The sequence below is a fragment of the Acipenser ruthenus genome, chromosome 14 (genome assembly GCF_902713425.1).
Source record: "Acipenser ruthenus chromosome 14, fAciRut3.2 maternal haplotype, whole genome shotgun sequence".
In the NCBI taxonomy this organism is placed as follows: domain Eukaryota; kingdom Metazoa; phylum Chordata; class Actinopteri; order Acipenseriformes; family Acipenseridae; genus Acipenser; species Acipenser ruthenus.
This window is the reverse complement of record NC_081202.1, coordinates 20686503-20811798: the sequence shown is the minus strand read 5'-3', so window position 1 is coordinate 20811798 and position 125296 is coordinate 20686503. Positions and strand designations below refer to the sequence as shown.

General features: G+C 37.6%; 2 protein-coding genes and 1 long non-coding RNA gene across 5 annotated transcripts in view; 2 read left to right on the top strand and 1 right to left on the bottom strand.

Annotated features, from left to right (window-relative positions):
* The first annotated feature begins 9022 nt into the window (after positions 1–9022).
* On the top strand, positions 9023–107678 carry LOC117419880 (cadherin EGF LAG seven-pass G-type receptor 1-like). Of its 3 annotated transcripts, none has more exons than XM_058986087.1 (36): positions 9023–12799; positions 49627–50265; positions 55112–55334; positions 57278–57393; positions 59425–59513; positions 62436–62516; positions 72275–72432; positions 72991–73154; positions 73350–73475; positions 80056–80222; positions 80600–80785; positions 82679–82792; positions 83141–83315; positions 84472–84613; positions 86007–86127; positions 86623–86806; positions 87057–87158; positions 88477–88571; positions 89062–89271; positions 90251–90434; positions 90575–90718; positions 90969–91149; positions 91465–91632; positions 92245–92371; positions 93448–93648; positions 96929–97103; positions 97488–97600; positions 98274–98353; positions 98715–98841; positions 99305–99430; positions 99959–100053; positions 101058–101161; positions 101815–101982; positions 104522–104755; positions 105040–105304; positions 105893–107678. In XM_058986087.1, exons 1-36 carry the CDS (start codon positions 9265–9267, stop codon positions 105915–105917), a joined length of 9144 nt encoding a protein of 3047 aa, XP_058842070.1. In that variant the 5' UTR covers positions 9023–9264; the 3' UTR covers positions 105918–107678. The 3 variants fall into 3 exon arrangements, with proteins under 3 accessions (XP_058842070.1, XP_033889098.3, XP_058842071.1); XM_034033207.3 differs by having other exon boundaries at positions 99959–100095; XM_058986088.1 differs by lacking the exon at positions 62436–62516 and having other exon boundaries at positions 99959–100095.
* On the bottom strand, positions 84454–86626 carry LOC131697420 (uncharacterized). The gene is made up of 3 exons (XR_009307264.1): positions 86408–86626; positions 85569–85658; positions 84454–84568 (listed from the first exon to the last, which is right to left on the bottom strand). It is a non-coding gene; the product is annotated as an uncharacterized LOC131697420 (long non-coding RNA).
* Positions 107679–121927: 14249 nt separating the features above from the next.
* LOC131697419 (uncharacterized) overlaps positions 121928–125296 on the top strand; it is a 4073-nt gene continuing 704 nt past the window's right edge. Inside the window, exon 1 of the mRNA XM_058986074.1 lies at positions 121928–125296. This exon is cut by the window's right edge and continues 250 nt beyond it. Within this exon, the coding sequence (XP_058842057.1) occupies positions 122028–125296 (3269 nt within the window). The 5' untranslated portion in view covers positions 121928–122027.

Below are 125296 nucleotides of genomic sequence, written 5' to 3'. Positions count from 1 at the left end.
GCTGACCCAATTGAAACAGATTTGATCTCAAATACCGCTGATTGAAATGAACAAGTCTGACTTTAAATGACTTTCAAGAGTCCCAGTGACAGATGGAAACATGGATTAGAACACATTTTAGAACAAAATAAATATGTTCATGGAAGATAGAGCATTCAGAGGCAGTGTGGTCTAGTGGTCAAAGTCCAAGGTTTATCACTGTGTGACCCTGAGCAAGTCACATAACCTCCTTGTGCTCCATCCTGCAGAAGAGATGTTAAATAAATATGCTATTGTAAGTGACTCTGCATATAATGCACAGTTCACAGCCTACGTCTGGTGGTCTACTATAAAAGGTGCTATATAAAGAAATTATTATATTAATAAATGAAAATGTATTTTTGTAGATTGCTAACTGGTGACATCCAGAGAAATAGGTCAACTGAAACTTATTTGCCAATTTAAAGTAAAAGTCCTTATAGAGTCACTCTCCTATCACTGAACCACTACTCTTACAACCAAATAGAAGCATCACTTCTTGTCCTGGATGCATTATGTGGTGGAGGCTGTGTGGTCCAGTGGTTAAAGAAAAGGGCTTATAACCAGGAGGTCCCCAGCTCACTCACTGACTCACTGTGTGACCCTGAGCAAGTCACTTAACCTCCTTGTGCTCTGTCTTTCAGGTGAGACATTGTTGTAAGCGACTCTGCAGCTGATGTATAGTCACACACCCTAGTCTCTGTAAGTTGCCTTTGATAACGGCATCTGCTAAATAAACAAATAATATGTTTTTTTATTTGAAGATAATTCATGTATGCAAGGCAGATCTGAGCCAATGGTGCTCCCCTATATCAATGTGTTTGGCGTCAGAAAGTAAAAATCTCTAAACAAGTAACAAAACAAAACATTTTCACCGACCCCTTCAAATGTTTGCATACGTTTAAGATTTATATTTAACATGACATGTTTTATTTCAACTCTGTATTTGTATTTAAATTATTGATGTTGTAGTTCAGATTTCAAACTAATTGTTTGGTTGATTGTTGCCTGTGGTGTTGAGGTTTGTAAATGATAAGGAGCAATGAGTCTATTGGTTGTGATCTCTCAATCAGGGTAAACTGGAGACCCTTGGGGTTCAAATGAGCCTTGGCTCTTTCAGAGGAAACAGACAATGTGGTTGTATTCACAAACCATTTGCCAATAGATACACAGAACTGTAATGCATTTATTGGCACGTTATATAATGTACCAGAAAATGCATTACAGTAACTTTAGCAAGCCACACTTTAATGTATTTTTTATAGTCAAATACAGATGTAGCTACAGTGCAGCCAAAAGTCAACTAGAGTGCAGTGCAATTAAACTATATAACTATATTCAGCATTTTCTGTATTTGCTCCAATTTCATGACCAAAGTTATTGTTGTTTAAACCAGAATATTTTAATTTAGTATGTGATACCTTTTACTGTGTATTTCTAAATGTGTATAAAAGTAACAACTTTGTCTTGGAGGCTTGTTTAAATGTTCAACTTTTAAATAAAATTACCAATAAATGATAAATAAGTCACAAAAGCTGTTTGGTAAAGGCAAATAAAGTTCTTGCTGGTTTTAGAGAACCTGCTTTCAGCTGTTTGTATGCTTGTTTTTAAAAGCTGTCTCTTTTTGAGTGTTACCTAGAAATTTCTCCCCACAAACTCTATTTAACGTATAAGTTATCTTATAAATGCACAGTCTTATGGGAATCTGGTATCTGAAAATAAATAAATACATTTGAATCAGTGTAATCTACTGTGGCACGGTAGCGTCACAGCCCAGATGGTATTTGCAGGGACAGAGACTCAGACACAGAAAGATGCCAGTTTAATATGCTAAGTTTTAATTAAAAAATAAAATGGACAAAACTCTCAACAAAGCACACTTGATAAAACAAACGGCACAAGGGCCAAAACAAAAGGTTTTACAAAAACTCACGAATGTAAATAAGATGGGACAGCATAGCACAGAACACAAACACAGACCTCTACCTCCATCACCATCACCAATCACCATCACCATTACCATTATCATCACCATCACCATCACCATCATCACCATCACCAATCACTATCATCATCATCATCATAATCACCATCACTATTACCATCACCAATCACCATCATCACCATCACCAATCACTATCATCATCATCATCATCACCATCACTATTACCATCACCAATCATCATCATCATCATCATCATTATCATCACCATCACCATCACCAATCACCAATCATCACCATCACCATCACCAATCGCCATCATCATCACCATCACCAATCACCATCATCATCACCATCAATTGCCGGCTCCAGCCACACTCAAACATGTTTTGACAGGAAGAAATGTAACCCCCTCCCTGCCAACCCAACATTCCCCATACAAACACACACTGGCAGGGCTTCCACTCTGCCACACTGCCACATCTACCCAAGAAGAAAAATCTTAAATAGACACATCATTGTGGTAGCAACAGTACAGGGTAACACAAGGCTTTGGATTCTCATACACGAGATTGCTATACTATACTGCATTTTGCATAGTATTGTATTCAAGGTCACTGTTCCATTTAGTGGTATATGAGTTGCAGGAATGATCAGATAACAGTTAAAATAATTGATCATAGTTCTGCATTAAAAAAAAACTTTCTAAACTACTGCCATGTATAATGTCAGAGCCAACATAAATCTAACAAAGCACACAATTAAATTAATCAGTTCAATTTGTGTTTTAAATTGAGACAATATGGCAATATGACCACTAGGTGGCAGCAGTGCTACTTTATTGAGTATCATCTGTTGTTTCTGTTGTTTATCAAACTTTATCAGAAAGCAGACATATTGTAACGTCTGCTGTAACCGCGTTCGAGAAGGTTCTGTGACCCAGGGTCAACAGTTCAATGCTGCATGTGTTCGGGGACATCAGAGACAGGAGAATCGGCAGAATCGGAGAATCAGGGGCGTGGCTTGCCGCGTGAGTGGTACCAAGTTGTAACATTGTTGGCAAAACCAAGGGATGAGATGTTGCAACCATCATGGGATCGAGAGCGGGAAGCCATGTCTGCTTGGGATTGGTGGCTGGTGCACTGGGGGCGTGCCCTGGACTCTGGGATATGTAGCGGGCTGCTGCTGCTGCTGAGAGGGAGAGACAAGCTGGAGTAAGAGAAAGAGCACATAAGCAACACCAAGAGCCTCATTTACTAAAGTTTCTTATGCGATAACATACGAGTTATCCAAGGATAAGGCACGTGCTAGATAATCCTGTATTTATCAAACACGATGAAGCACGACTTAACGCATAAGACGTGAGTTAGCACGCACGACTTAAAAATAACATCATGGGTACATTAGCATCTGCTGAATATGCAAAATGCATGGTGATGTATTCAAATGAAGTGGCATGAGAGCACTAATGAGGCTAATGATATTCAGACGATATTTACTAAACTGTGCTGACCACGAATCACACCTTAAATCGTGTGCTAGATAGCACTGATGGAAAGCAGGTGTTACGAGCCGAGATCCCTCTTAAAACTGTCTGTCAGCACAAGGTACAGGTATATGTATGTACGATACTACACATCCGAAACTCTGTAAATAAGTAAGACTCATTTTAAAATAAATGTGTTTATATACTAAAACACACATGTACCAGCCAACTGCATAAAATAAATAAATAAAGAAAAACAACTTTTGAACAGAAATATGTCTAGCTACAGGTATAATATGATTCAATAAAACTACAAACAAAATAAGTAACAGGACATTGAAAATAAATGTGTTTATGTAGCCTTGTGGCAAAGTGGCTTGCAGTGTACAGGTTCAGAAGTGATGCGGTGATTAAATGAAAAGGCAGACAACGGTAATCCAAGTGCAAGTGATTTTAATTATAATCCAGATCTGGTGACTGTAAATAATATTTCCCAGGTAATACCGTATTGCACTGTTCTAAATAACGGAATTGCAGTTCCAAACAATAAACACAGTCAATAGTACATGCACAATACACAAACACGGTCACCAGTCCTGGGTGAGTGCTGTAGTGCTCGTGGTGCTAAATACAATTATTCGTGGTAACAGGTGAAGTGCTGTCCGGGTTGGTGCTGGCCTCTGGCGACAGCTCCGGGCGTGTTTAGCCATCTACTAAATAACAAGCAACAATTAGAGACAAAACAAAACAAACACTCACGATACGATTTCACAAACACAGGTCCTTCCGGGTTGTTCTTAACCAAAATGAAGAAACAGATTACGTCGCTTAGACCCCTATTTGTACCGTCACTCATGACCCCTTGGTAAACGATTGCAGCCGCTCCTCCAAGCCGTGGCTGCCACATAATTTCCCTTCCGGGTCGATGAGTTAGTACACCAAAGCTCTGCCCCCTTTCTGACCGACTTCCTTTTAACCCTGGGAATGAATTGTCAGTCCAAACAGTCCAGGGTACTCTATTCCAGTTACTTAGCGCCTTCACAGGTCGGGAGGGAAATTTACCACCAAAGATCATTCTGTTTCTGTCACTAGTCTATAGACATAAAAAGCATGCAAAGCTTACTATGCAAACAAACAAACAAAAAGGTCATAACTTACTATGCAAACGAGAAAAAAACACGGTAATATAACTAAATAAAGGAAATTGGGTTTACAATCACAACAGCACATAATATCAAAGAAGGAAGTATTCTTCTAAATGACATACTTGCAAACAGTGCACTTTTTTCTCCACACAATTTGGGCACAGCTATACCACTGCACGTGTCGGCTGGCACTGGGGTTGATACCTTCTGCATACCTGCTCTTACTTCTGTACAAATAATTCTGTATCTTCACAGCGTAACCGATTTGCACTTTTCTGTACAAAATGATTCTTTGTCTAGCTACAATAGATTATACAGTAGGCTATGTACAGTATAGTTACTCCTAGTTATTATTACCTGTGCATTTCTTGAGAGATCCACGTTGTTAAACACGTGAACGGCATTTCAATGTACAGAAATGCGTTGATCGCTGAAATATGCCACCTGGTCTAAATGCCAACTCCATTCTTCGTTGTATTCACAGTTTCATTAATGTAGCCTAAGGGCTGCAGACTGATCTAATCAATGATTTAAAAAAATTCGCTGCTTTACTGTATAAGCGAAACGCTTTTTATATATACTGTTTTTATATATCGCGCATTCCTTTATAGTCAGTGGCCCCTATGTCATCATTTCGTTAAGACACGGCTTATCTTCTCTGATAAGGCACGTCTTAATATGCTAATGATTTCCATAGCACGCGTCTTAATAAGCGTCATTCACATTAGAAAATACCAACTTATTTATAGTTTTTTATGACGCGTGTTACGAGAGTGTGTTAACACGCGTCTTATGGTTACTTTTAAGAACCTTTAGTAAATGAGGCCCAAAGAGCGCAGAAGAGAAGAGAGACTACAAGAGAGAGAACATCCAGTGGCTGTAGCACACGGCCGAAACAGTATGCTTATTGGACTTTCTTGTATTGTGTTTTATTATTTGTCACAGTCTGAGTATTTGCACCAGTGGCTGGTTATGCATCACACTTAACTTGTCTAGTGTAGAGTCCCGGGTAAAACACTGAATTCAAGAACCTGATAACCCGGTGTGAGTCTGCCTTCATTTATGCAACGCTACAATAGTTTAAACGTTCTCAAAAGGTAGTTTTAGCTGTAGGGACACAAACTTACTTCCTGCTTGAAATCTGCCAGTAATTCAAATGTTGCTGATATGCTTGCAGCAGTAGAAGGATTTGAATTACATTTGTAAACTCTGTTGTAGGTCATAAAGCCAAATGAAAAAAAAAAGTGTCTTTCTTTTAACCTTTTACAGAAAAGCTCTATAGCCATATTCAAAATTTACCTTAAAGAAAACAAAGAATAGATATTAGAAAGGCTAAAATAAATAACATGATGTTACTGTGAGAGCTCCTGCATTCACCTTGGAAGCATTGTTTTTCATTATACAAATACAATGGTGAAAACTTAGTTTCTTTTCAATGCAGCTTTCAAGGCTTCTTAAATAGTTTGAACACGGAAAGAAATATGTGCATTTTCAAAGATATGTGTGACTTGCAGTTTGAAGCTTGTTTGAAGTGATATATGGCTAGCAGACTATGCCTGACTAATACATTTGAAAACAGCCCTTCATGGTAAATTATTGACTTGCACTTGTGAAGCTGTGGAGTGGGGAGGGGTATCCTCCTGTGACTTCTTTGTTTGGTATCAATTGTCTTGTAAATACGATTTCCCTGGTTTTAGTCATTATTGACATGGACATTTTAATGACCCAATTCCCTAGTAAACGCATGCCTCTGCTCTACGTGGTATAGTCACATTCAAAAGGTCTGAATACATTCTTCTGTGATCTGACCAATTTCATTGTGCAACAATGTGAGAATGAAAATTACATAAACCACACCCCAGAATCATGGATAGTTCACTGTGTAAAGAAGTGTGGCACACAATGAAATGTGAGTTTGATAGGACAGAGATTATATTGCTGATTAGAAAAAAAAATAACTAGAACATTTTTTTTCTAAATATAAGTATTTATTTCACTGTTTGGAAAAAGTGATTGAAACTTTTTATTTGTTTCTTTTATTGTAGGAAATCCACTAAATGCACTAAAATTGTAAGTCGCCCTGGATAAGGGCGTCTGCAAAGAAATAAATAATAATAAATAATAATAATAGTAATAAAGCTGCATTAAGATGAAAAGAAAGGGTCACTGTATGGCTTATAAGTTAAACACATTCAGATGTTGTTTCCTAAGGTAAATATTTAGCTTACACTACATTACTACACTGTTCATTCAGATTGGTGTGAGCAGTTACTGAGCAGAAACCTAAAGTTCACACAAGTATTTTTTCTGGCAAATTGTAAAGAACATACAAATACCTTTAGAAAATGAACATAATAAAGGTTTAAACATGTGCAGAAAGCATGTGTTCCTTAGTAAAGTCATCTCCTTTCCAGTAACTGCTGGGAAATGAAAGCAGACTTACTGGTTTTTATACTGGTTGCTTCTTAAAATTTAAACTAAATAAATCAGTGCATCTATTAGAAATAAATTAACTTTTCATTTTTTATGAAGACAATATTGAGATTTTTCAAGTGGTTCTAGCTGATAACATGATTCCATTAATCTGACATGCCGTGAACTGCCATTCGGTGTGTAGGTCTGAAACTCATTTCATTTTTAAAATATATGGTATGATACATATCTTACTATCATGTAGTCTGTCACTATTTCACATCATTGGACTCGTCACCTCAGCTGTATCTTCAGGGTCAGAGCATGTCCCTGACTGCAAAGCAGTCTTTAGGAGAAGCAGCTGGTTAGCTATTGCCAGGAAAGAAGACACTGGGGATCATTTTATAATTGTATTCTCCAGGTGTAAGGACCATGGAAGTGCAAAACTATCTGAAAGTAGGATTGCAAACCGACGCATGCTACTAGATGCAATGTTTTAAAATGAAAATTCATGTTTGCTGTAACACGTGCCTTGAGTAAAACACCACCAATCTGAGAAGATGCATTTCCCCATGGGATTAGAAACCCATTACTTGTGTTAGGAGGTTAATTTCCTCTTTGGCATCTAATCCAGATCCTTTCCCCACCTTCTGATCTTTCTAATCTGGTTTCAGTTTGTTACTTGGTGATGCTTGGGGCTTGGGTTTAAAACGAGAACACGTTTGTGAAATCGGAAGCTACGAACAGGGAGAAGCCTCGTGATTTCAAAATCTGTAGGTAACACTTTGACATAATGTACCTTTTTTTTAATCTTGTGAAATAAAAAATATGCTACATGTAAGAAGATGCCGTGGGTTTAAGTACACTTGTGATAAGTAAGTTGCAATCAAAGTAAAAATGCGTTCCTATTGCCTGTTTAAATATTAACACACTGTGCTGGGCACCCAATTTTTCCCTTAGATTAAGGCCATCGGTTCATTTGATTGGCTGTTAGCATTTTAGATGGCACTTAAATGAAAAAAGTGTATATTGAGTATATTTTTATGAAAATTAAATAACAGCACAAATTAATACAAAGTGTATCGGAATAATAGTAACGAATACCTGTACAGGTGATTTTATATGCAGGTATTTGTGGTAAATGATGATTATTTATTTGTAATGTATCTTCTTGATATTAGTTTTCCTTGATAGCCGTGGGAACCAATCTACTGTTTTAGCGTGATGTTTGCAGGTAATGTGGGTAGATGCGTTTACAGTCTTCCCCAGTAGATGGCACTCTTGAAGAGATTAATTTCAGAGGCACAGGTTTATGAAATGACGCGGAACATGGGCTCACTTTACAGCGTCTCTATAGAGAGACATTCTGGTAAACTCCATGGATATTTAATTTAAAAACAAATGAAACTAGCAATAAAACAAATGAAATAATAATACAAATATTTGTGCTTTTTTCGTTTGTTTGTTTTTACACATATTTTTAAACAGGTTTAATGCAGGTCTTTTGCCAACTTACATTTATTCAGTATATGCTATTTTATGGCATGTTTTAGGTGAGATTCTAAAACATTATTTGAAGTACTGCTATAAAACATTTGATTTTTGTTTAAGCTATTATTAAACTATTTTAAAATATATTTTTGAGAAAGCAAACTTTCGGGATATTTTTCAAAAACAATATATATATTGTATACATCCCCGCAACACTGAGATATTAGTTTGTGTGAATACTGTATCTTCGAAAGCAAGTTACATGCAATGCACAGGTTGATTAAAATAAAAAAAAAATTAAAAGTCTGCTCAAAATCTATAACTTAAACTTTCTGCAATGTGCTGGTGAAGTGGCGAAAGCGTTCAAAAATAGCCTTGAATACAAGAGCATTGAGTTTGTATGGCTTTGAAAAAAAAAACCACATTGTGCTAGCCCATCGTATTTCTTAATCTATTGAAGAGATTTATGAATATCCATGAAAAAGTCCCCCTGTGAAAGTTCCCTACAGGGGAGATAAGAGAGCAGGTTTATGCTAATCAGTTTCGGAGGAGGAGAGGAGCTGCTGCGGAGCCATTTTGTAATCATTTTAAACTTAACGTGGAAATAATGAGTTTCAGCTCTCTGGATACAAGGTGTTAAGTTTCGTTGTTCAGCATTTAAAAACATCCTATGGAAGATAAACGAAAAATTACGTTTTGGCAGTGGGGGAGTTAATGGATTTTCCAGGTTCTCTAGTTAAGTTGTGTGGATCTTGAGAGAGTTTTGAGCCATGGAACTGCAAGCGCACTGGATGTTAATCAGCTTTCTATTACAATTGCCTAAGATGGGATGTTTCGACCTGTACCTTTCGGATACTTTACATGCCGGGGTTGTGTTGGCAAATGTATCACTTGGACCGGGTTGGATTTATAACATTGATAGAACTTTGACACCAAAATACCTGTTTAATTTTTTGGAAATAGACGTTCAAGAAGGAGTGTTAAAACTTTCACGGCGATTAGACTGTGCGCGCTTGGTAAGGAATCCAGCGCCGCTTTACTTTAAGATCAGTTCTACAAGATCTGAAAACTTTATTTTAATGCATTTTAATGCCTTTGTCCACGGACAAGACTGTTTTATTAAATACAAGAGAAAGAGTTCAAAAGGTAAGCCAGATATATACATCAGTTATCTTTCAAAACTGGAAGCAACTTCTTGCTTGTCCACAGGTAACTTCCTGATGAATGTAAAAGAACATTTACCTGTTTTTAGACGACATTTAGAGTTTTCAAACTCCACATGCACTGAAACAAACTTTAAAATCGTTGTTAAAAATGGGAGTTTAATACTGATGGAGAATCGTTGCTTGCATTCTGGGGAAAGGGGTGAGGTGGATTTACTGTGTACTCTAACTAACTTGTTAAATGACCAGATCTCTGTCCGTGTGAAATTACGGTTTATGACAACAGACTCCGAGGGTTGGTTAGATGATTATTCACGGGGAAAAACTGATCCATGGAATACGCGAAAAAAAAGAAGCGTGAACGCCCACAGTCCACAGTTTAAGTCATCCAGCTATCAGGTGTCTATTCCTGAGAATGAACCAGCTGGGACCCCAGTCATAACTCTGAATGCCATTGATCCAGATGACGGGGAAGCTGGTAGGCTTCAGTATTCCATGGAGGCATTATTTTTTTCTACATCGATTGATTACTTTCGGATAGACCCCAAAACAGGGAGCATCACTACCACCCAGCCTTTAGACAGGGAGAGCAAGGACACCCATGTATTCAAGCTGACTGCTTCTGACAATGGCACACCTCCGAGAGTAGGAACATCCTATCTCACAGTCACCGTCAGCGACAACAACGACCACAGTCCCATTTTTGAGCTATCTGAATACAAAGTGATCTTAAGAGAAAACATGGAAGTAGGCTTTGAGGTGACGACGATCAGGGCCACAGATGGAGATGCGGCCTCCAATGCTAACATGATTTACAAGATTGTAAATGGGGATGGGGTAAATTCAGCTTTTGAAATAGATCCAACAACTGGGCTTGTAAAAATAAGAGTGCGTCCAGATAGAGAAACTATAGCAGAGTACCACTTAATAGTGGAAGCCAATGATCAAGGCAAGGACCCTGCCCCTAGAAGTGCCACAGCAACTGTGCACATCACAATAGAAGATGAAAATGATAACTACCCGCAGTTCAGTGAGAAAAGGTATGTGGTCCAGATACCTGAAAATGTCAAGGAAAACACCAGAATCCTGCAAGTGGAAGCTACTGACAAAGACCAAGGCAATAATGCTTTAGTTCATTACAGCATTATAAGTGGCAACATCAGAGGTCAGTTCTATATTCATTCTCTTACTGGCATCATTGATGTGATCAACCCACTGGATTATGAGAATATCCGAGAATATCATTTGAGAATCAAAGCCCAGGATGGCGGCAGGCCTCCTTTGATAAATAGTACTGGACTGGTAGTTGTGCAAGTGGTGGACATTAATGATAATGCTCCTATGTTTGTCAGCACTCCTTTCCAGTCCACTGTCTTAGAAAATGTCCCAATTGGATATTCTGTGATACACATACAGGCTATTGATGCAGACGCTGGGGAGAATTCTCGCTTAGAATACAGATTGATAGATACCCCACCCAATTTCCCTTTTACAATCAACAACAGTACTGGCTGGATTACAATCTCTGTAGAACTAGACAGGGAAACAGTTGATTTTTACAACTTTGGGATTGAAGCACGGGATCACGGGACACCTGTCATGTCAACTTCTGCCAGTGTTAGCATCACAGTGCGGGACGTGAATGACAATACTCCCACCTTCACTGAAAAAGTGTATAGCCTTCGGATAAATGAAGATGCAATAGTGGGATCTAGTGTGCTCACTGTGATAGCGATTGACAGAGATGTTAACAGTGTGGTAACATACCAGATTTCAAGCGGCAACACAAGGAACAGATTCGCAATTACCAGTCAGAGTGGCGGAGGCCTTATAACATTAGCATTGCCCTTGGATTATAAACAAGAGAGACAGTATGTCCTCACTATCACAGCCTCTGATGGTACTCGCTCTGACACAGCCCAGGTCTTTATCAATGTCACTGATGCGAATACACACAGGCCGGTTTTCCAAAACTTCAATAATCCAGTTAGTATATATGAGGACAAACCAGTTGGCACAACTGTGGTGGTAATCAGTGCGGTGGATGAAGATACAGGAGAAAATGCCAGAATCACTTATGTCATGGAAGATAACATTCCTCAGTTTAAAATTGACCCTGATTCAGGGGCAATTACCACTCAAATGGAACTTGACTACGAGGACCTGGCTTCCTATACATTGGCAATTATAGCCCGGGATAATGGAATTCCTCAGAAGTCAGATACAACATATGTGGAAATTATTGTCCTGGATGCCAATGACAATGCCCCTCAATTCTTAAGAGACATGTACCAAGGCAATGTGTTAGAAGATTCACCTGTGTACACCAGTGTGCTGCAGATTTCAGCTTCTGACAGGGACTCGTGGGTTAATGGAAGAGTAAGTTACACTTTCCAAGGCGGGGATGATGGGGAAGGGGACTTTATCATTGAGCAGTCTTCAGGCATCATCAGAACTGCAAGAAAGTTGGACAGAGAGAATGTGCCAGTTTATAACTTGAAGGCTTATGCTGTGGACAAGGGGGTTCCACCTTTGAAAGCACCAGTGGAGATCCAGATAACTGTGCTGGATATAAATGACAACCCCCCAGTGTTTGAAAAGGATGAATTTGACATCTATGTTGAAGAAAACAGCTCAGTAGGCTCGATAGTGGCCAGGATCAAAGCTACCGACCCAGATGAAGGAACCAATGCTCAGATCATGTACCAGATAGTGGAAGGAAATATTCCTGAGGTTTTTCAGCTCGATATTTTCAACGGAGACCTTACTGCCCTAACAGATCTAGATTATGAAACTAAAACTGAATATATAATTGTGGTTCAGGCCACTTCTGCACCGTTGGTCAGTCGAGCCACTGTTCACATCCGACTCGTGGATATTAATGACAATGACCCAGTGCTGCAAGACTTTGAGATCATTTTTAACAATTACATAACAAACAAATCCAACAGCTTCCCGTCTGGGGTAATAGGGCATGTTCCTGCTTATGACCCGGATGTATCAGATAAGCTTCACTATACCTTTTTGGAGGGTAATGAGTTAAATCTGTTGATTTTGAACCAAGACACAGGAGAGTTAAAGCTAAGTGGACTCTTGGATAACAACCGGCCTTTGGAAGCCAGCATGAAAGTGTCGGTCACAGGTAAGAAAAGTCTGCTACTAATAATACCATATAAATATAGACCAGGAAATTCAAAATTTCAATAAGGAACTGTGTAATGAAAGAAATGACGTTTCCTGTGCATATTTTGCCACTACAATAAGTATGATGTTTTTTTGTTTTTTGTGTGATTTTATACCGTAAGTTAAATAATGTTAGGTGAAAATAAAGTGGATTTGCACTTAATGAAGCATGGTGCAAGCAGGAACACTTCAACCAGTGTAGTGGTGTGCTGAAGTAAGCTATAATTTCTTTTACTTTTCAAAGTTGGTGTGAGATTTTATATATTAAATAGTTACTGTAATTCAAGCTGCTCTTCAATTTTTTGCCTTTGGGTTGCAAGCTCAATTTCGCATTTATTTGTTTTGGTGTTGGTGTATTATACAGCAAATATAACTTTCTAATGACAGTCTGTGAAAGTGACACCAATAAGACACTTATTATTCATAAAAAAAACAAAAAAAAATTAAATAACTCATGAGTTGAAGCTTGTGAATATCTCTCAAAAGTGCAACTGCTTAAAGATCAGGGTACATATGCTCCTGTTTGTAATCCTGTAAACCTGAAGTGGATGCAGCTGTTACAGATACCATCTTAAACCAGCTTATCCCAACTTTATTTTGATGCAATTTATGATAGTTTATGTAAGTGAGAGATTTTAAATTAAAAGGTGGAATTTGTACAGTGCTTCTACACACCCACACAACAATACAACCCTGTAACTTAATGACACCAATTATATTCTAATATTTCTAGACAGGTTCAATTGAGTGAACATTTACATTTCTTTATTATGATTTTTTTTATGCTTAATAATATTTTACAATTCCCACAAAAATAACATTTTAATCAACAGATTGCTGAATAGTTTAGAAGTATTGCCAATTCTTTTAACATGCTGCTTTTCAGTCTTGGTTTTGACCTTAATGATAAAATACTGAGTTTATGGATTAGATTGCTTTAAACCTGGTAACAAAAAAAAAAGAGAGATCTAAAAAGAGCAAAGGCTTTCAGGAAGGACACACAATGTTTGTACAATTTAAAACTGTAACATTAAAACATCTTGCGTTCTTCTGCTTGTCATTCTGGTCTCAGAGAACAGAGATTGTCTTAAAATTAAATCTCCTTAAACAAGTATTCATTAAAAGGACTAAATTAAAACAAAAGCTTTGCACGTATTCAGGTATTTGGCATTTATTAAAAACAGAAGGTGTGTATGAAATCATACTTTGCAGGAGAAAATAAAGTAAATCGCATTTACATTGTTTTGTAGTTATTATTTTGGACACAGTATGATTACAGGCCCTGGCTGGTTATACCAGATTATCATAGTGGTATTTGATTGGTATACTTTTTCATTAAGCATCTTTATGGTATTTTTGTTATTGTTCCATTGTAGCACTTATGGTATCTTTTGATTTGATTCCTTCTTTTGATTCCATGTTATTTGTTTAGTTTTAGTGTCATGTAATCAAAGCATATAGCCATGCTTGCCAAGTCTCCAGGGTCTCACCTTCTGAAAGACAAAAACAAAAACACCACTTTCCCACCCATAGAAGGGTCACGAATCAATTGGTTTGGATAACCTCTGCACAGTACCAGGGTAGTTAACATTGACACAGGAAAAAAAACAAAAAAGAAACCTGCTAAAACATCTTACGCAATAAAAAAACGGTCAATTAAATAAAATATTTTGAACACTTTGTGGAAATCTTCATATAGAAAACTAGCCTGTAATGTAAAGCAGTATTTAAAGTATTAAGTTGCTTATTACATATAAATTAGAACAAGTAGGCCTAATTTTTTTCTGTCTAAAATAACAGTGCATGGAGTTACATGCAAGAAGTTCCCATTAGAGGCCGTGTACCCTATTTAGACTGTGACTAAAGATGTTTTACAGTTCATGGTTTAAAACGTGATTATTTACAGTACAAACACTAACAGCAGGCTAAAAATTGTGAATAGACCTGTTTGACAAAATCTGATTGTCCATTTTACCTGTATGTACAAGCTTCAGTTCATTCAGTCTTCATTTAAGTAGCATCCATTGCTAGCTTTAATCTTTTTGGTGCAAAAATGCTTATAAGTACATTAAACATGGTATGCCTAATTCATATCAAGTCACAATGTCAGTACTTTAAGAAGTTTTTTAAGAATTCAGTGTACAGTACTACATTCTGCCTTAGGAAATGAATACTGTACGTACCTATATATAAAAAGATGTCCTCAATTTAGTGGTTGAAATTAATCGTGTACTGTAAATGTTTTTTGCAATTTAAAATAAACATTCACAGTCAATAGGCAGAAACACGGCCACGATTGTTACAGTATGCATGAAAAAAAAAAAAGTTGCAGGGCACATTCCAATAAACAGTCCAAGATTCAGAGTTTACTATTGACATTCATAGAATGCACTGAGATTAATATAAAGATGGAAACTAGTAACACTAAAAATAAGATATCCATGGAACAAGCATGGTAAAACTGCATACACACCGTGCAAAAATATTGTGGTAAACTCTTATAAGGGAACACAGATATATATTTGCATTATTATGTTTATTAGTTTATTTTGGTATGTCACAAAGTTTTGTTTGTGTCCTTCAATGCTGTTTATTGCACAAGCCTCCACGAAATCAATTAAAAGTAGTTAAATCTTGTTTGTGTTGTGTTTGTTTTTGGTAAACATTAATTTTGTAGTAATTGATGACAAGAAAATAAGTATTCCAATCTGTCTATGGATAATGAGATAACACAGTCCTATAACAAGTACAAGTAATGCACAAAGATGCAAGAACTGCCACTCTCAAGTGGGAAACAAAATGACCACCACCAATGCTCACATTAGGAACGTTTTACTTTACTGGACATGGTTTCACAATGAGAGGCACTGTTGTGACTGGGATTGGTGATTTATTTAGTAGCATGTCTGCTGTCATCTTGGGTTTCTTCCTATCATGTGGATCAAATTAAACAGAAGGAATGAGTCTAACATATTTGAACTCCTGATAATAAATGCTTGGCGCTGTGTGGTGTTGTTCAGAACCTAGAATGATTTTTTACATGTAATTTGATTTGTTAAATTAGTATGATATGGCTTTTAGCTGTATGTGGTACTTTGTAATCAGTGTAGCTTTGTAATTGTGAGCATTAGACCTTCAGAGATGGTGCATTTGGCAAGCATTTCTGTTGAAAAGCACTATAAACATATGTTGTGTTGATTGTAGTCCAGTGCCCCCAACGACTTCTACAGGCTTTTATCCGGTGTCTGAATGGTAGGAGTTGAGCTGACTACCCTGCAATACTATGAATTAGGATTTTTAACTTCCACTTTCTTTTAATCAATTAGATGAACCTATTAATCACATATTCTAAAATACTATTGCATATAGAATGGAAGTCATATTCTCCTTCCAAAATATTCAGTTTAATAAAAACTATAAAATACCAGGACAAAAGCTGTATCAGAAAATGACTGGAAGTAGCCCTCTCTATATATTAATTATATATACTAGTCTGTGTTACCTGATCTCCTCTCACACAAGTTCTATTGTTAACGCTACATTTATACAAATACAGTTAACACCTGCTATCCTTTTTTTTTTTTTTTTTTTTTTTTTTTACTTATGTTGGATAAATAATAATGTTGTATTTTTGAGAGAACCTGTTTATAAATAAGTTTTTAAATGGTTAAGTTAAAATGCCCTTTTTTTGACAATATAAGTTTAGTCATTATAATTCTGTTAATGATACTGCTGGTGACGCGAATGTCTAATACCTGAAGCCTTAAATACAATATTCCTTGAGCAGCAGAACAATTATTTACTTGCTGGTAATCCCTTGTGCTCATGCTGTCGGGATAGAGGAATGCTTACAATTGCAGGTCTTATCTGCAGGTATGCAGATGGTTTTTCTAGCTGTCCCTCCCTCTGACCTCCAAGGGTTGCTGATACAGGTAATTCAGGTGAATACGTGCTATGATGAGGCTGCAGTAAGGCAGGTTTGTTTAGTATTTCGTCAGCTGACAGGACCCATGTTGTCCTAGGAATACAGGTCAAACCATACTGGTACGATATTGACAGATAATCAAAATATTTCACTCCTGCCTTATTAAAGCAAAACCTTGTACCACTTCCATTTGTCTCCATGCTTTTTAACCAACAGATTGGGGAATGGCATCTATTTTTTCAAAGATCTCTTGCTGCTTTGTTAATGCCCAGTGAATGTTATCTTCCACTTAAAGATATTCAAATACATTGAAATGTGAGTATGCATTGCATGGTTCAAAAGGATGGGGCTTGCTTGGTATTTTAAGATGCCATCCAGGGCTTAAACTTACTTTGGTATTTGTTTGGTTGCCGAGTTGCATACATGAGTCTAAAGTTTGACCCAAACAATCTGAAAGGTCAAGGCTACTTTATTATTTGGTGAATACGGCTATCCTACAGAATGTTCTGTTCAGCCCAGATATCACAACTTTTGAAGATTCCATAGAAATCCATTCAGATATTGAATTCCGCAGTAATTTGTAATACAATACTAGATATTGTTGTGATGAGTTCTGCCTTCAACCAAGTTAAAGAGTGTCTAGCCAAAAGTGCTTTTGGTTGTTAAGCCCCTTTCTCTTTTTGTTGCTCACATGGTCCAGCAGTTTTAGTGTGTTTTTATTTCTTAATTTTTCAACAAGGACTTAAAGGAAAGGCGAGTGAGATGAGAGGTTTGCCTCCGGTCTGATTGGCAGGTGTGTGTTTGGAAGTAGGATCTAGTAGACAGTTACCATTTATTTTTAGTACACTGTAATCTAATTTAGCATTAGTTAGAAACAATCAGGTAAAATTCTTTAGATCATACATTTGAAAGCTCTTTTTAATAATCCCCCTGATCCACTTTCTGTAAAGTGTATAGTCTTGGTTGGGTGATAACAAATGATAGAACTAATTACTTAACCCTGCCAAATTAATTTAGCTGCAACAAAGCATTTTCTATCCTAATCTGAGTACCAGTATGCTATCGATATCATGCAGTGACTTCATAGGATAGGGTCACTTCTGTAAATGTAATCAACTCAATTTAGGCTTCACCTGTGTATAAAACTACAAACCTGATTATGTCAGCCCAATTTAACAAGCACAGCCAGGTAGCTCCAGGGCCAATAGTTATGTCGAGTATGGTGTTGGAAATCTTTGTTTTTTTTCATATTTTCAGTTGCTCTTATTATGCTCTGAGTTAATACGGGTAACTGACAACATTTCTGAATTTACTAAGTAGTAATTAAAAGACAAAAGAACATGGGTGTATTTTTATAGCATATTCTCCTTTATAGTTAAATGGAAATAATTTAGGGGTAGGTTTACTAAAGTGTTGTGCCTGTCACAATAGTCGCAAACCAGTTGCAAACGAGTCTGAAGTCTTGGGTGAAATGTACTAGACAGGCGCAATGCTATTTGCGACTTTTTAGGGGAGTGCTTTGCAGCTGTAGTTACTGTTTGTAGTTGAAGCATAGATGAATATATAATTGTGGGCGTTCCTGCATAAATTCGTAAAAAGGGGGTAGGGATAGTGCAAATCAGGGTTCTCAAGTATTCTAATGAGATGTACGAAAGCTGCAGACAATTGCGACACTTGTACAATTGCGATACTATTGTATCAATTTTTTAAGAACTTTTGAAACCATGTTTTAAAACAGTCTGCCTTTTCTCGTGCATTGCCAGTTGTGCTCAATGCATTTTTGAGGTGAACAGCCAAATACCTACTTTTCCCTAAAAGGAGGGTTGCAAGCCTTGAAAACAAATTTCAATGACATTTTCTGGTTTCCCCCAGCGTGTTGGAAGCAATAGACTGCACACGTGTGCCACTAACCCTCCAGCTTATTCTGAGCATCTTTAGCACTGCACCACTGACTAACTTAAATAAAAGCGGACAGTAAACATTTGGCTTATAGGCAACTGATGATAATACGAATTAGTAGTATTGTGCAACATTTGTTGCTGGTCCCTTGAAATTCTTATTAATGAGAATCAATGCGGCACCGTAATCTATTTTGTGTTAATTGTCTAGGCTGCCAAGTTAATAATAATAATAATTTAAAAAAAAAAAACTATCTGGTTTAGCGAGGGGCTACTGTAAGGTTATGAAAAGCTTTTTCATAGAAACACATTTTTTATTTAGATTCGGATGGGATTAAACTGTCTTTCATTTTTTTAAATATATAAAAGTATTAAAATAGGTAAAATGAAGACGGAACAGAATGCATTGTACAGATAAGAACATAAGAAAGTTTACAAACGAGAGGAGGCCATTCGGCCCATCTTGCTCGTTTGGTTGTTAGTAGCTTATTGACCCCAGAATCTCATCAAGCAGCTTCTTGAAGGATCCCAGGGTGTCAGCTTCGACAACATTAATGGGGAGTTGGTTCCATACCCTCACAAAATATGTCTCCCCCCCCTCCCCCCCCCTCTTTCTAGTGTAACAGCCAGCATGGCCAGTGTATCTACCCCCTCTTACAGGACCTCTAATTCTACCACCCCACATCGTAAACAACAAGTTGCTAGGGTGATTAAACTTGAAGTATAAACACCAAGGTTTTCACTGTTACAAAGGCCACTTCCGTTACCATTCAGCACCAGTTTAACTTTGGAAAACAAAAAAGCATAAATATTCCCTTACTGTTCAAACATTTGCACTTTGATACGAAGTGTGCTCACGAGACAGACTAAACCATTTTAATAAACGTCATGCAACGTTTGGCTAATCTGCTGGCTGAACCATAAGCAAGAAGCATAGAACAGGTTATCGAGGTCAGGAATTCACTACACAAAGTGCACAAAGACCACTTAAATGTGGTGAGAGTGCAATGAGTTTACAACCCTGAGTCATTCCAGTTCAGAAGTCAAATTCATCTGAAATTTTGGTAAAATGGAACGTAATTTGGAAGTACAACTAGATAAAGGCCCTGTCCACACTAGAACCAGCATGCGTAGCAATTGGTAATTTGTTTTCTTCTTTTACCTCCTCTCTCTACTCCTGTTCTCCACTCTGAACACCCAACCCTGAGTGACTGATTCGTGCATCTATATATACAGCTGTGCCGGGATTCAATTGACTGAATTAATCATTCAATTGAATCCCAGCACGTGAACTAATTTATGCAATCCACATGTCCAAATACTAATACACACTTTATCTGCACGTGAAGTGATTGTGCAGTCCCTGTGCCTAAATACAACTATACGTTTTAAATCACCCATGATAACCCACACTCCGTGAACCAATACTTACACACTACATACAAGATATAACACAAAATTACGCACAGGAGCAGGGCAGCCCTCCACAGGTCCATGTTGCTAAAAATAAATAAAATAAGTATTTTGGAAAAAGTATATATGAACACACACACACACACACACACACGAGTAGTAAACGACTTCATGTTTTCAGGTTTTATTTTGAATCAGGTGATGTCCCTTTAAACTGATTCTGTTTCATAATTAAAGCTGTTAGATACAAAACAATCTTTGCTTTTACCTTTGTATTTGCCTGAGCCTAATTCTGGTCCCCTTAATTTTATTTCATACAGAGCTGACAATTTAGAACATAAGAACGTAAGAAAGTTTACAAACGAGAGGAGGCCATTCAGCCCATCTTGCTTGTTTGGTTGTTAGTAGCTTATTGATCCCAGAATCTCATCAAGCAGCTTCTTGAAGGATCCCAGGGTGTCAGCTTCAACAACATTACTGGGGAGTTGGTTCCGACCCTCACAATTCTCTGTGTAAAAAAGTGCCTCCTATTTTCAGTTCTGAATGCCCCTTTATCTAATCTCCATTTGTGACCCCTGGTCCTTGTTTCTTTTTTCAGGTTGAAAAAGTCCCTGGGTCAACTTTCTCAATACCTTTTAGATTAACTTGTTTGTATTGGTGCTGCTCATTTGAACTTGTGTTTTTTTATTATTATTATTATTTGTATTTTATGCCACTTTATTGATCAGGTCTCCCTTGAAAAAGAGATTTAATCTCAACGGGACTTTCCTGGTTAAACACAGGTTAAATAGATTTTAATTATTACTGTGTTTGATGTAATTTTTATATACAGTACTTCCAACACACTTCGATAAAACTTTGCAGGTGTCCATACATCCTTTAGAATGCTTGGCAAATAAAAAATGATGCGTTAGGAATACATTGTTGTGTATTCTATGTCCTCATTTCTTTAATATTGTGCACATGTAGGTGTGTGATTTATACCTTAGGATACAAAACCTGTATTACTGTATGCATACAGTGGTAGTTGTAACCTAGTAATAAATCTGCCTGCAGGACTAATTATTATAGTTTTATTTAGCCTTCAGCCTGAAGTCCTGTGAAAAAGAAATACCAGGAGGCAAATTGAAGGTCATTTTAGAGTTCAGCATTGTCAGTGATTAAAGTTATTTTTGATAAGAAACTCATGTTAAGTGCTTTAAGCCAGGAAATACTGATTTGAAATTCCAAAACCTATTTGTGCCTCTCAATCAAGCCGTTCCATTGAGTAACAATCAAGAATGAACTAATAATTAGATGGAGAAACATAAAAACTTCCTTCTGTAGTGGACACACAGTAGGGTTGCAGATTGTAAATGTCTTTGGGTCACCTATGAGTGAAATCATATATTAAGTGGGGGCATAGACCTTTTAGGTGAGACTCATTTATTTCTGTACCAGTGAAAAGACCATGTTTCTTACAACACCTCTCTGATTGTTGCCGTTGCACGGAAGCCAGAGGCAAGCTGTCGAGGTACATTCCTCCTTAACAAGTCTGTCACCTCCTCAGGGGGATGAGGTAGAGGACACAGGCTTTTCATGTTGGTTTGTAAAGAAGATAATAAGCACTATGCAAGGTGGGAGGTGGGCTTACAGAATAACGTCAATACACATGTCATTTTACAATTCTAAAAAACAGCAAGTGAAATCTAAGCTTTTCCTAGAGATGCCTTTAGGGCGGAGGTGAACAGGAAACTTTCAGGATCTCCTTTTCTGGTCTGTGAGATGGAATAGCCAAAGTGGTTGAGTTTTCCCAGGTCTTGGAAGGGAATTCCAGGCAGTCTTTGTCAAAAGATGATTTGTCAGTTGTTGTTACCGGAACCTATTACAGTGTAATACAACACATTGTGGATTTTTCTAAACAATGGGTCTTTTGTAGGAACAGCACACACTGAATGTGAGCTAATTTTGCCATCAGCACTATGTGTGAAATTGTATACTGGTCACTAAGTTAAGTGCACTTTTCCATCCCCATTTTTTCCTGCATTAATAGAAAACTCAAGGGATGTGATATCCCCCCCAAAAATCTCTAATTGGAGCCGTTTGAGGATTGTTGTTGTATTAGTTTCCAATTTGTCTATTCCTGTACGTTTTAAGTCATTTGTGTGCTTTTATTAAAATGCAGTATACAGTATCCCATCAGTGAATACATGATCTAGCAGATCACCCTTCAGTTACATATTAAATCCACATTATGAGTTTGTGAGAAAAAAAAAAAGATTTCTGCACTTTTTATAACGCCAGTCACAGTATTTACTTTTGTGAGTAATGTGCTTTTCATGTTCCGAATGGGTAAAATCAGAGGTGTTTTTTTGTTAATAAGCAGCATGAGTTTGCTATGTCTTAAGTTTTTGGATCTTTGCTGTGCATTCATGGGTATCGTCATCCTTGGTGATGGGAAAAGCAGTTGATTGCTTCAGGGAAGAAAAGAAAAACTGGAACCTGAAGTGCTCAGTATAAATTATGTGAATCAGGTGCAAGTATTAACAGGCAGGAATTGGGTTGAACCCAAAGCTGTTCTGAGCCTACTGCTTCCAGCTAATGTGGATGTATGCTGCAATTCCTGTCCGAATTCAAGATACATTATTTTAACTGAATTACACAGTTCCACGTATAGGCTAGCCAGCAGTCTCTAGCAGTAGGCAGCTTAGTAATTCATGTGGAGTGTGTGTTGACAGTAAAGGAAAAAAGGAGGCAGTGGGAACACATTTTATTCTTCACTTTGTGGAGTAGATTTATACTGTAATATCTAAAGAAACAGCGGAGCTTGGAAACACTTATGAACTATTGTTTTTGTTTAAATCAATTGTTTTTGTTTGCTAACAAAACAATATATCTAACAAAAGTTTCATATAGGCAGAAGACTTCATGTAAGGGTGTTCATTTGGCAATGGTGAAGAATTTATTACCATCAGTTTGAGTTTTTTTCATCTTGCTCCTGAAAAACCCGACATCTAATCGTACATAAAGTCTGTCTGGCCACAGGTTTAATGACTATTAAACAGGTGGTATGCACTGTACTGGGAATGCGTTGCTGTGAGAGGACTTTATACAGCTGGAACTGATGACATTGTCATGGTAATCTTCAGCGGCCTGGCGTGAACATGCTGAAAGTCAACATGTTGGCAAGGCGACACATTTCAGACTAATGCGTAAATGTTGTCTTACACTGCACCGATGTTTGAGGACAGAAGAATGACAGAATGACAGTTCAATGACAGTCGTGTTCTAACTTCAGACTGTTTGAGACACACTGTTCATTTTCAGACAACTTAGATTTTTTTACCCACTTTGAAGCAACTGCATCTTTAAAGATAGATGTGAAGTAAAGACCCCTCATTCCCGATTCCTCGGGTTCCTTAAATAAATGATTTACAGAAAAAATAAAAAAAAATTATACCGGTATACGCATAAAATAATTCAATTTGATAAGTAGATATACAGTACCTCAAACCAATTACCTGAAACCTGTCCCTTTCAGAAGTTCACCACAGTAAATTGGCACAGTAAGTCTGCAGTATTCCATTGCTCTACCTATGGTTATACTGCTATTATTTATTTATTTATTTATTTATTTATTTATTTATTTATTTATTAGTAGATGCCCTTATCCAGGGTGACTTACAATTGTTACAAAATATCACAGTACAAAGTATCGCATTATAAAACATCACATTACAAATGATCACATTATAAAATATCACATTACAGAATATCATAATACAGATAAGAGCAGTTATGAAAGTACAATAAGATCAAATTTAAGTGAGAGCAAAATAAAGAGTACAGTAAGGTATAAGTAAGAACAAGTTTGACTAAGAGCAGTTATAACTTATAGTAAATATTCGCTTATGAGTAAAGTCCAGTAAGAATGTGTAGTAAGAGTGATAAATGGATGAGAATGATTTCCCAATAAGATCAAATACAACCACACGAGTATGGTTACCTGTAAGAGTAAAATCAGATACAAGATACAGTTATAGTTAGGAGCAGTAGTTGAATGTGGCAAGGTATGGAGCAGTTCAGTACAGGCACAAGCTGCTGCATGAACTGGTACTATGCATTTACCGTGGTCTGCCGTGTTTTTAAATTTGCTTTACCATATCTCTCTGTGCTTTTACAATGCTTACCTATGGTTTACCTTGCTTTCATTGTGCTTTGTTATACTTTGCTATGTTCTAACTACGATAGCGTTGTAGTCGGGATCATCCACCACACCTACACATATGGTTACAAGAAAGAAAAGTTGTTGAAGCACTTTTTTTCTTGTAAAACATCATGCTATTTGCGAAAACTAAGATCAGTGTGTGAGGGGAATGGGTTGGTACAAGTTTTACTAATTGTTTTTTGTTCATGGTTTATTTAATTGCACAGTAGCATGGGCTGTGCATGTGAGGGGCCTGGGTTGTTATTGGATATACATTTGAAGATGTTGATTGCTCTCTCTTTTCTAGATTCAAGTGAAGCTCATGCGGGGTAACATTGATTGGAACTGATATCATTCAGCCAATAGGTTGTGGGAACAGTCCGTTACTTGCCAGAAAGCAGGGCGAGTGGAGTGAGCCAGGGGTTGTTTACGAGTTTGGAGTGATGTTATTACAGTAATTAAGTTACACAGGCATGCATTGTGCATAGAGAAATTGGTGTATTAATGTAAAAATTGAAGGTTGTTTTTCAATTGACTTTTGTTTCCAAGGTCTGTAACTGTGTTTCCGACTTCTGCATTTTAATTGGTTTTGTCTGCTTTTAAAATTGCCTGCTGGAAGGTGGGACTTTTGCATGATCAATAAATCATTTGATTCTTTATTTTGGCCCTGTCCACACCTTTTGAACCATGTCAGGACACCTCTGTTAAACTAATGGGGAAAATAACAAAAGCACAACGTTAAATTAGGCGACTGCAAAAATGAAATGTGAGGTAAAAGTAGGATCAGGGATGAACAATTCACGTAGGTGACTTTTTTGACCAGGGGTCACAAATGGAGATTAGATAAAGAGGCATTCAGAACAGAAAATAGGAGGCACTTTTTTACACAGAGAATTGGAGGGTATGCAACCAACTCCCCAGTAATGTTGTTGAAGCTGACACCCTGGGATCCTTCAAGAAACTGCTTGATGAGATTCTGGGATCAATAAGCTACTAACAACCAAACGAGCAAGATGGGCTGAATGGCCTCCTCTCGTTTGTAAACTTTCTTACGTTCTTATGTTCTAAATTGTCAGCTCTGTATGAAATAAAATTAAGGGGACCAGAATTAGGCTCAGGCAAAATACAAAGGTAAAAGCAAAGATTGTTTTGTAATCTAACAGCTTTAATTATGAAACAGAATCAGTTAAAGGGACACCACCTGATTCAAAATAAAACCTGAAAACATGAAGTCCTACTCGTGTGTGTGTGTGTGTGTGTGTGTGTGTGTGTGTGTTCATATTTACTTTTTCCAAAATACTTATTTTATTTATTTTTAGCAACATGGACCTGTGGCGGGCTGCCCTGCCCCTGTGCGTATTTTTGTGTTATATCTTGTATGTAGTGTGTAAGTATTGGTTCACGGAGTGTGGGTTATCACGGGTGATTTAAAACGTATAGTTGTATTTAGGCACAGGGATTGCACAATCACTTCACGTGCAGATAAAGTGTGTATTAGTATTTGGACATGTGGATTGCATAAATTAGTTCACGTGCTGGGATTCAATTGAATGATTAATTAGTAATTGAATCCCGGCACAGCTGTATATATAGATGCACGAATCAGTCACTCAGGGTTGGGTGTTCAGAGTGGAGAACAGGAGTAGAGAGAGGAGGTAAAAGAAGAAAACAAATTAACAATTGCTACGCATGCTGGTTCTAGTGTGGACAGGGCCTTTATCTAGTTATACTTCCAAATTAAGTTCCATTTACCAAAATTTCAGATGAATTTGACTTCTGAACTGGAATGACTCAGGGTTGTAAACTCATTGCACTCTCACCACATTTAAGTGGTCTTTGTGCACTTTGTGTAGTGAATTCCTGACCTCGATAACCTGTTCTATGCTTCTTGCTTATGGTTCAGCCAGCAGATTAGCCAAACGTTGCATGACGTTTATTAAAATGGTTTAGTCTGTCTCGTGAGCACACTTCGTATCAAAGTGCAAATGTTTGAACAGCAAAGGAATATTTATGCTTTTTTGTTTTCCAAAGTTAAACTGGTGCTGAATGGTAACGGAAGTGGCCTTTGTAACAGTGAAAACCTTGGTGTTTATACTTCAAGTTTAATCACCCTAGCAACTTGTTGTTTACGATATGGGGTGGTAGAATTAGAGGTCCTGTAAGAGGGGGTAGATACACTGGCCATGCTGGCTGTTACACTAGAAAGAGGGGGAGGGGGAGACATATTTACTTCACAGTAAGACACAGCCTTTTCCCTTCAATTGTAAAGGAAGAACATACTGTATTTCAGTTCAGTTCTTTCAGCTCTTTAGGAATGCATTTTGATGATGCTCAACACAATTAACTAACTTTTTTTAATGAATCTGCTAAGTAGTATTTTGTCAAAGCTTTCAAAGTCTGTAATTAACTCATTCATTTTTTGAAAGGAGAACAATTCACAACATGAGAACAAAAAGAACAAATACATTTATTTCAAGTTTAAGCACTATCAAGTTATTTGATTCTCATTTTGTATCAATAATGTACATTAGGAATACATTCTTTGAAAATCTGGCTTAATGCTTTACTTATTATTATTATTATTATTATTTATTTCTTGGCAGACGCCCTTATCCAGGGCGACTTACAATTGTTACAAGATTTCACATTATACATATATCACAGTATTTTTACATACAATTACCCATTTATAGTTGGGTTTTTTTTATTGGAGCAATCTAGGTAAAGTACCTTGCTCAAGGGTACAACAGCAGTGTCCCCCACTGGGGATTGAACCCACAACCCTCCTGTCAAGAGTCCAGAGCCCTAACCACTACTCCACACTGCTGCCCACTACTTAGATAGTATACTCTACACATATGTAATATCCTCACAAAGTTGCAGCAGGCTGGAATGCCATAGCCATTCTATTGATGTCTGGAATGAAATTCTAACTTAGCATGTGATGATAAGAGTTTCCATACTGCAGATCCCAGACCAACAGCTGATAGGGCTATGCAGGGAAAAGGAATTCCTAAAATATAGTGCCTCATGTTTGCTATTCATCACTGTATAAGGGCTACCACTGGACACCATATGCCAACTATTGCTTTTGGGAAAAGATGACATTTGATCAAAGGCAGTTCCCAACCCCACTAGATCATAGCAGTAATAATTTCTATCAGACCTTTTGACTAGATGATAGAAGTGGCTGCCTTGTTTGATGCAGCTTGTTAAGATATGTTCCATCATATCGATTTCTGGATTCTATCAAAAAAGCAGTATCAAGCTAGCCAGTGATGTGATTCTCAGTCATTTATACAGCCCTTTATGCAATTACCAGACAATTATTATTTGCATTATCATTTTACTTAGAAATTAAGTCAGGTTGTATATTAATGTCCTGAAAATGTAATAATCCTACAATTGATCTTATCGGACACAAGCAGTCCCGGGGTGAGGGGGTGATTTTGGTTATCTCATGTGAGTCTTTTAGATAAAATAAGATACAAAGGGGAGGATAAAGACCATTTATTGGATGCAAAAACACACCAGGACAAGAAAGAAAGAGTGGAAGAAACAAGAAATGTTATACAAATAAAGGAAAAACAAAATGAAAATTTAATATCATTGACAAAAGAAGGGAAAAAAATATGTTATATACTGATGAAGGCTCTAAACAAAACGTTTGTCTGATTGAATTGGTTTCTTAATATTCCTGCAGATGTACTGTATGGTTACAGGGACACTTTCATTTGTTTTTATACCACCAGTTTATTATTATTATTATTATTATTATTATTATTATTATTATTTAGCAGACGCCTTTATCCAAGGCAACTTACAAAGCTTAGACACCAAAGATAGGATGGACAGTGTATTATAATTAGGACTGTAAACTTGACAGGAATAGAAGTTATGTTAGACTAGGAGTTAAACCTGGCTGGCCTGTGATATGACAAGATCACACCCCTCCTACCCTACAAAACAATTCTGCAGATTTTATTACACTTCTCAGTAATGTATTCAACTCAAAGCAGTATCTTTATTGATTGCTTTCAACACTGCATGAGTTACCACTACTGCTAATCATTACAGCTGCTGACTGGGAGCAGTCCATTACTGGACACAGTTTACTTCCTCGTGTATATCAATTTGTAAATAGATTATATTTGCACTTTAATATATTTATTTTAAGGTATACATTGACACACAAAGTTAATCATCATTTTACCTATCCTATTAACAATACATTTGATAAAAGAATTTTAATTCTATTAATTTCACCAATATGAATTCTTATCTGTAGCATTATATTTAATGGTCATAAAGTAAAATAACGTTATGTCTAATGCAAATTGTTTTCATTTGTGTGAATGGTTGTATAAAGTAAGGACATTCTTGACGACCCACTGTTGCCCCTCCCCCTCCTAATACAATATGGAAAGGCGTAATAATATGCACAGGGGTGGGAGTGTTCCGTTTATAGACGATTTTCTGTCTTATTATAAATATTTTGGTAACTGTGAAAAGTGTGTGTTTGGAATGTGTACTGTAGCAATGCCGGATGTGGGAGAGCCGGGAGCTGATTTCGTAAGCAAAAACCAAAAGTTGTTTTCAGCTTCTTGCAATTTACCGTGAAAAAATATGCATATCATTTTCCTTACAGCATTACAGTGTAAAGTCATACTTTTATCAGAGCCATGCCAACTTCATGATTGGTGTTCGAGTTATACTTATACTAGTCTGTACATTGACGTAGTGAGTCAGTGGCATTTATGATGTTACAATTTACTAATAATTTGAAGGTATCTGTGGTTTTAAAACGTCATAATTATTTCTATGTAGTATTAGAAATTGTAAAGAAAAATACAAAAACTTTGTCATTTAAGGTTTGCCGTGTATACGATTTATTGATTTAAAGGCAGCAAAATATGGAAATGGCACGTTCCTTTTCAATAGTATGTCAACATAATTTTAAAAGGTTTACAAAACTTGAAAATGTCACTGAATTTGTCACTCAGGGTTGTTTTAAAAAAATCTATTTTTGTCTGCTTGTTACATTTTTTTGCAGCCAACACATTTACAGAACATTGATACATTTTTAAAGATTGTTTAGCGACTCAAGTTTCAATGTTTGAATGCCATTTGACCTTTTACATAGCACAAATATTTCCAAGGTTAGTTCAAACATATTCTATTTAATAGAATAGAATACATTTGGTTAGCTGTATCTGAGAAAATGCAGTGAAAACGAGCAGCCATATTTAGCTGGAAACGAAGTATTCTCAGCACAGTTTTTTTTTATTTGCTTGACAGACGCCCTTATGCATGGTGACTTAGAGGTAACTTATTACAGTAAGCTAAGAAACAAGCAATACAATGTTTTTTCTGTTTACACTTTTTGTAAAATGAAACGGTTTGTGCAATTATTGTGCACAGTGTGTTTGTTTCTGTAGGTTGTATATGCATATTTGCTTTGTATTTGTGGTGTGTAGGCTACGTGCAACTACTGTTAAAATATGCTAAAAATGTTCGCCTTGCTTCACTCGGCACCATACCTTTTCCGTCTTGGCTACTTTGCTCTGCTCCCACCCCTGTATGCCAGAGATTCTCACCTTTTGAGCTTGCTGTGTGCTGCAGTTATAAAATCTGCCTACCAGGCAGGGTTCTTATTGGTGTGTTGTTAGGCTCATGCACCCACCCAGTGCTCATCGCTTTAGGGTTTTGTACTTTATCTGCAGATCTTTACCAGCAGAATATTATGTTCTAACCGCTCTTTTGAAATGTGTGGAAGTTTGCCAAAACAGTAACCTTGCAAGTAATTGTCAGTGAAGTCTTTGGACAGTAATAAGGCCCTGGCTTAGAACACAGCCTTAGCCTGGCCGTAGAGTTGTCTAGGCCGTAGAAGTATTGGCATTTTTACTGGTTGTTATGGTGATGAAAACATTCTCATAGAAATGTCTTGCAATAGAACAGGGAAGCAGGCTGCAATATAGGCCTTTTGTAGTGAGTTTCAAGTAAGAAACTTAACTGAAGAGTATGGTGCATTGTCCAAATGCAGATTTCTGTCACTTATAAAACAAAGGCATCTAGAGAGCTGTTTGTGTATCAATGCTTTTTTTAAATTGCTTTCAGTGAAAAAGAGAGGCTGAAAGAGGATATATTCTCCATTTCAGTACCGTTGGGAGGCAGTTTTTCAGCTGAGACATGGATCAGTGGTCTGGTCCCTAGTCTCTCAGATTTAATAGACGCTGTGAATGTCTAACCAACAGGATGGACTTGAAAAGCACAGCTTGGGAAATCTTCACTTCAGGAAGCAGTATTACTTGACCACAGAAGATCAATGGAGAGCCACGGTAGCTTGCTGGTATTATCTCTCTGGCACAGAGGATACTTGAGACAACAGTCAACGGCACTATTCGCTGCTTGCAAATCCTGTGAGCTGTGGAAAAAAAATCCAGCTGTGAAAAAGGGTGGCCTTTGTTACTTATTTACACATACCACACCTTTATTGATTTTTTGGGGGGCAAAAAGGCTAATACACTATTTTAACATAAAAAAACCATAATCTAATGTGGTAAAGTAATGATTAATATATGCTTTTTTAATATTAATATATTTTAAATTTGTTTTACACTTTGTTTCTTGCTCTTTAACTTGAACAAGCATTTGGTTGCAGCCATTGTTCTCTTTGGTTACTTATAAACAGGGTGCTCACAGCAGTTGCCAAGCACTAAATGATTGGGCCTTTTCAGGCTGAAGACTGGTTGCTAAGGGAACCAGAAAACTTGTGTAAATTTGAAAATGTGAGCTCAGCCCATGAGGGGTGTGTTTTATTTTCACAGCTACGAAAGGATAAAAGCCCAAGGATTGAGATTTGATACATGTTAGTTGAAACTTGGGAAGGCGGTTTTGCTGTCGTGGAGTTATGTTTTGTATGTCGTACATGTTTTATAAGAGTAGGTCCTTTAGAAGTCATTCAGTGGGAAAATATATTGTAGACTAAAACACTATTTATCTCCTAGCGACAGGGATATGTCCCTCTAGCCATACATGTGTCACACTGTAGAGTTTTACGTATCTGTTAAGAAACTTGGTTTGTACATTTGTTAGGGCAAATTATTGGGAGTATCAGTATCCGGGCGGATATGGAGGCATCGGTCTATCTGTCTGTATGTCAAACTTAGATTTTTACATATGCATACAATGGATGTAGGTCATTGTAGTCTGATGTTACTGATGGCTCACATTTTAGATTTATAGCTGTGGAGAATGATGTAGGTCACTGAGAATTTTAAATGCACTGTATGCTAAAATGTATGGTGTCTAGTTTCCTTAAAAAAAAAAAAAAGTTATCAAACACAGTGTGTGTTTACAGAGCAAGCATTTTAGTTGGCAGGCGTCCACCAAGATGGTAAAGGTGGTACAGGGGATTTTTGTTTGTGGGATAAAGAGTTGGAATTTTACTTTTTATTAGTTGAGTTTTTGTTGCTTCTAAGACCCCATTCACACTTGTGATTTAAGGCGGCCCAGGGCTGCCTTTTCTCATATGTGAATGCTCCAGAAAAGAAAAGGCAGCTGGGACCAGGTCCGGCCTTTACATATATATGAACGCAAAGCAGACTTAAGGCCACCTTTTCATATCACATTACCAATTTGATTATGCAGCTCAGTAGCAAGGATCATAGGAATCTGTTTGCTTCAGAATAACAAGGAAAAACATGGATTTTCTACGATGTCTGAGATTTTTTTGTTTTACATTTGGGGAGGGGCAAAAAACATGCAAGGCTTTTTTTTGTTTGTTTGATAATAACCAAATCAGTACACGTACCACATATAAACATTAACACATGCAACTTTTTCTTTATATTTACGTAAAAATATCTGTCTAATAAAACTGCTTCAGTGTTGAATGAGGCTTCAGCTATCTGCAGTCAATATCCAGAACTGTTCAAAGAAGCCGAAAACAATAACAATCACCCCTAAAGATTGAATCAATGAGTTTGGCAAGGACGAATTTCACGTCGATGGTAATGTGCTGTTTTGTACTTCATGCAGTAAGGCTGTAAATTACACTCGTAGGCAGACCATTGTAGAACACATGGGAAGTGCTAAACATACATTGAATGAAACTAAACATAAACAGCAAACTAGGGATTTTTTCTGTGCACAGCGCCAGCATCTCACAACAATCTGGGAACTATTTGTAATATTTGAAGTAAAAAAAAAAAAAAAATGCCACATTTCAGGCCAGCTTTTCAGTCACATATGTGAAAGCGCACAGGTGCCTTAAACCGCAAATGTGAATGGGGTTGCAGACCTAACTATGCAGCGACCCTGGGCCAGCCCAGTAGTGTGAACAGGGTCTATAAGTGTTTTTAACTTCTGTTACTTCTTGGTATCAGATCAGACATCCTGGCCACATAATAAATTCATTTTGGAATGACATTTTCTCCATGGACATATTGTTAACCAGTCAAAGGGTACTGACATGGAATCATGTTTGAAGAAAGGCCAACTGCAGCTAGTCAGTTATGAAAAGGTTTAAAGTGTATCCCAAGGATTCAGCCCTGATGAAGGCATTTGCCAGGTTTTTCTACCTTCACTTCATCACTTTTAGTTTTACCTCAGAAGTTATGATTGAGTGTCTGTAGTTTACGATTCTAATTATATTTGGTTTACAAAACCTTTCACATTTATTTCTAAAGATAATTTCAGTTTATTCATGTATTCTCTAACTGTGCGTCTTTTAAATAAAGCATACAAGTAACAGTTTTGTGAATAGGGGCTCAGAGTAACAAACTTTTTTTTATTTTTTACCTGGGGCTAATTAAACAAACAAACGAGAAAATGAGGAAGCAAGAATGGTCTTGAATAGGATTAACTTCCCAAAATGTGTTTGTACCAACATTGAATAAGTAGTAAGCCTTATTGAAAATGAAGAGATGGATTGCAGTCTCTGAAACTTGGCGATAGACCTACCAATCCCATCTATAACAACAACAACAAAAAGCCAGACTATGGAAATTTGCTACGAGGAGGGGATATGGACCTTTTGATCTTTGACCACAGTTATTAGCGTTATTAAAGTGCATTTTTTATTTCCCGGTACTGTCTTGTCAATATAAAAGAGAACATATTTGGGCAACTGAAAGCACAGAAGACACTGAAGTGCACGTGCGTTTTTCTTTTTCATCAGTATTATAGGAAAATTTCATCATTTGTTCACCTCAATTGGTGGACAACACATTATTTCATGGTCTACCAATCTCTGGGCCTGTGTGCAAGTGTCAGAAAAACTATTACTGTTCTCCGCTGTGTTAAAGATTACAATAGGTAGTGTCCACAGGCATGATTTGAAGTTGAAACCTATATGGTTACTAATGTTGCATGTAATGTTTAACTAAAGGCTTGTCGTTTTGTAAGCCTAAAGACAGTCTTGGTATTTTATTTCTAGTATTACATTACCTAAAATTTATTGAAATGTCAAAACTTCTTTTGTCCTTTTCAGAATTATTGCAAATGCAGGTAACAGAATAGTTAACAAGCATGTTTTCGAGATTTAATTGGACTGTGGACATTACTCTGGAACAACAATAAAAATTTATTTCTGAAGTGCGTTCCTCAAAGCACCGTGTAATAAAAAAAGTGTCCATCTGTAAACGTCCCTGCCCCAGACCTTTGTTTAAATGTATATCTTGTATTTTGTAGAAATGTAGTACTATTCAGTGAATCAATGGAAAAAAGCACCTTGATATTCAATGACATGCTGGTATATAATGATGTTTATGAAGCATCTTTAACATATTTATGTGGTGCTGTGTGTTCTGTTGATCCTTTAAGTCCTTCTTAAAACACTAGTACTTTTCAGCAAGATTCTTAGTTAGTCCCATGGCAGAGAGGTCAACCTAATTGTCTTGTTCCCACTGGGAGTCAGAGGAAGCTGCGATAGGCTCAGGCTCATCGGTCATTTAACCTGTCTGTCTGCAATCTTTGTTCATAGAAAACCACCCTTGTGTAAATTATTTATAACATGACATTACATATATCACTCTAAGCACTTTAAAATGTCTTACAATAAACATATAATTATATGCTCAGCACACTCTGGACATATTTAGTAATATACAAGCTATATTCTTGAAACAATCTGTGAAAATTAAAGAAAAATGATCAATTAAATCAATAACCTCAACAGATAGATGGCTTCTAAATTATAACTCAACACACAGCACAAGTGTATTGGTTTAGTTACCCTTAGGTTTAAAGTATGCCAGTGGCATTAGGCCTTATCTAGAGTCTGTGTGAACTTCAGTTCCCTACCTACATCTGTTTTTGGGACGTGTTCACTCTACCTGCACTGATGTCTGCTTATAGCACTGGTGAGTGGGAGTCATAGTCTTCAATAAGCAAGAGAGCTTGTGTCAACGTTTTCTCTTTTCTTGTGAGAAACAAGTATAACATCACCTGCAATGTTGCTGATACTGGATTGTGAGTCTATGTAAGGAAATCAACTCAACAGGCAAACCTTTCCATTTGTTTGGGTTGTACTTATAACATATTTTCTTTTTGGCATGCTAATGAGTTTGGCTTGCATGTTATTGTAAATGTAGGAAAAAGAAAGTTCCATGAAATAGCTTTAAAAAATTTTTTTTTTTAAATGACAGCACTATAGAGTTCTAATACCATTACAGTGCTGTTTGGTTGTTTTATTCCCATGCTATTAGTGTTTTTTAGCTAAATGATTGTGGATATAATTCACATTTTTAACGTCGACACCTACAGGCACTTTGATGTCCTCCACAGGATTTGTTTTCAAAAGTTGTTTCCTGGTTTTATTAAAAGAACTGAAAGGGTGAAATGTATGCCCAAATGTTAAAAGATGCATTGTGTAGCATTACATATACATTACGGGCAGCAGTGTGGAGTAGTGGTTAGGGCTCTGGACTCCTGACCAGAGGGTTGTGGGTTCAATCCCCAGTGGGGGACACTGCTGTTATACCCTTGAGCAAGGTACTTTACCTAGATTGCTCCAGTAAAAACCCAACTGTATAAATGGGTAATTGTATGTAAAAATAATGTCATATCTGTATAAAGTGAAATAATGTATAATCTTGTAACAATTGTAAGTCGCCCTGGATAAGGGAGTCTACTAAGAAATAAATAATAATAATAATAATAATAATACTGTGAAAGATTACCCTTCCACTCTCGTTCGTTTACCACTTTTATAACATAGACCCGACACACAGGTAGACGGTTAAGCGCTTTTACGCAATACAAATTAAACCAAATAAAAACAAAACAAAAGCCTAGCTCACACTGGAGCGTTAGCTGATACACATAGGAACCTTACTTACTAACACCAGTAAACCTTGCGGTCCAGCGTTGCAAGATACACAATAGTACTCACGCAAACTTGGGCCCTACTCGCCCAGGATTACAGCTGTACCTCTCAACAACTGGGCTTCTTCCTTCAGCAGCAGCACTGACTCCATGACTGATCTGTGGGGGGTTTATTCCCCACAAAAAACAGGTATAGGCAGCTGGCACTGATTTACAATAATCGCCAACTGCCAAAACAAGTAACAATGAAACAAATTAACAAAACAATTAACAATGAAACAAATTAACAAAACAGTACACACACGTTTGCAGGTGTGTTTGGCAGGGAGGATTTTAACCCTCTCCCTGCTCTGCTACAATTACATATAATTACACTACCAGTAAATTATTATTGCTTTATTCAGTTTTTAAATATGACCACTCCTCAATACAGGGCAATAGTATTTTGCCTTGGCTGTCAACTTCCTACCTCCATCTTTTGGTGAATGATATGACAAACAAGAATGACATTACTTAAATAAATTTATTGGTGTGGTGTGTTTGTTAATTGTTCAATTATCAAACACACACTACAGGTAGATGAAACAAAAATAATTCCATGTATATGACTTCCAGAAACACAATATCATCTGTCAAGACATATTTTATAGATTCTCATTCGGAATGCAGTTTGTTTTATTGTGAAAAATGCAATTATCTCATTGACCTTTAAAAAGAACACATGATTCCACCAGCTAGATAGTATTATTATAAAAACTACTCTTGAAAACTCGCTTTTTATGTTCAGTCACACTTGCTGATGTGATAAAACCTTATTCTTAAAGATTAGTCAATCAGTTATCATATCCCTTCTGTCATATTGTTAATGTGACTGTACTTCCATGAATGTGGTTTCCTTTTTAATCAGAAAGTACACTCGCACATACTGTATCTATCAGGAATTTTATAAAAGACTAATAAACCTATTATATTATATAGCCACCCACTGCAAAAGTGATCATTTGCACCCTTAAAATGTGATGGGGTTTATTACTTCACAGATATCAAACTTGCATGACCACACGCATACACATTTTGTTTTATTTTGTTGATATGTGCTTAAGTTATTGAAAGGTCAATTAAACCACTCACTTATAACACAAATTAAACAAAGCCAATCTTTTAACTTTTCCTTTAAAATGTGTCTTGTTTACTAGGACGTTTATTTCTCATGAATGAGTGTGTTGAAGGGATGGTGTGTTCACAAAAGAAAAGATGACCTGTTGTGTTAGAATACAGGGGATTATCATTAGCTTCTACTGACAAACACTTTCTCCCCATTTGGAGAGCTTTTGTTTGGTTTAATGTGTGCATGCATTCTGTGGAGTTTCTGTAACATTAGGAGACTTACAGTATAGGAATCAGGGTTGTCTACAGTGGTTTGCATGAATGCTTATTAGTAGGTCATTTGGAACAGTACCCGTTCGACCTGATCTCACCTAGGCTAAATGCTTCACATTAAATGACATCCTTCATCTTTGCTTTCAGCTGTATTGTCAGGCCCCTCCTCTGAAAGAGGACACTGAAGAATGAAAAGTCTGTTTATTCACTATAAAACATTCATTGAAGCAAAGCCCAAGTGTATTTGTTACAATGCATAATACTAAATAGGAACTCTTTTGTTGACAGTGTCATTAGTAGTCAGGGTTAAGTCTGCAAACAAAAATACCTAACAAGTGAAAAGTGTAAAGTGTAAATACCTAAATCTAATGTGGATATCAAGAGAATACATTTAGTAGACCTTTATTATAACTTTCAGTAGGTTTAGGCAAACAAGGTTTCCACCTATTTCACAGCTGAATTCATGCTTTGTATGCCATGCACTGAGGAAGTGTCTACTGAGTGTATTTCCAATGGATTGTCCATATGTTACTCTTAATGCAAATCTATCTTTATGTGAAAATTATCCAATGTGTTTTATTCACTTTCCCTTGAACTTGTGCAGATATGGGCTATCAGTTTGACGAATTAATCTTCTTTACATGCGTAAAATTATGCTTTTTAGTTTATCACAATAGCTGGGGGAGCAAAGTGTACAGTGTTCATACAACTTTTTGAAGTGTGCAGCAATCTTTTTACTGATTGTAATCTGTGCATTTATTACTTCTTACTGGTACTCTTTATGGTGTGTTATCATGTCGCAACAGAAACTGCAGTAATTTCATTTGGGTGGGGTTTATTATATTCCAGTGTCTGTTTGCTATGGAACAAAATATATGGTTATTCATGTCTACAAACATAACATCTCAAAGGAAGTGTGATGGAATTCGTAATGTGAGTAACCTATCATTTGTCTCTCCGACATCTGTTTTCCTGTCATGGTGATTCAGTTCATTCTGCCTTTTGGAATCTGTATTTCTAACCACCCAAGAAATGTCATAAATATTTCACAATTAATACAGATTGATTTGTAAAAGTCTTCTATGCGTATCAGTTATAGTTTGAAACAGGTGTGGAGATGAGGATAAAAGGGAGAAATCAGCTCATTGAAAGATATTCTGACACAAAACTTGTCCAATGGTCTTTTAAAATCTACTACAATAGACTCCTTTTGTAATAGATTACACTGATAACAACTTTAAATAATGCTTGGTATTTTGAAACCTATTTTTAATTTGTCACTAAAGAGTGGTTGGTATTTATTCTTTTGTAGAAAAAAACCCAAACAATATCATTTCCAAGCCTTTCTGGGCTTTGTGTTTTGTTTATTAAAACAACCATGTTTTTCTTAGTTTTTTTTTTTCTTAATCTATCATTTGCAACATGTTTGAATCAATTGTTTTGATAAGGCTGATAAAACTTAAGTCATTTTTTACAGTTTTGAAGTCAAACCATTAGATTTGACTTCAAGTTTGTGCTTTAGGCGGCAGTCAAGATAATATCATATTATCTTTTAAATGTTTGCATCATCTGTAAGGTAAGGCACACTCCAGATAAGGTTGGCAGTGAGAGAGTATAATTTTATTCCTAGAATGTATGAAAGCATTCAACATTCCAGCATGATATATTCTAAACCTCAATCTGGTTATAATGCAGTTGTGCTGTAAAAACATCTAGAAGGTATATTTGAAGACTGTCTGTTAAAGAAAGGTAGATATTATATCAAACTTTTGGGGGGTCACTGAGCAGATAAATTAAGATGGAGAGAAATAGAGATTCAGTCTGAGGAATCTCTATGTAGAATTAGCAACATAACAGGTTTAAGTCAAGGCCTGTCAGTTATTATTATTATTATTATTATTATTATTATTATTATTAGTAGTAGTAGTAGTAGTATTAGTAGTTGTATTAGTATTATTAAGTATAAATATTGATACATTTTAATAGGATTGTTGTCTGTGTGGTACATGTCTACTAAAAACCTGAAAGATAAGTAGGCCATTTTTTATACCAGTTTCAAAAGGAGTTCAGTGGTGGAGTGCAGTTTTTTTTAGCTGGGGTTGGAAACAAAAGAAACAAAGCAGCCTTTCCTGGCAACAGAACTGTCACCTCCTCTTTTACGCCACAGCAGTAGTGCTGTGGCGACTTTCCAAGATGTAGGAAAAGTTCCTGGGAGCAGCAAAAGATTAAGTAGGTCAGCAATCAGTAACATGGATATGTTATGATTAGACCAATATCTGAAGACTGTTTTGGCCTGGAGTTTGGCGGATACTTTGGTTTCTGCATGATAAGGAATACCTCTGTGAGTCTAAGTACTATTGGAATTGTTACTACATAACCCCGGCCTACCAAAAACCTGTGACCACTAGTTTGCTTCATATCTTAGTGTCCCTAAAAATCATATTCATTGCAGGAACAGTTTGAAAGCGACCTGAATGAACACAATGCTTTGAATACCAGTGGAATGTTGTTGTTCCATCTTGCTGTCTAACCCCTATATCCGATATTTTGGATATAAGTTTAGTAATTTAATATTGCATGCAAATTGTAACTGCTAGTTTAAACAGAGGGAGGTCCAAATTGTGATGTTCTGTGAAGCAAGCTGTACCAGGTAGAAATAGGGGTTTGGTATACTTGTCTGTACAGTAAGCTAGCATTTTTAGATGCCTACCTGTTTGAATGGAAATATTTTTAATAGTCTATGATCCAATTCCCAGTTCTCTGCATTTCTGAGAAACTTGACCCAAGTTCCATTTACATGAGTAAGAAAATGTACTGTATACCGATTCAGGTAATGGAGAGCTCCTTTAAATTGTTGCTTAGTTACAAGTTTGTCACTGCTGTTCACACAAATACTTGCATGTGATGTTATTTATATGGGGGCATGTTGTTGCCACTGCTGCATTGGCCTCATGGTAACATAATAAGAAGCGAAGGCTTTGTGGTGAAGAATGAGTTGATGTGGAATGTTTCTGGGATCTGCAGAGGTGCTTCATTAGTATCATTGGGCTTTTCACCTTATGCTTTCATACATTCAGGGAATAAAAGTATACCCTCTCTCTCTCTGCAAAATCCTTTATCAATGTTGTGATAGAGCTTATTTATAACTTTAACAATGCTTGGTGTGTTAAAAGGTTAAGAAACAAGTGAAGAGCTTCACACCAAAACGCTATATATCCATTTTCATTGTTTTTAGTAAATTGATGGTTTTTTTATTTCAGATACAAGCATGGTTGTTTTTTTCACTATTAATGTTATGTGAGTAAGAACAATAAAACAAACATATAAACATTCAAAATCTACCTCAAACAGTTTAAAAATAAATAATGAAGACATTTATAATTTATGGAAAATTCTACATATGTCAGATTCCGTCCTTTTTGCACAAAATTCTACATATCCATATCTCTACCAGCAGCTTCACAAGTCCCCCTACATCTGTCATGTCTTTGTTTCCATCACATCAAGCATTTGTTAATATGAATTTATTTAAATACAGAATATACAGCATGTCAGTTATTATCCAAACATCATCTTCAGAGCCAGTTCACATCTGTGCAACTTCAGAACATGCAGATACACAAAAAACAATGCATCAACAACAACAAGTCTATCTACAAGCTTGCCTAATAAGTAATTACAGCAACACAGAGTAAATTCATGGTCATGAGCAACATGCTTCCTTTTCTTTTCACGTTACATAACGTGAGCAGACGAAGAAGAGATTGATCCTGAGAAACTTTGTCTGCCTTCTCATAAAACGTATCATGATTCAGCACGAGATCCGCCTGCGTATGCGTGTCAGCATGACAGAGGTCAGTGTTCTTACCGGCAGAAGGACTGCAGATCACTGGCAGGATATTGCCCTTTCAGAATGACTGCAGAGCACTCCCATGGTTTTGCCCTTTCAGAATGACTGCAGATCACTCGCATGATTTTGCCCTTTCAGAATTGGTGCAGATCACTCCCATGATTTTGCCCTTTCAGAATGGCTGCAGATCACTCTTATGATTTTGCCCTTTCAGAATGGCTGCAGATCACTCTTATGATTTTGCCCTTTCAGAATGACTGCAAATCACTCCCATGATTTTGCCCTTTCAGAATGAGTGCAGATGACTCCCATGATTTTGCCCTTTCAGAATGGCTTCTTCTGCTATGGCTTCCGAGCAACCTTGGATGCCTTACATTTTCTACCGACAGGCGATGTTACCACTGGCTCTGAATTTATCAAATTTGTTCATTTTGACTGATTTATTCAGCCCGGTCATGGTCCAGCTTTCACTCTCTGAGATAATGTGCGCTGACAATTGTGATGCAAGCGTGATGCTGATTGGTCGATGGGATATATTGCGGTTTGATGAAAACCGGAAATGTCAGATGTCCGTGTTTTGAAACGAAAGCTGTTTAGCATTTGGATTACATGGCAGATATCGCATTTTGACTGAAAATGTGTACGCTAAGTGAAAAGGCTACCCTTCAGGAGTAAATTGACAGCTATAGTTGGAAATGTGTGGGATTGGCGTTTATCGTGTTTTGTTATGCAACTCTTCGAGTGTTCCAGGTTCTTAATATGGAACACCTTGTTATCTAATTTTAATCCTAAAGGGACCTAAAAAAAAAAAGTTTTCGACCTGCGATGACAGATAAATGTGTAGAGTTTCAGTGGCCTAGCCTGAAACCCAGGCTGTCAGTTAGCATAGCATTCAGTTCAATTTGAATATCGGTCGCTTTTACCTTTTTTCAGTACCTGTTGTTGCACTTTGAAAGAGCTCATTGATGCACATATAACCAATTCTGTTTCTGTGTGTGTTAGAATAGGCTTTGTCCACAGTTGGAGAACATTTCTAAATCTAATGTTGTTGCAACTTCATCACTGTTGGAAAGCTGGTATGGGAAATTTTGCAAATATATATATATATATATATATATATAATTTAATGTTTCTTTGAGTGTGTAATACATATTTTAAATATAAATGTATAAAGTGTGTCTTCTCTCTTATAAAAAATGTCGTTTTGGCATTGTGCTGTCACATCCTGGCACATCCGACCCGTGAAGGCTTGGTACGGTACAGGTACGAGTGGTTCTCCTCTGGCTATTTGTTGAGCTGAGCGAGAACCAAACCGTGAAACCCTGGCCTCACAAGACATCTGAATCCGGCTCCTTGCCGGGCCGATCCAGGGGCAGGGTTAAGGATTTTTGTCATTACGTTGCATCAGTCAGTACACTCCAGAAAGAAAAACAACAAACATGGCAGGTAGTGAGTGTGATGAGAGAAAAGTACAGCCTTGGGACTCTGAAGAAGTGCAGATTATAGTTTCTCTGTGGGCAGATAGAAGTGTTCAGGAAGATCTGGAGTTGTGCGTCAGAAATGAGAAAGTTTATGCCCGAATTTCTGACGATTTGAAGCAAATGGACATAAAACGCAAGTACGGTACACTTCACTCACACACTCAAACACACAATTCTACCATATTTCTCATCCTTGACCTTTATTAAATTCATATGAAGAAAAAAATGCCTATGACTTTTGCTAAAGTGGTTCTTTCAAAGTTTTAAAGAGAAATACCATGAAAGTTGATTTTAGATGTAGATTTACAAAATGGAACTAAAACACGAAATAAACCTCAACCCAGGATTAGACTTTTAAATATAGGTCATTTACTGAACCCCTCACCTGGCTCACTGAAAACTTAGTTAAGGCTGTTACTTGCTGTGTTTAAATTCATAGACCGTAGTGCTTTTAGTTGCAAGTTCACTGAGAGTATCAGAATATACCATAATGGACCAATGCTAACAATCCCTTGCATTGGAGAAATGACTTCTCATGTTCCCATGCTTATAAACGGGAGGGAGACCGTCCCTCCTTTTCAACCTGAAAATCATCTTGTATTGTGGGATCTGTTTACATAAAGACATTTCTTATGCCCATTTAGGGGCACAGTTTTGCATAGGTTGACTTACATTCACGTCTTGGCAAACATGTATAGGGAGTAGAAACTTGTTTCTGTCCAAATCTAAACAACGGCTGAGCTGGATAAATTATATAATTATATATATATATATATATATATATATATATATATATATATATATATATATATATATATATGTATTTATTTTTTGTTGAAGAGTATTACAATGATATCCACTTTTAGCCTGTCTGTAAAGCCTCTTTAAATTTGCAGTGTTTGACATACAGAAAAGCCTTCCTTACAGCCTAATTATTTTGTTCTTCAGCAGATGGCAGAATCTGCAGGAGAGAATGCATCTGCCAGTTTTTCTCCTGAATAAAAACACAGTTTACACCATCCCAGTCATTTTTACAATTATTTCTTTTACAAGTAGCTGCTTGTGGTCATTCACTGAGCTGGTGCGTAACAGTAATACAATTTCCTGGAAAAGGTAAAGATTTCCAAATCCTCCGTACTGTGTGTCAAGGTGTATAGCTTAGTGTTTACTGTAAAAATCACATTTTCTGGTGGAAAATGTTTTCTTTTGAAAGAAGATAGCAATACTCTTTTTTATAAACCATAATTTGCTGTCACATGGGATTTGTAATGTACAAGGTATAATTATTGTATTGCAGTGAAAGTAAATCGGGAAACCAGGATGGAGCAGGTAATGATGTCACACCTGTGAGCATCCCAGAACTCTGTGTGTCAGTGTTATCCAGAACTGTAGAGATCATGCAATGTGGACCTGATTAAGCCACTGCTGGTTTAAACTGCAATATACAGAGACCCAAATGCATTAGCTGCAGTATATCTATTCATCCTCTTCCTCTAAGATCTACAAGCAACTGAACTGAAGCTTTTGTGTTCTTGTTTAATTATTCATTTTAATAAATGTATTCAGGTAGGCTCTTTGGTCCCTTTACAAAACATTTTACACAGTAGATGTAGAATATGTTTCAGTATTTCAGTATTACACTTAAGTTACTGCGTCCTTAATACTGCAGTATTAGTACTGTCATTCTTTTTTGTGTTCCTTGTTGGGGCAGGTATATGATACCTCCAGAGGGGAAAGTGGGAAGAGCATTGTCCTTGTAACACTGCATTGCGGTACATCACAGGGTATATTACTTTACTTTCTCTTTGCAAGTGTAAAATGTCTATTTACCTTTGTATGCCTAGTATTAATAAAAAAAAATAAAAAAAACACAATGTAATGTCCAGCTTTTGGAGCTTAAAAAAAAAGAAAAAAGAAAAAAAACAAACTTTAAGCTAATGCTCACAGCAAAGAACAACTGTAGATTTTAATTGTGTGCTGCATAAGTTGTGCATTTAAAACTGTGGGCTTCTGGATTTGTCATAACTGCGTCTTGGTTTCGGTTTGTATTTGAAGTAAAAAGTTCTCCTTTATTGGTTTATTTGTGTTTGCATAGTTGTTATTGCTTTACGGGTTTCGGGGACATTCTGACAGCAGACTTTCAGTTGGCATGTGAATAAGAGTTTGTATTTTGGTGATTGATAGATGATATACAGCTATACAATTAAAAGCCGGTTTCTCTGGCTTTTTGCTTCACAGCCAAGCTTTAATAAACACAATTACTTTAACTGTTACCTGTCGAAATGGAAGGTTGATGGGCAGTACATGAAACTCTTGGTCAACACAGTCTACATCCTTGTTTAAATATTTTTGGTTCACCTGCGTAATAGGTTATTGAGAATGCTTTATGTACATACACTTTTTTTTTTTTTTTTTTGCAAATTAATTGTTATGTTGTGTCAACTAATTTTTTAGGACACAATAATACATAATTCTGGTTTTATTTAGCTCTTCAGTGAGTTTTCTCTTTTAAAATGTACATGTTTGGGCACAGTATAATCGATTTGGATTAGTACCCTGTAAACATCTTTTTAATAGCTGTTTCTCTAGTAGAACCTGACATTGAGTCGGAGATAAGGAATTCTTAGAAAGATGCAAGAAGGAGCGGCTGACTTCATCTGAAATGTTTCACTTTCAGCACAATATAGCAAGGTTCGGTTTACCCCCTATCAGTCGGATCAATGTCGAATATTAGAATCTCTTGGGAGAAGTGTGACTATTGGTCAAAGCTGTTGCCTGTAAAATCTTCTCAGGTTCAGCATAGTATCCTGGTTTAGCCTGTACCGATTAATGCAAATTCCAAGGGCAGCTTCCCTCCCCATCAAACAAGATCCACAAATGTGGGAAATACCCGAAACTAAAGCAGTTTATATGGAATACTCTGTCCCTTTTGAGAGAGCCTGGAAAATATTATTATTATTATTATTATTATTATTATTATTATTATTATTATTATTATTATTTTAAAGTAAAAAATAAATCTGGAATGTATTTCCATTGTTCATAAACCTGTTTAAATTTTGTTAAGGCAACAAAGTGTTGATTTATGGGTGATTGCATGCTTAGTTTTCTGCCAAAATATACTCAAGTACCATTAACATGTTTATACCATTCTGGTGTTGATGTATGATCTTGTTTGTAGGCTTTGGCTCGCTTAATAGAGGGTGGTACCGTATGTTTAATTTCTACGCCATTATCCATATAAAATCACTTGCATTGTCTGAACAATCAATCCATTTGACAAAATGACACAATGATTGAAATAACCCCCTACGCATGGCTGAGTCTTGTATTTATTATCAAGTGAATGAAATTGGAATGCTAATATATATTTTATGAACCCAGTTACCCTAGTGTTGAAGGCATCAGAGGCATGTGCATTCCTACAGATAAAGGAGGGAGTATAACTCCTATAGGCATAGAGACCTTTACCTTTGATTCCATGTTTTGATTCAAAAATTTGAAACTGCAGGTTAAGGGTAGTGCCTTTGTTTGCAGAGAACCTGAATGAGGTAGCCGTTACAGCTAGCGTGACGACTTTTTCAAAATGCAAAAACGGGACACCTGCCATTTTTTAGGGGGGGGGGGGGGGGGGTATTGTATATTTAATAACAGTATTTCAAAATGTAAATATTAACTTGACAACTTTGAATGCTTCGTTCTTAATATCATTTTCACCTCAGTATCCAATTCTAATCCTCTCGGAATTTGCACAGATGCTTACTTTTTTTCTTTTGTGGAGTAGGCCTAGTCGTATAGGGACTCCTCCCTGTACCGACGTATCACTATCAGTGTCACTTCAACTTTCAGACCTTTTCGCATAAACAAAGAAAACACTGACATTAAAATATTCTATGAATTGTATTTTGTTTCCTGTCGCCAAAGCAGATCAGGGTCAGGCTGTTGGGGAGCATGTGATGTGAGTGTAAAAAGTCACATGATAGTGGGACTATATAGTTTTATGTCTTAAATTGGCTATCCAATGTGTCAATCATTCTGGCACTGTGTAAGGCAATGTAAAATGATGCGACAGGGGCGAGGCTTTGCTCCAAACAGATATGCTAAGGTTTGACAGTGGCACTAAGCTGTAAGATTGCACATTGTCTAGGAATCCGGGACAAAGTCATTTAGCCCAGAACCAGGACTTGATTTTTACATTTAGGGACTGTCCCATCCAATTAGGGACTAGTTACAGCTAGCAGTCTTGGAGATATGGTTAAAGACAAATCCATCTCCTTGGAACTTCAAGGTCTGTTGTGTTTTTTTTTTTACTGTTTTTTTTTTTTTTTTTTCGTACCATAGTGAAGGTTTAATAATTGTTCTGAAAAGCAATTTTTTAAAATTTCAAAAGTTCAGGATTTTCAAGTCTGTAACGTCCACTTTGTCCTCAATTCAATGAAACTCTCATAACTGTTGTCACAGTTTATTGGAAATGTAATGATCCTAATAGCCTCCCTTTCATAAACACTGGTTTTCTTAACACTTAAAATAGAAGCAACTGCTGTGTCTGTCACTGTAGGTTAGCAGTCAAGCAGCAGTGTGAGAAGGCAGTAACACATATATTGTGACTGTAGCAGCAACCCCTGTCTGTGCCCTGTCATAGTAAGCCCATGAGAAGGCCACCCGTGTGAGTGTGGGCTGCCGAGCAGAGAAAGGATGAATAGAGAGCTGGGAACTCGGCTGTGAGGCATGATTGAGCAGCGACAAAAGTTGCCCATGTCATAACAGCTGCAAGGACAAAGTAATGTAAAACTTGGGAATTTAATTTGGAGAGGCTTAGCTTTCTAAAAACAGAGCTTACTTAACACTTACAATTGTTTGTGACCTGGGTTAAGACTTTGCGAACTGATGTTCCTAATAGTGCTGCACTGGTTACGTGGGAAATACATGCAGAATTCAGTATCCTGGTATTCTGCTAAATGTAGCCATGGCTGGCTTCTCAGTTTACTTATTACTGATTCATGGTGTAATTGGAACACAGTTCAAACTATGTATTCACAGGCAAAAGTTTATTGGCATTATGTAATGTAATACAGTGATAATCAGAATTAATATACTGTTTGATTCATACAGGAACAGTGGTATGAGTAATGCATTAGAAGTATAATAATAGTCTTTTATATAGATTTCATTTTTCTCCATGACTGATTAGATCACACCCAGTCCCATGAAATGTCTGTCAGACTGGCAACAAAGTTCACAGTGCCAAATATGGTGATGGTTTTGTTATCTGGACTTATGAAATCACCAGGACGCATTTTGCTCCCATACCCCAAGCTATCAGTACACTGAAGAAGGTAATGGCCAAAACATTTGTCTACCTGACCAGGTTTCTACGTTTTACCTCAATATATGTGTTGAATACATGTATATACTATATGAGTTGTAATAATTACTTTCCAGAGTTACCCTAGGTACAGCTTTAGTCACATATAGTAGAAACACTGTGGGAGGTACTGATAAAAGCTAGCCTGCCGTCTATACCAGCATCGCTAGAATGTTGCTACAGTGTCTGTTCCGACAATGAAGAGTTTTTTTTTTCTTCATGTTAAGAAGCTTTGTGGATTTTCCCTAGATCTTAAACCTGCTGACAATTTACCGAATACTTAGGATGACATCATTGTTAATGGGGTTGTTTTAAGCACAGTGCAAGTAGATTTTTCATGTCCAATTTGGATATCTGGTTACTCTCAAAGCATACTGTTTAAACTGTTGGAGGATTTACTCTCTAGCGTTACCTCCTTTAGTTAAAGTTGTGTTTTTTGACATCTGGACATTCCAGTAGTTCGGGGTGTGCAAGGTGTTTAAATGTCAGATAAAATTTTTTAATTTTGTTCTCTACTAGTTTTATACTGTTCAGATATTTATTTATTTCAGAAAATGTGTCTTTTCCCTTGCACCTGTTGCTAAATAGGGTATATAATACAGTGTGTAAAACATTTAAAAATACATGTGCATGTTTCATTATGTTCAGATATATAATATTTTATTTTGCTTTATAAATCTTCATAAAACACCCAGATATTTTGTTTTTATTTCTTTCAACCCCTGTTTTATGTATACAATAGTGACTGTTTGACAGGAGCATAACAGTACAGGCTTAGTGTTTAAACCATATTTAAATGTATGTGCCTTTCAGGTACTGTAGCTGCCCCAGATGGCTCTTATAGAAAAAAAAAATTGAAACACGCAGTAGACAGATAGTGCCAACCATTGGTACAGATATAATTCTGCTTGCACCTGATGGTATTTCTCCACCACTTCCAAACAGTGTGTACAGAAATGTATTATGGTGTCAACTGACAGTTAGATTAAACTGACCTGACTGCTTTTTAAATTTTGTGTTCCATAATTATTGCAAACATTAGTCTGGTGTTTTTTTTATGCATACCTTCTAGTCATACTACGCTGTAATAATAATTTAAAAATAACAATGGAACGATTCTAGACATACCCGAGACCCATGGAAGAGTTTTATCAGTGTTCAATTAACAAGAATAGGACTGTTTGGGATGTCAGATTTCAGGGACAGGCCTTTTCACAGATGATTTATTAACAATGTCAGGGAAGCTTCATTGCTAGTTTCAGAGCTGTTGTGTTCTCTGACAGCTCAGTATTAATTACTAGCTCAGGCCCTTGGTCTTCAGCAGCTTCACACAGGGTTATTGTTTAATAATATGCACAATTCATTCATTTATTTGTGTCAGGTGTCATGGCGTATATATGTCTTAATCTCCCCTTAGAAAATAACCTTTTCTAAGTTGTTTTTTTTCCTATGGTTATGAATAGACATAGTGGCAAGGACTAACAATAAACAAATTAATGGCATGAATGCACATGGAAGCAGCAATTTGTAAGGCAAAATGTGCTATGCAGATGAAAATGTCAGCCAGTACTGCAATCGTGCATGTCATTTGTAGGTTCTACTTGCAGCAATTGAAACATGTAACTGTTAATTAGTTTTAGTTGGAAGTAGGGAATGAGCATCATGTTTGTATTCTTTAGGAAATTCATTAAAGCTAGAATATTGAATTAGAGGACTTGTAACCTTGTAACCAGAGGACGTTATGACTGAGGATTTGGCGATCCTGGTTTCATATCATTTCTTAACCAATGACTTGGGTGCATGCATGGTTCCAGTAATTGTCATATATATATTTTAAAATTATGAATTATTTAATCTTTGTTTACTCTGTGTCTTGGTGCAGTTTATTTCTGCTGGGACCAGGTATTGAGTATCTTCAGTTCCTTCATTAAAAAAGCAATACATGGTTCCTCTCTTACAGATGGTATCCACCAGGTGACGGCCCTGTGCACGCTGCGAGTGACTATCATCACAGATGACATGCTGACCAACAGCATTACGGTGCGGCTGGAGAACATGTCCCAGGAGAAGTTCCTCTCCCCACTACTCTCTCTCTTTGTGGAAGGAGTGGCTGCTGTGTTGTCCACCACAAAAGACGGCATCTTCATCTTCAACATCCAGAATGACACAGACGTGCACACCAACATACTCAATGTCACCTTTTCCGCTCTGCTCCCAGGGGGCCTCCGCAACCAGTACTTCCCTTCCGAGGACCTCCAAGAGCAGATCTACCTTAACCGGACCCTGCTCACTATGATCTCCACCCAGCGCGTGCTTCCCTTCGATGACAACATCTGCCTGCGTGAACCCTGCGAGAACTACATGAAGTGCATTTCGGTGCTCAAATTCGACAGCTCAGCTCCCTTCATCACCTCCAACACTGTGCTCTTCCGCCCCATTCACCCAATCAACGGCTTACGCTGCAGGTGTCCCCCCGGATTTACCGGGGACTACTGCGAGACAGAGATAGATCTGTGCTACTCCAGCCCTTGCAATAACAACGGACGATGTAAGAGCAGGGAGGGAGGCTATAGCTGTGAATGCCCTGAGGATTTTACAGGTGAGATGTTCTGTTTTGAATTATACCAATATGTCCCCTTAACTTCAAAATCACAAGACCGCATCTGAATCATGGAGTCATTGGGAATATTGCATGTTATCATATTACACCAACCCCTGAGTTCTAGATAAAATGCACAGGAGGTTCCTATTTGCAATATTTCTGAAAGCTGGGCTCAGGTATTGTTATCTTAGCTCATACAAATAAACAAGACGGCACGGTAATAAATTCCAGCTTCAAAGTGCCACCTAATACACCCGCAACTAGTGCAGATTAAGATAAACAAACAGAGCAAGATAAACAAAAAATACAAAACTCCTATATTTATTACAGTTTTCTCAGCCTGACAAAGCATTACTTAGGTTGAATGTTAGTCTGGTAACTGTATAGGCTACATGTACTCTAAACTATGAATAATAATAATAATAATAATAATAATAATAATAATAATAATAATAATAATAATAATAATAATAACTTAAACTATCAGTGTTATTTAGGATTCAACCTATTTTTTTTTATATTCTACTTGCAGTTCATCGTTGGATTTAATGTAGCATCAAGTCTGTTCTGCTGCATACAACTCGCTATCCTATTGTTGTCTTCAGATATAAAAAAAAAAAAATCCAAACACGCTTTTTTGAGACGTATTTACTGCATTTTGATCGCACGTTACATAGCACTGAGAAAATGAGTGTGCCTGACCAAACATTAAATTCTGTGTTGGAAGAAATTCAAGCATGAATATCGGTGTACATTGTCGGCTAAAATAACAAAAACTACCAATAGCCGATTGTGTTTTTTTTCCCTTATATCGGTGCCAATGCCGACAGGTTACCGATTATCGGTACACCCCTAATATATATATAAAAAATTTTGTTTAGGCATACTGTTTTATAAAAAAAGAATAATCAGTTCATAGGGTAACTAGTTTATGTGGCTTCAGGAGACTAATGGAATGGAATGCAGTATAGCAGGAAGCTATGCATGTACTTATACATGTACATAAAACACACTATTGAGGCCACTTTTTGAAAGGTTTGAACAGCAGATTATACCTTTTTGGATTTGTAATTCCTGGAAATCGGCTCAACTCCCGGAATTCTAAAGGTTAGCTTTTACAGAGACATCAATGTTTTGTGAATAAATGACTGGTACAATCTTTCATCTTATTTGACAACCTCTAGAACCTGATGATAAGGTATAATTCTCATGCAACTATTTCACCAAAATTGAACACTGGCTGAAACGTAGAGCTTGTCATGAACTTCCTTCATAGGGCAATTATAGATTAATAATCTGTCTTTCCTCTGATGGTGCTTTGAAGGTCACAGTTCAACTCCAGGTAGTTATTATAAATTTGTGTAGGTGATGACAGTAGGCCTGTCTCCATGCTTCTTCTGTTTCTGACATTAAAAGTAAACTGAGCTGTTTTTTGAAAACGGATTATCTAATTAAGTAATTACCTGGTTTTAGCCTCACATCCTGTTCTCCATAAAGTATGGTTACTCTTGGTGCCCTTCAGGAAACATTTGAAAAATAATGCAGTTTAACTAACTGTAACTGCAGCTGAACTGCATGATTACTGTTATTATTGCAATTTAACATCTCAAACTGCATCCTAAATTCACTTATAATTTGCAGTTACAGCAAAATTAAACTATAATTTAAGTGGTCAAACTATTATTCTCAGGCTACTAGTTTTCAAAATACCAATTTCAAATGTAGGAGGTGGGTCCTGCATTTCCATTTCAAGAGACCTCTCTGTATTGGAAACTGACATCAGTAACAGTCTCAGAAAACAAAGCAGGCATCCACAGGGCTAGTGTGGCCTATATGTCTGAGGGTGAGGTTTCATGTCCAGCTTCAATTGTTGGTTCTGAACTGAAAGACCAAAGTCTGTATTCTGTGTTTATAAAGATCAAATGCTAGCAACAGACTCCTTTGGCCCATAGCACACAGTTGAGGAAGTACACTGGGCTTCTATTGCCTTCAAGTTTTTTTTTTTTTTTGTTTTTTTTTTAATTTAGTCGTTGCCAATTAGTTTTTATTATTTTCTCCCCAATTTGAAATGCCCAATTATTTTTAGGCTCAGCTCACCGCTACCACCCCTGCACTGACTCGGGAGGGGCGAAGATGAACACACGCTGTCCTCCGAAGCGTGTGCCGTCAGCCGCCCGCTTCTTTACACTCTGCAGACTCACCGTGCAGCCGCCTCAGAGCTACAGCGTCTGAGGACAACGCAGCTCTGGGCAGCTTACAGGCAAGCCCGCAGGCGCCCGGCCAGACTACAGGGGTCGCTGGTGCGCGGTGAGCCGAGGACACCCTGGCCGACCTAACCCTCCCTCCCCCCGGACGACACTCAGCCAATTGAGCGCCGCCCCCTGGGAGCTCCCGTCCACGGTTGGCTGTGGAATAGCCTGGACTCGAACCGGCGACGTCCAGGCTATAGAGCGCATCCTGCACTCTAGCGAGTGCTTTTACTGGATGCGCCACTCGGGAGCCCCGGCCATGTCATTTTTAATATCTAATACTTTACTCGTATAACTGATAGGAAATTCACAAATAGCTGTTTTAATCTTCTGTAGTTGTTTTGTTAGGATGAAATGTGTATGTTCACTCCCCTCCACCACCCCCATAAAAAATAAATACATTAGGTACAAAGTAAGTTTGTAGAGCCAGCTTGTCAAGTAAACAGCTGTGCTTTGCGTTCTTTAAATCTTTGTGGGCTGGTGTATAAATGTGCCTAGAGCTTCAATATGTTTCACATTCCGGTGGTTTCTCCCCATACTATCACTTATTATTAGTTCTTGCTTTTTTAGTTGTGCAGTTCAATTGAAAACATTGAGAAAGACTTCTAGTCGGAAACTCTCTTTTAGTTTTACTACTTTTATGTGTATAATAAGAAGTGTAATGTGTTTCTAAATAATTATATTTAGTGCAACCATCCTGAAGTACTTTACTGATGCAACATTCCTTGCATCAATACATATTTTTTTTTCTTTTATGGTCATCAGACCTTGAGTTCACGTAGCATGCATCAATCAATCCTTACAAAACAATTGCCAACAGTCATTAAAACAGAGAAAATGAGAAGGATGTTCTCCATGATCCAATTTATTCCATATTTTAGGAAATTAAATCTTATATGTAGAAGCCTGTCAGTACTTGTGTTTTTACATCCATATTAACAAGACTTTGTCAGATTTGCAAATGTCTGTCTTGACACTAAATCTGTTGTTTAGCAAATGTAAACCATTCCATTTCTGAACTATCTGTCAGGTGAACGCCTGGTTGCTATGGTTGCAATGTGAGTTATAGTTACATGTGTGTTAATCTATTTGGAAAGGTAAATCCCATTTCTGTCAAGGTTAAGCTTTTAACAGAAGTAAAGTGTTTTTTTTTTTTTTACATTTCTGGTGGAAATGTCAGAATTGAAACAAATTTCTTTCTTGGCCTATATTATTCGCAGTAATCAAGTACTTTTTAGGGTTAAATTTTACTCATGTCAGACAAATGTTTTAATACACCACCATAAATTTCAAATTCTCAACCAAAAATATTGTGGGAAATTACGGATGCTCTTGGAAGCTATGAAAAGTGCTCAACTCTTTGCACGGTGTTTGATCATGAAACTGGGAGAACAGGGGTAAATGCATAACATCCCTTTGTGCTGAGTGAATTCAGTTGGGAATGTTTATATATATATATATATATATATATATATATATATATATATATATATATATATATATATATTATTGTATCTGTGCAAGTAACATTATATTTACTGTATGAAACACATATATTTTAGTGTCAAAAATCAAAAAAACAATTCATTACCTGGTTACAGGTTAAGATTTAAGCAGCCTTAGAGACTAGAGTTTTATTTTCAATGATGTGTTGATGTAGTTGTTAACACTAGAAGCCCCGGGAGCAGTCACTTTGACGACCACACAGAAAACAATTGTATTTTGATTATACGAACGGTGTTTCTGATGCCCCAGCCATCAGAAAGACTGCTGCGGGGCATCTAGGTATGAGTATATCTCAGGTCCTTCTAGTGTTAATGGGACTCTGTACTGGTTAGAAAATAACCAGACAGTTTATATGCTGAAAGGCATCAAAATACCTTGTTGAATGTGTATGGTACTCATCTTTATTGACGTGATTCAGACTAGTAGATCAGGAATCGGTTTTGAACATTGTATCCGGCTTTCGTCATCAGTTTAGATTAGTACAGTTACGGGATTTACTGGTGTTGTGTCAATCAATGTGTCTACCCCTTTCTTATATTATTATATATGTACTGTTCACAATGAATAGGCTCAATTATACATCAAAGCCGAACTTGAAGTGTCCATGTGAAACTGTAAAAATAAGGAACCTCTTCTGTTGGACCGATAACATTGATTTTAATTTGCATGTCTTAGCCTGGCATATGAATAGCGCAACGCTAATGCCTACTCTTACAAGCATTTCATCTTCAATAATGGGCTTACTAGGCTTTCTTTTGAATATGTTATCCATGTATCTTTGATGCAGCCTACCTTTGTTCTGCAACTACAATATGAATTACTAGCATACTCTATCAGTCATGCCTAAATTTCGGAAATGAAGCATTTAAAGACAAAAAAATCTACTCTCCTACTTTTCTACTCCCAGCAAATGGTATTTATTAAAAATGTTGTTAAGACTAATCTTGTTAGGTCTAAGCTGTTACTCGCTAAACCACGACACATTTTAAATCCCAATTATGCTAGTAAACAAAAAATCATGCTTTAATCTGTGTTATTGTTTTTATTGTTAATTATCATTACTAATTTTCACGTCATTTTTATTCAAGGAGAGCACTGTGAAGTGAACACACGCTCTGGGCGCTGCTCTCCTGGTGTGTGTAAGAATGGAGGGACCTGCATAAACCTCCTTATAGGTGGGTTCAGATGCGAGTGCCCCCCTGGAGAGTATGAGAGGCCTTACTGTGAGATGACCACCAGGAGCTTCCCTCCTCAGTCCTTTGTCACCTTCAAGGGGCTCCGGCAGAGATTTCACTTCACTGTTTCCCTCATGTAAGTACAAAACCATGGACACAGCCATGAAATTCATTCAGGATCGCATTTTAGTCAGATTATTTACAACATTATGTGTTATATTTCTCACAGCCATTTTTTTATGAGCCAGCTTTAAGTTGAAGTTTTCTCTTTAATTTTGACATGCTAATTCTAAATATAGTAAAATAAAAGCTTTCTCCATATTTTTTTTTTTAAAAAAGGCTTAATAATATATGCATTCAAATTCGAGAACCAAGATAATCTGCATGCACACAACAAAATAACAAAAATGACTGCACATGGCCATTGCAGACCCTTAACACTTTTCCATATCTCTGCTTCTCTATGTGGCCATAATGCAGTTAAAATTCTTCCTGCCCTATTGTTACTCCCATTTTTACATTTACATGTAATTCTACTGGAGGGCAGACTTGCCCCACCTTTTCCTACCACAAACAGTGATTAAATTAGGCATGTGAATGATGGAATTCATGCACCAGAGGCACAAGGGTATTATGAGCTTGTAGAGCAAGAGGGGTTCATTCACACCTGCGCTTGCTCAGTCACAAGTCTGTGACTTTTGAAGTAATCTTGAATCCAATATGCAATGCTGATGAGCTCTTGTGTTGCCAGGCAGCGTAAAAAAACAACTGCGGCTTCCAGTATGCTTTCTTTTCTAGTGACAAAAGAGGGTTGAAGAACTGTACAAAGCAGTGTATTCCCTATTCTAGACATTAAGGTTCTTCAACTAAAATATTTATTTTGTAAGACATTATACAAAGAGTGCAATTGATAAAGATTTTCAAAAAGGTGAGCTCATTTTAGTGCATAGATAGTCTAAACACTTTATGTTTGTATTTGAATACTTATTCCTCAACCTTGTCCATTTCAGGATAAACGTACTGGTTGGTGCACCTCTACCCTCTGTAGTACAATTTGGTTTATGAAGCTCATCTCGTCTAGTCTATGTTAGTCTAACTTTATACACCACAAACCACACTGTGGTGCACAAAAATGAAATAGGGTTCAACTGGGCTTAATTTCAGTTTTCTTGTTTAGCATTTGAACAATGAATGGAGGGTATTTGACTCCTCTTTCTAGGTACAGTAGAAAGGGGAGGGGTCCTGAATTCTCAAATGGAGTTTACTAAATGCTTTTGAGTCATTGTAAACTCCTAAGTGCCTGGTGTGTCTTTCTCTTTTACAACGTATTGTCTTGCGAACATTATGAGCCCATGGGGCACATTTGTAACAAGAGTAGGGCTATTGGGCTCTTTGCTTTCTCTGCTACTTTGCATGACTGTATAATGGTAGATGCTGCAGTGATATATAGTTGACCTTTCGTTATATTAAAATGTGGTCAGGAAATTGCATTCAGTATTGGCCGCCTGCCAGCTAAACCTTGTCATATAACCAGGCTTGTTTTATCATATATTTAGTGTCTTGACTGTTAAGAGGAGATTTCAGGGTATGCAGGATTCAGGTTGAATACGTGAAGGCCCATCTTCCGTGTCACTCTCACGTTTTCAAAGACACCTGATAGAAATAGCTTGCAGTGTGACTGAAGCCCCAAAAAAGTATATGGGGCTTTAATTGAAAATGTGAAATCTTCCAAAGCTAAAGACCAACCAGGAGTGTTAATTAGGCACACAATGTGTTTGATACAGTTACAGTTACAGTAAAATGAACAATTACTAGGAATTCTTGGTTTTTTTAATACATTATTTTAAAAAGGCAAACTTTGTCTGAAGGAAAATATTTTTCAGTTTTTAGACTATGCTACTTTATGAGCCTATTTTACTGCACAACCTACAGCAGATAATATTTTTTCTCAGCATGTTCCTTTAAAACTTGCAGCCCTGTAATGTTTTGTTGTCATAGTGAACCAGTCTCAATGTGGCAGTAAAATCCAAGTTAGTGGTTCAATAAAAGTAAAACATATTGCTGTGCTTTTTTTTGCAGGTTCGCTACCAGGGAAAGGAATGCTTTGCTGCTTTACAATGGTCGTTTTAATGAAAAGCATGACTTTATTGCGGTAGAAATCATTGACGAGCAGATCCAGCTGACCTTCTCAGCAGGTAAGATGGACAATTGTCTTATTTTGTAAAATAAGCACCCAAAGCAGAATAGCTTCTCATATTGCCATGATATCTCACTGTGGCATAAAGAAATGTTTTATTTTAAAAGAAAACTAATTATCACAGTTCTTTTCATGGGCTGTATGATTTAATTGGGTATATAGAATAGCTACAACAGAGAAGTCAGTTACGGTATATGAGATGTTTTTTCTGGTGGCTATTTTTCAAGACAATGGACTAGGCCTTTGTTCTAAAAGCTTTTGAATAATGCTCAATGTGCAAAGGAAGCAAAATGAATAGGTGTAATACAAATCCCCCAAATGCAAAATGGAGAAACATATTGTTCTGTCGATTGGTGCATTGTGGGTAAAATGCACATTCAAGAAGGTTTTAGAAGCAGACACATCAGTCGTGAACTTTCTTTTATGACCAATGAAATGCTCAAGCAGTGGGATAACCGTAAAAAGATTGAGTCACGAATGAACTTTGTGTTTTGTACACTGTTCATCAGTCTGTGATGAAACCTCTTTGAGGGGATTCTTGTCTCTTATTTGTTGTCTATAATGCAAAAAACTTAATCAATGATAACAACCATCAGTTTTATTTATTTATGTATTTATTTATTAATTAAGCTAAGGCATTTAATAAAACAAGCAGTAACTTTTGCAAAACAGAGTCACTCTTTATTTTGAGAACACCATCTGGATAAATAAAGCCAAACCAGTTTGAAGTAAATCATACAGAATAATTGTGTGTTGAGAGGACAGAGATACCAGACTACTTAGCTGAAAGGGCTGGCTGGTAAAAAGGGTGTAAACTTTTACCGTCTTGTGGGGAATGTTATTTTGGTACTTGCTTATGCCAGCGCTGGGGAGAAATCTTTCAAATGGCCATCTGGCTGTTATATCCAGCAGGTATCAAATGTATCTTTATAGTTTCTGGGTAATGTTTTTTTATGACCCTGTTCTACTGCAGTGGCCCCACAGATAAATAGTACAACAAATGACTAGCCCCACCATGGTCTTTATATTTCAGTTTATGGACTAGATTGTCAGTTCATTTCAGTCACTTCAGGACCAAGTTAGCTTGTTGACATAAAACACAACCTTAATTTACTTTATAACAATTAAACTTATTTTCTTTTATAGCCATTTTTGTATGCATGCTCACTGTGAAACTGATTATGAAACATAGAGCCTTATCTAACTGAGAGGAAAAAAAACAAATACAAAAATCAAATTACTTTCAGTTAAAGCTGGGTATGCAGCATTTGGTGTAAGAACACATGTTAAAGGGAAACCAAAAAGTTAAAAGGTCAACCGTGTCTGAGCTGCTCATTTTCATTAAATTCAATATTATTATTATCATTCATGGTTTGGCGGCCTCGTCTTTTCGGGGGGGAGGTGGCTTATAGCCACTTCCTATCTGTGGCACTGGGATGCATGTAACTGTTCATGTTTTTCCAGCCGGCCTCACGCAGGTAGCCATCGGGCACCCACAGACGAGGCCTCCGGCCAAATTTATCTTTCACTCGGGCCCTGAGTGCCCACAGTCATCTGGCCCTGAGCGCCCTTCACAGTTCATAAATCTGCAATTGCAATCATCGCCATTCATTCATAGCGGATTCTCCGTGATGAAAAGTTAATTCTGGCAAAGGCAACCCCAGCCCTGGATAAATGTTCATTAACACTTTTGTACAGTAACTAACTGCTTGTCATCTCGAATTATAATAAATTGCATAAATACAAGCCGTCAGAGAAAAAAAAAAATATTTCCTGTGGTTAAACAGACTTCTGTTTGTGTAATTCATTTTTTGTCCCTGTTTTTTTTTTTTTTTTTTATGATTCATCAGTCACATTATTCCTGTACTGGAATAATGTCTGTTGTGCATCAGTCACATAACCCTTAATTGTGACATTGCAGAATCCATACATTGACCATGCCACAGGTATCATGGTTCCATGTTTACAAAGCATGCTATTTGCTTGAGTGTATGAGTCTTATCACATTGGTTTTGCTCTTTATCTCTAGGTGAGGCGATAACAACAGTAGCTCCCTTAGTTCCAAGTGGTGTCAGTGATGGGCAGTGGCATTCAGTCCAGGTGCATTACTATAACAAGGTAAGAGGAGATTGCATTCACGTCCTTTTCAAAGGAGCGGTCAGTGTCAACACTATTGTAGTTACTATAGCTACCAGGGAAACAGGTTGTGGTGTATTACACACATTACTTTTTCTATGCAGTCTTTTCCAAAACACAGTCAGTCTTACATACAGTGCACTTTATTTTAAAAAAAGATACTTTGTGTCTTTTAAACAAACAACTGTTTCAATTATGTTTTCTTAATCCTTGGCTCCATGCAAGAAGCTGTTCAATCAAGGAGCTGGACTGATGCTGTTAGACAGAGGTTAAGGATCCTGCTGTTGAGAAAAGTTCACTGTTCACCGTTCTGATTCGTTTGTCAAGCTTCTGTTGGGTTTTTTTTGTACTGCCACCATAGACGCTGGGATTGCGCAAACCTACATACGTACTGTTAGAGTTTCATTCTTCTTTAGAGTCCAGTTGTGCTGATTTTGGTTACAACATTCTTTTTGGTGATACTGATAGCTCTACTTTTATATTTACAGCCGTGACAGGATTGATATAACTAACAAAGAATATTGCTTTGAGTTAAAAGATTATAAAACACTTCTGATGGGCTCATTTAATATTCATTTTAAATGCAAAAAGAGTCACATATTGCATTTAAAATAGTGCCTATCTGAAAGATCTTGCTTTCAATAAAGTTATGAAATGAAAATGTGATCAGCTGGTCAATACTTTGTCAGACAGAACAAAGCGAGTACCATGGTATCATGATTAGAATGGAGTTTACCTACCCTTACAATGCCAGTGTCTCCCAATGTGAAGCTTTAATAAATTACTGAGTTGGAGAATCTGTGATGCATGTTTTAATCAGGAGTCTTGAACTGTGATTGTACAAGATATCCCTCTGAGGTCTACCTTTTCCACCATTTGCATTATTACATTTTTGTTTTCACTTTTTAATCTGAGAGCTAGGGGAGTGGTTCTTGCCTAGGGCACCACTAAGGTTTAGATTTCTGTTAGAACTTGTAAGTGTGTCATTTGCGTGAATTGGGTTTGATTTATGCGGTCATATACATTATTTAGAAAACACAGCAAATCAAACTTGTGCACAGAAGAAACAAACAAACAAACATCCAAAAATGAAAACGTATGAACACAGTATGTGTGCACTGCTCAAACAGCTCACATACATAGCAATAGACTGCTTACTTGTCTTATCTTGATTCTGCCCCCTTATTTATTAAAAAAAATGTGCTTTAATTTCCCACATTTTTGAAAAAGTGTGTGTTCAACCATTTTGTTTAACTGACACAATCTTGAAACGTAAGATATCATTTGAAGTAAATTTGGCTGGGTAGTCTTTTTAAGTATTTATGTTCATTTAGAGAGAGGTGTTTTGAACTGGGTTGTACAGTGCTATGTAGAAACTAAAGTCCGTCAAGTGACCTCAGTATACTGAAGACTGCACACTTCATGAACAAATTTGATATTAGGATTTTTTATAAAAATAATTGAGGGTGTTTTTTACAAGATTATCAAGGTGTTGTGTATTTTATTATTATTTTAGTTTTTGTAATCCTTACTTGTACATGCAGTATTATTTAGTAATAATGCAAAGTTACAAAGGTATATTATAATCCAAATTGAAATTTTCAATAAAAAATCTATGCATTTTTTTAGTATTGGTAAGCCATTATTACTTTGATTGTTGTTTCCCCCCTAAAATAAATGCTGGTTTTGAAAAACTGCTGTCTGTGACTGTTTGCTACAGTACATCATTACAGTGCTCAGAACTGTTTATTAAGAAACAATATGCGTAAAAGACAGATAAATAAATATCCCTAGCTGTTCCTCCCACATTAGTGTTTCACATGTTCCTGCAAGAATATGGTTTGGTTTGAAGGTAGTGGTGGATGAGGTCATTGTCAGAGTTTCACTTGAAATTGGCACTTAGCAAACCTGTAATTATGACTTTTGGCAGACTATGAACCATGTCTTAATTATGACTTCTGATCACTGCAAAAATAGTAATAATAATAATGATGCAATAACCAATAGGCTTGCATGCCACTATCGCTAGGCCAGTAGCTGGAAGTACTTTTAGTCCTTAAATAGTTTTATGCTGTGCAATTGTTGATCACGCAAAAAGGATTGTATGGGGAATATTTTTAAGTTTTGTTAAACTTAATAAACTGAAAAACTGATCAAACAAACAAAAACTATTGCCTAAAGCCACCAGTAATTGATAAACAACTGAACTTTAACAGAAGTACAGTAGTACTTAGAAAGAAGTTTTTCATGACTCTTATGTATTGAAATACCGCAGTGCTTCATTGCTCATAATCTCCACCTACTGTAATCTCTTTTATCTGGAGGGTTGTTTGTATGAGACTTTTCAGTTTGCACAATTATAGGATTACAATACGCCTGGTCAATTGATATATTGCCTGCCATGTCTTGGGAGCATCTACAATCTTGGGAGCATCTACAATACTTTTCCTGTAAATGTCACTTGGTTTAATTTATTGTAGAAACTATGCTTTCACTCTCTTCTGGAATATGGAATTAAGGACATTCTGTATGTTTTCAGATTTTGAAACAGATTTTACCTGACCTTAGAGGAAAGTTTACACATAAATCCAAATTGTCGCATCAAAACCATTTGGTACAAGCTTTTCTTGGGTGCTTCCTGCTTCCCAGACAATAGATAAATACGTGTTAACTGTTGTGTGTTTGTTTGTTAAAGGCCAAACCAGGAGCCAGGACACATGTGCATGCCTGTTTTGTTTGTTACATCATGGTCAGAATGGTAACCAAAAATGTAATCTAATGATGTTTATGCTGTACTATATTATGTGTATGCACTTTGGAACACAGTATTCAAAGGACAATAATGTTCATGGGCTCTATGTTGAAATGAAAATCTAATTTGACTTTTTTCAATTATCTACCCAGGATAGCCTGCACCTTATCGATTCCAGTGGGGTCCTGCATGTACCCCTTTATACAGCATGGCTGGAACTGAAACACAAGGAGGTAAAGTGACTTGACCAAGGTCACACAGCAAGTCAAGTGGCTGAGAAGGGATTGGAGACCAGGGTGTCCAGGTTACCAACCCCCAGCTCTGACCGCTAGGCCGCACTTCCTCCTTTAGTTTATATAGAGTATATATAGTCATTTTTATTTTGAATTTCCCTTTGTTGGCGCATGTTCAATAACTCTTTCCCTGTCAGAAACTGATGCAACAACACAAAGAGAAACCTTTCAGTTAAACAGTTCTGTAGTTTAGGGATTGACTGTTTTTAACCTAACGCCTGCCCATGGACATGTGATGACCAGCCAGGGTTGTCCAGGTCAAAAAAACATTAACCCCCCACTGTAGCAGTGAACAGAATGGTCAACGAGGGGCTAGTTTAAACATGTCCGGGTGCACCAATTCGTGGTGCCCCATGAACAGATGTATTTGCCCAGCCCTGTGACTTGCAGAATTGCACTGGGATGCCACTGCAGACGTCTTTGAAGAGCCAACACTAGTCTGTTTGATTTGCTACTAGGTTGTCAAAAGTCCTCATCATGGGTTGCTATCTGGGTGATTTTGTTATTGAGGAAAGGGATTCAGTTCTGTTTTCCCAGATCAGATAGCAGATAGTGAGTGAAAACCAGGAAGATTATAATGTGAAATCCACATATTATATCCATTAAACATGCTGCATACATGTTGGAAACTGGCGTCCTTGTAGTCACTGCTCTTGGTTTCCTTTGTTTTTCCTTACCCCTGCACTTCTAAATCTGCTAAATGAGTTTAATTTGCAGGGGAAATTCATAGCTTCCTGCAGAAACCATGTTTTTTGCAGTTTCTTTGATAGAAAACGTACAAAGTTGTGCATTTTAGGTGCTGCCTTTCACAGACAGGAAGATAATACTTGAACATGATTTATGGGATGTTTTGATGGAATGTTCAGAGGAAAAAAAAACATTTCTGCTGTTCACTAAGCACTCTCTATTCAGCTGCCAGGCTGTTAATGATGTGAGTAAATCATGGGAGTTTTGCTTACAGTTGAATGAGAAAATGATTGTTTAATAGGAGTTGTATTTATTGCTACTGTAGCTTTCTTCTTTTTGAAATGGCACACCTTCAGTTTTCCAGTGGCCCAGAAATGAAGTGGTGGTGTTATGTCAAGCTTCCCTGGTTTGAAATCATTGTTTTTCCTTTTTGTGGCCTGAAATGGCTTGGCGCTCCCTTTTGCCTGTATATATCGTGTGGCTGTCTTTCTAATAAATATTACCTCTAGAATTATTCCCTTTACCAACCCAACTTGGAGTATAATTTTCAGTTTGACTTCAAGTAACCTCCAAAGAGTCATACTTAAATTGTTCATATGGAACTCCGTCCTGCGGTTTTCTACTCAGACTGTAAAACTGAAAATCCAATTTCTATGATCATACAAACAGATTAACATATAAGCTGCCATGCCATTTAGATATATAAAACAGATTTAGAAATGTTGTAAAAGATTAGACACATTAAGCTCTTTTTTTCATTAATAGTAGATTGGAGCTTCTATTAGAAAGCTGTTATTAGGTGTGGAATGGATCATCTTAATGTCCAATGCAACACTGATAATAAATCTACTTGTAAGAAAGATGCTGTAGATGCCCAGGTGTGGGTCTGGGTGACTGACTGTCACTCACTGTGCAGTGGTTTCTTCAGAACAATGCAGGGTCTCAGTCATTTTGAAGTGATTAGTTTCAAAGCATTCTGAAGGATTTCTGTTGGCTGTTAAAAAATGTGTTTTGTTAATAAAATAATTGTAGAAATCCAGATATCTTTAAACAATGTGTGGTAACCAAAAGTTATCAAACTCAAAAGGCTTGCAACATAAAGCAAGTCGTCAGCATGCAGTGTTAATTCTTATAAGCATGGTCTTTTTTGTTTTGAGCTGTTAGTTGGCTATATCCTATAAGATATTTTATTTAATTTCAAGAAAATGTCATTTTGATGATGCAGTATACAGTGTGCTTTTTACTTAAAAGACCATTTCAATACAAACAAACAAAGCATATTTTATCAATGATATATATTCTTTAACAAAAAGAAAATGTATTTCCAGCACTGAATACATTTCTATCTGGGATGGATAAATAGCGAACGGTGACACAGAGGTATTTTTTGACAGGTAAATTGACTTTGCTTTAAGCTAGTTACTTTAGTAGACATGTCAGTAACACATTATTACTGTATCACTTTTCCTGATGTTCATATTTCCTCTAATGGAGTTGTCAGGTGACTCAGATGACCATTGTAACAATAAGTATCAATAACAACATGGAATTGTATCTTGCTTTTCCTTTTCAAATCACAGATGATTACAGACACGAGCCCTAAGGATGCATTTAGGGATGTAGTCTCAATCCTGCAGAGGAAGGAAGCCAGTGTTTTTATATCTTGTAGCTCTCTGCTGAAAAAATAATAAAGTTGATGAGATAACTGCCTACACTTAAATACTGAATGATTGTTCTCTCTATATGATTTTTTTAAACCATTGTTGCCACCTCTTCAGCACAAGCATCAGGTACTCTAATTTCCTGCTCAATGAGATGAGGAATCCCCTCCACAAACCACCATGTCTGTGCATCGTTAGCATGTATTTCAATAAAAACTTGTATATATAATTTCAGTCAAAGTCAAGCTAGCTTCCAGCACTCGCTAGAATTCGGTGCTGGATAAATTCACTATATATGCAACATTGTATCCGCACCAAAATGTTAAAAACTTTTATTTGTGCAACATCAAGATTAAAAAAGTGAACAAGTCAAATCAACTCTTCTGCACATGCACCGCATCAAGATTTACAAAAACTTTTAAATTCAAACTAAAAAATATTTTGGTGAACAAATCCAGTTACTCTTTGTTGCATTTATAATTTCAGAACCATCAAGCCCAAACTTCTGCTTAATACAAGAGATTAGTTATAGTAAAATGTTTGTTTTTTGGGGGCACAAGCAAATGGCCTTTTAACTAATTTGGCCCTCCAGCAGAGAGCAGTTTCCACTACTGCATTTATTAACCAAACCAGAATTTGAAAAGTACAATACATTATCTTTATCAATCTTTTGTCTTATACTGTTACATAGTACAATATATAAACAGGTAAACTTTATAATATATATTAGGGAAAGTAGTAGTGATGATCATGCAGTCATTATGTCGCTTGACCTTTGTGTGTGTGTGTTAGTATTATTCTTTAAACAGGAAACAGGTTAGGCCCAGGCCGCCTTCTGTGAAGTGTTACTGTGCATCTAATTTAACTTGTAATTTATAGTGGATTCTTTTGGGTTTTTGAGAATGTATTATTATTAATTGGATAAGTTATATTGAACTAGTAGCAGTTTATAATGAGGACTTCTGGCAACATATTCAAATTTGCCGACAAAGATGCTGTTTAAATTGTTACAACAATACAGCATAAACAGGTGATTTATCTTAGGAATTGCCTCTTCTGTTGCCACAGATTGTAAGGGATAAATAGTGTGTTGCAGCAGAATGTATGGCTACTACTCTACATGAGATAAGCAAAGTAGTAACTTTTCCTTACTCTCAGCACTTCAGGCTCCCAGATTTTACACATTTCACCTGGTCCCGAGGAAGGCATCACTTAGCACCTGTGTATGGAATTATATCTTTTTTTTATTCATAAGCACAGCTTATATTTTGCCAGCTTCTGATATTAGATTTCACACATTTTATATGCCATGACTATACTCTGGTACTGAATGAATCACCCAGTCGCTTGCAGAAATCTGTCTTACCATTGCTGATGTGAAAATTTTTTTAATGGAAGAATTATTTACAGTGAAAGGCTTGCGGATGTGATTGTTAGAGATGCTTGCTTCTGTAACCCAGTTTGTAACCTGGGGTTGACTAGAATCAGGTAACAAGTATGTTCTGGGATTCACTGATGTATTCAAGCCCACAATCAAGTTAGCGTCATTACAGTTGAACACTTGAAATGTATTTGCGTGTATGATAGTTCTGTGTATAACAAACAAGCCAATGAGTTGTATAACTTCTCTAAATTAAAATCTGTATTGGAGCATTTGTGAACAGTAGAGAACAATAAATGCAAGTCACTGACATACGACTGCTGTAGAGTATAGCACTTTGTATATTTATTTTCCTTTGGCGCATATAAAATTGTATTGTGTTATACCGTTACTGCCTATTGTGCAGCTGTGAAAGTCATTTCATTGGTAACTTCATCATCTCAGTTTACTTTTCGCAGTCCAGATTTGTATGGTGATAAAGCATACTTCTGGCAGCAATACAAAAGAACAACTTATATACAACATGTCTGGTTTGCATTTTGGGATGGTGTCTTAAAACCACAGATAGCAGAACATGCAGGTATTCAGTTTTTTTATTCTCAGATGCACCCATCACCAGGTGAGGTTTCAGCAGACCAGAAAGATAGTTTATCATATTTCCTCCTAAAAACCCAAACAAAATGGGATAGAGAGCGCTATTCATTGTTTTGAAAACAGACCCATTTAGCATTTTCACATCATTCTGTTCCGGCTGTATTCCTCCAGTGATGTGGATCACACCACCACTTACACTTTCTAGACAGTTGCACTGATAAAGGTTCTAACAGCCCAAGTACTGTAGAAAGGGCTGAACACTAATAGGATGACAGAAATTCTAAACTGCCAAACTGTGACCTTATTGCAGGTATTTAAACACTGTACTGATATACAGTAAGTGCTTATTTGTGTCTAATAAAAGTAAACTGAAGCTCTTGTGTGAAAATCCAAAAACATAATTGGATTTTAGAGGCACAGATGTAACCTATATCCAGTAAAATGTAGGATGGTTTATTTGTTATAATATATGGAAGTTGTTCTATCTTGGGGACATCATTTCTGGGGGGAGAAAACTACAACATTCCAAGTTTGCAATATAACAACACAAAAAAGTTCTTAACAGACAATTTTCAACATCTAATATTTCAGTGCATCAGCATCAAGATTGAAGAGTTGTCAGCAGGGAGGCCAGTTTGTCTTTGCCTGACCTTTTTTATATCTGTGAAGTGACTGGAGATCACGTATGTTGCCATGGCTTCTGTGCAAGCAGCATCCCTAGGAAACAACAGGAATCAAAGGAGTAATTGCAACAGCACTTGCAATAGAAACAAACCCGATATCTGAGCAAGCGGGCATCAGGTGTATATGAAAGTAGTTGAAACTAGCAGGGAGTCCTGCAAGTACATGAAGAAAGGCTGCTGGGCAGCTGAATGATCTGTTTGACGAGCCACTGTGCCTGTGACAAACACTTGCATAATATGTAGCCTCCCACTGGGAATTGAAATGTTCAGTTAACTGGCTTCCTTTTTAGAATTAGTAGTTGATTGCTTGTAGTTAACGATTTGTGATATAAGCAGGTACAATAGCACGGCAGAACAATGTTCATATAGAGCACCTTACAAATTCTGCGAATTAAGTGGCTATATATAGTTCTTTTATCTAGCTATGGAAGCCTGTATGGCTGCAGCTTATCCCTGTAATGTGATAGCCAGTGTTTGAAGTGTAAGTTTGGATTGGTGTATCCCATGGGTAACAGGCTGTTGAGTATAAGGAGACTGGTTTGAAAATTGTTCTGGTAAGACAGCTGGACAAGCTAGGGTTCATGCCCTTTGTCTACTTACCAGTGCAGGTTGAATGTGTTTGAACAAAGCCTTGGCAAGGGGTCAGCATTTAGACTTGACTCTTACATTTCCATGTTAAACCTCAGATTGGTGTATGTCCATAGTTTTTGAACTCAAAGAAATATGCTTCACTGGTCACATGCTACTGTATCAATGGGGATACAACTGAGAATATTTATTTAGTTTTTTTAATACAAGTGGAAGATAAATCTTGATAATGACTCTGTAGGAAGGGGTCATGTTGTTTTTACATTAACATCAACAAAATGAGAAAAAAAATGAATATACAAGATATTTTCAATCAATTTCTTTGGTAAAGTTTTTGGTAAATCTTTTTCTTTTCTCTGGGGTAACTTAAATGACTCCATTACTTGTATGAGCCAAAGTGAACCAGGATTTCCAGAGTTCCGAACAGCAAAGTTAACAATATACTTTTTTCTTCTACAATATTGTAAAAAAAAAATGCTCATAATTAAATGCTTATGAACGTTTCAGGATTCTCAAAGGAATGTGAAGAAATAATTTGATGTCTGTTGGTCAGAGAAGTGGTGTTCTTTGTCAAGCATCACCTCTGCATAAAATGATATAAATGACATTGGGAGATTACGCTTTTCATGCAGTTAATATAATTATGTTCTAAAGTTTCAGGAGACAGATGTTCCATAACAACGCTGAAACAGGCCTACAAAGACTGGTTGAAAGCCAGAGCTAGGTTAACTCCCCAGGGGGCAAGAGACAGGTTGAAACTTTGTGGTTCCACAGTATCAGAGTGAAATCTAATGCTAGCCTAAGAATAACATATTTTAATATGCTTTTACATGTCAAGTACTGTATAACTGTACTGCCATCAGTTTTGGCTTTAAGCACAGCAGCTCCTCAAATGGAATAGCTGTGTTTTAATGCACGATGTATGGCAGAATCAGAATGAAAAGCTTAATATTAAGACATGTAAGATGGACAAAAGGCTTTAACTATACAATGCAAAATCTATGGTATTTAATATGCTTTGTTGCCTGTTATGTTTCAGCAAGGGGTGGCCTCATCTCCAGGTATCCTTAATTCCAAAGCATGTTTTTTTTAATATTCAGCCCTCCAGTAAACACACAATCATGTGTTGGCCTGCTTATTAATCAGATTCTATAGGCTCTAAGTAGTTGCCCTTTTCCACCCTGCAAAAGTATGCCATTGTCCTATTGTATATAAGCAGAACTGTAATTGTAAAAACAGAAACAAAGATATTTAACTAATCTTCTGTTTTCTATTTTTTTTACATTATCCAAAATTGTGTAATTCTAAAATTGTCGAGTCCATACTACTCTGTGTGTAAGATTTCCAAAAGAATATGGCTGAACAGAAGGTTTTTGGCCTCGGCTTTACCATAGAAATTCATATTCATGGCAAGTTAATGAACTCCATCCTCTCCAGTAGTGAAGTATTGTTGGAGAATCCATTTATTTTCACTGAAATGTTGGTCAGGGGCCAACAGCTTAATGAAAGACTCAGTGGGACTGGCTGACTGCCTAATAAGATCTGAGCATGCCTGAGCTGAGGAAGAGGGTTGTGAAAGTTCCGTAACATAACGGAGAGCCTCACACTATCGCCCACAAACAGCTAGCTATAACTAGTTTAAATAAAACATTTTTAATATCCTGATTGAAAGTTTACATATAAAGCAAACACAAAATGTAAAAGTATGATGTCTAATAGTGTCATCCTCCTCTTAGTTAAGATTCAGCTTTATTTTAGATACAGATACATATAAATAATTGTATTGTGTAGCAGACTTACAAGACATACTGTATAATGGACCTAAATAATACAGTATAAGTAGCTACCTGATTAAAAAATCATGAAATATTGAGTGTAGTGAACATACAATCAACAAGGCCTATTTTAATAATTAAATTGCAAGGGAATATTACAACGACATGTATATAATATCTACTAATATAGTGTGGTGCATGGCAAGCTGTTTGTGTTCTAATGATGCTTTGTTTAAATTTGAAACAATTTGGAACTTTTAATAGGCATTACGCATTGGCTGCAGTCCATGTTTATCTGTCAGCACTTGCGCTATCCTGTGATCTGTGGAACGCCTCATTTTTAATGTGAACGCAGCTGCAGTGAAACACATTACAAACACCAGCCACCGAAGGGTGGAGCTCATGGAAAAGATCCAGTGCCAAAAGCAGTCAATTTGTGTAATGTAATGTGTTTTCTGGTTTTTATACATCGCTTGGTCGAACGCCACTGTTTTTAATTAGATCTCAGCCTATATCGGCTTGCATTCTGTAAAAGCCTAAAAAAAACTTGAAAGTCTTAAATTATAGAGCGATCAATGCTTGAGATGATTGTATCTGTGATAATGGTAAACTAATTGGGATTCAGTTACAGTAGTTAACATGTAACCACAGCTGGTTGGACTAGGAAAAGGACATCTGTTGAGCGCCCAGGCCATGGCTGTTACTTAATGGCATTGTACACTGCAGCCCAGTGAAGTCTGTCTGAGTTGAGGTTTATTATGCTAATGGCTGTAGATGGTACGGACAGACTTCAGGCTTCAGGCATCAGTGCTTGTGGGGATGTTTAGGTTCCACCCTGTCTTTACTGACACAACTCCAAAATCTTTGGATTGTATGTGTCTGTAATTACCACTCATCACTTTATGTGCTGTTTATATGCCGAACATAAATTGCTTTAAGTCACTCAGGCCTGTATTTGAAAGTGTTCTTTAGCATACCAGATATAGATGATTGTAACTGTATATTTGTTTGTTTTATTGACTTTTGACAACCTTGTGTCAAAACTGACAGGCAGACAAAGGTATTATGTTGTAATAGCAAAAGCATAGTGAAATCATGGTAACTATGGTAAATCAGATAAGTATGGTAATACGTATTGTAAAAGTATTGTAAAAGTATTGTAAAATTAAGGGTTGACCATGATACAATAAATGCAAAGTACTGTTTAAACAGGGCAAAGCATGACATTGGTGCCATGTACATGTACAAATTTACCATAGTAAACTTTTATAAGGGACCTTACCAAGCAGTGACCTATAGAAATGACTTTTGACAACCTCTAAAATCAACAAGTTCTAATTTCTCATGGCTCTGCAAAGCAGCTGTCAAAGATATATCCTGATGGCTCTTGTTGCTGTTGAACAACTACAGACAACTGTGACCTATATTAACTCCAGCAGTCTCTAGGGGGGAAAGGGTTAAAAAAAAAAAAAACACTTACAGTTTTTCTTTTGTTTCCAGAAAGCAAAGTTTTACTGACTTAATTGGGGGGGGGGGGGGGGGCTGTGCTTTATGGAAAATATGCTTTCTGGATGGAAATGTTTATGTGGAGTAAGTTGATGGATCATAACAAAAACTGTTATTGTAATAAAATGGAAATTATGAAGCATCTAGAAATGTCAATAGTGTCTGATTGCAATTATCTGTGTGGCTCTCTCTTGATTAGAAAGTACTAACACTGCATGGCTTTAAAGCTGCAACATCAGCTCATTATGTCACTGGCCATAAGTGGATTTGTTTTGTCTGCTGGGGACAAATCAGCATTGTTCTTAGGAATACACGCTACATCTCTTCACTAGGTGAACTGCTGGTTTAGAGTATACTTCTGTGTACTGTACCAGTTTAATAAAAGAAACATAAACTACAGAATCATGCTGTTCTATATTGTAATGTTAAAATAAACTAGGAAAATCTGTGTCAATTTTGCACATATTTCAGTATTAACTTAATCGAGCAGAAGTTTTCAAATTTATCTGTCATACTCATAGAATGAATCATTTATTTTGATAAAGGATGCATCAGATCGACATAGTCGTCTACAATTCCTGCAGTGATTTTGTATTGCGGTCATTAGAACCTCTTCACAGAAAAGAACTAACTTGCAAAAGTTTACAATATTTTTCAGTTCAAACTCACTCTTTAGAATTGTTGAAATTCTCAGTTATATTTGCTGTCTAACGCTTTGTAACGTCAGTCTCAATGTTTAAGGGTGTCTTGTGTGATTTTAGTTCAGGGCAGTGTTATTGGATTTGTATGCATGTCAATTAAATGAATCTGTTTTCTCTTCCAGCCTAATATTGGAAGATTAGGTATCCCTCATGGGCCCTCTGGAGAGAAGGTTGCCGTAGTTACAGTGGACAACTGTGACAATGCAGTGGCTGTGCGCTTCGGCAACCAGATTGGGAACTATTCATGTGCTGCCCAGGGAACTCAAACTGGTCCAAAAAAGTAAGTCATTGTTTATCCTACTGTGAGTATAGAAGACAGGTCTGCTTGAAAAATGCAGGCCTTGCAATGCCTCCAGCTCCAATACAACAAACAACAAATAACCTGTAATAAAATAATTCCGTAGGATTTTGCCGTCTGAAGACAGCTTGGCACACAGTGCAATGATTTTAGATTGACTTAAAGGCTTAGTCGTTTCAGACTTGCTTATCTAAACATAGTCAATCTGAATAAGAGAGCAAAGCTATGACATCATAGTCCAGAGTACTTGAGTGTAAAAACCTACAATTGAAAATAAAAATGCCAGCGTATGCTTTTGTGGAGCTCTTAGGGTTTCTTAACAGCAAAGATAACTCCTTTGACTCCATTATTATATCATGTAAGTGTTATTTATATAAATTAAAAATAGGTTGTACAATATATATATATATGGTTTAAAACTATTCATGTCCACTGGAATTGGTAGGTGTATATAATATGGTAAAAGATAGTCATTTTTAAATTTGTGCAGAGGAATGTGTGTATATTGGAAAGGAAGTCGACACCTCTATTTACTTGCAGATCCTTGGATCTGACTGGTCCTCTGCTACTCGGGGGTGTTCCAAACTTGCCGGAAGATTTCCCCGTGCGGAACCGGGAATTTGTGGGCTGCATGAGGAATCTGACCATTGACAGCAAGGCCATTGACATGGCCAGCTATATAGCCAACAATGGCACTACAGCAGGTATAAAGATAGCCCATTTGTGTTTCTGGTATCTGGTATTCAAATACAATTCTTACTTCTAAAGATAAACTAGTCCTGAATTTTCACTTTTATTAAGCATTAGGCTTAGTTTGCATGTTTCTAATGAAGCAAATGGAAAAGCTTGACATATATTCTGATATGTAACACTTAATTTTCCTTTATGTTGGTATGAAGGTTGCACGATGAAAAACAACTTTTGCAACAGGATTATGTGTCAGAATGGAGGAACCTGTGTGAATAAGTGGAACACCTACAGCTGTGAGTGCCCCCTGAGCTATGGAGGGAAAAACTGTGAGCAAGGTTAGTATCCCTGAGTAAGGAGAGGGAAGCTGCCAGCCTGGGTTATGTAAATCACCTACCCCTGCCATATATCAGGAAAGAAGCACCCAGCATAGGTGGAGAAAGAGATTATTTAAACCCAGTTGTCTGGAGACCAGTTATGGAGGAGAGGTTCTGTGGCTTTCTGTTCTGGGAATGTACAGGAGGAGCTGGTTTGAGCTGGTGAGGTGACTGAGTATATATTGTGCTACATTTTATGATTTATTGGAGGCAATTTTAAGCCAGCAATTTATAACTGTAGCCCTGTGGTAAGGAAGCAGGCATAGGGAGCTGATGTTGCATATATATATACAGTGCCTTGCGAAAGTATTCGGCCCCCTTGAACTTTAGAACCTTTTGCCACATTTCAGGCTTCAAACATAAAGATATGAAACTGTAATTTTTTGTGAAGAATCAACAACAAGTGGGACACAATCATGAAGTGGAACGAAATTTATTGGATATTTCAAACTTTTTTAACAAATAAAAAACTGAAAAATTGGGCGTGCAAAATTATTCAGCCCCTTTACTTTCAGTGCAGCAAACTCTCTCCAGAAGTTCAGTGAGGATCTCTGAATGATCCAATGTTGACCTAAATGACTAATGATGATAAATAGAATCCACCTGTGTGTAATCAAGTCTCCGTATAAATGCACCTGCACTGTGATAGTCTCAGAGGTCCGTTTAAAGCGCAGAGAGCATCATGAAGAACAAGGAACACACCAGGCAGGTCCGAGATACTGTTGTGGAGAAGTTTAAAGCTGGATTTGGATACAAAAAGATTTCCCAAGCTTTAAACATCCCAAGGAGCATTGTGCAAGCGATAATATTGAAATGGAAGGAGTATCAGACCACTGCAAATCTACCAAGACCTGGCCGTCCCTCTAAACTTTCAGCTCATACAAGGAGAAGACTGATCAGAGATGCAACCAAGAGGCCCATGATCACTCTGGATGAACTGCAGAGACCTACAGCTGAGGTGGGAGACTCTGTCCATAGGACAACAATCAGTCGTATACTGCACAAATCTGGCCTTTATGGAAGAGTGGCAAGAAGAAAGCCATTTCTTAAAGATATCCATAAAAAGTGTCGTTTACAGTTTGCCACAAGCCACCTGGGAGACACACCAAACATGTGGAAGAAGGTGCTCTGGTCAGATGAAACCAAAATCGAACTTTTTGGCAACAATGCAAAACGTTATGTTTGGCGTAAAAGCAACACAGCTCATCACCCTGAACACACCATCCCCACTGTCAAACATGGTGGTGGCAGCATCATGGTTTGGGCCTGCTTTTCTTCAGCAGGGACAGGGAAGATGGTTAAAATTGATGGGAAGATGGATGGAGCCAAATACAGGACCATTCTGGAAGAAAACCTGATGGAGTCTGCAAAAGACCTGAGACTGGGACGGAGATTTGTCTTCCAACAAGACAATGATCCAAAACATAAAGCAAAATCTACAATGGAATGGTTCACAAATAAACATATCCAGGTGTTAGAATGGCCAAGTCAAAGTCCAGACCTGAATCCAATCGAGAATCTGTGGAAAGAACTGAAAACTGCTGTTCACAAATGCTCTCCATCCAACCTCACTGAGCTCGAGCTGTTTTGCAAGGAGGAATGGGCAAAAATTTCAGTCTCTCGATGTGCAAAACTGATAGAGACATACCCCAAGCGACTTACAGCTGTAATCGCAGCAAAAGGTGGCGCTACAAAGTATTAACTTAAGGGGGCTGAATAATTTTGCACGCCCAATTTTTCAGTTTTTTATTTGTTAAAAAAGTTTGAAATATCCAATAAATTTCGTTCCACTTCATGATTGTGTCCCACTTGTTGTTGATTCTTCACAAAAAATTACAGTTTCATATCTTTATGTTTGAAGCCTGAAATGTGGCAAAAGGTCGCAAAGTTCAAGGGGGCCGAATACTTTCGCAAGGCACTGTATATATATATAAATAGGCCCATACACGTATACATAGACTTAAAGAATAAGGACTGTTTTAAATACGAAGGCACAATAGAATATATTAAAAATAAGAACGATCCAATTAATCTTTTATACAACAATAACCATTTCTCAGTTATTGTATTTAAAGACAATGAAACCGGAAGAAAATCTAAATACTGTGGCATAATTAAGAAAGATAATCAAAATAAATCTAAAACAGTAAAAATAAACCAAGTTAAAGTAAATAATAAAATGCAAAATAGAGAGTTAAACATGAATAGGACAGAGAATTCAAAACAGAAAGATAGGAGACCCAAAAATAGACATGCTACCAAATACACAAAAGAGAAGACAGAAGACATAGTATTCAATTTATCAAGTAAAACTTTAACCACATCCCAAAAAGCGGTACTGAGTAAAGGACTTAAGTTTATACCGACTAAAAGATATATATATATACATATATATATATATATATATATATATATATATATATATATATATATATATATATATATATATATATATATATATATATAATATTAGGGCAGTGAATTAATCGCAGTTAACTTCTGCGATTAACGCGTAAATGTTTTTAGAGATTCATTATTTTAACACGCATTAATCGCATTGCTGTGTCTTGAGCCTTTCGGCACACCGTACTTCAATCCCGGCCGCGGAAACATTGTATTGAGTGTCTGAGTGCAGTTATTGTTTAAATAGAAAGTTAGTCACTGAACTGCTTAATGGAGCAAAGCACTAAAAATGAATGGGATTTTTTTTTTGATGGACTCACTGGACAGAAAGACGCTTACTTGTCTACTGTCAAAGTGAGTTCCAGTATCAAACATGAGTACATCTAGTCTGCTGCGTGCTGAACATGCCTTCATCTCTCAAAATACACTAGCAGCTCTTTTGCTACAGGCAATAACAACAACAAATTAAACCCACCAGTTTCAACAGAAATGCAGGATCGCTGCAAGCCCATATCAAGCAGAGTATGATCATGATAATAAATGAGTTAGGCTGCGTTGCTCCTTTTTTTTTTTTGTGCGTAGTATGTAAAGCCTAACAATTGTTAGTTTGCAGTTTTTGGATATGATGATTTATTGTGTTGGTTGTAATTTCTAAATTATTGCCCCTAGTACATTTTGGTGGTGGTCTCAATGGGTAAATTTCATGGTTAAATAAATACATAAATAAATACATTTTAAACAATTTTATTTACAGTTAAGGATAATAAAAACAATAGCACCAGTAATAAGACAAATTTTAATTCAATGGATATAGTAATTTTAATATGCGATTAAAACCGAGATTAACTAAGATTAATTTTTTGAATCGTGAGATTAATCGCGATTAATTTTTTTAATTGCTTGACACCCATATATATATATATATATATATATATATATATATATATATATATATATATATATATATATATATATATATGGGTGTGTAATACCATTGAATGCAGTTATAATGTTGAATCATTTATTGAACTAGTGGTACAATAAATATTTGGAATGACTCAGCGAAAATGCTTAGTCACCACCTAATAAAGTTTATTTTTACGAAAGTAGTGCTTGCTCTGTTGTCTAAAGGAGATAAACAAGCCTCTATAGAGGTGGACTTTTCAAAACATGGTCTGTATATTTACTTATGCAAAAGATACCAGATCTACAGTAGTATGAAGTCTTTATACATTTCTTTGTGTGTAATAATGTAACATAATTAAACTCATCTAAATGTATTACCATCATATTTTTAGTAATCATAAGTATACCACTCTAACTCATTGATGGAAAAATAGAAGGTGTAATTTATGATTAATCCCAATTCGGTTATGTTTACTGTTTTCGTCTCCAGAACTGTACAAAAAACACAAAGAAGCCTGTTCGATCTTGCTCTCACACACAGGATAAAATGAGTTTTCGAGATAAAATGAGTAAAGGCTTTTGTTCTTTGGAATGTGTGTACCTGTTTTCTGTCAATACCTAAACCACATCATTTATACAAGTATTTATAAAAATCACAGTCTGCAGGAAATGTATTATGCCAGTGTTTTCAGTGGATGGTTGTAGTCTTTATTGTTAAGTACACAGTCAAGTTCTGCTTTGTAAAAAATGCTTTCAGGTGACGTAAGAGAACTGTGTCATGCAAATGTTTGTCAAATCGCTGTGATAATCCAGGCAGTTTTGTCCTCAATTACTAGGGAATTATTACTAAGTGAAGGTTTTAAAAGGTTTAAAGTTGTAAAATTGTTTTTGTTGCTAAAGATCCCACAGCATAGCAAAAATGTACTCTATAAGAAGAACAGTGTTTTAGCTTGAATGTAAAAGCAGTTTCATATTATACAAGCACTTCAGTTAGAGATAAGTGCGTGTGTGTGTGTGTATATATATATATATATATATATATATATATATATATATATATATATATATATATATATATATATATATATATAGCTGAAGTACCTGGCGTTGCCTAGGGAAATTCAATATTTCAATATTACATGCATGACAAATTGGGGAACGGTAGCCTTATGGTTTCCTGTAGTTACCGATCTTGGGTGTCGCACAATGCACTCTGACCCCTTTCCCTGTTTTTAACTTTATTTATTTTAAAAAAAATTGTTATTTTTATTTATTTTTGGGGTTTTGTGGGTTTCTTTTAATTTGAGATACATGGCTACTGTAGTAATCCAGCAATGGGGTTACTTAATAAATTACACCCCGGGGGTCAAAATTTTGGATACAAACATAGCCCACGACCGTCCCCTGGATAAGGAGGCCATGCAAAGTTTGGTTGCACTGGCTCCTGCGGGGTCTGAATGCATTAAGGAACAGACAGACAGACAGACAGACTTTCTTCTTTATATATACAGGTACACACCACTTATAATGGACTCCAAGGGACAATGAAAATTGGTACTTCTAACCGTAGTAAACACAATTTGAAATGCTGTCTGTAACTGCGAATATATGTACATTAAATATACAAAATACAAGAAAGCTTAACTGCCAATGTATTGTTTATTATTTGTACAAAAAACGCCCCTGTGGGGTCATCCAATGTAATAAGTAGTACCATTTTACAAATGTATATGTTCGCTAAATGTAATTACAATTTTATACCTTTAAACTGTACAACGGCTGTGTCAACAAAAGCATAGAAAAATAAAAGTAAACTTTCCTGCCTGACGTCACAAATGTATATATATATTCTATAAAGGCTTAGAAGTTGCCAGGTTTTTCAGTCCTGTCCACTGGGTTATGCTTGGCCGTGGAAGGCTGTGGCAGGAAGCAGGGCTGTGGTTTCTCAAGCTGTGGCCGGTGAATCATATTGTGGAGAAGTTGAGGCTGTCAGATTGCGGTTGCGGTTTTAAAGTTGCGTAAGGATTGTGAAAGTCCATATATCCAGTGCAGTGACATTTTATATTGTGTTGATTTACCTGACCTTTTTTTTGACAGCTTTTAAAAAATGATTACAGGAATGCTTTATACGTAGATATTTTATTGGCACGTGTTAAATTGTATGAAACCAAATGTTACAATATTGATGAGACATCCTGTAGTGTTCATATCAAATTAATTAGATGTTGACATAAAGGTTGTTTAAGGGGAACAGAAAATCTATTTAATTTATAATTCACATTGCTTACTAATAAAAAATACCTCATTAAATGGGTACTTTTATATAATTTACATTTTCCTTATATCTAATTTCTTACCTGTTTAATATGCTAATGATGTGCGTTTATGCTTAGATCATTATTTGTCATGCTTCGCAATTACTCCTGCATGCATTTTGAAGACTCCTCAAGTCTAATTGAAGAGAGATGGGGAGGTTACAATACACAAAGCTTCAAAAATGCACTTCAATGCACTGTATTGTATTGTGGAATTAAACATTATAATACAAATACTGTGTGGATGTTTACAAGCATAAGAGAAGGAAAAGAGAGAAAAAAATTGTTAATACTCAAGCTGGTTTCTGTTCAATTGCATTCTTTTTGTTCTGAGCCATGCGTACATTTCACATTCAATTGTTTGAATTGGTATAACAATGTGTTTTTCAAAACAGTTTGATCGGGAGCCTGCAGAAAGGCTGTAAATGTATTGTTGAGAATATAGGTAAATCCACGCAAAGCCACTGCTATTTTAAAGTGTTTGGACAGGTAATTGCAGTTTATCTGCATCCAAGGAAATGATTGCCCTGAAGCATCTGTGAGAGTTTTTTTTAAATGCGTCCCCTGTTCACAAAATAAACAGCTTTCCTTCTTGTAGTAAATCCAGAAAGACTTTGATAAATGAGCCTCATTTGAAAGTTGGGTGGTCGCTGCCAGACAAAGAAAAAACAAAAAGATTCCATATATTGGCTGATTTGCATATCAGTTTTGTTTTAATAATGGATTCCATCCAAATTTTAAACAACAACAACAAAAATAGACCTGGAATGTATGGGTAGTGTACGTTTAGAATTGTCTTACCTCTTTCATCAGAATCATTTAATAAAATGTAATCTGAATTATCACTTGGTTGAAATGTAATGTTTGCTATGGGACATGTACAAGTATTAATATGTTACCACACTTTCTTTCTCTAGGAATGCCCTCTCCCCAGCACTTTGAAGGCCACGGTATGGTATCCTGGAGTATGCCAGATATCACCATCTCTGTTCCTTGGTACATTGGCCTGATGTTTAGAACAAGAAAAAGCAATGGGATGTTAATGCAGGCCAAGGCTGGATCGTCTTCCAAGATTACCATCCTGGTGAGGATTTCATTTCCATAGCAGCCACATTGACTTCATTTTGTTCATCCAAAGAAAACATTCAGTGCTGCCTAGTCAGTTTATAGTGAGTAACACAAGTTGAGTTTGCATAGTAATTCAGGATTATGTATGGATCATTAAAACAAGGTTTCAATAGATTGACTGCTTTTTAAATAAAAGCTTAGATAATGAATTCTAATCTGGGGAAATTAACCTAGACCTGAGTGCTTAAGAACTGGTAAGATGTTTCCAGACATGATATTTGCTAATAATTATTAACAGTGATCACGTTTTGTCAGTTGACCAAACAATAATAAGGTGCCACAAAGAGCAAAAACTCTAGGTATACGTATACATGTACATTTTCTTCATTTCAGATAAGTAACAGCAACGTGCAGTTTGAATTGCACCGTGGGTTCACGCAAATGGCAAATTTCAAATTTACCCAAATAAGGGTAAATGATGGGGACTGGCACCATCTACTAATTGAATTGAAAAACGTTAAGGATGGCAAGGACATGAAGTTACTTGCTTTGATGTCTCTGGATTATGGAATGTACCAGGTAAGAGTTTTGTGTGTTTAAAACCTGAATTGATCATCTTGTTCAGCAGTAAATCTGCTTTTTAATGGGTACCTTCTGTGTCTGATAGAAATGTTTAACCCAGTCTCCACCCAGCACTTTAAGTCCGAAGTGTCGAAAGTTTTGTAATAAAATCCAATAGGATGCCAAGCAGGAATTTCATCTCTTACAAAATAAAACGGCAACTTCTTAACAAACACAATTAGTGTTCATCAAAACAACCAGCTGAAGATATTTTTTATTGCTCATAAAATGTAATCCATTGTTCATTAGTTTTTAGTGTTGCATAACTCTTTCAAACTGAAAAGAAGAGCCTTGCTTCTGGTCATAGATGTTATCACATGTGTAATACAGCTTGCGTGCATTTTTGTAAATTAATTCCAGATTGATAAAAAGAAAATAGCTGGCACACACGTAATAGTAAAAAACTTCATTACACATAATAAGGGATCCACAGGGTTGCAATGAAGAAAGTTAATGTGTACCTGTTTAATGTCAGTAGTGGGGATATCATTTTGGATGTATTAACTTGCATACATGCATTATAACTTCTATGCTGAGTTTCATATAATATTTTACGACTAAAACTTCTCAATTAACCAGTCAGATGAGGTATTAGTGGTGTTTTCAAATTAATTATAAAATAAACAACTATGTTTTGTGTGTCAAATCTAACTGATAAAAATGTATCTTAATAGACACATTAGGGCCTGAAGCATTTTACTTGAGTCTGCAATTAATTTTACAAAACCAAAACCAGAAAACTGAGGGGTAGATGTACGAATGTGTTGCAGCTGTCGCAATAGTCGCAAACCAGTTGCAAACGAGTCGTAAGTCTAGGGTGAAATGTACTAAACATGCGCAATGCTGTTAGCGACTTTTGGAATGCTTTGCGGCAGCAGTTTTTCTTTGCTGTTCAACCACAGATGAATATGTAATTATGGGTGTTCCTGCATACATTCGCAAACATAGGGTGGAGATGGGGTGCAAATTAGGGTTCTCAAATATTATAATGAGATGTACTAAAGCTGCATCAATTTGTTAAGAACTTTTGAAAGCATGGTTTAAAGTCACAATTTTTGCTGCCAGTTGTGCTCAATGCATTTTTGAGGCGAACACCCAAGTACCTAATTTTCACTAAAGTCAAGGTTTAGCGAGGGGCTACTGTATGATTATGAAAAGCTTTTTGTGGGTGAAGCTGGGGGCCCCACTATAGAATCTGATGGGATTAAACTGCCTTTCATATATATATATATATATATATATATATATATATATATATATATATATATATATATATATATATATATATATATATATATATATAACAGTATTAAAATAGGTCAAATGAAGATAGAACAGAATGCATTATACAGATGACGTTTGCATTTTTCAAAAACAATGTTTTTTTTTATTCTTGCACCCTGGCATGTTTAGACGTTATCCTTCAGGCACCTCTGCTGCAGCAAACCACAACTCAACTCCCGCTATTTATTTGAACAATGTTGCATGACTCTCGCAGTGCTGGAGATCTCTCTAAAAAGACGCAACAAATATTTAAATTAGTGTATTGCGGCTCTTTTCATTAACATATTTACTCTTAGTATATACGACAAAATGTATACTTTGCGAATTGTCGCAACAAAAATGCTAATTGCGGTATGTTTGTGCTGCGACTTGCCCATCTTAATACATCTACCCGAGTGGTTTTGTTCAAGGTCTTTTAAGTCCCCCACATTTTTTTCTCATTATAGAATATTACTATAGATTTGTCTCTTCAAAAACAGGAGTAAATTAATAAATGCTAGAAGCAGTTGTGAACCACATTATGCCATGTAAGCCACACCTAATTGTTGGTCAAAATCTTTCCAAAAGGGAAGTGTAGAAATCGAGAAAGAGCTGCCAGGAATGACGCTGGAAAGCCTGTTTCTAGGGGGACTTCTAGGGGATGATGGGAAGATCGAACAGGGTTTTGTTGGCTGTATGCAGGTAAGAAACTAATTGGCTTTTCATTGCTGTTTATTTATTTTTTAATACTTTACCACAGAAGAAATACCTTTGATGGATCTGTTAACTTTTTGGGAAGATCTTGAGGTGATACTTTGAAATTTGGATTTAGAAAGAAAATGGCATTTGTTTAGTATTTAACCAGTTTATTTCCTTGTGTTTGCTTATATGGCTTTGTTTCTTTCTCTCTCAGGAAGGTTCTTTCTGTAGTAGTCATTTCAATTGCTTTAACGTTCACCAGGGATTTCTTTCCAGTCTTATGGTAGAGCCAAATGCACAGGATGTTGCAATATAAACATCATACCTTTTCATAGCACCTTTTCATTGCAGGGTGTGAGGTTGGGAGAGACTGCCACAAATGTAGCCACTCTGAATATGAACCAGGGGAAGAAAATCCGTGTGCAGAATGGCTGTGATGTTAGTGACCCATGTGACTCAAACACCTGTCCTGAGCACAGTCACTGCAGTGATGACTGGAAGACTCACTCCTGTGTCTGTGACCCAGGTATTTCAATGAGAATCTGTTCTTAAAGCAACTCTTGTATTTGACTAGGCAAGTCTGAGTGTGAATTCAGTACCGGGTACACTCAGGTACTGTACACCTGCATTGGCTCAAGATTAGGTTCAGTCTTTGAAGATCCTAATTGAGATGTCAAATCTCATTTAAAGAGATGTTGGCAAGATTTTCTTGAGTTAAATGGGTGGTAGAACAGAAATATAGATGGGAGGTGGCTAGGTCTGGGTTACAAAGCAAGATGAGACATATTTGAGGGAATTTTTTAAACAGAAATGTTAGAATTGTTAGTGCTGTAAATAATTAGTTTTATAGCACACTGTATCATTTTTACAACAATCTCATCTCAAATCTTACTGTTTCTGCATGTACTGTAAATAATAACTTGCTTTCAAATGAAACTAAATGGTGGTGGGTCTTCCACAGCTCACCTTTTCACTGCTTTTGTCCAATTTCTGCACTGTCAATAAAGTTAGTTTGGGGAAGAACAAATATTTTTTTACTGACCTTTTTTTTTTTTTTTAGATCCTCTGACAAACCTAATTCACAATATAGGAATTAGGTAAAAAAGAAGGATGCATATTTCATCACTAATAATAGGGATAAAAGTGATGTATTTTATGAGGCGGTTTATCAGTGGGTGCTTTGCGGTTGAATTAATTTCACTATCCCACTCTCAATATTGGCTTTTCGTTCAAGATGTCACATTCCAATGCGCTTTTATGTAAACAAAAGACTCTTCAACCATGTGGCACTTTTGTTTCACAAAAGGGGTGTTGCTGAAGTACATTTATTTAGGTAGCAGTATGTGCTCAAGAATGTGGAGCTCATTCAATGCATGAATACCTTAGTCAAGTTTATTATTGACTAAGGTCATGTGAATAAAACCTCAAACCACTCACAAAGCTTAAAAAGCATTACAGAAAGCAGTATGCAACAACAGCAAATGATAATGCAACTTCACTAGGAGTAAAAAGTGCACCAAGTTGGGGTTCTATTGCATTAAATACGTACTCCAATATGGTTAGTACCAAAAGTAAGTTTAATTGAGGGTTTCCAGCCAAGAATTCTTCTTTGATAATGTCTGAGGCTTTAAAAATATAAATGATTCCCCCTAATGATGTTATGTGTTAACTCTTGCCTCCAGGATACTTTGGTAAAGACTGTGTAGATGTATGCCGGTTGAACCCATGCGAACATGCCTCAGCCTGTGTCCGTAAACCCAGCTCTTCTCACGGATACACCTGCGAATGTGGGCAGAATTACTACGGGCATTACTGTGAAAACAAGTAAGATTACAGAAACTTCAAAAGGCTTAAGCAGTTTTAGGGGGGGTTTCACCATCTGTCTTTATTTGCACAAAACTCCCTGGTCAGTGGTTTAATTGCAAATTAAAATATGGCAGAAGACTCTGTCCATTTAAATCCAAATATTAAGAGCAAGCAGTTGTTTTGGTTAAAATAAAACAATGATATATATATATATATATTGCTATTAGTACATTTCTTTAACACAAGCATAGTTTTTATGCATTTATGTTTAACCAACCTACCTTAATAAATTACTTTTTTATATAACTTTATTAAAATACCTGACATTTGGTAATTGGCTGCAGATGGACACTCTTGTACTGTGGCAACTTTTATGGGCCAATAGATTCCAAACCTGGGTTTGATTTGTAGATGGAATTTTGATTTTTTGGCAAAGTTTCTGAGGTAAATTGTGTATGATGGGAAGCACCTTGAATTTAGTGTTGGTGTATATTGGTATTGTATATTGCATAGCTCTGCAGGTAATCTATGTCTCTAGGCTCCATTCCTCCACTTTAGGCCTCTTAACTGAATGTAGCCTTTTGCCTAATAATAATAGATGTGTATAATAAATCATGGATTTAGGTTTTAGAATAGTTACTCTGTGTTATTCCACTTACATTGTGTTTTAAGTGCTCAGATCAGCTCAATGTGTACTTTAAATGCTTTACATTTTCAAAACGTAGCATCTGTGGACCATTTGAAGTACAGTTTATTGGGCTGACTTTTTATACAAGTGTTTTTCTCGGGTATTATAATAATGAAGTAAGGCCCCATGTTGAAGGAATCAGGTGACACACAAGCTAACACAAAAGTAAGTGTTAAACTTTGAAAACTCCTGGTGGCCTTGTTATGTAAACTAACCAAGCTCTCTGGTTAAACAGTCACCTCGTCTGTATAGGCACAGTGGGTGTGGTAGCTTGGCTTTACTCACCAAGGCTGCTGTAGCAAAGGTTCATGTTTGTTCTTTCAGCATTTTGTTTTGCAGTCAGGTAAGATGTTTACTGATTTGTCTCTTTTTGATCTGTTGGGAAAGTCATGACATTTTTACCTGTTGCACTTAGTGGCTCAAAAGAGGCTGAATAAATCTAGAATGTCCCTATTTATTTCACAGTTTTTTCTCCAAAAAAAAAGAACCATCTGAAATATATCAAGAGATAACAGAAAACTTATAAATCATTCCATAAGAAGACTTCCTTCATATGCTGATCAGAAAACCAGAAATGTTGACTCAGGGTACCCTTAACAGCTTTTTATCGAGTAAAATCAACCCATGCCCTAAAAAATCCAATATATATAGGTGTGTCTCAATACTACAGTGTGTAAAGAATTGATAAAAACGTTTGTCTTCTGTTTTTTTTGTTGTTGTCAGGATCAATCAGCCCTGTCCCCGAGGCTGGTGGGGCAACTCTATCTGCGGCCCATGTAATTGTGACACTGATAAAGGGTTTGACCCCGACTGCAATAAGACTTCTGGAGAGTGCAGGTGCAAGGTAAGGATTCAAGTTCTGCTTTTTTTGACACTGCAGCCATTAGTGTGTCAAACATTAAGGAGTTACACTATAACTAGTTTTAATTTAATACTTCCTTCCATAACCATAAGTACTATAATTAAGTGCTGCTTTTTCGATAGTCCTCCAGCGTGTCTTGCCTTGTCAAAGTAATCAGTATCCTGGATAAATTCTACTACATTAAAGGTAGACTTGTGTGAACAGATGCAACTTTATATTTGGACTGCTCTCCGTTCTACTGAAAGGCGATTCCATAACTTACCAGTGAATGCACAGCCTGCTTACTGTGTCCAGTGGGAGCAAGCAAAAGAAATCCAAGCATTCTGAGATTAGCACGGTCAAGAAATGTAGAATAACAATGCCAAGAATAAGAACCCTTCATGTGTAATGTATCCTGCCGGCCGTAGCGTTCCGGCACGGTTCTATGAAAAAAAGAAGGACTGGTTAAATTAACAAATGCATGTATCATATCCGAAGGCTAACCACTACAGGCCGCAGGGCAGCGACAGCTGCTTCCCCTGTGATTGCTTCTCGCTGGGAGCTCACACTCGGACCTGTGATGACGAGACGGGACAGTGCCAGTGTAAAACTGGTGTTATTGGTCGACAGTGCAACCGCTGTGACAACCCCTTTGCTGAGGTCACTAGCAACGGATGTCAAGGTATGTGGTAGCAAAATACCTGCAATTTTGTGGAACGGAAAAACTGAGTAGTCCTACTAAGGACTCTATATGAAACAGGTTTTACATTTCAGATTTCAAGCTGATCCCCAGCTTTCAATTAACCTAACTTGATTTCATTAACTTGTTTTCGTTTAGAGTCAAGGACCCAGGATCTTAACCTTGAAATGGAATTGCACCTGCATTGTCTGCTGTGTAATTAAAGAAGTATTGTGTTTAAACTTTATTGCAGTGATTTATGAAGGCTGCCCCAAATCGTTTGAAGCTGGAATTTGGTGGCCCAAAACGAAGTTTGGGCGTCCAGCTGCCATGAACTGTCCCAAAGGATCAGTTGGTAAGTGAGATCTGGGAGGAGTTGTTGTAGCATTCTGTATTGTATGTTCACATGCCCTTGAAGTCTATAAACCAGATACAGAAGCAGACAAAACATTCTTGAAACTCCAGAAAGATTTTGTTTTGCAAGCAACTGTGTTGCATTGACAGGGAGATCCATTATGGTTCATGTCAAAATCATCATCTGGATCAATTTTAAGACACAAATATGCACTGCTCCATTACCAGACATTGAGATGATATAACACATTAGAGCATTAAGTATTAGAATATTGTCAACCTTGACACATTTCTGCAGATCTGTGAATAGAAATTAACATTATAACAAACAGCCTTTGCTTTAATACTTCTGCCCGGTTGGTATAGTATTGTAATAGTACAAGTACTGTAATAGGGGAATCCAAAATGTCATTCTAAGAATGCAGGTTGAAGCATCTTTTGATCCTTTTAGCAAAGACACCATGTCAATTTAAATGAATCTGTTGGCAGACGTTCTCTCCACACTGTTTAGACCTCTGCACCCATGAACACCTATTGCAGATATCTGAATACAGCGTAGACCAATGAAACTGGCAACTAGAAGACATTTTATTTTCCCCTAAATCAGCTGAAAACACTTATGCCATCCATTTGTCTTGAAATGTAAACTATGACTTGGTAATCCAAATTCATAGCTGACAGATGTGTCAAGTTTGATGAAGCTGAAAAGTATTGGAAGTCAATTTATTAAGACAGAAGCTAAATTGTAGTCAGATTAGATTGTGGCTGTGTGCCATCATGACTTCAAGCTCAATTATTTATGCTTTGCCTTTAAAAACTGTTCTCATTGAAGGTGTTTGCTAATGAGTTTGGCTGTCAGACAAATCCCATGCTGTAGGGAGGGCCTGGCACTGTATTCTAGTGAGAGTAACAACAACATTTTAAATCTTTTTGAAGATATTCTTACAGTAACACTTTGCCTATGAATACACATTTTCAGAGATTGGCTGGGCATACGGTTTAATTGTTGAGCCCCAGCACATTTACAAAGTAGATACTAGAGATTCAGTGTCTCTGTGTCATTCAGTTCATTTACGCACATAGCCCCATGAATAAGACAAAAGAAGCAAGACATCGTCTGATTTATTCCAAGTTTCTCCTCTATACAATCTGGTTGTTTTCAGGCAGCGGCAGGACTTGCTTATGCGTGGGCCAACAGCCCTGAGCGTCTACTCACCATTTTCATTTCACACTTGTGATGGGGAGTAGTGTCGCTACAGAGGCTGGGACTGTGTAAATAGTTGTACTCACTTTAACTCCTTGTGTCTCCCATTCTCTAGGGACTGCAGTCCGGCATTGCAGTGAGATAAAGGGCTGGCTTCCTCCTGAGCTCTTCAACTGCACCACTCTCACTTTCTCTGAGCTTAAAACAATGGTAGGTGTTTGTTGTCTGTAGTTTACTACTGTATGTGTGTTGGCAGGTTAGAATAACTGGCTGAATCAAGTCTACTTGGGTCAAAAATTCAACTAAAATAAGGATCTTGCCTCAGTGTCTTTCCTCTTCTCCGGTCATTTGCAAAGGTTGCCCAAGAGGCCCCAGGAAATTCTGGAAACTTCTCTTTTGTAAAACACATAGAAAAATAAGTATTGTACTATTGTGGACATACACACTGTACATTAATCAGTGACTTTCATTACAGTACTCTCTTCTTTCTTGCTTGGGATTTGTGTTTTCCTCAGTTTTCACTTGGGAGTCCCTGTTCAAAATTGAGAACCTCTGCTCTAGTCTGTTTGCACCATGAGTGGATAACAAAGTTTAATGAGTTGCCCATCTGAATAATTAGCAATGGCGTCTTGCATCCACATCCTATAGAATATTTCATTCTAACACAGATTCTTGCTTGTTTGAATACCCCTGTAACTAGAATGAGAAGATGCATCGGAACGAGACTAACATGGCTGGAGACAAGTCCATGAATATTGCGGAGTTGCTGCAGAATGCCACCATGCACACTGATGTTTTTTATGGGAATGATGTGAAGACTGCCTACCAGTTAATATTGCAGGTCCTAGAGTATGAGAGCAAACAACAGGGTTTCGATCTGGCTGCAACAAGGGATGCTGAATTCAATGAGGTACTTATCTTTTGGTCATAACTTTTTGTTTTAAACTTGTATTCCTGCTTGGTTACGTTTCACTCCTATTATTCACTTCCCTACTATATCACAGACTAACTCAAGCTTGGCTGCCTAATAGTGACACCTGCAGGTCATTTTCACCACTGACATACAGACTTGTGCTTTTCCAGATTGTCAGGTCTTCAATTTTCTAACTCATTTTTTTCAGTATCTTAAACTAAACAATACATTTAAAAAAATTGGTATAGAATATTAGTATAGTATTTATTGAGTGTAGGTATCTTTCCTGGATATCTTAACAGATAGTAATCACACATAAATCAGTTACAATGCAGTCTTATATTACATGTAAATTGCAGTTAAAGCTCAAACTGCTAAACTGTACTCTGGCAACACTAGTTATATACATGTTCCCATTGACTATGTGGTGCATGCAGTGTTTTCAGTAAAAGATGTGCATACAATATATATAGTATTCTCTGAACTTGGTTCACTTTTCCCGCCAGAAAAGGCTTAAAGGATTAGCAGCAAGTAATACAGCAGCCGATGACTAATAAACTTGTTCTGTGAGATAACATCTGAGTAACACGGGTCAGGATTAAAACCATCACTAGCAGAAAGACGATCCAAATACCTTTTTATGTTCCTGGCGCAGACTCAGCTGCAGCACTGAACATGTAGCTTATTAAAAAGTGTCAGACTGACAGCGCTAGAGAGCCTTAACTGAAGACTGGGAATGGCACAGGCAAGCACAGCATGAGCTTCTGTTCTGCCAGCGTGCCTCAGTCCTTCTGGAAAGTTCACTTCCCATGACCACCAAATCCTTGGACTGTCTGAAAGACTGCCAGAACACACAGGTGTCTATTAGGATTATTGTATTGTATTAGTGCAACCAACCGTAGCCCGGATTTGAAAGAGTAACATGGAACTGTCCCCTAATCCATGAAAATGTTTTTTTATTCCTTTGATGTTGCAGAATATTATTAAAGCTGGCAGTGCCATCTTGGACCCAAGTAACAAAGAGCACTGGGAGCAGATCCAGCGGACAGAGGGAGGCACGGCCCACCTACTGAAAAGTTATGAGGAGTATGCCAACAATATGGCACAGAACATGAGAAAGACCTACCTGAAACCGTTCACAATTGTGACTCCAAATATGAGTAAGCCAAGTTTTATATCTAAATCTGAATGTGTATTTATCATCTTTTACTAAAAAATATTTTTAAAAATGAATAAATAGTGTAAGCGAAACAAATATCATGCCAACTAACTATCCATGTATAACTATCCATTGTCCAAGTTGTTGCTCTTGATTTTCTGGACGACTCCAACCCAGAGAGTGCCAAGATTCCTCGTTTTGAAGAGATCCGTGAGGAGTATCCCAAAGACCTGGAGTCCACTGTCAAGTTTCCAGGCGCCATCTTTAGACCACAGGAACCCAAAGGTGAATGTCAATCCTTCTATTAGCAGCAAACTTAGTTCTTCTGTTGAAGCAGTAATATATGTACCACCATAGAAAACTTAAAACCAGTGCCTGCTGTGCCAGTTATATTTTTACGTAAAACGTAAGTTTAAAGAGTATGATATTCAGAGCAGTTCTCCATCTGAACACACTGAAGCTGTATTACTCACGGCAGGAACATCAGAAGCTGCTGACAGATTCATTATTCTTGTGGTTTATTTTTTCCTTGTAGTAAACCCCACAGACCAGCCACTGGAGCCGAGTGACTCTCCTGAGGTCAGTGAGGCCTCTGCAAAGAGAAAGAGAAGACACCCTGAAAAAGTCAACCCTCATGTGGTTGCCGTGGTGATGGTATACAGATCAATGGGACAGCTTCTGCCAGAGCAATACGATCCTGACAGGAGGAGCTTAAGGTATAGTAGGATATTGTATTTTCAGCTCTAGCCAATAGCTTGCATTGTGCAAATTCTAAGTTGGAATAGAGCACAGAATTTAATGCTGCAGTAACTTTCGTTTATCTGCTCCTACTAGCTGTTGAGTGCTACTTGAAACCCTGTAAGATAAAAACCTGTGTTAGGTCCAAGATTTCTCTTTCCTCTCTGTGGAATATTATGAAGTACTATAAATAGTTCTAAGAGAGATTTAAAAAAAAAAACTTGGCCTCTTAACTGCTAAAGATCTTCAGAAAAGGTTATATATTCACATGTTTTCCCTTTGTATTTGTGTAGGTTACCTAACCGGCCTGTCATTAACACACCGATTGTGAGCACCACAGTCCATAGTGAGGAGGGGACTCTGCCCACTCTGCTGAAGGAGCCTATCACTTTGTACTACAACCTTCTAGAGACAGAGGAGAGAACCAAGCCTGTCTGTGTGTTCTGGAACCACTCGATTCCGTAAGTTCTTTTCAAAAACAAGACCTCGCCAGGTTAACCCCAGGCATGTGAGATGACTTGTATACAAGGGTTACAGATTACCAGGAGTACAGAGAGATCAAAGACCAGCAGTGTGTTTTCCGGCTATACTGTAAATGGCAGCTGTGGGCAATGATTCATATTATATAATATTTAATTAGTTTTAAGCCCAGTGGCTTAGTTTTCATAGATATGTACCATACAAGCAAATGTGTCAAAATAAATTTCAGGAGAATTTTAGAAAGGTCAGGTGAAAGGCAACATTTAGTCTGCTTCAGGGCTGTGTTTGGATTATGCATCACAGCTCAGTTGGATCATTGAGACACGTCTCAGAGTTACACAGTAATGAAGGAGCTGGGCTTGGACTAGAACCCAGTGTAATCAGGTTAAGCAACAAGGTTACATTGCTCCATGTATAATTTTATAAAACAGTAATTTGAGCATGGCTATACGCAGAAGAACTGCATTTTAAGGTTCAAGGTTGAATTATTGTTGTCTAGATGCATTATGAAAGAATTTACATCGAGCGCTATATGTTAGTATAAGGTGAAACCTGGCTCTATAATATATATATATATTTATTGTTTTTGGCAGGATCGGTGGGACTGGAGGCTGGTCCTCCAAAGGCTGTGAGCTTGTCTTCAGAAACGAAACCCATATCAGCTGCCAATGCAATCACATGACCAGCTTTGCAGTGCTCATGGATATCTCCAAACGAGAGGTACGCTTTCATGTGACCGGCCCTCTCACAAAAAAAGAAAGCTTTCATTGTATCTCAGGCATGGAATGAAACTTTATTAGGCCCATTAGGCACCAATTAGGTTAAGGTAGACACAAGTCTTTATTTGAAACTCATTTGGCAGGTTTCAAAAGAAGTACCTTTAGGCAGGAACTTGGTTACTGAGGCAGGAATGTTTCATTCAAGGTCAGCAAGCACAACTAAACTATTTAAAAAAATAACATTTACTGTGCACCTATGCAAGGTTTTATTCAAGTTAATCAGAGTATTAATTAAGAAAAAAAAATCTAACATGCAACCAATGTTAGATTATCTTCAGATGCAACAGATTACAAATAAAACAAAAACAATATAAGATTTTCTGTTAAGATTAAATGTGAATAATTTACTGGCCACAAAATCATTTTAGATATGCAAAAACATGATCCTTTTTTTCGTTCTTAATGTAAGTCATATCAGTTCATTGTAGGCAATAGCCTCACAACTAATGTATATGCTGTCTTGTATGAATGTGAAGAGCCGTAAGGGATAACGAACTACAAACTGGACTGGTACTAACTGAATTGTTTGGAGTCCCAATTCTGCTGAAGTTCTTTAAAGGCTTTTTGAGAATTACATCTCCCTCAGCCAGTCCTTGGCAGACAGATTATCTTCAACCCCCTTACATAATACGTTCTAGGCACTTTTCTTGTTAGAAGCGTTTAGACTGGTGTATTTTTCAGTCATGTGAATAGTGTTTGTCAGATCTTCACTAATGACCAGGGACAGTTAATGAGGATTCTTGGTTCCCACGCAAGCAAATAGATTTCATAGCCTTGCACTCACATCTGTGGAAATGAGCTGATAAACTTCTTGGTAACCGGGATAGTTATTCATGTGTATGTAGGATTTATTCAGTTTTCCTGCAGGATATCTTTCAGTAAAAATAAAACAGGGTGAGAGAAAACCAAATCATGCCATTTCAATGGTTTTCTTTTTAATATAATGAAAAGAAAACAAATATTCTGAACTTGCCAAGGCGTTCAGCATAAACCCGAACTCTTTGTTTTTCATTTCAGCATGGTGAGGTGTTGCCCTTGAAGATTGTCACCTACACCACAGTCTCTGTATCCCTGGTGGCCTTGCTGGTGACATTTATACTGCTGGTCATCATCCGGACACTGCGGTCGAACCTTCACAGCATTCACAAGAACCTGGTTGCAGCTCTCTTCTTCTCCGAACTGGTCTTCCTCATTGGAATCAACCAAACCGACAATCCAGTAAGGAGAGGAGGGCTCTATTCCTTGATATAGTGTGTTCTTAATTAGGTATACAATGCCAGTGCTCTTGGTGGTGTGCATGCTAGATATTCCTTAAGACATTAAACAGTTAGGCAAAAACACTTGGGCCCAAATTTATAAAGGGGAAAAACCAACCGCAAAAAGCCATGTAATGTGCGTGTTCAGTACGGCCGCACTCAGCGTCAAAATAACAACCTATTTTATAAGACTAATTAGGTGAAGCAGGCAATTCTCCAATCAAACAATTTAAATATCCCTCACCGCAATAAGTGCTGGAGAATTACACACCTCTCCCAATAAATAGCGGGTTTGGATCAACCCTGCGTGTGTAGGCTACACATTCCAAAACAAAATGAATAGCACACAAAGACCTCAGCCTGGTACTAGCCATGGTGATGAGGATGCTTGGAAGCAAAAACTGAAATTTACCAATATGGAAGTGGAGATTTTGGTACAAGCAGTACTTGTAACAAATGAAGATTTGTTACAAGCTCGAAATACATCACCAGGACAAAGGAATAAAATATGGAATATGTGGTGGCTTCATAAACAAATATACCACTTCAGAGTTTGTAGTAAGTTGCTTATACATTACGACACATCATCCAGTTGTGCTTCGCATATTATTTAAACTAATTATTTCGTGTAGAATAATTCCAGGCGTATACACTTTTCAAACTTCATAAACAATACATGGCAGTCAAACGGGTGGAAAATCCTTCCATTGTACAGCAATATGTTCAACAACAATAACTCCATACAGCTTTATACGAACAGTCTTCAGTTTAACTACAACTTATATCTTCTTAAATTCTTATGCAGTTACAACTCTCCTATTTCTTATGTATGTCTGTGTTTCTGACTGTATGATTTTAAAGCATATCTTTATGGTCTATAATACAGCTACATTATTCAGATGTGCCTACAACCAGCTGTACTGTATTTGCTCTAGCCACAAACTAACTGCGACATCTGTCCCTTTTTTTTTTTTACCGTTTTCCTTCAAAATCAAATTTAACAATACTGCCTGAACCAGTATTGTTAAATACCAGAATGCCATATTACAAAACATACATTCTGTAGGCAATACTAAAATAACAGTGGAGGATGAGCCCTTGTTGTATTACATGTATATGAGACTTTTTCTTTTGTGCGCCTCGGAATATCGTTCCATCTTTTCTTAATCTCCTCCATTGTTCTTATAATAATGCCTACACTCTAAAAAGGCTCAGAGTCACTTGGAATCTCTACTTGCCAAGTGTCATTGTTCTGTTTTTTTTTTTTTTTTTTTTTTTTTCCCAACAGCACAATGTAATCAACTGACTTTATAAACACACTGTATATCATATTGCTTAAAATAAACTCATATCACACAAGAGATACTACACAGAGCCATTATCAATTTCTTAAGAGCAACACTCCAAACATGCTGCTGCTTTGGCCTTGCCTTCAAAAAAGGAGTGCCACCATGTTTGCGCTGCAGTTCAAAGCAAAGAAATATACAGGTTTGATTGAGATTCTTGTGCAATAAAATTCACTAAAATCACTTGACTATTCTTAGACAAAGGGAGGTCATATACCAAGAATGTGTAAGTAAACTGCACTGCCTACAGTGTCTAAATAACATTCAACACTTCCAAAAGGAATAATGACAGAGAATTACTTCACAAAGAGGAATAATGATGACACTGAACAAATCTGTCAACATGCTGGATCTTTTTGAAGGCACGGCATTTTGAATGTGATATTTAGGAAGTAGTTCTACAGTATTATTATTATTATTATTATTTATTTCTTAGCAGACGCCCTTATCCAGGGCGACTTACAATTGTTACATGATATCACATTATTTATTTTTTTTACATACAATTACCCATTTATACAGTTGAATAGATATCAACACCAGATTGACTACACCATAGGTTTCATAGGATGTTTCTGAAAGCCGACAGACATTTACCTTTGATTAGAAGTCTGTTTCAACACTTCAGCTCTTGGACAGCTCTTTCTACATCTTGAAACTGTTCACTTAGTTTTACCTTAGAATTCTGATTGAGCGTTTTAACGTAATGGATCAGGAACCATTTCGCAAATTATCCATAGTTTAAGTCTGGACGGCTTAAGTGACCCAGGGCAAGTTACTTATTTATTGTCTTCATGTCGCAGACAAAACACAGAGAGATCTTGAGCCTTGGATGAACTAGCATTGGTTAATCATTGCATTTTAAACTGATTTTGGTTAAACTTACTTGTCATAGAAAACAAGCACTACCAAATAGCTGGAATGCGTTTTTAAATGATGGTGACCCTCTGGGTCAGAGGTAGAAAGCCGTTGGATCATCTGAAGGCGGAGCGAGTGTGTTGAAATTCTGACTGATAACAGTGTGGGCGTGTTAAATGTGTATTCATATGTTTTACTTGGGGGATTGACGGTACACTGTTAACATTTTGATGTTCAATATTAAAGTGTGGCGTCTGCTGTGTGTGATAGAGCTGCTCTACTTGAACCTTTTAGGTGCCTGGTATCAGTACAGGCCCAATGAGCCATACTCTGATTAACCTGAATAAGAAAAAGCAGGCCGCACCACAGTTTAGAAATAAATCCTGTCTGTCAGGGCCCAGTATCAGTCTAAGTCAGAAAACAATAGACTTATGGAGAGACTCCAAATCTCATGCTTTAGCAATGGTTGCATTACATGAATCATACTTTGTGGTTTTATGTTTGCTTTTTAAAAGTAATGCAAAAACCTTCCCAGGCTTATCTAAAAAGCATGAGCCAACATGAGGCTCTAAGTAGAAGATGCCTTCGGGCACCTAGGTAAATGAACAGCGTACCTGACATTTGCATTGTTACAGATGGGAGAAGCATGTAAGTACGTGTAGAAGAATTGGTTATATTGTACTGAGAGAAAAAAAGGACAGTCTAAGCACAGTCAATGGACATCAGCAAAAGCAGGTGGTTTAATCTCTTTCCCCTTACCAACTTTCTAACTTACTAACATAAGATTGAGGACAGACACCAATTGGCCTGAAAGAAATAAAGATATGTATATGTAAAAGTAACAGTGGTTATCTCTGTGTAACAGTAACAGTGGTTAGTTCTGTGTAATAGTATTAGCACTACAGTGTAACTCCACAGCTTCATAAATGCCTTTACATTAAGTCCTCATTACATGTGGTAGTCTGGTATTGAAGACCAATGTCTGTGTATAGTAGATCTCTCTAGCTTGTACTGACAGTAGTTGCTTCTGTGTTTCAGTTTGTCTGCACCGTGATCGCTATCCTCCTCCACTATTTCTACATGTGCACCTTTGCCTGGATGTTTGTGGAGGGGCTGCACATCTACCGAATGCTTACCGAAGTTAGGAACATCAATCACGGGCACATGAGGTTCTACTACGCCATTGGCTGGGGGATCCCTGCCGTCATAACAGGTGAATGTTTATAATAACAATGATAGTAAAAACTGTACAAATTACAGCTTTCTTTTCTGCAAAACACTGACTTCCATTGTGTTGCAATACTTTGTAAGATTTTTTTAATAATTTATTTTTTTTTCGACATAATTACAACTGGATTTGTGTAGGTGATTTGGGGACACAGGTTTTATCTTTTAAACTACTCTGGGAGTGAGCATACCAAAAGTCTGGCCTATGTTCAAACCCAGTAAAAGTTTGTGTGTAAAATGATTGATGTAAAGAGTTTTAACAGGGACCAGCATTTTCTTTCTCACATAAAAAAAAGAAAGGCGTGTCTGGTTAGTGAAGTGTTTTGTTTTATTCTTCTAATACCAGTGTTGTGTTTGTGTGTTTTTATAGGTCTTGCAGTAGGCCTGGACCCACAGGGTTATGGCAATCCAGACTTTTGCTGGCTCTCTGTTTACGATACTCTCATTTGGAGTTTTGCAGGACCCATTTCACTAGTGGTACTTGTGAGTATCCAATTAAATGTATTTTCTGATATTTGTTAATTTGTCATGTCTTGTATAAATTTGCCTGTACTGTTTATTACAAACATTATATATATATATATATATATATATATATATATATATATATATATATATATATATAAAGTGATTAGAAATTACGTTTACCACATGAGATATTGTGCGTTGATGTGGTAAACTTACTTTCTAATCACCCTGTATGTGTGTGTGTGTGTGTGTGTGTGTGTATACAGCTATGACCAAAAGTTTAGCATCATCCTATAGAATGAACTAATTTTGCTTCATGAAGTCGAATGATACATATATACATGAATATGTGTGAAAAAACATTTTGCAAAATGAATATAGTCTTGTAATATATTAGATGGGTACAGTCATTAGAAAGTTCTGTATAGTGATTTATCTGCCCTGCACCAGAGGCTACAGCAGCTATAAAACAGGGATGGGTGCTTGAATGGATCAATTGTGAGCTAGCAATCTAAAAAAGCAATTACATTTTTATATGTATTATGAAGGCAAGAATTACTCATGCCTTTGATCATAAGTGGTTGAGTAAGTGTATGTATACAGAACATTACCTAGAAGTAATGAGAGAGTACGTGTATATTTGTGTATTCATTGCTCAATATGTATAACCGTTTGTTTTTACCGACAGGTCAACATAGTGATCTTTGTACTAGCTGCAAGGGCCTCTTGTGGAAGAAAGAATAGAACATTTGAAAAGGCCGGGGTTATGTGAGTAATACAGTAATGATTTGAAAATGTTCACATTAAAATGCTGCTCGTGAGATATTTAACATGAAGACTGTTCTACATGTTATGTGCAGTTCATTTTACTAAGCACTCCACTTTCTAAATGCCGTTGGTGCAACAAATTTCAGATCAATACAGCACACATTACATTTACATTAAATGGTCGAGTGCAATTTAGACAAAATCGCACATACTAAGTCCATTAGGCTTTTGTTTGGTGTAGAGTGTGTAACATAACCCCAAAGTTGATTTTATTTAAAGTGTAACATTTTTTGGTGCAGATAGTGACAACACAGAATAAGAGTTGAAACAAAACAAGTTATTTCTGTGTGTGTCTTTTTAGCTCTAGCCTGCGCACCGCTTTCCTCCTGCTGCTGCTCATCAGTGCTACCTGGCTGCTCGGTTTGATGGCAGTAAACAGCAATGTGATGACCTTTCATTATCTCTTTGCCATATTCAGTTGTCTACAGGTATTGAAAATACAGATATTGGTTTATTTCCACATGAATACATTTTGCTAAAACTTGGCATGGGTTTGAAATATCACATATCTTAACTAATGTGTTCTTCTTTTTGTTTAGATTCACTTAGTATATCATTTTCTGCTTCAGTCAAAATATCCCGGTGATGTGTAAAGCACCCAATTGTAAAGGGCTCTCAAACATGTCTCTTCTCCAAGTTTAGCTGGTACACCAGTGTGTAACCATTAACCTGTCCCTTTGCAACACTCTGCCCCCAGTGGATGTAAAATATACCACATTTGTTTTGAACATAGCGAAGAGGCCACAAGGGTAGTTTAGACTTTTTAAGTCACCAGGATGTCACAAATATCTTTAATCTCTGCAGTTTAGTTAAATCAGTAAAGTGTTAGGTGCTTTGTCCCACCGTAAGCTAAACACGACATTAACATGTTTCTATTTGTTTCTATTGCAGGGAATAATCATTTTCTTCTTCCACTGTATTTTTAACAAAGAAGTGAGAAAACACTTAAAGAACACTCTAACTGGGAAGAAATCTCTACCCAATGAGTCCATGACAACAAGAACGTCTCTGTTAACAGTAGGTTACAAAAGGAGTCCTTGTGCATTTTGGATTTAAATGAAAAGTTAGGAAAACCTCACCAGACATTAGTACCAAACTGAAAGCTTAAAATGACTTGGTTACTTTTGCTGTTGTGTTTGCTACTGACCAGAGTTAGATATGCTATTTAGATTGTGTTATCAATCAGCACATTTGAGGTAATGTGTAACCTAATGAACAGTAGTTAACCTCCAACAGGCTAGTTATTAAAGTCACATTTTGCAAATGTGCTTTATTACGAGTACGTTGAACTTCAGAAAGCAATATACAGTTTCTCAGTCAGATTCTACTTTTCAGTGTCACAAGAAATAACTTCAAAAACATCAGATTTCCTGAAAATATTTCAGACATCATTAGCTCAAGTAAAAATTGAAACGATGTACTATTATGAAAACAATATACATTGTAAATGTTTAGATACTTTTAGCGTTGCAAGTAAATGCACAGGTGGGACTGCATACTGCAAATGAATGCTTGCAATAACCCTATTTTCCCAATTATTTCCAGCGATCACTGAACTGCAATAACACGTACATAGAGGAACCAGACATGTACCGCACCACCATTGGAGAGTCAACCGCTTCCCTCGATAGCACTGTCAGGTCAGCCAAGAGCCACAGTAGCTATCTTGCTTATAAGTTCAGGTAATCAGGTGATGGGTGCATGGTGCTCCTACTTTTCTTTTAGATTTTCTACTAATCTAACTAATCCTGTAAGCGATTGCAGAACATCTTATTTTAGTATCTTATACCTGCCGCTTCCTTTGCACTGCACTCTTTACTTCTTACTGGGCTGCGCTTGCATTCACCTCGCAGGGCATGATTATGGTACTGCACTTACAAAGACACTAGAAATAAAACATCTTCTGCAAGGTAGAACATATGTTTGATAACTCTGACAGTTTAATATTGGGATTAGCTGATCGAACGCTCACCTCATTATCCATTATTAAGTAGTATAGACCACAATATATGTTAGCAGTTTTAAATATATATCAACTGTGTCTTCTGGCATATTAGGCTGTCATAAAGTTTTACTAAAGTTTTCAAAGCAACAAAAACTGTAAACCAGCATTTAGCACTGCTCAAAAGCAAGGAGTATCCTAGTCATGCTTGTCAAGTGCATGAATGATGTACTGTGGCACATTAGTAGAGAATATTTAAATTAAAAAAGCAGGAATTATATCTCCTATTTATAACTGCACTACATTTACTCTTGTATTAATGTACACAATCGTAAATGACCCCGTTATCTCTAATAGACTGTCTCTCTTCCAGCCCAGTCAAAGTCATTTACATAAGGATGATGATTGGAATGTTTTTTAATGGCCCAAGATGCTGCTTCTTCATCAACATGAGCTACATTATACTAATTGAGCTAGAAAAACTCTTAACAGCTCAATCATTCTCAAGTGAACACAAGGCAATGCATCTCATGGGTGGAGACAGACTTTAAATTAATAAAATATTAATCTCAAAAGTGTAGAAATTGAATTCAGATATAATAGTACAAAGCTTTTACAAAATGGGAGCATGGCACAATTTCACATCCACTGTGATAAGAAAGAAAGTGGCATTTATTGTATTTTTAAATGTAAATCTTTTAGGAAGGATGCCACTCAGAAACCAAGTATATCATCAAGTATAGCAAGACTGGAGCAGACTGAAGGAGACTCTGCCAAATTCCACCGCAACCCAACAAAGACTGAAGGTAAAGGCCAAGACTTTCACTTTTAAATCAATTTGAATATCCACTGTATCTGAAGTGTATCTTTCCACATTCATTAACAAAGGGATCACAAAGTCTGATCCACTGTAATTCTACATACATACAGTCCCATATTTGTAGTAATTATAACAATACTTACCCTATTCTGATTCACTATTGACTCTTACAGTGTACACATATTCTAAAGAGTACACATTGTTGTGCACATTTGAAGCAGAGGGGCCTGCGAGTTTACGTACAGTGCGCCTCTTTATACTGCTCAACCTATTATAAGGCGGGTTGGTTGTTGCTCCCATTTACCCTATAATGCCATTCCATTAGCACTTTCATTATGCTATTACACGAAACACAAACAGCACTGTCTTGTAACTATGGCGTTATAAAGGGGAGCACTGTACTGTATGTGTCTTCATATACATATAGATAAACGCTTATCCAGTTGTGATAAAACTTGGTTTTGATATTCTTTATCACAAATCATCAAGAGTATTAGCATCTGATATATGAATATATTTTTCATGCTATAGATATCAGCCATGGCAGGAGTTGATGTTACAAACATACTTGTTTTATCTTGCTTAGCCTCAAAAGAGGTATGTGGAACATATTTGCGATGCTTCTCCTTATACTTACAGACCATGACTCTGACTCGGATAGCGAGCTCTCTGTGGATGAGCACAGCAGTTCCTATGCCTCCTCACATTCATCTGACAGCGAAGATGATGACACTCAGTTGAAGCCCAAGTGGAATCCAACAACACCTAAAAACAACGAGAGACAGCCACTTCACAGCACTCCGAAAGGTAAAAGAAACACAATGGCAAGGAACAGTTTGGTGGTGTGGTAATTTACCCAAACTGTTTGTGGCTCTATTTAAAGAATGGAATGTTGGTTGTGTTTGTTTTATAGTTTGAGTTTTGAAGGAAAAGGGGTTCCCAACAAAATGAAAACATATGAGGTGGAGCATATCTTCAGTTTAGAAATGGGGCAGTGCCATTTTAAAGTATTTACAGTATCTGTCTTGCAAATTACAAGGAGATCTGTTACCATTGCCAGATGTTGAATCCAGTAAATCAGGGTCTGCTCCAGAGGCTTAAATTATAATCTGGTAATGCAGAAAAATGCAGGTTCTGTGATAACAGCTAAGAGTACTGTAAATAATGCATGAGTACTTTCTGTACTGAAAGTAATGTGAATAAAGATCTCATTGTTATGGCAACTAGTGAGTCAAATCACTTCCAGGTCAATGAACTGTATTATTGAAGAGCAGGGCTTGTAGGCTAATTATATTGTAACTTTCAGTACTGTGGGCTCTAGTTTGAAGCAGGTGCAAAAGTAGTTGTGAGATGATAAAATGGCAATAAGAAATGTATGTTCTAACCATTTATATACAGACGTGCTCAAATTTGTTGGTACCCTTACAGCTCATTGAAATAATGCTTCATTCCTCCTGAAAAGTGATGAAATTAAAAGCTATTTTATCATGTATACTTGCATGCCTTTGTTATGTCATAGAATAAAGCAAAGAAGCTGTGAAAAGAGATGAATTATTGCTTATTCTACAAAGATATTCTAAAATGGCCTGGACACATTTGTTGGTACCCCTTAGAAAAGATAATAAATAATTGGATTATAGTGATATTTCAAACTAATTGGTTTCTTTAATTAGTATCACACATGTCTCCAATCTTGTAATCAGTCATTCAGCCTATTTAAATGGAGAAAAGTAGTCACTGTGCTGTTTGGTATCATTGTGTGCACCACACTGAACATGGACCAGAGAAAGCAAAGGAGAGAGTTGTCTGAGGAGATCAGAAAGAAAATAATAGACAAGCATGGTAAAGGTAAAGGCTACAAGACCATCTCCAAGCAGCTTGATGTTCCTGTGACAACAGTTGCAAATATTATTAAGAAGTTTAAGGTCCATGGAACTGTAGCCAACTTCCCTGGGCGCGGCCGCAAGAGGAAAATCAACCCCAGATTGAACAGAAGGATAGTGCGAATGGTAGAAAAAGAACCAAGGATAACTGCCAAAGAGATACAAGCTGAACTCCAAGGTGAAGGTACGTCAGTTTGTGATCGCACCATCCGTCGCTTTTTGAGCGAAAGTGGGCTCCATGGAAGAAGACCCAAGAGGACTCCACTTTTGACAGAAAAACATAAAAAAGCCAGACTGGAATTTGCTAAAATGCATATTGACAAGCCACAATCCTTCTGGGAGAGTGTCCTTTGGACAGATGAGTCAAAACTGGAGCTTTTTGGCAAGTCACATCAGCTCTATGTTCACAGACGAAAAAATGAAGCTTTCAAAGAAAAGAACACCATACCTACAGTGAAACATGGAGGAGGCTCGGTTATGTTTTGGGGCTGCTTTGCTGCGCCTGGCACAGGGTGCCTTGAATCTGTGCAGGGCACAATGAAATCTCAAGACTATCAAGGCATTCTGGAGCAAAACGTACTGCCCAGTGTCAGAAAGCTCTGTCTCAGTCGCAGGTCATGGGTCCTCCAACAGGATAATGACCCAAAACACACAGCTAAAAGCACCCAAGAATGGATAAGAACAAAACATTGGACTATTCTGAAGTGGCCTTCTATGAGTCCTGATCTGAATCCTATCAAACATCTATGGAAAGAGCTGAAACGTGCAGTCTGGAGAAGGCACCCATCAAACCTGAGACAGCTGGAGCAGTTTGCTCAGGAAGAGTGGGCCAAACTACCTGTTAACAGGTGCAGAAGTCTCATTGAGAGCTACAGAAAACGTTTGATTGCAGTGATTGCCTCTAAAGGTTGTGCAACAAAATATTAGGTTAGCGGTTCCATCATTTTTGTCCATGCCATTTTCATTTGTTTTCTTATTTACAATATTATGTTGAATAAAAAATCAAAAACAAAGTCTGATTTCTATTAAATATGGAATAAACAATGGTGGATGCCAATTACTTTTGTCAGTTTCAAGTTATTTCAGAGAAAATTGTGCATTCTTCATTTTTTGTGGAGGGGTACCAACAAATTTGAGCACGTCTGTATTTGTGTTACAACATTAAAAAAATGTTCTGCATACGCTAACATAAAAATAGACTATTTGTACATTAGGATTGTCTTGATAAGATTCATCATTAGTGCGGAAAGTATAGATTGCCTTGTATTGATCGAGTCTTATTTTTACTGCCTTATCAGTGGAATTATGACGGCTGAGGTTTGATAACTATTTTTAAATCAAAAGTAATTGAGTGATGAGTGCTTCTAGTTTACAGCTGGGTATATTCCTGGTAGTTAATGAATATTTACATAAATGTTACTTCAATTCTGAGGACTTTTCTCGCTTCTCTTCTGATCAAGTAGATGCTGTGACCAATCATGTGAAACCGCACTGGCCCAAAGAATGTACAACAGCCAATGACAGCGAGGACCCAGGAGGTTCAGACAAGCTCAGGGTGGAGACCAAGGTCAGCGTTGAACTTCACCAAGAAAACAAACTCAACCACATACAGGAGGAGGAACCACAGGAGAAAGACAAGCTTTTGAAAGAGACTGCACCCCAGCAAAACTCCAACCATCAGCCAGAACAAAGAAAAGGCAAGTCCCTTACTAAACAAAATATGTTTACAACATGGACAAAATAGGGCTTATAAAGTGGTGGAAAAATGTTTTGACAAGTGCACTTCTACTAATGTGAACGGCTCCAGGTGACAGAAAGACAGTTTAAATTGATCTGTGTGTTCTCTGCCAGCAAGATAAATACTAAAAAAAAATAACAAGCTTTCCAAAAAAACAACAATTATTTATAATGGATCAATGTATTTAGCTTTTATAATGCTTTCCAGTAACCTAACTTTTTTTTTTTTTTTTTTTTAAATCAGGTATTCTCAAAAACAAAATCACCTACCCACCGCCTCTAACAGATAAGAATATGACAAACCGGCTCAGAGAAAAGCTTTCTGATTACAATCCGCCCACCATTCCGTCACGAACATCTTCTATAGGGTCCAATGATGGGACCCGATCAGCCCCAGGCACTGGTGTACTTATAAAACAGCCACACAGGCAGCAGTCAAGAGAACAGCAAAATGGAGTGGCAATGAATGTCAAAGTGGGGATTGTAAATGGGGACACGTCTGATTCAGAGTAAGTACAACAGAAACACTCACATCAAGTGCTAATGTTGGTGAATCGCCTTCATTGAAACCTGAAGGGATAATGCACTGTTCATCTAAAACAAAAACAACAATGCTACCACCACCAGAAACATCTTGTAGCAAATTCTGAGCACAGCAAGAGTATCCTTACTTTAGAAGTACAGTACCCACTTAATGAGGCATGGCAATTTTTTTTTTTTTAATTATCAGGTCCTTTATTCCCATTAATAAACCCATGTTCAGCAAAACTGGAATTATCCAGTCACCTAAGAGGTACCGGCAATTCATGTTTGTTAAGACAGGGGGCTGCTTATTCAAAGGGCCTCTGCCATTTACTTGAATTGAATGTAAAAGTTAGACTTTTTTATCAACTCTGGGAACTGGTTACTTTTTAGTTCTGCACTTATAAATTTTACGATTAAATACTAACCCTAGATTTTGTTGTCACTTTGCCACTGCATGACATTATAAAAAGGTAGTAGTAGTTTAGACCATCATTGCCTGTCTGCGTACCTGCTTGCCACCACATCACCCTAATCCTGCATGTTTCCGTTTGCCTCCCTTTTCTCCTGTGCAGTGGAAGTAATGAAACTTCAATCTGATTCACCAAGAACTCGATAAGATTATTGCACTCACAAGGGACTGGTGTCTCACTCTTGTCAGCTCAGTAGAACCATATCCTGTGTACTATGCGCCACTTTGGACTGGCGCCTGTGGAGATGAGTATCACTGCAGACTTGTGACTGCTGGAAAAGGGAATGAATGCACACAGCTACATCAGTGGGAGCTGTATTGCAATGAATGTGTGAGTTGTGCCAAACTACCAGAAGAGGTGAATGACCACTCAGCAAGGTAGACCAAGGCATTTTATTAAAGTCTACTGAAAAAAAGACGTTGGCAGTGAATGACACTGCTACGTGCTGCTGTCACTTGGTGACATGACCTTACTGCTGTTAACCAAGGAACATGGTGAGCATTGATGGCAGCCATACTCAAATGGACTACTATATGATCTACTTAGAGACTTCTTACAAGAAATAAGACTTCTTTGTGAAGCAATATGAAGTCGTCACCCTAAAGAACTGCAAAACTCACTGTCGTGTTCTATTTGGTCTTGTCTTTTGGGAGAAAAAATGTCTTAAATGAATGCATTTGATGTGTAAATTGTAGATAACTTTTATGTATTTTGTATTTTAACTTTTTCTTCGCAAAAAAACACATCTGTATATTTTAAATCCCTTTTTATGTTGATTATTGTTACAAGAGATTTCTAATGGAATACATTGTCTGTGTTTTTATATGCTGTATAAAATAATGATTGCAATTTAACTTGAAGTTGGTGTGTTTTATGATATCATGTAAAAAATAATTGTACAAAAAAATTAAGGAAATGCCTGGATTTTGCTTCATTTGCTGGTCTTGGATAAAATCAGTATTTCAGCACCCAACTTAAATCAAGAGGTATTCAAATAACCAAACCCTTTTCCTCATGGTAACTTAATATCAGCAATAAGCCATCAATAATGTCAACATTCAAACTGTGAGCCTTCAGAAAGTTTCACAAAGAGATTAACTAAGCATCAGTTTTCTGTGAGGTGTGCTCCATTTAGTTTGGAGATAGAACTTTGGAAAGCCCACTTTAAATGCCTTTGTTGTGTCAGTAGAATATATTATCAGTGTTCAAACTGAAACTTCTGTTTGTTTGTTTTATTTAACACAGCAGCACACACCATAGAGAATAATAGGCCATAACTACCAGCTTGGAATCTGTGACCAGTTTGCCCAAAAGCTGTCTGAAAAGCAGTCATTAAGGAATAAAAAGTGCATTCAGTTTTTACAGTAACTTTTTAAAGATGTTGCATGGTGGTTGAAAATGTGTCATTATATCTATCAGCAAATATGCCCAATTTGAACTGAATTGAGTTCTAGTTGGTTTCATGAAGTGGCAGCTAAAAATACTCCATTAGCTGAAGAGAAATAATATAATGATTAATAAGCTGCTTTAAAACTGTACCTTAGTTTCTATATATTTTGGTTGTGCATGTAGTTCTGAATCAGTACATTCCTACAATATGTTAATATTTTAAAAGGCTGTCGTCACACCGTAATTCCCTTTTTAAAATTGCAAGTGGCCCAAGTGCAATTCACAAGTGTACATGCAGTCTTACATGACATAACAAAAACAAAGTCCTTATAGTTTGCTTTGTCACCTATAGCAAGTATGTCTCTTACATGGCTTGGTACCACTACATTAGTAATACTGTAAAATTTGGTGTATTGCTCAGGTTTTAGTGTTTCAGCAATTCACGTATGTATATTTTGTCCCAGTAGATGTAGGGTTTTTTTTTTTTTGTTCTTTTTTATCAGAATTTGTATTTCAATTTTTGTAATGGAAGACATTTCTATGACAATAGACACTGGAGTATTTTATTTTTATTTTTTTTTAACAAATGTATATTTATTATTGTGCAAAACACTGTAAAAACACAATTGTAATATTGTAAAAATTAAAATGAAATTTTGAATTTTATTGTTTTGCATACTTCTCTATATCAAACTGATATAAAAGCAGCGCTTTTTGTTTTGCACCAGCAGTAAAACAGTTCATATTCTAAAATGTGCTTTCCTAAGAGTGTTCCTTTAAGGATAGTTTAAAAAACACTTGATGTTTGTTTAAATAAAGCTTTACTTTTTGACATAACTATAAAGTAATCACTAACTTTTGAGAGCTAATTTTTAATCACACGTTTTTTCAGTTTTTTTTATAATAATTCAAATTAGATTGCATTATGGAATGGATTTTAAAATGAGCGTGCACACACACACACACACTATACACTGCATGCACATCAGAGCCATACTGGCTCATATACTGGTATATGTTTGGCGCAGCAGCTTGGCTCTCAGGTGTGCCGTGGGTAGTTATTTTAAATGATACCATATGACATGGTGTTAGAAAGTAAAAACCTATACATTTAATAGCCTATAAATCTATAGCGGCAGAAACACCTTTTTCTTCTTTGATCGCTGAGACGTTTTGTCAGCTATACTATAGCTCCCTATTCTTTATCACTTAATTATACAACAAAATATTTGCCTATTTCTGTCACTAGAGCAACCAAATCAGTGCAAATACAATACATCAGTCTTTGTGAAAACAAAAACACGGTGTTATATCTGTGCAATGAAGAGGAATTGTTGGGGGTTACATACACTCAAAGAGGTTTGCTTACAATGCTTCAATAATCCAGAGCCACTCAATGGACCAACCAACAAATGTCACTACTATGAGGCATTGCATTTAATACAGTTGTACAGTATGTGCTACACATAAGGGTGAACTACACATGAGATTTTATATATATATATATATATATATATATATATATATATATATATATATATATATATATATATATATATACACACCCAGCAGTTCGTGGGTCCGCAATTGTGGTTATGCCACTGTTGAAACAAAACATATGACCATACAATGTAATATAAGAGAAGTAAAGGCAGTAGGGATATGAAAGCTTCAAGTAAAATACATATTTATTACACAACCTACCACTAATTGTTCTTAAGAAATCCCTTATATATATATATATATATATATATATATATATATATATATATATATATATATATATATATATATATTATATAATCACATATATACACAGTGCCTTGCAAAAGTATTCAGACCCCTGACCAATTCTCTCATATTACTGAATTACAAATGGTACATTGAAATTTCGTTCTGTTTGATATTTTATTTTAAAACACTGAAACTCAAAATCAATAGTAGGTAAAGTATGCTACATTGCAAGATAAAATATCAAACAGAACAAAATTTCAATGTACCATTTGTAATTCAGTAATATGAGAGAATTGGTCAGGGGTCTGAATACTTTTGCAAGGCACTGTATATATATATTTGGGGTGAAGCTTTCACTTACAAGCTGAACTGTAAAAGAAAATCAATTTTAAAAAATGTATATATATACTGTATTATATATATATATATAAAAAACAACAACACTTTTACCCTTTCACATTATTCTAAATTTACAAAAGACATTCCTTAGTAATTGTATGGTACAAGCTTCCAGCAGCAGGGGACAGATTGCAATAATATGTTTGTAAGTTTAATGCTATGCACATGAATGCGAGTGCCATGCATTTTCTGTAAATGACACATTTTGGGTTACGTTTGCCTTTGACATGTCAATCACCATGTTAACAAAGGTAAAACAATGTTTTATCTTGGATTCCTTTTTGAAAGTCTTGTAGTATGGGGCTGCCTTGCTATTGTGTCAGATACAAAGGTGGCATAGCCTTGCCGGTACGTGACCTCTGAGGCAGGTTACATTACAGCGGGCGGTAATCAAAACACCTGGTCTCTAAAAGTAGTCAGGTGGAAGTTCCTCGCAGAGAGGTACATTTATTGCATTACTTCGGTTATCGGAATAAAGCATTAAAGCAACATTATCTGCTAGGGATGGCTTTGAAGCAAGTATTGTCATACTGTATATTTCTTCCAATGCAATGTAGCATACTTTACCTAAAGGAACGAGTAAAGCAACTGGCTATATATTTGATAATCTACTGTATGTCTAGCTACTAAAGCTTTGCTTAAACTATTTTCAGAATATTTACACTTCTTCCAAATGAAAAAGGGTCTTATTTGTGCAAGGGCAATTGAAACATTGCATCTTCACGTTTAAGACATGTGCAGTGCATATGTTACACAGATGCTAACCAAGATTTGGCCGATACCATCATATTCTGCACATGTGGTGAACAGAGTTTAAGGATTGTGTTAATGGTCTTTAGTTTAAACCGGATGTCTCTACTGAAATCAGAAAATATAATCCTCCCTGCAAAACTGTACTTATTCTGTCTGAGGATGATTAAGTTAAAGGCAGTGATCTGAGAGACCATTGATTCTCCATGGAGAATTAGATACCTAACTTGGTCCAGTAACATGTTTAGTGAATCTGCAAAGTCAGTAATAACATGCGTGTGATCCTTAAACAGATATTGTTGCTGTATGCTATGTCTGATATTAACTTGTGCCAAATGTTATAAAGAACTGCGACAAGAACTGGTCCCTGTGAAACACACCAGCTAACTGGCATAGCAGCAGAAAAATAATTACTGCAATAAATGGAGCATGACCTATTTACTGTGTGTTCTACCCACATTGTCAGCTTATCCACTACTGACCTCATTTCACAAAAATGGGTCTGTACTGTAGCAAAGGGCACAATGAGAGGCTCCCTATGGCATCAGTTTGAACATGCAGTGAACAAGGGTTTATACTTACTGACGCCCTGAACAGATGTTACTAAAACTTCAGCTATATTGCTCCCAAAGACACCAAATACCCCGAAATACATTTGATTATAGATACAAAAATATTATCCTCTTATTTTATGTATAAAAAATAAATAAATAAATAAATAAAAGAAGTACTACAAGACTATCCGGTTTTTAGTACATGTTTAATTTACGACTCCAAGATAAATACTTCATACTTTTATTAGCTTTATTAAGATATACCAACTTAAGCTACTTGCACACATACACTTATACAGTCAACCCTGTTTAATACCACTCCTTTTCATGTCAAGCTCCACTTAGTGCAACACTGAAAGGTACTTGATAGAATATAATGGGAGTCAATGGAGAAAAGCTCCTAATGATGTCACTTTGGTAATATCACACTCCACATATCAGTCATGCAACTGATTTTTCTCACGCTTCATATCACTTAGGGAATTAAAAACATAAGTAAGTTGCAGCACAGTATTGAAATGCTCTGTTGTAAGCAGCACGTTCAGAACACTGCAATTTGTAGGTTTACTGCTTTCTAATGTTATACATTATTACAATGTGTTGTACATGTACAGTACAGATAGTAAACTACTGGCTGAAAGGAAACTTATTAATGAACACACTTCTAATCTTTACAATAACTAGTACAGTACTATATTTAAAGTTACACAGCATATTTGTGTATAAAAGTCTGTGTTTTTGCTGATTTTGCTAGGCTATTGTTGATGTTAAGTCCACTCTTAGTATCACAATTTTGGAGAAAGCACTTTGAATTGCTATTAAATGTGTTTGGCTGTACCTTAATATTCGAACTCAAATTTGTGCAACACTAAACTGGTCAGAAACAAAAGTTTGCAGGGTGCGCCCTCTGCTGGATTTTAAAGCAAATTCACAAACCCCATGCACCTTCAATAGAAAACACATGTTATGTGCCAAGTAATTCTGCACAAGGGCACAATCCATGACAAATAAATAAATAAATAAAACAAATGGAGCGATCAGAGGATACGTTTTTTCTTGTTAATAATAAGTGGCTTTAATGTTAGGCCAAGAACTGAAGTTTCTTGACATTGTGTCAGAGCATCTCCCTCTCTGAGTGGCATGCTGGCCGTATCAAGAACTGAAGTTTCTTGACATTGTGTCAGAGCATCTCCCTCTCTGAGTGGCATGCTGGCCGTATCAAGAACTGAAGTTTCTTGACATTGTGTCAGAGCATCTCCCTCTCTGAGTGGCATGCTGGCCGTATCAAGAACTGAAGTTTCTTGACATTGTGTCAGAGCATCTCCCTCTCTGAGTGGTATGCTGGCCGTATCAAGAACTGAAGTTTCTTGACATTGTGTCAGAGCATCTCCCTCTCTGAGTGGTATGCTGGCCGTATCAAGAACTGAAGTTTCTTGACATTGTGTCAGAGCATCTCCCTCTCTGAGTGGCATGCTGGCCGTATCAAGAACTGAAGTTTCTTGACATTGTGTCAGAGCATCTCCCTCTCTGAGTGGTATGCTGGCCGTATCAAGAACTGAAGTTTCTTGACATTGTGTCAGAGCATCTCCCTCTCTGAGTGGTATGCTGGCCGTATCAAGAACTGAAGTTTCTTGACATTGTGTCAGAGCATCTCCCTCTCTGAGTGGTATGCTGGCCGTATCAAGAACTGAAGTTTCTTGACATTGTGTCAGAGCATCTCCCTCTCTGAGTAGTATGCTGGCCGTATCAAGAATGTCTGCTATGGCTTTAATTGCAAATATACACTTCAATTTATTCTTAACTGATTTAAAAAGAGCTGCTTCCCACTAAGTGGGTTGTTTTAAAATAACAACTACAACAAAACCTAATGCAATATAATCTCACAAAAGCTGAAGCACAAAGTACATTTGCAAATTCCAGTAATTTTAACCTCAATTTCAATCCTTAGAAAATAAATAGAAATAAATGGACTGACTTTATTCTTAATTCTCAATAATTTACAGTCCTATACACATGAAAGCAAATCCTCTCACAAGGCTCCAACTTGTAATGATTAACCCTTCCTTTTACACTTTGCTGATTCACATTACTGAAGTCATTGTATAACCTATTCTCAGTCAAACTGCTGGCAATAAAAACAATTAAGAGCTGGGTAATTATGGCATAAACTCCTGTCAGCCAGTCAGGTCCTAAAATACTTTATTATTATTATATTTACTCTACCCAAACAACGCAGAATCATCACATTTTGAAAGCATCATTGTGAATGAAGTTAATTGAAATCACAAAGTTTGTTTTGTGTTGATCGCACATTATTTAAGTAGCGTGGGTATATAACATTGGTACTCGCTTGTGGTTTGACATTCAAAAACAGGACCTTGTTTCAACTTAAGTGAACATCTGTAGGTTTGAGTAAACAATTCAATACCTGGTTGGAACATGACTAGAGCAGGGCTTCTCAACCCTGGTCCTGGGGACCCCATGTGCCTTCTGGTTTTCATTCCAACTGAGCTCTCAATTACTTAACTAAACCCTTAATTGAACTAATACTTTGCTTAATTAGACCTTTTTAATTGTTCTCAGATGCTAAAAAGCTGCAGAGTTCAAGTTACTTATAAAATGCTATATCTAACTTGAAATCTGCAACTGTTTACGAGCTGAAAACAAGTAAAAAAAGGTTGAATTAGGCAGAGACAGCAACATATCTAGACAATGCACTTATACTGTACACCCAACTGAAAAAAGGTGAACTACTTATTTTAATAAGTATACTCCACCAGCTGAAATACACTAAAACAGTACTTTTAAGAATTATTTTCTGTCCATTCTCTCAAATTGCATTTTTTTTAAACACGTCTAACAGATATGTGGCACCTCTCCCAGAAGTCTAAGTTTTCAAGTATCCTACTTGACTGAGAAATGATCTGGAAAATGTAAATCAGCATGCGTTTTACTCATAAAAGCTTCAGTTTCAGAAAAGGGAGTGCTACAGTAACTTTTTAGTATGCAGGCTTCTAATATAATTTATATTTTCTAGGCAGAAGACCAAAGCACCTATTAATCAATTAAGTTACTTCCAGAAATATTTAAACTACATACAAGTTACTCTATGATTTTATGTGATAAACGGCAATTTAATGTGTCTATTTTGCAAATGCAGCTGACAGTGGTCTACAGTAAATAACGTTCCTCCTTTGAACACCCACCCCACTAGGAGCGGCTGCTGTGCTTTTTATACATGTGGTCATCTCTGAATTAGCAATCACTTAATCAATTGGAAGATGGACACATTCTGCACACGTTTTGAGGGATGGGGCTTTAACCCCATCCACGCTGCCAAACAAAACAATACATTTAAATCATAGTACCTTTTTAAATAAACACACACAAAATAATACATTAACCAGCGGGACTCTGCCTTACCACATATCTACTGGCAGGGTTCTGCCCTGCTACAGGGGACAATAAGAAACTTACAGATAGTAGACATTTGAAGATAACTGCTTTTAAACTGATTGTGGTACACCTGGGAGCCAAAGACAACAACAGCATGAGGATGTTAGCCCTTGCAGTTTCTCTGGCTGATGAATTGGTAACATACTAATAGTCAAATGTCATGCACTGCTAGTTCCCACTTCAAGTCAATAGCATCAGCATGTCTAAATTTACATACAACTCACAAAAATGGGTAATTGAAATCGCCTCTCCATATATTGTTTTAAATCATATTGATTTAGAGGCATATTTGCAATATATTATAAAATTGCTATCTTGACAAATGAGATGGCAACATTATGATTACATTTTAAATGTTATACTGATACAGCATAAAACTGCATGCACATTTTCTTCCTGATTACCTCAGAAGAATACTGCAGGAAAAAAAAACTAAACAAATACATTTGAGTATACCAAAGCATTTTCAGTTTTAAAACAGATTCTGTAATTTTAAAAAATAAATATTGGATGCTATAAATTAAATCAGTGTATTAAAAATGTATTCAGTACATGACTTGGTGTGTGAAATGTTTTTAAACAATAAAGTATTTCTTGATTTGCTAGTTAAAATAAATAAGAACAGCAAATTACACTTTGTTAAGCTCTGACCATTGATAAGTTTCTCTGCAAAATCAGCTTTTAATGAAAACAAAGGTTTGTCAAAACTCGTCCCAAAGTTGCTGTTTTTTCGTTCCTAAAGTAACCATAAGGGGGCAGTGTACGCAGGTTTAGTCCACTTGATTGGACTAAAGTTAGTACACCTTCTAATCCCCATTGCAGCGTATCATCATCACAGGCGGATCATCTGCTGAGTCAGTCTAACAAGATCCTGATTGCAGCGTACCAAATCAGATTTGTGATGATGTTCAAGAGGATTAATTTAGTACTGTGAAGGATAAGGCTAACTTAGTACGCTTGATTGTTCTAAGCATTTACTGCTTACATTTTTTTGCAGAGGTAGCTAAAAAAAATCCTCTAAAATGACTACATCTGAAAACTTAATTCCATACATTTCTTTATGTCCTTCACATTCGGGCAGTCAGATCTGTGAGAAAGTCTCTTACAATAGATATAGGCCGTACATTTATAAAGAGAGAGAGAGAGAGAGAGAGAGAGAGAGAGAGAGAGAGAGAGAGAGAGAGAGAGAGAGAGAGAGAGAGAGAGAGAGAGAGAGAGAGAGAGAGAGAGAGAGAGAGTGCGTGAGCATGTTTTGATATCGTCAACCAACTAACGTTAGCTAATCACTTCAATTTGGCTTTAGGTGACTAAAGTATAATGGCAGCCAAAAAAATAAAGATGGACATAAGGAAGTTTTTTTTTTTTACAAAAAGTCTAACTGTAAGTAGGAAGATGTTATTAAAGTAATAAACACAATTGATAATGATTCTCATAGCAAATGTAAAAATAATTTACTAATGAAGTTAGCAGAGTCATACTTTCTCTCTAAACAGCATGCATCAATTTATCATTTTATCAGGCGAGTGAAGCAGTGCAACCTGGTAAAAGCAGTACAGAGGCAGGTGGATCAACAGGGTCGCAGGTGAGGTCTGTAATGGCTTAGTGATAATAAAAGTGAAAGTGTTAGACTCAGTTTTGAGATATATTATTGTTTGAGGCACATTGTGATATGATAGTAGGCTAATGCTGTATTGTAATACTCAGCAAATAAAGTTAGCATAGCCATATATTTTCTCTCTATATGGCATGCATCAATTTATTATTTTATCATGTGAATGAAGCAATGCACCCAGGTACGAGCAGCAGCACAGACACAGGAGAGGCAGGCAGAGCACGTGAGCGTGCATGTGCTCATGCTTGTAGTGGTAGGGGTAATGGTAGCTTACAGTAAGGCTGGGATAGGTTATAATTCAGGTTATTAGTAATTCTATAGCAGGGATGTCAAACCAGCTTCCAGGAGTGCCACTTTATCATAGTGTTTTAAGTGTATACCAGCCAACTTCATGTCAATCAGATTATCCTCGATTCATTCATTTCAAGCCACCAGAAGTGACCACGCCCCTGAACCCCCCTAGCGACCGCGACTCCACCCCCCTAAAAAATTGTGTCCCCACCAATGTTCAAACCAAACCTACGCCCTTGAGTTAATGTTACTGTTAGTATTATGACGTTATGATCATCTTGCAGGTTTCGAACTATGGTCTGTTTTAGCTGGGGCTGTTTCTGCCACTTTCATTCTCTCTTGCCCCTGATGCAAGGTGTACATTAAGGGGCCAAGGTGGATGATTTTTCTACTTCCAAGGCACTCGTCACCCTTGTAAAACACAGCAAACTGAAAGACAAACAGAAAAGTCCCATCAACCCTTGGTCCTGCATGCTGAAGGATGAGTCTTGTAGCTGAGACTGGCACAAGAATAAAACAAAAACAGCTAGAGGCTGTATTGGAGCACACTGAGCCTTTGTTAACAAGCAGTGACCAAAAAATGTTGCTTCTTGTACTGTCAGTTGCCTAAGCATTTTTTCAATAAGTTTTGGATTGTTGCCAAGCAGAACAGGCAAAGCCAAAAGATGTCCATCAAAGCTCTTAGCAGCTACTTAGGAGATCACTTCAGAAAAAAAGTACAAACGCAACTCGTAAAAACTGCCTTAATCTATTTGATTGTGAAGCCACATAAGTGGTATTAAATAACAACCTGTAGGTAAGAATGACAGACTCACAAAATGATTGCTGGACTGCATACACTAATGGAAAATTACTGGTATTGAAAACATTATTGAAAATGAATATGGTGCATCACAATACCATATTTTATAATATTATGTTGATCTTTAAAGTGAATTAAAGTGCCACTCTCAACCTGTCCCTGCACTCAGGCTTGGTTCCTGCTGCCCTCAAGATTGCCCGAGTAACGCTGGTGCTCAAAAAACCCTCCCTTGACCCGGCTGTCTTATCTAATTTCTGTCCTATATCCAATCTTTCTTTTCTCTCCAAAACTCTTGAAAGGGCTGTAGCCAGCCAGCTGATGAAACATCTCACAGATAACAATCTGCTTGAATCTCTGCAATCTGGCTTCCGGCCGCATCACAGTTCTGAAACTGCTGTACTCCGGATTGTAAATGATCTCCTGCTTAATGCTGATGCTGCTGTTCCCTCTGTCCTTGTCCTCCTGGACCTAACTGCTGCTTTTGACATCATAGATCATACATTCTTCTTGACTGCCTTCAGAAGTATGCTGGGATCTCTGGAACCTGTCTCTCCTGGATGTCATTTTACCTATCTGGACGGATGCAGTCTGTTTTCTATGATGGAAGAGGTGCTGACACAAACCCGGTCACTTGTGGTGTCTTTCAAGGGTCCGTTCTTGGGCCTCTTCTCTTCAATATCTAAATGCTTCCCTTGAGGTCCCTCATCCGCCCACATAGCCTCATGTTTCACTCCTATGCAGATGACACCCAGCTCTACTTAAAACTAGACCCTGGATGTCCCTCTGCCATGGTCCGGCTCTCAGCTTGCATCCAAGACTTCGAGGCCTGGATGTCTGCCAATTTTCTTCAGCTCAACACTAACAAATCTGAACTTCTTCTAGTAGAACCAAAAACTCAACTCAAGAATCTCAATTTTGCTGCCTTGAACCTCGTAAACTGTCTGCTGTTGCATTCCCCCACTGTATGAAGCCTTGGTGTTCTTCTGGATAGTAACCTCTCCTTTGACGTCCAAATCTCCTCTGCAGTCAAATCCTCCTTCTACCTCCTCCAAAACAACTCAAAGGTCCGTCCCTACCTTTCCCTCACGGATGCAGAGATAGATACTCTGTCATGCATTCATCTCCTTTCGACTTGACTACTGCAACTCTAGCGCCATAAACCGATTGCAACTGGTTCAAAATGTCGCTGCTAGGATCCTTACCCCCTAAAACATGAACACATTACCCCCTGTCTTGCCCAGATGCACTGGCTACCTGTCAAGTTCAGGATTACTTTCAAAATTCTCCTGCTTGCCTACAAGGCCCTTCATCGCACAGGTCCAGAGTATCTCTACAACCTCCTGACCCGCTATGTCCCTGCACGCAAGCTGAGGTCCTCTGACTCTGGCTTGCTTGTTACACCCAAGCAAAAGTGCACCACACTCGGAGAACGCTCGTTTAGCTTCATGGCCCCGGCTCTCTGGAACTCTTTCCCAGATTTAGTGTGTGTAGCTCCCACAGTCGCTTGCTTCAAATCAACTCTCAAGACCCACTTGATCTCTCTTACTTTCAATGCTCTTTAAGCCTGGTATCTGTTATTAGCTGTTGTCTAAATTGCTATTTCAGGTTTTTCACTCCACCTTATTCGTATGATACTGTATGCTACACGCATCCACAATGTTTAGAATTCACATCCTAGCCTTTTATTTAATGTATTATGCCTGTATTTAATGTATTATGCATTGTTCCTCACTATCTTGTAAAGTGCTTTGTGATGGTGGTCCACTATGATAGGCTCTATATAAAATAAATATTGATTGACTGATTGATTGGTTGATTGATTGATTAAAATTCAGTAAATGCACTTAAAAAAGCATGTATTATTCCAGACTTATTATTTAGTTTCTGAGAGGTAGTATTGTCCATTGTTTCATAATTTTACAATAACAGCAACAGTTTTTACCACCACAGTGGTTTGTTCATTTTAAGTATTGATTTTCTTGAGTGGAGTAAAGGCAGTTTGAAATAGTATTCCTATATTTACCTGTCCAGGTGTTAGAGCTCTTCCTGGCTTAGCAAGTGTCACCCAAACCAAACCGTCCATGTTAAGAGTTGTGCATGGTTCTAAAAAAAAAAATGAAAATTACAAAAAATGAAATTAAAAATCACTAAAATATTTATGCTAAGTCTTTAAATAATAATGCTATACACAATGTATGTTATTTGATCATATGCAACATGTAAAGAATATCTTGCATTAACCAGAATTGTGTGTACATTTAGTGCATTCTTGTTAGGACAATACTTCAGTAGTAGCATATAAAACGAATGAGTGGGTGGAGGGACTGTCTCTTACCAAGTGGCATCTGGTGCAGGAAATGGAAATTGCATTTCATCATTTTATTTTTTATAAATTCAGCAGGGGGTTCCTCAGCAATCCAGAGAAACCTGTCTGTGCGTAAAGTTGTCTCTGAACAAAGCTGGGTGATTTATAGTTGGTGCCTAGCAAAGATTAATTAAAAAACATTATACACAATGCTAAAAAACATTTCCTCCAAATGTACAACCTGTGCATTAGATATCACTTTAAAATAGTAATTGTATAGTTTACTACTACTTACAATTTTGGTAGGAAAACAGATACTGGAATCAATCCTTCATGACTATGATGACCTTTTCATTAAACATACTAAGCAAAACCACATTTGTGGTTGGTAAAAAAATAGAGTTTAGAAAACAGACTCCTGCAAAATAACTGATTGTTTTTTCTAAAACCAGTACATCGGTCAGTGAAGTTGGTTGATATCTAAAGACTGAAATGCTTTTCGGCAACAATTTGGAGCTTCACCAGTTGACAGTGCTAGATAAAAATAACAATAACAATAAGTACAATCTGTGTTTCTGTTAAAATTTGCTAATAACAATACCAGTCTTAGTTTAAGCTTACCACAAAGACATCACCTGTATATCCTTATCCACCACAAACCAAGCATCTTTCTGCCCACCTATTCTTTGCCCCAAGGTAAACCAGCCTCCAGAGAGCAAATAAAACAGTATCAGTCAAAGCAGGAAGAAAGCACAACAAAAACTTTCCATATTAGAAATTAAATAAACATATTTCTTAATTTGTATTACTGTACTCACTTTAAGGAAGGTAATTTGTGGTTTATAACACAAGATGAGGATGTGTTATAATTGATTTCATAGGCTCAGTATGATAAAGCTATAGGAGACATCATATAATATTGTTAGCTTTCCTGTTCAAAAACCTTTGGAATTAGTCCACCCCTGATATAAAGAACATTATAAGTCTGATCCTAATAAAAAACATATTTTCTGACTGTTTAAAACCTTTTTCTTCCACTGTTCAAGGGAATGGTTGACTTACCTTTGTGAGTTCCCATGACCTTCCCGTCTTCTACAGATACAAAGTTTTCAAGATGAGGGTTTGTGACAAAGAGAGAATGAATTCTTGTTTTAGATCTCCCTTCCGACCGGTGAGGGCTGTGGAGAGGAGGAACAGGCAGAGCCACGGTGCGCAACGTCATCAACCCAGACGGGGAGCGCTGTGGCAATCGCGCATTGGTCAACGGCGATTGCCCACGCTGCCCAATGGGAGCGGGACGGAGCGTACAAAAGGGGGCGTGGCCCGGGGCTCTGTTCCTTCTGGCAAGGTACGGTGAGAGACAGAGAGAGAGAAAGAAAGAAAACAGTGGCAACTCAAACGGAGTACAAATAAAGAGGGGAAAAGAAATAAGAAGGACGGTTGGTTGGCCCAGAGGTTCCCTGTTAACCCCCTTGTTTTTATTTTACTTATTAGAGCACTAACGGGACGCTCGGGAGCGAGACGGGAGGAGCGAACCCGGAAGTGCTACGCTGGTCCCGCCCTGTTTTACCTCAGGGGAAGGAGGAAGGACGGACGATTGTTTTGTTTTGTTATTTTCCGTCCTCGTTGTTTTTGGTTCGTTTTTGTGAAGTTCTTTTTCCTCCCCCCCCCTGTTCCTTTTGCTTTGTGGTTGCCGGGTTACACATCGTTGTGTATCCCGGCTCCATTATTATTTCTATTGTGGCCAAATAAAGCCGGGCAGCAGTAAAAGTGAAAATCGAGACTGGTTTCTTTTATTTCCCTATCACCCACTCAGCTACCTGTCACACGTGGTGTCCAGAAGTGGGATGGACCCCGCTGCTTTATCAGCGATTTTGGAGGCGTTGGACAGCCGGAGGGAGGCTGAGGAACGGAGGAGGGAGGAGCGGTACACAGCCCTCATCGAAAGGGTCGGGATGGGGATGACGTCGGCGGCAACCGGCCCCGTGATGGTGGCCCCGAAGGCCCGGGCTCAGAAGATGACGGCGGAGGATGACCCCGAAGCCTACCTCGTAGCCTTCGAACGGCTGGCTACCACCGCAGCATGGCCCCGGGAGTACTGGGCAAGCCAACTTGGCCCCTGCTTGATGGGAGAAGCGCAAGCAGCATACCGGGCCATGACTGATGAAGACGCCAGCCAGTACGAGTTGGTGAAGCAGGCTGTCCTCCGCCGCCTTAATATCACGGGGGAGACCCACCGAGTCCGCTTCCGGGAGTTCCAGCGACCAGCAAACACCCGGCCCAGGGTGGTGGCCCAACGATTGTGCGACCACATGGCGCAATGGCTGAACCCCAGCCAGAAAACTGGGATCCAGATGGGGGAAGCCATTGTAATGGAACAATTTTGCCATGTGGTCGGGGCGGAGACGCAAGCGTGGATACGCCGGCACAATCCCACCACTCTGGAACAGGCCGTGGCCCTGGCGGAGAATTTTGAGGACTCCCTCGTGTCCGCCCGCACCACGTTGCTGGACTGCACCCCTCCCTCCTCTACTAAAGGACCACCACCGAACCTCGCTCCCGGACCACGACCCAGCAAATCACCAGCCCCGTCGGGTCATCCAGCCCCCTTACCGTGGAGGCAGAGGTTGGCCCCCAGCTGGGGTAGAATGGCTCCCCCTGCCCCGCTGACATACCAACAGCGGGACAGATACGTACCACCCTCACCCTCTGCCCCTCCAATCTGTTTCAGGTGCCAGCAGTCGGGACACATCGCGAGATACTGCCCGGCCGCTATGGAATGCGATGTGGCTGCGTGTCACCTGGCGTCTGAGACGGGTAAGAAATGGGGAAAGGGTCGGGAGGGCCCGTGTATTGTTGATGTGGCGCTGGGGAATGTGAGTACCCACGCATTAGTGGACACAGGGTGTGAGCAAACTCTGATTCGAACAGCTCTCCTTGGCGGTATGTCGTGGCAGCCACAAGGCCAGGTGGCGATCTCCTGTATCCATGGGGATACGGCGACATACCCCACTCTAAAAGTATACTTATCGGTAGGTCCGATAAAGCGCCACCTAGTAGTGGGGGTGGCCGAGAAGTTACCACACCCAGTTATTCTGGGTCGAGACTGGCCGCAATATAAAGATTTACTAAAAGTATCGGCAGCCTCGACCACACGTGTAAACACGGCAGATTCCCGAGGAAAGGAAGTCATTGGTACCGTTTTTCCTTTCCACGCCGAACTGTTTTCTCCCCTTTTCCGTCCTAGGAAAACACGTAAGGAGAGACGGAAGGAAAAGTGGGAGGGCGCATCGATGAGACACGGCTGGGGACTGGCGGGGGAAGGTTCTGATGGTCCCAAACGCCAATCGAAGGGGGTGGGGACACAGTGTGACCGGGCGGGCGAGGTTACTGGACCCTCGAGGGCAGAGACTGCTCCAGCCCCCGTCGATATCCCGGACGTGTGGGCCTCAAGCGCGGACCTAGTGTGGGAGCAAAACAACGACCCCACACTGGTGCACGCTTGGGAACAGGTCCGGTCTATTGAGGGTAAGGATGTTGATGGCATTGGGGCGCTGGTATATCCTCATTTCGTTGTAGAGGGGCACTTGCTATATAGAGTAAACCCCGCCCCGGGCACAGGACAGCCTGTCAAACAGTTGATGGTTCCCCCGTCCTGTCGACCAGAGGTCATGAGGCTGGCGCATGACGTCCCCTTTGCAGGACATCTTGGTGTTGACAAGACGAGGGACAGGATACTGGCTCGATTTTATTGGGCAGGGCTCTACACCGAGGTGGCGAAATATGTAGCTACCTGCCCGGACTGTCAGAGAGTAGCGCCGGGTCGAGTGCGCCCCGCCCCTTTGGTCCCACTGCCCATTGTCTCCATTCCCTTTGAACGCGTTGCAATGGACATAGTTGGGCCAGTGCTGCCTTCTGATTCCGGGTACACACACATATTAGTAATGGTGGATTATGCGACGCGGTACCCGGAAGCAGTTCCGCTGCGGTCCACTAGTGCCACTGCAATTGCGAAAGAGTTAAGTCAGATTATGGCTAGAGTAGGGATCCCAAAAGAAATATTAACTGATCATGGAACGAACTTTTTATCGAAAACGCTACAGCAAGTGTATAAAATTCTAAAAATACGTCCCATCAGGACATCGGTTTATCATCCCCAAACGGATGGACTGGTGGAACGTTTTAACCAAACTTTGAAGCAAATGTTGAGACGGTTTGTGAGTCAGGAGCAGAAACATTGGGCTACTCTTCTTCCTTATCTCCTCTTCGCAGTGAGAGAGGTGCCTCAGAGCTCAACGGGATTTTCCCCCTTTGAGCTGCTGTATGGCCGGCAGCCACGGGGCATCCTCGACCTGTTGAGAGAAGGTTGGGAAGAACACAAGGGCTCCTCTAAAAATGTAGTGCAGCATGTGCTCCTACTGCGGGATCGCCTCGATTTAATTGGTCGATTGGCTCAAGATAATCTTAGATCGGCTCAACATCGGCAACAGCAGCATTACAATACTAATGCACGAATTCGAACCTTTCGGCCAGGAGATAAAGTAATGCTGCTTCTTCCGTCATTGGAGTCGAAACTGTGTGCTAAATGGCAGGGGCCATATGAAGTGATACGGGCTGTAGGAGTAGTGAATTATGAAATTAGACAGCCCGATCGCCGTAACAAAACAGAAATTTATCACGTCAATTTATTAAAGCCCTGGAAGGCAAGGGAGGTCTTATTCATAGCCCCAGGCGAGGTGGAGGATGACTTAGGACCCTGTATAGAGGCCCCTAGCCCCAGCCAGATTTCAATGGGGGAACAGTTACTTCCAGATCAGCAAATAGAATTGCGTAAGTTGATCGGGAAATTTGGGGATGTGTTTTCTGATGTGCCCGGCAGAACTAACCTTACCAAATATGCTGTTATTACTCCGCCAGGGGTCACTGTTCGGGAGAGGCCCTACCGGATCCCAGAAAGCCGGCGGAGTGGCGTCCAGAACGAGGTGAGGGCGATGCTTGAACTTGGGGTCATTGAGCCTTCCAGAAGCGAGTGGTGCAGTCCCATCGTTATAGTGGCCAAAAAGGACGGCACTAATCGCTTCTGTGTTGATTTTCGAAAGGTCAATGCTATCGCCAAGTTCGACGCCTACCCCATGCCTCGGATCGACGAACTCCTCGACCGACTGGGAACGGCCAGGTTCATCTCAACTCTGGACCTGACGAAGGGATATTGGCAGATCCCTTTGACCCGTGATTCATGTGAAAAAACTGCATTTTCAACTCCGGATGGGCTGTTCCATTTTAAAACCATGCCGTTTGGGCTACATGGTGCGCCCGCCGCCTTTCAGAGACTGATGGACGAGGTGTTACATCCCCATCGTGAGTATGCAGCAGCGTATATTGACGATGTGGTTATATATAGCTCCACCTGGAGAGAGCATGTAATTCGACTTGAAGCCGTCCTTCAGTCTCTAAGGGCTGCCCGGCTGACAGCTAACCTGAGGAAATGTGCGTTTGCTAAATTAGAAACGCAGTATTTAGGATTTATCATGGGAAATGGACGGGTGAAACCTGTAGCCACCAAGGTCCAGGCTTTGGTGGATGCAGCTGTCCCCAAGACCAAGTCCCAGGTGAGGTCACTATTGGGATTGGCTGGTTATTACCGCCGCTTTATCCCCGAGTATGCCACCGTGGTCAATCCCCTGGTGGACCTCACTAAGAAATGTGCGCCAAATTTAATCAAGTGGTCAGAAGAGTGTCAGGGGGCGTTTGAGACCATTAAACAAAAACTATGCCAGGCTCCTGCGCTGATAGCACCAGACTTTAGCAAGAGATTCCTCCTCCATACCGACGCGTCAGAAGTTGGTTTGGGGGCGGTCTTGTCCCAGAAAGTTAACGGGGTGGAACACCCCATTCTCTACATCAGCAAAAAAATGCTTCCTCGGGAGCGCAACTACTCGGTTGTGGAGAAGGAGTGTTTAGCCATTAAATGGGCAACTCACTCCCTCAGATATTACTTACTGGGACATTCATTTGATCTGGTCACGGACCACGCCCCACTCAGATGGTTAAGCACTATGAAGGATAGCAATGCTCGAATAACTCGGTGGTATTTGGCATTGCAGCCTTATATGTATCATATGGTGCATCGTGCGGGGAAAGATCACCAAAACGCGGATTATTTTTCCCGGGAGGGGGGAGTAATGGGGATGGTAGGTTTGGCCGAGTGTTCCTT

Coding starts and splice junctions, on each gene's coding strand:
- LOC117419880 (XM_034033207.3), top strand. CDS start 9,265: ATGGAACTGCAAGCGCACTGGATGTTAATCAGCTTTCTATTACAATTG. Junction 80,223..80,599: donor CTTCCAAGATTACCATCCTG/GTGAGGATTTCA, acceptor TCTTCATTTCAG/ATAAGTAACAGCAACGTGCA. Junction 101,162..101,814: donor CAACCCAACAAAGACTGAAG/GTAAAGGCCAAG, acceptor TTATACTTACAG/ACCATGACTCTGACTCGGAT.